The sequence below is a fragment of the Heliconius melpomene genome, chromosome 17, assembly GCF_056956725.1.
Source record: "Heliconius melpomene rosina isolate 202511_hmr_F chromosome 17, ASM5695672v1, whole genome shotgun sequence".
In the NCBI taxonomy this organism is placed as follows: domain Eukaryota; kingdom Metazoa; phylum Arthropoda; class Insecta; order Lepidoptera; family Nymphalidae; genus Heliconius; species Heliconius melpomene.
Window position 1 is genome coordinate 6,882,718 of NC_140405.1, and position 141,909 is coordinate 7,024,626.

At 31.6% G+C, this 141,909-nt stretch overlaps 19 protein-coding genes across 31 annotated transcripts; 8 read left to right on the forward strand and 11 right to left on the reverse strand.

Moving 5' to 3' along the window:
* Positions 1–530: 530 nt before the first annotated feature.
* Positions 531–4,178, forward strand: LOC146530043 (CCR4-NOT transcription complex subunit 7-like). The gene is made up of 8 exons (XM_085200631.1): positions 531–850; positions 934–1,044; positions 1,165–1,274; positions 1,378–1,491; positions 1,574–1,692; positions 2,097–2,254; positions 2,801–2,941; positions 3,226–4,178. Exons 2-8 carry the CDS (start codon positions 934–936, stop codon positions 3,340–3,342), a joined length of 870 nt encoding a protein of 289 aa, XP_085056757.1. The 5' UTR covers positions 531–850; the 3' UTR covers positions 3,343–4,178.
* Positions 4,179–5,001: 823 nt separating this feature from the next.
* Positions 5,002–7,665, forward strand: LOC146530044 (CCR4-NOT transcription complex subunit 7-like). Of its 2 annotated transcripts, none has more exons than XM_085200181.1 (8): positions 5,002–5,101; positions 5,264–5,374; positions 5,486–5,595; positions 5,697–5,810; positions 5,905–6,038; positions 6,229–6,386; positions 6,653–6,793; positions 7,298–7,665. In XM_085200181.1, exons 1-8 carry the CDS (start codon positions 5,084–5,086, stop codon positions 7,412–7,414), a joined length of 903 nt encoding a protein of 300 aa, XP_085056307.1. In that variant the 5' UTR covers positions 5,002–5,083; the 3' UTR covers positions 7,415–7,665. The 2 variants fall into 2 exon arrangements, with proteins under 2 accessions (XP_085056307.1, XP_085056308.1); XM_085200182.1 differs by having other exon boundaries at positions 5,920–6,038.
* Positions 7,656–18,500, reverse strand: Iswi (nucleosome-remodeling ATPase imitation SWI). 2 transcript variants are annotated; one of them, XM_085200176.1, is made up of 17 exons: positions 18,247–18,500; positions 17,946–18,163; positions 17,064–17,321; positions 16,611–16,734; positions 15,991–16,278; positions 15,158–15,371; positions 14,705–14,976; positions 13,972–14,199; positions 13,359–13,604; positions 13,014–13,119; positions 12,216–12,355; positions 11,540–11,646; positions 10,713–10,846; positions 10,129–10,244; positions 9,223–9,443; positions 8,631–8,771; positions 7,656–8,310 (listed from the first exon to the last, which is right to left on the reverse strand). In XM_085200176.1, exons 1-17 carry the CDS (start codon positions 18,295–18,297, stop codon positions 8,112–8,114), a joined length of 3,063 nt encoding a protein of 1,020 aa, XP_085056302.1. In that variant the 5' UTR covers positions 18,298–18,500; the 3' UTR covers positions 7,656–8,111. The 2 variants fall into 2 exon arrangements, with proteins under 2 accessions (XP_085056302.1, XP_085056301.1); XM_085200175.1 differs by having other exon boundaries at positions 12,210–12,355; positions 18,247–18,498.
* A 392-nt stretch (positions 18,501–18,892) lies between these two features.
* LOC146530046 (FAST kinase domain-containing protein 5, mitochondrial) lies at positions 18,893–21,758 on the forward strand. Its single transcript, XM_085200180.1, has 3 exons — positions 18,893–20,809; positions 21,284–21,504; positions 21,602–21,758. The coding sequence occupies exons 1-3, from the start codon at positions 19,204–19,206 to the stop codon at positions 21,692–21,694; spliced, it is 1,920 nt and encodes a 639-aa protein (XP_085056306.1). The 5' UTR covers positions 18,893–19,203; the 3' UTR covers positions 21,695–21,758.
* A 271-nt stretch (positions 21,759–22,029) lies between these two features.
* Positions 22,030–46,161, reverse strand: LOC146530047 (uncharacterized). Of its 2 annotated transcripts, XM_085200177.1 has the most exons (13): positions 45,845–46,161; positions 38,366–38,591; positions 33,822–33,930; positions 33,593–33,617; positions 32,387–32,542; positions 31,908–32,052; positions 31,485–31,705; positions 30,506–30,998; positions 29,927–30,124; positions 24,586–24,711; positions 23,822–24,319; positions 23,201–23,401; positions 22,030–22,913 (listed from the first exon to the last, which is right to left on the reverse strand). In XM_085200177.1, the coding sequence occupies exons 2-12, from the start codon at positions 38,582–38,584 to the stop codon at positions 23,264–23,266; spliced, it is 2,328 nt and encodes a 775-aa protein (XP_085056303.1). In that variant the 5' UTR covers positions 38,585–38,591; positions 45,845–46,161; the 3' UTR covers positions 22,030–22,913; positions 23,201–23,263. The 2 variants fall into 2 exon arrangements, with proteins under 2 accessions (XP_085056303.1, XP_085056305.1); XM_085200179.1 differs by lacking the exon at positions 23,201–23,401 and having other exon boundaries at positions 45,845–46,160.
* A 489-nt stretch (positions 46,162–46,650) lies between these two features.
* LOC146530048 (uncharacterized) lies at positions 46,651–52,459 on the reverse strand. The gene has a single exon (XM_085200184.1). It carries the CDS (start codon positions 52,319–52,321, stop codon positions 50,594–50,596), a length of 1,728 nt encoding a protein of 575 aa, XP_085056310.1. The 5' UTR covers positions 52,322–52,459; the 3' UTR covers positions 46,651–50,593.
* Positions 52,460–52,555: 96 nt separating this feature from the next.
* On the reverse strand, positions 52,556–58,578 carry GlyT (Glycine transporter). The gene is made up of 13 exons (XM_085200183.1): positions 58,167–58,578; positions 57,832–57,991; positions 57,002–57,289; positions 56,743–56,896; positions 56,292–56,424; positions 55,597–55,731; positions 54,727–54,830; positions 54,151–54,388; positions 53,929–54,057; positions 53,642–53,851; positions 53,355–53,528; positions 52,802–52,987; positions 52,556–52,693 (listed from the first exon to the last, which is right to left on the reverse strand). Exons 1-12 carry the CDS (start codon positions 58,245–58,247, stop codon positions 52,838–52,840), a joined length of 1,956 nt encoding a protein of 651 aa, XP_085056309.1. The 5' UTR covers positions 58,248–58,578; the 3' UTR covers positions 52,556–52,693; positions 52,802–52,837.
* A 1,537-nt stretch (positions 58,579–60,115) lies between these two features.
* Positions 60,116–65,972, reverse strand: Taldo (transaldolase). Of its 2 annotated transcripts, none has more exons than XM_085200198.1 (8): positions 65,815–65,972; positions 65,463–65,599; positions 65,264–65,387; positions 63,774–63,881; positions 63,451–63,582; positions 62,946–63,071; positions 62,374–62,599; positions 60,116–60,567 (listed from the first exon to the last, which is right to left on the reverse strand). In XM_085200198.1, the coding sequence occupies exons 2-8, from the start codon at positions 65,557–65,559 to the stop codon at positions 60,382–60,384; spliced, it is 999 nt and encodes a 332-aa protein (XP_085056324.1). In that variant the 5' UTR covers positions 65,560–65,599; positions 65,815–65,972; the 3' UTR covers positions 60,116–60,381. The 2 variants fall into 2 exon arrangements, with proteins under 2 accessions (XP_085056324.1, XP_085056323.1); XM_085200197.1 differs by having other exon boundaries at positions 65,463–65,602.
* Positions 65,973–67,045: 1,073 nt separating this feature from the next.
* Positions 67,046–77,770, forward strand: Hsp110 (heat shock protein 70Cb). 3 transcript variants are annotated; one of them, XM_085200185.1, is made up of 15 exons: positions 67,046–67,383; positions 67,721–67,961; positions 68,174–68,315; positions 69,296–69,432; positions 70,227–70,381; positions 70,703–70,905; positions 70,990–71,108; positions 71,605–71,751; positions 71,915–72,032; positions 72,818–73,128; positions 73,695–73,829; positions 73,908–74,117; positions 74,397–74,539; positions 74,825–74,993; positions 75,533–77,770. In XM_085200185.1, the coding sequence occupies exons 1-15, from the start codon at positions 67,268–67,270 to the stop codon at positions 75,680–75,682; spliced, it is 2,496 nt and encodes an 831-aa protein (XP_085056311.1). In that variant the 5' UTR covers positions 67,046–67,267; the 3' UTR covers positions 75,683–77,770. The 3 variants fall into 3 exon arrangements, with proteins under 3 accessions (XP_085056311.1, XP_085056312.1, XP_085056313.1); XM_085200186.1 differs by having other exon boundaries at positions 67,048–67,383; positions 73,716–73,829; XM_085200187.1 differs by having other exon boundaries at positions 67,056–67,383; positions 72,818–73,053.
* A 1,421-nt stretch (positions 77,771–79,191) lies between these two features.
* Positions 79,192–85,457, reverse strand: eas (ethanolamine kinase 1). Its single transcript, XM_085200196.1, has 7 exons — positions 85,103–85,457; positions 84,895–85,031; positions 84,017–84,200; positions 82,555–82,643; positions 80,555–80,781; positions 79,891–80,119; positions 79,192–79,373 (listed from the first exon to the last, which is right to left on the reverse strand). The coding sequence occupies exons 1-7, from the start codon at positions 85,235–85,237 to the stop codon at positions 79,307–79,309; spliced, it is 1,068 nt and encodes a 355-aa protein (XP_085056322.1). The 5' UTR covers positions 85,238–85,457; the 3' UTR covers positions 79,192–79,306.
* A 4,199-nt stretch (positions 85,458–89,656) lies between these two features.
* On the forward strand, positions 89,657–90,517 carry UQCR-Q (Ubiquinol-cytochrome c reductase ubiquinone-binding protein). The gene is made up of 2 exons (XM_085200200.1): positions 89,657–89,919; positions 90,343–90,517. The coding sequence occupies exons 1-2, from the start codon at positions 89,766–89,768 to the stop codon at positions 90,435–90,437; spliced, it is 249 nt and encodes an 82-aa protein (XP_085056326.1). The 5' UTR covers positions 89,657–89,765; the 3' UTR covers positions 90,438–90,517.
* A 2,165-nt stretch (positions 90,518–92,682) lies between these two features.
* Positions 92,683–96,081, forward strand: Ugalt (UDP-galactose transporter). 4 transcript variants are annotated; one of them, XM_085200188.1, is made up of 6 exons: positions 92,683–92,847; positions 92,947–93,142; positions 93,566–93,676; positions 93,956–94,170; positions 94,247–94,516; positions 94,822–96,081. In XM_085200188.1, the coding sequence occupies exons 2-6, from the start codon at positions 92,977–92,979 to the stop codon at positions 95,179–95,181; spliced, it is 1,122 nt and encodes a 373-aa protein (XP_085056314.1). In that variant the 5' UTR covers positions 92,683–92,847; positions 92,947–92,976; the 3' UTR covers positions 95,182–96,081. The 4 variants fall into 4 exon arrangements, with proteins under 4 accessions (XP_085056314.1, XP_085056315.1, XP_085056321.1 ...); XM_085200189.1 differs by having other exon boundaries at positions 92,950–93,142; XM_085200195.1 differs by having other exon boundaries at positions 93,007–93,142.
* A 370-nt stretch (positions 96,082–96,451) lies between these two features.
* Positions 96,452–97,783, reverse strand: mRpL22 (mitochondrial ribosomal protein L22). Its single transcript, XM_085200199.1, has 3 exons — positions 97,455–97,783; positions 97,169–97,382; positions 96,452–96,721 (listed from the first exon to the last, which is right to left on the reverse strand). Exons 1-3 carry the CDS (start codon positions 97,629–97,631, stop codon positions 96,501–96,503), a joined length of 612 nt encoding a protein of 203 aa, XP_085056325.1. The 5' UTR covers positions 97,632–97,783; the 3' UTR covers positions 96,452–96,500.
* Positions 97,784–99,560: 1,777 nt separating this feature from the next.
* On the reverse strand, positions 99,561–101,516 carry Ssu72 (Ssu72 CTD phosphatase). The gene has a single exon (XM_085200205.1). The coding sequence runs from the start codon at positions 101,275–101,277 to the stop codon at positions 100,699–100,701; it is 579 nt and encodes a 192-aa protein (XP_085056331.1). The 5' UTR covers positions 101,278–101,516; the 3' UTR covers positions 99,561–100,698.
* A 579-nt stretch (positions 101,517–102,095) lies between these two features.
* Positions 102,096–104,266, forward strand: LOC146530057 (uncharacterized). Its single transcript, XM_085200203.1, has 2 exons — positions 102,096–103,283; positions 103,907–104,266. Exons 1-2 carry the CDS (start codon positions 102,234–102,236, stop codon positions 104,177–104,179), a joined length of 1,323 nt encoding a protein of 440 aa, XP_085056329.1. The 5' UTR covers positions 102,096–102,233; the 3' UTR covers positions 104,180–104,266.
* A 97-nt stretch (positions 104,267–104,363) lies between these two features.
* Positions 104,364–109,300, reverse strand: LOC146530058 (coiled-coil domain-containing protein 22 homolog). Its single transcript, XM_085200201.1, has 9 exons — positions 109,220–109,300; positions 108,798–108,934; positions 108,428–108,599; positions 107,550–107,793; positions 107,200–107,465; positions 106,655–106,879; positions 105,786–105,925; positions 105,413–105,578; positions 104,364–105,190 (listed from the first exon to the last, which is right to left on the reverse strand). Exons 2-9 carry the CDS (start codon positions 108,845–108,847, stop codon positions 104,972–104,974), a joined length of 1,482 nt encoding a protein of 493 aa, XP_085056327.1. The 5' UTR covers positions 108,848–108,934; positions 109,220–109,300; the 3' UTR covers positions 104,364–104,971.
* Positions 109,301–112,343: 3,043 nt separating this feature from the next.
* EMC10 (ER membrane protein complex subunit 10) lies at positions 112,344–113,937 on the forward strand. The gene is made up of 5 exons (XM_085200204.1): positions 112,344–112,533; positions 112,609–112,776; positions 112,858–113,138; positions 113,583–113,679; positions 113,777–113,937. Exons 1-5 carry the CDS (start codon positions 112,486–112,488, stop codon positions 113,858–113,860), a joined length of 678 nt encoding a protein of 225 aa, XP_085056330.1. The 5' UTR covers positions 112,344–112,485; the 3' UTR covers positions 113,861–113,937.
* Positions 113,925–115,809, reverse strand: Dbp80 (putative ATP-dependent RNA helicase Dbp80). Its single transcript, XM_085200202.1, has 2 exons — positions 115,655–115,809; positions 113,925–115,448 (listed from the first exon to the last, which is right to left on the reverse strand). The coding sequence occupies exon 2, from the start codon at positions 115,434–115,436 to the stop codon at positions 114,030–114,032; it is 1,407 nt and encodes a 468-aa protein (XP_085056328.1). The 5' UTR covers positions 115,437–115,448; positions 115,655–115,809; the 3' UTR covers positions 113,925–114,029.
* A 14,625-nt stretch (positions 115,810–130,434) lies between these two features.
* Positions 130,435–140,519, reverse strand: LOC146530061 (delta-sarcoglycan-like). Of its 4 annotated transcripts, XR_014878901.1 has the most exons (7): positions 135,417–135,582; positions 132,722–133,010; positions 132,425–132,614; positions 132,029–132,221; positions 131,768–131,891; positions 131,169–131,629; positions 130,440–130,963 (listed from the first exon to the last, which is right to left on the reverse strand). XR_014878901.1 is itself a non-coding variant. In XM_085200209.1 (6 exons), the coding sequence occupies exons 2-6, from the start codon at positions 132,959–132,961 to the stop codon at positions 131,441–131,443; spliced, it is 936 nt and encodes a 311-aa protein (XP_085056335.1). In that variant the 5' UTR covers positions 132,962–133,010; positions 140,249–140,519; the 3' UTR covers positions 130,435–131,440. The 4 variants fall into 4 exon arrangements, 3 of the variants coding, with proteins under 3 accessions (XP_085056335.1, XP_085056334.1, XP_085056333.1); XM_085200209.1 differs by lacking the exon at positions 135,417–135,582 and adding an exon at positions 140,249–140,519 and having other exon boundaries at positions 130,435–131,629; XM_085200208.1 differs by lacking the exon at positions 135,417–135,582 and adding an exon at positions 134,793–135,054 and having other exon boundaries at positions 130,435–131,629.
* Between the last annotated feature and the right edge of the window lie 1,390 nt (positions 140,520–141,909).

The window sequence follows — 141,909 nt, forward strand, 5'->3', positions numbered from 1 at the left end:
TAGAAAAACTATAAAAAATAAGTGATTTATTTGCATACATTTTTTTACCTCTTCAGCTAAGCACAATAAAATTTGAGTTCACACAAAAACTACTATTGTTCACTTAGTTGTGATTATAAACAATCATTATCAATAATATCTTTTATGAAAAAAATATATGGATTTTTTTCGCTTTAATATATTTACGATTTTTCAAGATCAGTTATTTACATATAATTTACCTTTTGGCTAAGAGGTTAATGCTTTTGGCTAAAATGTTCAAATAAACACAAAATAGGAAATCTATCAAACTGCAAATGAAATTTCAACACTGTAACATTATTAACTTATTGAGAAAAACTATTTTTTTTAAGTTTGATAAAAGATACATTGAAACTAATTTTGTCAAGTTTTATGACAACGCAGGCAAAGACAGGTAGGTCAAAGACATTTAAATTACACAGTATTATTTATCTGTACTATATTACCGCTTCTGGCACCACAGTTTCATGCTAGAATGTCAAAAATGGCATTTATGTCTATGCCCTTATGTCATTTCGTTTGTCATCATGGCATGCCTATCACTGCGTTAAATGTTCGTTGTTGCAATGATTTTTTTAGTTTTTGGCTTTTGTATTTTGAATTTAGCAAAAGGCACTTCTTAATACCAATCTTTACATACCTTGCATTTATTTTTAAGTTCGTTATCAATTAAGAAATAAGCGTTGTTTATTGACATTATTTATTTACAAGCGTTGCCTAATCGGATATCGTAACTACCAAGTTTACGTATATTTTACATTTAGTTTACAAAACTCGACGTCACTTAACAAGGTTTTTTTGTCTTCAGAAAGTTGATAATCAGCAGAAGGTACACTAATTTCTAAACCCGAATCTGAACAAAATGTCCAAACAAAAAGTACAATGCTTAATATAGTATTTTATTTATTTTAGATGCCAGCAGCTAGTTTTGGTGGTCTATCGTCCTTACCAACAAATGGTGATTGTGGCATTAAAGACGTATGGAATCACAATCTGCATGAAGAATTTCAAAAAATCAGACAGGTAAAAATATATATGTATATAATATATTTGTATTGATGTAATTTCATATTATCTTATAAAATTGTTAAAAAATGTTGAAATGAATTGTTAAGCATTATTAAGAATTTAACTGACAAATAGGTTGTACAAAAGTATCACTGGGTAGCAATGGATACAGAGTTTCCTGGTGTAGTTGCCAGACCCATTGGAGAATTCAGATCCACAGCTGACTATCAATATCAACTTCTCAGGTAATTATTTTGAAGCTTTATTAAAATCACTACTGTTTATTTGTGAGGAGAAACTACTTACTGTAATAAAGATTAACAATGTCAATAAAAATATGACTTTCAGATGTAATGTAGACTTGTTGAGAATAATACAACTTGGCCTCACTTTTATGGATGAAAATGGTAAGACTCCCCCTGGATACACTACATGGCAGTTCAACTTTAAATTCAACTTGCAGTAAGTTACTGTTTCACCAGAAAACAAAAAATAAACAATAAAAAAATATTTTCTTATTGTATATAATTATGAATAATTTTAGGGAAGATATGTATGCACAAGATTCCATTGATTTATTACAAAACTCAGGATTACAATTTAGAAAGCATGAAGAAGATGGTATTGAACCTTTGGAATTTGCAGAACTGCTTATGTCATCTGGTAATCTTAACATTATTTTTATACATAGATAAAATTTTATTAAAGGAATACAGGTATTTTTTTTGTTTAAAGAAGAAATAAAAATATTTTTTTAAGAATATTTTTATGTAGTAAGCACAGTGTTAAAACACTGTTCTGATTTATGTTACAATTTAAGACATTGCATATTGAATGGAGAAACTTAACACTGCGCTTTGTCTTTACTAAAGCAGGGAAACGAAAATAATTAATAAATTTTACAGTGAAACATTGTCCTTCAGCACCACAATGGTCTCTAAGTTACAATAAAATAATTTGATGTCTCTTATAAAATATAAAGGCTTGTTTGCAATGAATGAATTGTCTATGAATAATAAGTTAGAATTAAATTTATGACAATATTTTATTATATTCTTTTTTTACAGGCTTGGTTCTTATGGACAATATAAAATGGTTAAGTTTCCATTCTGGATATGACTTTGGCTATCTCTTGAAGCTACTAACAGATCAAAATCTGCCACAAGATGAAAATGATTTCTTTGAAAGTCTGCGACTTTATTTTCCTACAGTATATGATGTAAAGGTAAATATAAACTTTTTTTTATCTTCACACTGTATCTTCCATATAGCTGGGCAGGTAGAAGAAACCTTATGTTAAGGCTTTTCCTTACCCCAATTTTTGAGACATTGCATGTGGAGTGGTGGATCTCAATGGTGCTGTTTGTCTTATTATGGAAGCAAGGAAATGAAAATAGTTAATTCCCATAAGTGGGAATTGAACTCACAATCTTTGTGAACTATCCAGAAGAACTTAATACTACTAAATACTTAAAAGATAATATGACATTAAGGCCATCTTGTGAAGGAGGCACCAAATTGAACTTTAAATTCTATGGTTCTTGGTTCAATTCCCACAAATATTTGTCTAGAACAGCATGACAAGAAAAGTATAACATATTTATGTATTTATGTTATGATATAAATATTTATATTTTTTTAACCAAATGCCCAATCACAATAATTAGTCCGATTGTTGCTGTACTTCAATTCTGACATGTACTTTCATAATTATAGGTCATAAATTTTAAAAGCAACAACTGCATATAATTGTAAACTTATTTATTTACAGTATTTGATGAAGCTTTGCAAGAACTTGAAAGGTGGCCTCCAAGAAGTAGCTGATCAGCTTGAATTACGACGAGTTGGTCCCCAACATCAAGCCGGATCCGATTCACATCTTACAGGAATGGCCTTTTTTAAAATTAAAGAGGTATATATTACGTTGGATTTGTAAATTGCATAATGGAATAGATTGATAATAGACTTGCTATATTGATAATTTAAACAGCTTCACACTTTTTCCCCAAGACAGGGTATACAATATGTTAAGTAACTAGGAATCGTCCTAGAGGCTAAAGCTCTTGGATGGTTACCAAGAAAGCTCAGTTATAAGTAGTCCATTTTTATATGTTCTCTAAAATATATGTCAATAATACTTAAAATTGTAACATTTCTTTTTTAATTTTAATATTCACATTGCACTTTTATTTTTAGATATTTTTTGATGACAACATTGAAAGTTCAAGTGGACATTTGTATGGTTTGGGAGCCCCATTCTCAGTAAATACAAATAACTTTCAAGACAATGGTGAAAATGGAAATTCTTCCTGATCTGAACCGGTGTGTGTGACGAGACTCACGCCACAACAACAAGTTTTCCATCTTACAGAGTGAAAATAAAGTTTAAAATCAAATAAATTTACAATTGACATTGCTAGCATTGGATGAGAACAGCTCAGAAAAAACTATACCATTTTTTATTATGAATTTAAGATTTACTTATCATTTTAAAACTTGTACACACTTTATAACAAAGGCAAATATTATTGCACAACATGTTTTTATACAAATTTGTCTTATATCATCACTTTCAACTTTACACATAAATAATTGTTAACCCCTTAATTGTGTACTGAAAAACATTTTGTCACCGTACAAATCATGCTAAATCTAATCCCTAAACAGGCAAATGTATCAACCTAAATAGTATTATCTAGTAGGATATTAGAAATTTAGAACTGCAATCATAAAATAAATGTATTTTGATTTTTTAAAATATTTTAATTGAGTGAAAAATGAAGTTTGCTTGTATAAATGTATCTTGCGTACCATTTTTATTTTTATGCATATTATATTTCCTAGTATTTTATCTTTTATTTGACATTTACATATATCATATTCATTATTATTAAATAGATTATGGTTAGATTAACTTGATAGCTGTCACTTATTCCACAGCATATGTTTTACTTTTATTAGGATGATTATTTTATGCAACGTAATAAATAATAATTATTTTATATTAAGGTCATCAATTTATTTTACATATAATTTGTGATAACAATCTTTTGATGTTTATAATTTATGACATTCAACAAAAATTGTAATTAGTATATTTAATTAAGTTATACATATTTTACGCTCTTAATAGATACTTTTAAAATATACTCTGGTCTTTTTTTTCGATATAAGATACCTATTGACGGCTAAGTACCAATACCTCCTAACTGACATTTTAAACAAATTATCTTTTTTTTTTCATTTTAAATGCATATCTACTTACTGACTATTAAAATATATATGAACTTAATATAATTCAATTTTTAATAAAATTTTGGCTTAGTCAAAAGGTCAGTTAGGAGGTATTGATACTTCGCCGTCGCTATATGATTTAGATTAATTTAACATCTTTTAATCAAGAATCAATTAGTCAACAATCCATATCTCCAGCATGTCGATCATCCAAAGATTGCAAAATTAAACTGTACACACGTTGTACAAAATTCTTTGGTTTCAAGAATGCGGAAATCAAGATTTTTAAAAATGAAAACTGAACATAAAGCAGATGGTAGTTTTATGTTCAGTTAATTACTATTACTAAGCAATTATGCTTTCCGGGATCCTTTTACTAACTAAACAAGTTCGGAATTATTCTAATAGTGTCGCCATTATAATACATTCTAGAAATAAATATTAGGCTGAAAGCTGAAATCTTTTAGCATATTATAAAGAGATTTATCCACTCCTAAGTCCTAGAGTTAGGACTTTAGGATTCTCTAGGATTTCTACTTTCATGGTACGAATGTCGAACGAGTCAAAATTCTACTGCAAATAATAAAACTATATATTGATATTTATTATTATAATTTATCCTTTTATCCTATTAACAAGTAACTAAAGTATTAAATAAATGATCATAAATTCACAAAACGAGAAAAAATGTTGGTGTTTTACTTCGATAGTAATGCCATATGACGTCGACTATAAAACCGATGTTGCGAGTCTGCAGTTTATAATCTATGAATGAATGATTAATTAATTGTAAATAATCTATGGCATCGTAGTAAAAAATATGACAAGATTAAGGCAGGTAGGTACATTTTGTCAAATTTTTAAAATATAAAGTGCCGGTCTGTGTATTGGCTAACAATAATTTAAAGCAAATACAAAACAATAAAATAACAAGATTCAAGTATTTACTAGATAATTTAAGTTCATATATGGTCATAAAAATATAAATATGGCTTTACAGATGCCGGCTGTTAATTTTGATTTAATTACTCTTAAATCCAATAAAGACGATAATGTTATAAAAAATGTATGGAATCACAACTTACATGAAGAATTTCATGTAATTAGACAGGTATGCCAGCAATGTCTGAGTTAGACTTATGGATTTTTTTATAATTAATGTTTTATACACAACTTGAAAAATATATTTTAAGATGAATTTATTATACTTTTGAATACATAGGTAGTGCAAAAGTACCAATGGGTAGCTATGGACACAGAGTTCCCTGGTGTTGTAGCACGGCCGATTGGAGAATTTAGATCTACAGCTGATTACCAATATCAACTGTTAAGGTAAATTGGTATCAACATACTTTTATTTTTGCTATAATAATATTTTTTATATAATTTTATAATATTTACTTATTACTTATGCAAAACTGTTTTTTTTTTAGGTGTAATGTGGACCTGCTTAGAATAATACAATTAGGTCTTACATTCATGGATGAGAATGGTAAAACTCCTCCTGGTTGTACTACATGGCAATTTAATTTTAAGTTTAATCTACAGTAAGTATTAATTAAGCTTCTATATTTATTTTAGATATTCATATATGGGTATTTTATTTATTTCCTTCAAGACAAATCAATATATTTTTATAAGATCTCTTGTTAACAGGGAAGACATGTATGCTCAGGACTCAATAGACTTATTGCAAAATTCAGGACTTCAATTCAGAGAGCATGAGGAACATGGTATAGAGCCTATAGAATTTGCCGAACTTCTCATGTCCTCAGGTAAAGATATTTTAAGAATTAATAAGTGGAATTTTCAATTAGCTCCTATTTCTATTATACAAATTTATCTCAATTCAAAAAAGTATGCAAATATTTCTTTAAGATTTTCTTATGATATTACTATGTAATAATATCATGTAATGGAATTTTCATAATATGTTTTAAAAAGTGATGTCATTTTCTATTTCAGGTATTGTGTTAATGGACAATATTAATTGGTTAAGTTTTCATTCTGGTTATGATTTTGGATATTTGCTGAAACTTTTAACGGATCAAAATTTGCCTCAAGAAGAAAGTGACTTCTTTGAAAGCCTAAGATTATATTTTCCTACAGTATATGATGTTAAAGTAAGTTAATAGCGCTATATATTAAGATTTTTAAGATCTAGATATTTTGATGGTTATTTGTGTTTTTCGACCAATGCAAATATATTGACTTGTTATTACAAAGTTAATTATCTTTTTTGTTATTTATTAACCTATTTTATTAAGTAATTGATATTGTTTCATATCTTGGATAAATTCCTTGATTTTTAACATTTACCACTTCTGGTGCCTAAATATTTAATTAATGTTGGGCAATACATTTTCTTACTATAAAATTATATCTACAGTACCTTATGAAATTGTGCAAAAATCTCAAAGGTGGACTTCAAGAGGTAGCCGATCAGTTGGAACTCAGAAGGGTGGGCCCGCAACATCAGGCTGGTTCTGATTCTCATTTAACTGGTATGGCTTTCTTCAAAATAAAGGAAGTAAGTGAACCCTTTGCCATAAATTAGTATTAAAGATAAAATAAACATATTATGATAAACTTACTGTGAAACTCCAAATAGTTTCACAGTAAGTTTAATATATAATATTTGTGTTTTTTTTTTTATAAGATAAAAAATGTGATACCATTTGTTTATTTGTAATTAATTTCTAACACTTGTTATACCTATAAACAGTCCAGTATTTTTTAGAGCTTTGTTTAAATTGGTGATCACAATTCACAACCAATTTAAGCAATATGTATTTATAGTTTTTTTTACTATAACTAAGTAAATAAGACTTTAAAACATATATAATATCACCTAATGGTGTATATTATAATTAATATGTAGTCTAAAATGTAATGAATCCATGCTATATAATGACCATTTTGTTCTTTTGAAGAGAACTTTATTTTTTTAGGAAGTTAGTGTACAAAAAATATCTACAGGAATTCTTGTTGGATAAATTAGAAACAAATAATAAAACCGTTTGTATTTCAACAGATTTTTTTTGATGGAAACATAGAAAGTACTAGTGGACACCTCTATGGCTTAGGAGCACCATGCTCCCCCAATGCAAGTACTATGCAAGAATGTATCGAAAATGGTAATTCTCCATAATAAAGAAAATGTGGAAAGTTTAACAGAATATATATATATAATCGGCGCCACCGAGTGTTCAATTTTTTTATTGAGCAGTTAATACTGTGATTTCAAGTACCTGAAAAGCCAGGTTTAAGTTTATATGACATATGAAGATAATATAAAATAAGCAAATCGAAATATCATTTAGATTGTGTTTAAGTTGAAACGGCGCACGTTCGATAGCAGCTATAAAACTTGTGCAATAAATAAAATAATGTTTTTATTTATCAGAACTTTCATTTATTGTTCCACAGTTATATCAAATTTATTGAATTACAACTTAGACTGGGAATGTTATCTAGTAAGTCACAGCTTTGATTATATACTTGTCTACTTGAGCATTTGAGGATTAATACTAAATAAAAATTCAAATTTTCGGAATTGTCCAAAAACCTAATGCTTGCTATTATACATATAAATATTTCCAAAAACAGTTTTATTATGTTAACAGTTCCAAAAATGCAAAAAGATAATCTCAATTGGTTCCATATAAATTAAGTAACCAGTATATAATCAAAGACATTAAGATATAATACTCGAGGTAAACACTTAGATGACAAATCACCATAAATAGACATCAATAGAAATGTGGACATCAATAAATATGTATTAGCTATTAGTTTCCGACCGCGGCCGATCTTGTGACTCTGGCCATCGGCAGGGGGACCCACTTTCATTTCTTCTTCTTTTTATTTTTCTGTGCGGTGTCAGGGGTGCCATCAGTCTTACGTTTGCCGGCGTTGGTGCCCTTGCCTGTTGCATTTCCTGGTGTATTTTGATTAGCGTTTCCGCTTTTCTTTTTCTTCTCAGCTCTTTCTTTTTCTTCTAATTCTTGATTCTCTCTCTCTATTAATGTTATAAGAGTATTGCACCTGCAAATATAATGTCAATTATATTAAATAGTTATGGAAATTAAATTAAATTTTTGATCAGGTCAGTTGAGCAAAGATTTGATGACCACTCAGAGAAATGATTATATTTAAATTATTTTTATTTAACCACTGGTACACGAAGCGCGACGCTGTGTTCTGCCACTTAACATGCAATGCTTCGAAAATTGGGCGGCAAGTAAGGTGTGTAAACACTAAGTTCCTTTGGTCTATCCTGGTCTATGTGGGGCATGGTATGAAGCTAAAATTTTTTTTTAAGCGATGCACAATTTTATAAGTTTTAAAAAAATAGTTTTTATGACCTCCGTTGAAGTTCTATCGCGGTTCGTGACTTCAGGAACCAGTCGAAACGGAACTGCGGCGCCATATGTACTGCAGCGCGGAGCTCTTCATACACGTTTTCTTTATCGAAGCCGAGTTTATGCAGCATGCACACTAAGAACCTACAATAAAATTCAAATTCAAAATATTCTTTATTCAAATAAACTTTATAAGCACTTTTGAATCGTCGAATGTACATGTCAACAAAAAGCTACCAAAAACAAAGAAAATATAAATAGGTTGTCCTGGAATATATTTTTAACATGCATTTTCTTTTCAAAATCTTCTAGTAAAAAATTAATTAAAAAAAATTAACTAAGTTCGTCTAAAAAATGAAATACAATAAAAATATAAGTAGAGTACAGCTACAGTACAGCAGTTAGATTTTCCGAATTATTATGTATTGTTGAATCGGCAAAAAAACATCAAAAGTAAGGAAAAATTCTAAAATTAAGTTGTGCAACCATCTATAGATAACTCTAAGGGGGCCATGACTCGTCGACCGTACTTTATAAGATTTTTTTATTTAAAAAATAATCAATTGTATAATAAACCAATGATAAAGTAAAATACCTGTCTTCTTCCTCTACATAATTCTTTCCCTTGTTAGTTCCGTATGAGATTCGGAGTTGATGGAAGGGTGCTCGGTAGCGCGCCATCTTAGCGTCCAGCGCTTTCTTAATGGAGGCCCGCCGCTGTATCTTAGCTTCTCCTCTCTCTATTTGACCCATTATTCTATCTATATCTTGTAATTCGTGACATCTTTCCCAAAACACAGCTGAATATTCCATTACCTTTAAATAATTTATTATGTTTATACAAATTAATATTATATTTATTAACATATATACAAGTGGAAGCGTCAGCGCTTCTTTTACGCAAATAGCATATACGGTAAATATTTGAAACCCATAACTAAAGAAATTAATCAAAATACTTCAACAGTTTAGACATAGGATTTCTTTTCATTTCATGATGTTTACTTATACCTGTATTTCGTGTTACGCAGTTACACATAGATACCAAGAACCTAAAAATACATACTACTACAAAAATACTACTAAAGGTTAAAGAACATTTTTTAGAAAATTTTATTATTTATTTTGTATGAAAAATTTTTGGGAAAAAATATATATTTTAAATTTTATTAGGCTTTTATAGAGCAATTAAAACTGTGTTTAAAACTGTGTTCATTTAAAGCGGTGCTAACAAAAACACTATTTTTTACATTCACGTTCAACCTAGTGCTACGACACCGTTCCGCATTTTCATTATCTATTTCATGTTGAGAAGAGGAGCCCAATGTCGCGCTACGTCGAGTACCAGGACGAGAAAATAAAATACATCTAATGTAATTTATTTAATAATGAATGGTCTGCGAAAAACATTATTCAGTTATATAGTTAGAATCTCGTGTAAAATTTACGCAGATTGAGTTCGTTCTATCTGTATGAAGTATCTATGCATAATTATAATTACCTCTTCAGGTGTTTTTCCTTCAACATCTTTTGCTATGTTTTCTATATCATCTCTGCCATATTTTTCATTTGCTTTGATGAACTGATTAAAATCTCGTTTAGTCCAATTAGTGAATCCTGTTTAAAATAACACAAAATAAATATTTATTATTTGCAGGGGCAAAAGTCTGAGTCACGATCAAACACGATTGATTGAGCGGTCGATCCCCACTCGACGAAATGAAATATTTATTTAAATTTCCATTGTTTCGCTTTGGTGTGGAGGCACAACTCGACGTTGAATTCCGCCACTCAACACGTAGCTCATGGTCTAACTCTGATAATAATTAATTTTACTCTTACCTCTAAGAGGTCTAATATCTTTGCTTCGGTAACAAGACAAAGTACGGCAATTTTCAAGGCATAACGTGATATGATACTCACTATCATAATTTAACATCGCGCTTTATTTTATTTACCAGAACAAGGAAATGAAAATAGTAAATACTTTATTCCATCGAGTGGGAATCGAACCCACGGCCGTCACTTACAACGTTATACCGGCCTATTTAACAAGTTTAATTATTCATATTAGACCCTTAATACCTTGTGTCAGCAATTGTTCTTTTTCCTGTATCTCTTCCTCACTGAGGGCTTCAGCGTCATCGATCTTACGTTGTTCCTCCCTTTGTATTTTAGCTGCATCGGGACCCAACTCAGGATTACGTGGCACCTTATATCTAATTTAAAAAAAAAACTAAAATTGCATCATTTGTTTTACACATATTGTAAACCACAGCCACTGCTAGTGGTTTATCACTAGCTAAACAGATTGCCGCGGCTAAATTTACATAATATTTTTCCAAACACAAGTTAAAAATAATAAATTTACATTCATTCTTTTACAACTAATTTCAATAAGCCATATATAAATATAACATGACATCGGCTTACAGTGTAAATTTGCTAACAACAGGACACAAAAAATGTCAATAAATTGATTTATATTCTCTATAACACGAAACAAAGTAAAGGTCCATTTTCGGTTATTTTTTACATTTTCGAATGGTATATATAAAAGACAGAATAAGAGAGAAAGATCTGTCTGATTACCCCGCTGGGGGTAAACCGTGAAGTTAAATATTTGAAAATATAAACATGTAACCATTTAATATGTATATTAACTTATACCGTTGATACTAAGACCGTCGTAACGCAGCGGTACAGCGTCTGAATGTTACAGCGATGATTGTGGATTCCATCGCAATAAATTATTTTCATTTCCTCGCTTTCGTGACAAGACATAAACGCAGCGTCGAGTCCAACTACTTAACACGCAATGTCTCTAAAATTGGGTGGAAATTTTAAGTATTAATATTTATTCCCCTAAGCGTGAAGCTCATGTTGTTATTAAGTGACAATAAAATATTTACCCAAGTGTTTTTCGATAGTGGTAAATCTCTTGGTCCAAAAGTTCGAAGAGTCTCGGTGGAAAGAATTGAAAATCTTGAACGATTGGCTGTTTCGGAGGCCTCGGAGCCTAATTGGAAAAATAAAATTGAAATAACAAATAATTTAAAATAATATATATTTTTTTACAATAAAAAGTTAAAACATATATAATGATGAGCTTATGTAAAAACATTATCAAATAACAAATCAATATTGCTTTGAAAGAAATATTTATAATAATGAAGAATGAATTATTCATAACAGAAAACACACACAGCAACAATTTTACAAAAAAAATCTAAATTGCTTATGCCAAGCTCCTTTAATCTACATTTCAAAAATTTAAAAAACCTAACACTCAATATAAATTACAATCAAAATAAGCAGGCCGTCGTGGGGTAAAGAAACAAGCGTATGAGTGAAACACTACTGTTGTGGTTTCAATTTCCACTCGGGGGGAATGAAATATTTATTTATTTTTTCATTTTCTCACTTTAGCAACAAGGCAAAGCGAATCCAGTACCACCACTCAGCACACAATGCAACTAGGTTCCATCTTCTTACTTTATGTGCGGGAAACAGCATGAAACTAAAAAAAACTGACAAACAAAATACCATTCCAATTAATATATAATTCTCTTTACACATTACCTGTACCTTGGGCGCCTTGGGCTCCGACACTCGCAGCGCCTCGCGGAAGTACGCGTCCACGGCATAGTTGGCTTTACGCTCCCGCTTAGGTGGCTCTATCCAACTACCGACTGGTATTATCTTCTGTTTCTCCCTGTAATCCTCACCTGGTGAGATAATTAATGTTAGTTTTTTTTGGTTCTGGTGTTATGTCCGGGTCTACAGTCCCTTGGAACTCAACGCTAAGCTTTTGCCTTAGTGCTAGAGCGAAGAAACGAAAATATTAATCTATATATATAAAAGGACTTGTTTCACTGACTGAGGTAAGACGTACACACATCCGTAACCGTTGATGGTAGAAACGTGAAAATAGATGTGAATTTTTATAATCTGGACATCTACTAAGGGATTTTGAAAGATTTTAACCCTAAAGGGATGAAATAGGGGTTGCAATTTTTATAAAATTTGAAATTTAGACTCTTAAAAATATTTCATTGAACACGTGTTTCGTGGTTTATTATAATTCACCCCCTAAGGGTGCAAACAAGGGGTTGAAAGTTCGTATGGAAAAATCTTTAAAACACCATCGATTTTTATAAACTTTGAAATTTAGACTCTTAAAAATATTTCATTGAACACGTGATTCATAGTTTATTAGAATTCACCCCTGAGGGTCCAAATAAGCGCGTCTGCTAGTAAAAGGACGCGCACAGTTTCGCCTGCTTCGATCGAAAATTGTGGATCGAACCCACCGTCCGTTATTAATAGTCATGCCCTTGTGCCCCTCCGTCACAACGGCCTCTACCACTAAAGTTGTATTCAAACCTTCAAATTGGTAAACAGAATCGGTGGTAGCTCCTGGAGTGTCCATTGAGAAAGCACGCAGCGACGACTCGCCTAAACTTTCCAATTTTTGTTTTAACTCCTCTGTCTGTAATTATAATTAATACAATGTTTAAAATAAATACTATTCAAAAAATTTTATATAATGATACATAAGTGTTAAAGGTATAATAATAAATATTTATACTCTGTACAAACATAATTTTTTAAGCTTTACAACTGCTTGCTACCCAAATTTGGAGACATTGCGTGTAGAGCGGTGGAACCTCTCGGCAGTCTTTAATGTATAATTAAAAAACATTTTTTTTATTAAAACAGTGCACATACCTTAGTCTCCCCTTTGGCAAGAATAGAATCAATATCCTCATCAGTGATCTCAGAGTCTTTAGAAGAGAACACGTGGTTTGCGCCATGGCGGATCATGTTCAACATTTCATCCTTATTTAGTTGATTTTTAATATCAACAAGGCGCCCCGACTGTATCACGAGTTTGTCCAAGCGAAGTTTCACTTCTGCGCGCTCTACAATCTTTTCTTCCACTGTATTTTCTGTTATTAAACGGAATACTCGCACCTGTAATTAATTTTAAATTTATAATTCTATGAAGCTTATTTACGCCGTTTAGGTGTAGTTGAGATTTATAATAATGAAGGCTGTAAATTTGAATCTTGGTGTATATTCTTTAAGTGTCACTTACTAAGGAAAGAAAATAATAAACAAAATTAAGTAAACTTATATTATTTTTTAACTTATTTTTTGTAAATACGTAAATATTTCTTTGCGTTCTCTCACATTGGGGAATCCATTAAGTTGAAAGAAAGTAATATAATAAAATTACTAGTTGCTTTAATATTATTTTGTCTTTTACAATTTGTACAAGGTACAAGACAAAATAATTTTTCTTTTGAAAAACTTAATGAAATACAATCAGTTAAATTACCTGCTTCATTTGTCCAATACGATGGGCTCTGTCCATAGCTTGTAAATCCATTTGTGGATTCCAATCTGAATCGTAAATAATGACTACATCGGCTGACGTCAAGTTAATACCTAGACCTCCAGCCCTTGTTGACAACATGAAGACAAATTTCTCACTGCCCTCGGCATTATATTCTTCTATTTGCCTGTTCCTGTCTTCGTGTGGTGTTTGACCATCTAGACGACAATACTGAAAGTAACAATAAAAATATTATCTGTGTCAATTTTAAAAAACACTTTTAAAATACTATTTAGATTTATTAATACATATTTTAGTTAGTATTTGAGGCCGTCGTGGCGCAGCGGCGCAAGGGTATGACTGCAACTCAACGGTTGTGGTTTCGATCCCCACTCAAGGAAGTGAAATATTTATTTACGTTTGTATTTCCATTTCTTCGCTCTGGCTTCGAGGCAAAGCGCGGCGCTGAGTTCTGCCACTCAACACGCAATGCCTCCAATATTAGGCAAAAAGTGTGGAACGGAGTGTTTTAACACAAGGTTCCCTCTGCCTACCCTACTGTGTGCGGGATACAGCGTGAAGCTGATTTGATTTGATTTTTATTTAAAATGAAAAAGTGTTGTTTCACACTAAGGATCCACACCTGTTATATTATTTTTTTTATAAATATTTTCTTTAGTATTTATTATATTTATGTAGATATTGATTAGTATTAATTTGACAAAATAGAACACACCTTATACTGCCGCCATAGACAATAATCTTCCAAGATATCCAGCATCCTTGTCATCTGGGAGAAGATTAGTACCCTGGACTCTTGCTCCTGCAATTTCGGCAGAAGCTTATCAAGAATGGCCAGTTTTCCACAATTGTAGACTAAATGCTCATCAGTAGTATAGGGCGGGCCGGGTTCGGCGCCATCAAACAAGTATGGGTGGTTGCAACACTTGCGCAGCTGCATCAGTATGTTTTGTAAACGCATCTTTTCTACTTTACCAGCTCCATTCACTGTTGATAAGAAATAATTATAATATATACTTTTTTCACATGATATCACCCATATACAGGTACAATATTGTTGTAAGAAATATACTAATAAATAATATAATATAAATTATATATGTATTATGTTATAATACATAGTTTAATTATGATTCAACAATAAAAAAAATTAAAAGTTTTTTCTTACCGACATCAATATCCTTCATCAATACTTTTGTGTACCAATCTCTTTGCATTTTACTAAGACCAACGTACACCTTCAATTCCTTTTTGGGTTTTAATTTTTTTTCAACCTCTGCCTTTAGACGTCTCAGCAAAAAGGGTCTCAATACAGCATGTAACCGAGATACCAATTGATTATCACCCAAAGCCGCATTTGTGTTGAACCACGCATCAAAATCCTACAAAAATATAATTAAGTATAATAATTAATTTTAAGTACTTAGGTATAATATGTAAAAAAGAAAAACAAAACTATTTAAGTAATTACACCTATCCCCCGATTTACACGGTACTTTTTTTACACGTTTTCGCTTTTACACGGTTTTCCAAATAAGTTTTTTTTTGTTTTTATTGCACTCTACTAAATGATTTAATTTTCCATATTCGTAAATTTCAAGTGAGTGCATAATTTAGATTATTATAAATTAACAGCTGTGATTAAAGTAAAATTTAGAGAGAAAAATGCCAGAAATTTTGGAGAGAAATGATGGCAGGTACCAAATAGGTTTAATTGAAATAAAAAAATTAAAGCATTTTAATTTGAATAAAAATTAATTATTAAACTTTTGTTAAACAGTCTAGTTATGGTGAATTAAAACAACTGGTAGGTGGTGTACATCTAAAAGTATTGAAAAAACACAATTGTTAAATAGCAAAATTATGCATTTTCTGCAAATTTTTCGATTTACACGGTTTTGACTTGAAAATTTTAAATTTTCAATTTACATGTTTATCTCAGGAACGTTTCTACCGTGTAAATCGGGGGATAGGTGTACTAAAATAAAAATATATACTTACATCTGAACTATTAAAAACATCAGGTAATAAAAAGTTTAATAATGCCCACAATTCATGGAGATTGTTCTGCAATGGAGTTCCTGTCAATAGAAGCCTATTCATACTTTTAAACTCACGTAAGAGTTCAGATAATTTTGATTTCTCATTTTTGATACGATGAGCCTCATCTATGACCATATAACGCCAATTAAACTTCTTAAATACTGACTTTTCCCTTATAATCATTTCATAGGATGTAATACATACATCCCAATTGCCTGGCATCAAAGTCTCCCTTATGAATATATTCTGAAATTAACAGGTTTGCACTAAGTGGTTACATGTTATAATTAAAACAATCTTTATGTTCAGTCCTCTATATCATTTTATCATATACACTCTACATTTTTTTTTGTAATAAGCAAAACTTTTAGAGCTGATTATGAAACAGCTTTTAACATGCAGCATTCCCTGGAGCTTAGATCATTAGTATCAAAGACATAATTATGTATTACATTAAGAAACAAAGTAACTAAAAAAAACAATGGTTTGTGTAAAATGAAATGGAATAATTTTATAAGCGAAAACTAACATTTAACTTTAAGAAAACAAATAGGTGCATAAGTATAATAAAATCTCACCCTGGATTCTTGATCACCAATAAGACACACTGCTCTCACAGTTGGACACCATTTTTTAAACTCATTCATCCAATTTGTAAGAGTGGACTTTGGCACTATGACAATATGTGGGCCAGGAACATTTCTATGATTAAAAGTAAATTTATCAACAGTTGATAAAACATACCATAAAAACACATACATACACAGGGGTGTAACTCGATTGACAGACAATGGTGGAGGAAAAAATTATGAATGCAGATACATATAATGCTGTGACTGTATTGGCCATCTTTGTTCAAGAATGTAATTTTTTTCAAAAAATCACAAATATCCAAATATCTGCTGAACCAACAAAAATCACTGAATATACATGGGGGTTATATAGATATATAGATCCCAAGGTTACCATTGATCTGTCTATCAAGTTACAATCTGCGTAACTAACATTAATTTGGAAATCTATTAACTTACTTAAAATGTTTCATGTAACCCAAAAGTGAAATAGTCTGTAATGTCTTCCCTAAGCCCATTTCATCTGCTAGGATACCATTTATCCCATTTTCATATAATGAAATCATCCAATTCAACCCTCGTACTTGGTAATCTCTCATTTCACCATTTTTAACATATGGTGGAGATGATTCAAAACGAAATATTGTTTTCTGTTTAGTATTAGTTTCTGCAAGCAGTTCTTCATCTTCTTCTTGTTCTGTCTTTCGATGACGATGACTACAAGATGGCAATATATGTTTTTAATATTTTTAAATGCTATTATCTTATGAGAGAAATATATTTTGTTGGAAAACATGAAAATATAATTATAAAATAATATTAACAAAATTTGAATTAAAGTTGAAGTTCACATAGAATAACTTTTTCAAATAATGTATTTTATTTATGTTTTTCACACCCCATAATTGGCAAACAATGTGGTTACATATATTTAGTCCACTTTCTACATATTGACTAATGTTGTTTACATTCAACCACCATGACAATAAGTATATGGTAGTTTATTAAAATTATAAAAATTGTATTAAATATTAAGTATTAAGTTTTTGTTTTAAAACATAAAACAATGGGTATATGAGATGCAACAAAAATAAAGAAAAAGTTTTTCTTAGGAATAATAATTTCATATATTGTAAGAAGTTTTAAAAATATTAGAGTGGCTTCTTGCTTTTCCTCCATATTGAAGTAGACAGAACTAGTATCAAGGCACTTCATTCTTCAATTTTAATCAGAATACTTTTCTCTTTTTTTATGGAAGATAAGGCAAACAAGCGTAAGGGTTATATGATGGTGAATGATCACCACAAAATGAGCTGCAGGTGTTTTGCAATATGTACTTACTCTCCAGCACCTGGCTCAGGTTCTTTGTTCTTTCGTGGTCTTCCAGCTTTAGGTTTTGGAGGACTGCTACCGGATTTAGGAGTGTTCGTCATAAAGTGAGAAAAAATTTCAGTCTGTTTCAGTAAAAAATCAAATCTTTTGGAACGGTCAGTTTCAATTTTGCTTTCAAAGTCGCCTTCTTTTCCTCTTGAAGATGGTGTATCGCTTGAAGAGCCATTCTAGCAGTAAACATTAGTAAATAAGTGTTCCATTTAAAAAGGCATTACTACAACGTTATTTACAGCTTATTAATGTAACTTACAGAATTCTCACCCACATCTGCAGCGTCCATCGGTTCTTCTGGTTGTGACATTGTAAGATAATATTTCACTAAATATTTAATACAAAAGGCAAAATATGTCTAAATTATAATTGACACATAGTATATGTTAACTTAAGAAATAACATTCACATTAGCATAGATATCTATAAACATTACTCGACATTAACCACACACAATAAACAGCACCTGTACCGGGCGCGAAAATAAAATGAATCTTATTGACCGATCCGATGTCCGATAGATTATAGTAAAAATGCTCAACAAACATCGATGTATATTATTCGATGCATCGGAGAAGTCTGATGTATAGTTTACATTCAATGTTTTACCACACAATAAAAACATCTACTATTTTATTCAAATTCGCGTCGTATTGCAATTTACAATCTTAAAAGATAGTATATCGTTCATTTAAATGCTTAGGTGTGAGACTTCTTGTCTTGTCTTGTTGAAATTGACCTACCAAAACTTAACATTATTGACATCAAACCAACTTCGATCCATTTTCAAAATCGACAAACAATTTCTGAAATTATATAAAATTGCACATACTTTTGAATTTATTAAATTTATTTTTTAATAATAATACTCTATGTTTGTTCGTATATGAGTTCTGTGGCAACACTATTATAAAATGTCATGCTCTGTGGTCGAATGTCAATATATTATAAAATATAAATAAATATAACCTTAAACCTAAGAAAGTAAGAAATAAAACATCTGTACTCTGTAGTTAAAACCGGCGAGTTAAAATTCATCATTTATTAAACTACCATTCAAATTTTGCAAAAAATATAAGTTTATGTGGCTTTAAAACATTGTAAGCGTGAAAACTAAAAATTTACCGTAAAATGAATATAAAACTTATTTGAAAGTATTACTTATTATAAGCACTGGTAGTTAAGTAAAAAATCTATTTAACATTGTCATTTCAAAATGGTCACTAGAAGAATACCTTACATGTTATTTTCGAAATACTCTAGTTACCTATCAAGAAATGTTTTCATAAAATCTCCACAGAAAAAAACATTTCACTGCACAGTGAACATGAATGTAAAAATGTTTATGGAAAACGAAAATAAATATGCCTATGAAGTAATGCTGAAAAATGGATATGTCGATGATTTAAATGTTGGAGAAATCAAAATACAATCTACAAAAACTGATGAGTTTCAAAATTTCCAAACTAAAAATTGGTCAAAGCAATCACATCAAAATTTATATGAAACATTTTCATCCTTATGTACATATTGTTCTGAACAAAATATAAGCATAGCAGATCAACAATTTGATGATTATATTGACAGTTTAACTGATAAAATTAAATTTGCTACTGATGAAGAACTAAAGTTACTATTTTATTGTTTATCTAAATTTCCACAAACTGAATCAATTAAAACTAGGAACTTTATAGAAGTTTGGGTTGCTTTAGATGATGAATGTTTCCGTAGGATTAACAGTTGGACTTTTGATGAAATGCTTTCATTTCTCTCTCTTTTTTACATGCTGAATATTACAAGAGCTAGCGATTTTACTTATAAATGTTTATTGAAACTAGCAAACAAAGCAAAGAAACTAACTAAATCTCAAGTAATACAAACACTTTTTTTTGTTGGTACAGCAAGAAAAGCCCCACCAGATGTACATAATTTAGAAGTTTTTATTGAAGAGAATTTTTTACAATACAGTGTTGATGAACTTGCAGTTATCTCGATGGGACTTTTTAAAAGTAAAACTCCAATAAGAAGCCCAAGATTAGTATCTAATATAATTGATAAAATTATACAAGAATCAGATCAAATTCATGAAATTTCCCTCGCTACGTTATTAAAGATTATAAGATATTCGTTAAAGGTATGTACAGATAATAAAATATATGAGTTATTGGATACGTTACAGTATGAAATACCAAGGTTATCAGTTATGTGCAATGTTCATCTAGCACTTGTTGGAACATCTACATTAACATTACATGAAAACTGTTTAACAAAGATTGCTGAGAAAATACAAGCATCAAAATCTTCTGCCAGAATAAAAGATATTGAAAGACTTATTTTAACATATGGAACTTTTAATTATATTCCTAAAACCAATACTTGTTTCTTCTCTCAAATATTAGAGGAATTAAGAAATCCAAGTCGTGCAGAGGAAATTAAGAAACATGGTAGATCATTTGCCTGTTCTATTGCATATCTTGGATTGCTTGGAATATACCCTAAAGATTTAATTAATAAAGTTCTGAATAAAGAATTCTTAGGAGATACATATGGAAAACATTGCTATCAATTTGGTAGGGAGGTTTTAAGTATCCACAATATGGCCAAAATATTTTTAAAAGATGATAACATGAATCTTTTAAATGAAAAACAAGTTACCATGTTATCAAAAAAATTCACAGATTATATACCTAGTGAAAGCTACAAAAAACAATATAATGTGTCTGAAAGAATGTTTTTGGATGTAAACAATGTCCTACAGATAATGCGTGGTGGAAGGGATTTTGTAACAGGGCATCATATTGTCACACATCATCAAAGAGGAGGTAACAATGTTTTCTTTTTTAGCTCTGCATACAACAATGTAGGTAGAGGAAATTCAGTGTTTAGACCCTGTTCCCCACTTTCCACCCAATTTTAAAGATTGCATGTTGAGTGGCAAAACTCAAAGTCATGCTTTGTCTTGTCACCTTGAATGGTTCCCAACATTATATTATATATAAAATTAAAATATTTGATTTCTCTTACATTTTTTAGGCATTTGTGGCGCTTCTGGTTTGAATGTAATCTGGAAAATAAAGGGTGCAGAAATTGAGAGAAGAATGATCATATATAAATAATATTCATTTCCCCTCTCTAGTGACAAGTGCAATTGCAGTGTTGAGTTCCACAATTCAAGGCACAATGTCATGAAACGGAAGCAGGAATTAATAAATATATTAATATATATATAATAAATATATTTATTTTGTGTACTATACTAGCTATTATCAAGCTTGCTTATTAACTTGTAATTTCAGATTTAATTCTTTGCAATGATCATGAAGGCAAACCACTGCCAGTTACAAATGCATTTTCTGAAACAAAATTTGGTCTACTTTGTACACCACCAGATGATAATATTTGGATTGTGCTTATAATTGCTGGTAGAAACACTATGATTCGTAATTCAAATTCTGCAACAGGACATTTTGAATCAAAGGTTAATGAACTGCAAGCACTAGGATATAAAGCAGCTATAGTAAGTGTTTATTTTATGTTGAATAAAGTATTAATTACAGATTGCAATTACAAATAAATATTTAGCCATATAATTATAAAAATGTTGTTTTTTTTAGGTATTGTGGAATGCTTACAACAATTTAAAAAGTATTGATGAAAAAATTGAATTTTTAAATAATTTAATACAACATTCTATGAATGAATCGTAGTGCAGTATGTACATGGTCTTAGATAATGGTATGATATTTTGTACATAAATTTTATTTCTCTAGATATTTTTATTTTTCTTATAATCCTTTTACTCTGCAGTAGATTTGTAGATTTTTAGAGTTCTGTATCTCAAAAACAATCACTGTTGTCAGTCTGATTGTCTGATAAGAACATTTATTTTGAGATGACATGAAGATATCAGGCTAAAATTAATATCAAATACAAAGGCCTACGATGGTCGAAACAAAGCTAACTTCACATGAGCCAATCTGTAAGCCAATATGTTTCCTTGAACTGACAATAAAATAAAACAATAAAAATAAGACAATTGTAATATAATTTACATATTTTTTTATTTGCAAATATCATCAAAATTTAAAATTACATAGTTATATTGTGTATTTTTACACATACATTTATTTTAAAATATTCTTAAAGATACACATATTTCTACATGATAAAATTACATGACTTAGGCACTCCAATTTACCCATCTAGATTATTGTTTTCATACGTCCTTTATATTATGATTATTTTATATTCTTTTATAGAAATGTAGATATGTATTTAACAATTAAAATAACATAACAAAGCAAAAATAATTCATTTCAATGTATTTTTGACACAATTAGGTAATTATTAACAGCCAATTGTAAAATAACATAATTTTATTTTTTTGTTGCTGGTTCTATCTATCTGTTAAGACTAAAGACCCAAGGCCACGATTAAACATATGGACGGATTTTGAAATTGCGTAGCCTTGCTAATAAATCCTCATTTGTGTATTTAAAAGTACCTTAAAATTGTTTTTAACATTTTTAAAATATTATTTCACACTTATGAAAGAAAAATACTTATTTAGAAAATGTTTAAAAATTTGAATTATGTTATTCTAACTACATATATTTTATTAAAAGAAAGAGCTTTGGTTGCTATTTTTTATTATTTTTTTATCTTACCTACACATTTTCAAAGACTCATCTAACTAAATAATAAACACAATTTACGTACTTTTCTTACACTGAATATACCGCATAAATTTTTTGATTATTTTTTGTATATGGTGTTATAATTTTAAAAAATAATATTTATTATTAATTATGTTTAGATTTTATGGTTTGAAAATTTCTGAACGTAGGCCGTAGGTTCTATTCATAGTTCCTGAAAGTCTTCTTTATTGCAGTGCCGCGTTGTAAATTTTTAGCGCCCTCCATCAGCCTACAAACAAGAATAAAATGTAATATATTGTCTTAAAAGTCATAATGAGACACAGATAATTATTTACATTACATGTGTAAAGTCACCTCCACCATTTTAAAAGTGATTAAGTAATACTTTATATTCATTAGGTGAGTGCAACTCATTTGATTCCAGATAGTTTGTTAATACTACGTAAGTTTAGGTATATTTGATTTTTATGAAGTGCAAAAATCTATTTTAAGTAACTTAATAAAACAAGTGTAGGTTTAACATGAAAGTGCTTAATATAAATATATTTATCTTACATTGTACCATTGTTGATATAACGAGTTGATTGAACGTATAATTTAATGAAACTACTATGTAAATCAATATTTGATATTAGTTACTTTTGGTATACTAATAGATGGAGGTAAAGGTAAAAGATTATTGCCATATCTGGCATGAAAATTTTGATTATTGGCATTTAAAACTATAATAGGATTTTTTTTGCTTGACATATGAGCCTGAAAAAAAATTATTTATAAAATTCATTCGTCTGATATTATAAATATAAAAAATGGAATTGCCTATAAAGGTACATATAACTAATTTGATTTCAAAGAACGAGACTAATACAGTATTTGGTCTAAACTGAGAAAAAAAATATTATTTCGGGGTCCTTACTTAAAAGCTGTCGTGACGCAGGGGCACAAGCATGGGACTGTAACACGACGGTTGTGGGTTCAAATCCTACTTGGGCTATTAATTAGTATTTTCATTTTTTCGCTCTGGTATCAAGGCAAAAGCGCGGTGAGTTCCGCCATTCAATAAGCAATGCTCCCAGAATTCGGCGTTCTTAACACTAGGTTCCCTCTGCCTACCCTGCTGTGTGCGATATGCAGCGTGAAGCTGAAAAAAAAATAAAATAAATCAAGTGTACTTACTAAAGCTTCAGTCTTTTTCCTTAAATTTGACCTAGATAATGTAAGGGCTAATTCTGATTGTAATCTACTCGTTATAGGTTCATCATCAGCTATTCTTCTAGCATTATTTTCTCCGCTTAGGAAATCCAGTTTTGATGGCTCTTTTCTACCAATATTGTTGACATATTCTCCAATAGTCACTGAAACTGGTCGTTTTTTCATCGTGTCGGGCCCATTTGGAGCTTTAATAAAATAATTTGAAGGCGGTTTTGGTGTCACGTTCAAAGGATTATTTAGTTTATAAGACTCCAATGATTTTATTTCGACATTTTGGTCTCGAAGGCTGTTTGTTTTTATTTGACCAGAAAAGTCCGTTTTATTATTATAATCTGGTGTGGGTACCCTGGTCAAAGCTCCAAGTTTTCTTAAGTTCGGTGTTTTGGCTACGTCTGTCTCTTCCAAATTGCTAGTGTCTTGTTTATTCTGGTTACCATTATGATGACCGTTTGTTAGAGGCATCTAAAAATTTACACATAAATAATTTTATTGAAGTTATTAAGTTCAAAAATGGTCGTTATGTAGCTTAAGCATTAATTGTATTCACCATCTATTTTCATAAAACAGCACGTAATCATTTAAGTATATCTAATTAATTAAACCTTTTATACCTAAATGGAACTTATTATGCTAAATGTGTCGGTTACAATAATAATTAATTAACTAATCATAGTAATTTATTATTATCGAAGTTTAAAATATATAAGGTAGATAGTTTTGTAACTTACTGGTGGTGGAGGTGGCGGTTTTTTTAGGAAGTCTTGTTTATTGTGTGATTGTTTATCATTTTTCGACTCAATTTGATTATTTTGATCATTGGCAGCTTTCTTGATAGGTAATGATGTTACTCGATCCTAAAACAATTTAAAACAGCAAGTACTTAATTTATTGTTTTATACAATAGCTATTTTGGACAAAGGATTCTTAGAAATTTCGTAAAATAATATTCATTAAGGAGAATATCGGTGTGTGATACCTAGTGACATCAGGGTTAAGAAACTTCTGTTCGCAGTCCTCACACTTACCTACTAAGTTCTGATTATTAAAAGTATTTATGGAGCTATATCTATCTAAGTATACAAGTTTTGGCAAACTGTTAGACAACTGCCACTACCTTTGAATATTGACCACTTTGATATGGTGGGTATTCGTTGTAAATTGGTAAGCCGTAAAAGTAGTAAAAATACAAGGAAATTATTGTTTAAATTCCTGTACCTTTTTTCCTCAAAATGTAAAGAAAAGCCCAAACTAACCATTTAATTTTAAGGAATTAAGTGTATACAGGATGGAAGCGTCAGCGCTCCTTTTATGGGAACAGCATATAGTAAAATATTTCAAACCCATACCTAAAGAAATTAATGAAGATACCTCAACAGTTTAGACGTAGGATTTTTTTTACCTCTTTAAGTTATGCGGGGTTCTTGGTAAAGATTTTATTGATTGAAGAATTAATTATAGCGGAGAAAATTAATATTTCGAGTGTAAATGCGCCTTTGGCTTGTTATGCATATAAGTATTGCTTAAAGTATGGTACTTTAATTTCAAAGGTCAGTCTCAACTCACAAGTCAACTCACCTATCTAAAAAGCTAAATAATTATCTGAATAGCCATTTCCACAAAGCGTAACATACTTACTTAAAAAAAGTCTATAACTTATTAAATATTTATTCTATTTGTCTCTATGAACAATAGCGCACTTTAAACATCGTCCGAAGCGTCCACAATACCACGAATGTAACAATTGCGAGCATTTCTACGTATGTACATAGTCAGCTATGTAGAATAAATCTATATTAAACTACTATAGAAAATATATATACCTAGCTACATACTACTATTATAAATTGATGGACAACTAAAATTGAGAAGAGGGTAAAAAAATTTTAAAAAAAGATTATATTTTTTTTTTATTCTATTATTGTAAAATATAAATATATATTTTACGTAAAATGTTAAAGAAGTATATGTTGTTTGACATTGAACTTTAATTGCCAACGTCTTTACATAGCAGGTAAAGCCTTTAATACTCAAATGAAAAGTGAATTAGTAACTAAATGACGTCAGCTAATATTCGTCTTAGCGAGAAAAAAGTGACGTAACGCAACTAACCTGCTATAATTAAGGTTTATTATAATAATATATTTGAAGTTATTGCTTAGAAATCTATAGCAGCACAACAAAGCAATTAGTGGCCATGAGATTAGTGAAGCAATTAGTCTGTGTTTAAAAGTTAATTTATGTTAAAAATACATAGTTTTTTTTAATATAGAAGTTACACTATTTAGTAAAAATACAAATGTTGTAATTTCAATTTCGTTTGTAATATTATAATATTTAAGTTATCAATGCACACATAAGGCTTATATGTGTGGTATAATTTTAGTGAAAGAATGGCGATAAGTTAATGTCAATAATAAATCCACAACGGCTTTGGTGGATAAGGAGTGAAGTTTTTGCTGTTTTATAAATTAAATATCTACATGGCGATAAACAGTTTCAGGGTTATTTCAATAAGAAATTTTGCTATTAATAACGAAATAGAAAATTATTTATGCTTGATCTAAGTCTAATCGATGGGTTCTTTCAATAAAAAATGTTGCCACTAATGACGAAATATAAAATTATTTATGCTTAATTTAAGTCTAATCAATCTAACCAAATAAATAACTGGCCGACCGTATTATAGGCTACGCTTCGCTCTAATAACATCACTAGGATTTACTTACTTCGTAGCACTGAATAGTGAATAACGGTGGAGATTTAATGTTTTTCTTCATTTTTGTTATTCACATAGACATCATTTTTTAAACAGTAAACAAATAACACATAAATTATACACACTATAGTCACGGTTTGCTATAAATGCAATTCTTATTACCAATATTGAAAGAATTAAAGGTTAGCGTGTGAAAATCACCAATAACACTCATCGGAAAATCGCATAATTTTAAAGTGTATTTTTCCAGTAAAGTGCGGCGCAGTTACGATTTTAGTGCAAGAGCAGTGTGGCGCGGCGGAGCGCATCGGTGACGGATGTGGTGAGCTGACTGAGCACCGGTGCCCGCTGCTCGCTGCTCGCTACTCGCTATCGTTAGACGAGACTTAAGGCACACCGCACAGGTGCAATACGGTCAACGAGTCGCGGCCGCCTTGAAGTTAGTTGTAAATGGCTGCGCAGATTTGATTTTACGATTTTACTTACATTAGATTATTTTTTTACAAAGTCAACAATGCGCAAAATATCAGTAAACCTAACTTCAGGACGGTCAAGACTTGTTGACCGTACTGCTAGAGCGGGGCCGGCGTTATCAGTGCGAAGCGCAATCGTGTTAAATCACTGCTCCATAAATATCTATGTTGTATATAAATGATAAATTAGTAAATAATCGATAATAAAATAACATTAATTAATGTTTAACAAGAACGTTAACTACACCATCTCTTGTTAATATAATTATTTTGTTTGCGATAAGAATGATATGGATCTTGAAATATATTTTGTAGTTTTTTATTGTAATGGTCGTAATCTTGCAGCGTATCCAAGAGATCGTTTTTTTGCGAGGAGGCATTTAATATGGCCTTTTTAAATAAGATATAAAAAATCCTATATTATAAAAATACATTTAGTCAATATCAATAATTATTAAGTTTAAGAATTTTGGTGCGAAGCACAAGCGTGCAATTGTAAGCACGAGAGATGGTTGGTTCGATTCTCCTTCGATGTTTTTTTTTCATTTCCTCACTCTGATAACGAGGAGAAGTTGGATTCCGCTGCTCACCACGCTATACCTTCAGAATTCGACGGAAAATGGGGAACTGCAGTGTCTTAAAGGAAATGTTCCCTCTGCCTACCCTGCTATAAGTGGGACACAGCGTGAAGCTAATAATTTTGTAATTCTAAAGTTAGAAATTTTGTTTTAAAAACAGTAAAAAAAGGTTCTAAGTTATATATCAGTTTTTTTCAACGTGATAGTGATTGCAATTTCCAACAAAGACTGATAAGATTAAATTCGATATTGAGATAATACTATATTGTATATTCAAAAAGATAAAGAATGACGAAGGTGTTAAAAAATGAAATACTTATATTAAAAAACTTTCCCTAACTTAGAAATAGGTACCTATTTCTAAGTAGGTACAATAGGAAAATCAAATAGTGTCTAATATAAACTTAAATTGCACAATGCCATATATTTACGTAATTTAAGCTAATTACATTAATACAAAGGTAAATTTATATGAATATAAAACACTACGAGGGGTTACTCGGCTTCTCGTATTACGAAAGGAGGTCACTGTCCTACGTCTTGTACCGTCGAGTCGGCACTAATAGGCTTTACTGAAACTTGCAACTACGACAATAGCAACATTATATCGGGTAAACTAGATTAAGAATATTATTTAGTATTAGGAGCAGCTATGTTTTTTAATCATTTAAAATATAAAATATTAATATACAGCAGATTTAGCAGCAATAGAAGACCTATACCACTTTTAACACGGAAATTTCTACTATCTCCTAAAAGGTCCAAATATTTAAAACTGTCATCAGTTCATTTTTAAAATATATTTCGCAGACGGCATTAGTACCTACGACTCGGAATTTGGAAACTTTTCATATTTTTTTCTTTCAATGTATTTTTCTATTTATCCTATTATGAGTACTTATACTATAATACCTTTAAACATTCATAATACTTAATAGGAATGTTTAAAAATTAATATCTTGTTCTATATTATTTTCTAGTTTGTTTCCTTTTGGTTAAACTTGTATCTAAAAATTTTGTAACAGTTGTGAAAAAACTTTTTAACACTTAAAATCAGTAAAGTCGATTACTGAAGTCAATATATTTTTTTAAAGAAAACACAAGTAGGTATATACAATATACATTATTATTATTTCGTTCCAAATATTTAGTCATGCTTCAATACTGATTGTCTTATGTAAGTAAACCTGCTATGAATGTGGGGGTATCAGGTTTTTGCCAGGGTCTGCCTTCCTACTCAACCTACTCCATTTTGCACGGACCCGTCCTCGGTGATTTGACCATTGGCTCTCACGTCTTGCACCACGACATCTACCCAACGCTTCCTTGGAGTCACGCACTCCAAGACTACCGAATGAATGTGTTACGTATGCGGTCAGACCGCGTTACGCCACACTTCCACATCAGCATCTTCATATCAGTTACGTGAAGCTCCTGAGTGTGCCGACATAGTGCTGGCCTAGCATTCGAAGTCATATAAAAGATCCGGTCGAATAATACTCTTGTATATCAACCCCTTGAGCTTGGACGGTATCCTGCGATCGCAGACCACACCAGTGACCTCCCGCCATTTGGCCCACGCGCATTTACAGTCTGTAATAATCCCGCTATAGATGTGATCGATGCCTCCAGACTCGTGCATATCGGATGCACGGTACCTGCACTTCTAACGTCTGTATAGATAATGCTCGAGTCCGGGCTTCTGTAGGCCATGAATTAGATCTTCGACAAATTTAGCTTAGGACGGTCATTTTCAAGCGTACCCTTCCAGAGGTTCACTTTACGATCCAGCATCAGTCGGTTCTCGTCAGTGAGTGCTATGTTGGTGCTGGTCTAGAATGTGAGCCAAGACAGTATCGAGTACTACATTAAACAAGACCGAACTAAGAGCCGAGCCCTGGTGAACACCTACTGTAAACCATAGAAGTGGACTCGTCGTACTTATCTCTGATAATCTCAATATTGGCTTTGAAACGAAGCACAATGTATGGTACTGTATGATACTCATAAGCTTAATGCCACCATAACTACTACTATTAGGGGTCGTAAAGGTGAAAAGGCCACTGGTGTGCCATCTTAGTAGTTAACTAACCTTTTTAAAGATAATACTGTTAAAACTTTCGCCTCTTTCAGAGCGACAAGTGGCCTGCTAGTATTCTAAAATTTATAAAATGAACGAAAATTAGGCGGGAAACGATGAGTTTCTTAATACTATGTACCCTCTGCTCATCCTGCCATACGCGAGATACAGTGTAAAGCTTATAATAAATAAAAAAAACATGCAGTCACATAGATCACTTACCAAACTGTCCATATTAGCGTTATTATTGTTTTCTTTGTTGTTCACAACATCTTGATTGGCAAACATTTTTCTGTGAACCTTTTTAAACTCATCCATTAAAGCGTCGTGGTGTTTTTTTTGGTCGTTATCAATGGCTTTTGGAATATTCGCTTTCTTAACAGGAATTGCAGCCGTTTCTTTTTCTGTTGGTTTCTTGTTCTGAACACAAAAAAAGATATTGTTAAATTAAATTTGTTTTTCCAAATTTAAACTCTTAACCGTTGCGTTCAATCATATGCAATGTAACTGCGCCTTGATAGCGTCATATTATCTACTTATTTGTATTGTCTTTGCTGTATACAATTACAATGACCTTTAAAATTATTTGTAGTAAACAATTATTTGCAATAGAACGACTAACAGTCGGGAAAAATCAAATCTTGTATGAACCTTGAAGATTTTATTGGAAGGCATAATTTGAAAAATTAATTAATTAATGTTTTCTGATATCATAAGTACCTGTTAAATAATTGTTATATTAGAAAACATTGTCAGATTATCAGATACACAATAATATAATGAAAAATAAAGAATCCTTACAGATTTCCTCCTTAGAATTTCTTCGGCAATGGCACTGGATAAGGTAGCTGAACTCGATATACTAGTAGCATCAGCATCAATTTCTTTTTTTAAAGGTGGGGCATAATTGCAATGACTTTTAGGACACGTCGTAGAATTCATATGATGAACTTCTACAACAATAGTTTTTTTATCTTTATCTCTATTCGTTTGTGTTGTTGCAAATGTATTTTTCCTAGGATTATTATTATCGTAGCTGCATTGTATCGTTGCTCCATCCTCTGTCAAATTAATAATTGTTCTATTTAATGGACTCTTTATTTTAGTCGCTTCATATTCTGTTTTACTTTTTCTATTAGATTTATTCTCGTATGAGTGAGGATTGTTTGGTATACTAGGACTGTCGTAGTCGGGTTCAATATCAGATGGTGCATCAAAATTATGTGTGTCGTTGTTTTTCCAATCGAAATCTAAACTATCCCATGTTCGCCTTTTTATTCTGTTCATAGTCAACCTAAAAATGTTTTTTTCTTAAATAATAATACAACCAAATTCACACAAAAGACATAACTAAATACAATATTTGCAAACATAATTTTTCACTAAGCAAAACTAAAAAGATAATAAACGAATATATTTATTTAAAATAATTTATAAAAAAATAATATTACATTATGTGGTAATGTAATTTCTTTATAAACTATAACAAATGGATGCAAATCTACATAAAGACGGCAGAGAAAACCTAGCAAATTATATGTAGATACTACGTTCCCCACTCTCCGCTTAATCTTCGAGACTTAGTTGACTAGCAGAATTCAACTCCGCGCTTCGTCTTCTTACGAAAGCGAAATATTGAAAATAATTTATTCCCCCGAGTGAGAATCGAACTCACCACCCTCGCTAGTACGCGGACGCAGCGATACAGCCGCTGCGCCACGACGGCCTCGTAATAAAATATTTATTATATTATTTAACAAAATTTTTCACTAAGCAAAACCTGTCCGCTCTGTCAGCAGCCTCCTCAGCCACACTCGCGAGTCTTCGCCGCAGTGCAGCGGGCGGCGCAAGCGGTACCGGCGCGAGAGCCGGGCTGCGCTCGCCGGCCGCCGACGACGCGGAGCTATTGTAGCCGGAGCTCTCGGGCGACACCAGCTCCACTCCGGCCCCTTCTCGGATAATAAGCTCGAGTCTTCCACTAGTCTTCATTGCTGATATGGCCTGGAATAAAAAATAAATTAATCTATTTCTAGGAATAGGATAGGAATTTTGTTGTACAAAATTATTAACAGTGTTCTCACTAGAAACAGATTAATGATATGGATATTTTTATGCTCTTAAATAATAGTAATAGTTTTTCTGATATATTGTTACATTGTGCATGAATCAGTTACTAGAATAATAAATTATTAAAAAGTATTACCTCGTTAAAAGATACATTTGCGAAGTCATGTCCATTGCACGATAAGATTTGGTCCCCCGGCCTTAATCCAGCTTCCCGCGCTATGCCACCTTCCCTTACGAATTGTACAAAGATTCCCGGTTTCCATTCGGGTCCTTTACAAATTCTAAAATGAAAAATGAAAATAATTTATAACATGTTTATTGCAAACTTGAAAATCATGAAAGTTAATATTTTGATTTCCATCCTAATAAAAAAACTTTTTGAAATTTGTTTTAGGATTAAAATAAAGTATATAAGAAAAAAGTTCTACAACAAAACAAGATATAACTCAAATGTTTTCTCCATTTATGCTTACAATAACGTACTCTTAATACTCTAATAGAATGATAATGATGCTACAATATATTATAAAAAGTATATAAAAAAACAATAAATAAATTATTATCATTCATAAAATTACAGTATACATAATATAAAATTAAATTTTATAAACTTACCCGCACCCAAGTTTAGCTCTTGGAGGTACTAATATAGATAATCGTAGATCTGTGAAATGGTCGGTATTGTGGCACAATGTTGGTGATGAGGAGACATCCGATGCCAAAGAGGCGCGTTCCGAAACAAATTGCCATGATAAAGATTCATGTTCTTTGCTAGAAACAAGCCAAATATTTTAATACTTTTGATAAATCACTACAATTACATGACTCCATTGACGCAATAAGAGTCTGTGTGTTCTCAAGATGGTTGTGGAATGTAGATTCGATAATTTCGATACTCTCTCAGGAATTGTTTTTTACGTAGGAATCTAGGGTTAAGACACTCGGTTCCCCACTTTTCGCCGATATCTGTAGGCATTGTGTGTTGAGTGGCAGAACTAAACGTTGCGCATTTGCGTTACAAGAACGACCAAATGAAACTATTGAATACTTAATTTCCTCGATTGGGAATCGAGCCCACAACCTATCGCGTTTAGAGACGTACACTTGTGCCCCTGCGCTACGAATGGCCTCAAGGTCAATTAATGAATATGTTAATTAATATAAAAAATATTCAGCTCTATACGCGAGGGATGAATGCAATTAAATATGTATAATAATAATGTCTAGCTTCCTGCATATCGATTTTAATCGACAACATTTTTTTAAACTATTCAGTAGATAAGCAATTTGGATTTAATTGCATAATAACACATTTTTGTGTAAAAAATAAAATGAAGTAACATAGGTGGAAATTAAAATAAAGTAAAATAAATATGCTGGGCATAATTGTCGAATAAAAAGGATAGGAAAGATCGGTATATTTAGTTTCAAATATATCTACTTATTCTATATAGTAAGAACAGTAAAAGTTCCTTGTCCACGGGTTTCTTCACAGAAAAGTCAATTCCCGTATGCAACTATTTTTTTATACTTTTGTTGCTTTCAGTAATTAGTTGCGAAAAATATCCATTAACAGCAAAAAAATATTCATTTCAGATGATTTCATTTTAACATACAAATGTATTTTTTTATTAATTGTTATTTTGAAACGCATCCTCTACTAATTACGATGTCTGTTCTGTGATCACGGCATATTTCCTGAACATACCTATGCGCCCCTCATACCTATCGATATCCCCAAAAATTAAAAACCTTTATCCTATTTTAATAAATAATTAATTATAATAATAATTTTGGTAACTATAATTTAATTATACATACTCTTTTACTGGAACCATTCCGACATCTGAAATTAAGAAAAGAAATAATTCTTAATAACATAAAACCCATAAAAAAAATAAGGTAAATGTTTTACTAAAAAAAAATATTATTTGAATAACATTAAGTAATTTTAAGTTATTCTAATAAATAGATGATTTTATTTTAAAAATGTAAAAATCTCTGTTATAGTTTGCCTGCTGACGTAATATATAATTAAATTTGAACTTACGTCTAACTTTAATTTTTATCCTAGATTGTGAGGTGATGTAATGGACTAGTTCAGCATGAACCGCATCATCCACCCGATAGCCGTTCACGCTCATCACCTGATCACCAACCTGCAAATGATGATGTGATAAAGTTTTTATTAGTTAAATTAAAAAATATAATATAGTAGACGCCAGTCGTGGTGCAAGGGTATAAGTGTGTGACTGTATACGCGACAAGTAATGGATTCGATTCCCACTCGAGGAAATGAAGGTAATATTTAATACTTTTATTCGCTCTGGTTCACAACGCTCTGGTTTGGAGGCAAAGCGCGGTGTTCAGTTCCGCCACTTAATGCCTCCAGAATTCGGACGAAAATGGGAAAAGGAGTGGTTTAGGTTCCCTCTATCCTGTGTGTGCGGGATACGGCGTGAAGCCAATAAAAATGGTATACTAACATATAATAGCAGTTGGTTTACTTATAAACTAGTAATAATACTATTTCTATTTACTAATAATAATTACTAAAATGTTTGTTGCTAGATACAGTTTCAATAGGCAAATTGGGGACGACGCTTTTGCAAGTGTACCTACCTAACAAACAAGCAATGTCAAATATGTAATAAAAAAAAATGGTTGCGCTTGCGTTGCGTGAATGTGCCTTGTATTGACCGTGTGACATCACGCGCACAAGTAGACTGATGTCAGCCACGTCGCGCTGTGACGAAAACACCACTTTCTTTACGTTCTCGCGAAGAAGCCGGACTGTGCACCTCATGCCCCACATATCCGACAACTTTCCTTCGAACTTTCTTATCAATTTTTTTTTTGGCGGAAATACTTCCAGAACTTTGTAATAATATGTTCTTCTGTTTTTAGGCATAGGTATAATAATATAGGCCAAAATGGGCTTTGATAATATTAATGGCACATAAAAAATGGTGCATATGTATGTATAAGTGATTTAATTTTTTTTTACATTTTGAAATATTTTCTTAACGCTCGAGTATTTGAATTGAGTAAAACGAATTACGAGTACAATTTACTAACAGCGGAAGAATTACGAGCAGGTTGTGATAAGAACATTTAAACTGGGTCTTAAAAAATCATAGCATATTGCATATTTGTAATAAAATAGTGCTTGGAGAAAAATATTTTAAATATTTAAATGATTAAACTATGAAATTATTACACTATGAACGTTTTTGTCTATAATATTTTATATGCAATGAATTTTTAATAATAAGCGTAAGATTGTGGACTCGTACTTAAACTACAAGTATATTTATTTTCATAAGCAGTAGACACATATGTTTTAGTCTAATTATATTCGTAGACTTAAATATCTCTACATCAAGTTAGACAATGGATTTTAAGATAAACAAAAAACTAAAAAAAAAGCTTTTTTTATTGACTGTGTGTCCATCAATCAAGACCATTTTAATTAATCGAAATCAAAAATTGAAAATTTATAGATATATCAGAAAAAAACCATTACAAAATATTTGAAGTTCATTTCATATTCGCAAACATAACTTTGTAAATTTTTCCTTCCAACCTCCCGTTCACCTACAATCATGGTTTTAGAACGGAGTCTGAAAAGTCAAGTTCGATTCGCACTTGAATTATTATTTAGTTGTAAGCATAGCTTTATGTCAAACAAGCAACAAATTACTTTTTGTTACAGCGGAAATTGATTTCTAAATCATAATAAAATATTATGGACTTATATCTTCTTCTTCTTCTTCCTGGCATTAATCCTGGCTATTACCAGGGTGTGCCTTCCTACTCAACCTACTCCACTTTGCACGGTCTTTATGTACATAGGTACTTATAAAACTACTTGATAAAACGTGAAAGATTATTCTTTCAGAATTTATTTATACATGTTACGTAGGTATCTCTTATTCACAGTATAATTTATATTTATTATTTTTGAAAAATATATCCACCTGTTTAAATATCTGTTCTGCTGACAATATTTACTGATGAATCATTGCGTCTGTTTTCATTGTTATATCGATTTATTTTGCAGTATTATAATTTTTACTATTTGTTTAAAAAAAAAAAATACTCATATAAGTATTTATTAACACAATGTGCAAGGTTTAAGCTGCATTTGTTTAAGTGTGTAATTATAAATGCCCGTAAAAGACTTTTAAAATAACATCTATAATTAGAAAACAAAATTATAATATCAATACGTCTACGCAGGACATTGCATCTTCATATTATTATTACTCGTCTGATATGTGGTTTGAGTAAATAATTAATCTTTAATTACTATCTTCTTATATCTTTCACTTTTAATAAATCGAACACAAAACTAAATATAATAAACTTAATAAATTATTAAGAGTTAAATTTAAATAATTAAAGGTGATAAAAAAAATTGAAATTCGAAATTTAAAAATCGATGTTCACCACTAATAGATAACGTACGACACAGATTTGGAAATATAGCTGCAGGAATGGATGCTAAATCAAAACAAGATTAAAAAAAATAAAAAAACTAAATTTGATGATGGGCACACCTTAAAAGGTAAATGACAATGACTACGCTGTCAACATCTTAGAACACTGTGGGGTGTGCGAGTCCAGCTTTTAAAGTAAAGCTGCTGTAAACGCCAGTAGGCCTAACAGCATTAACCTCAAGTTCTAAAAAAAATCCTTTTGAAGTACGGAAACTTTAAAACGAAACTTTTATAACAATAATTATTTAACGATTATGTCAGAGAATTTCTATGAATATATAGTACCTACGCATGTAACAAATAGATAGTATTTATTTCGTTTCAAAAAATGTTTATAAATATATATTTTTATGTTTGGCAACATTTATCTATTCTGCAATCTAATAGAATAAATGATTTAACAATTACTAAGATCATTATCAAAGTTTTTGAGTTCGCATCTTAGGTTTTCTATTTTAGCGTCTATTACACAACGTTAACCCAAAGAGGCACACTGGATAGCAGTAGAAAGTCCAACAATCAGGTACAGCTGGTAATTGAATGACCCACGCATCTTCTAGCAAACGTCTAATCGATCCACTTTGAAGTTATTTTAAAATTATTTTTTTCCTTGTAAGTATCCTTATCCCGTTATTAACATACGTTCGTGGTATTAAACAAGTATCCGTCCTGCCTCTGTAACGTTTGTAGCATGTTACACAAATCGTTGTCTATTTAAAATAGTTATATATAAACAAAAATATTTTTTATATAATTAATATTTTAGTTTACAAATACTTTTATAAAAATAAATATTATATAATTTAAATAAATAATAAGAATACTCGTGATATGAAAGTTTTTACAAATAATTAAATTTTCGCTTCTAAGTTAACGTCGAAATAAATCTTTAAATAACGTCTGAATGAAACTCGTAAAAGCATCTCTATTCCCAAGAATGATAATGTAAGCTTCACAAATTTTATTCATAACAACGGATATTAACTTCTTTCGTAAGACTTTAATAAGGAAATAATTGTGCGAAAACCAAACTTTTTAAGATGTTATTCACATACCTATAACATTTATAAGACAAGTTTTAAAGAGTTTTAATTTCCTCTTTTTTATTATTCACTAGCTTTCATTTATTGAAGAGCTAGACTCTTATGAAAATACTTTATAGTGTAGATTTAGATAAACGGAATAAATTTGAAATCAATATTGCGACACTATCATCTAAAATTGCTAAAAGTAAATTATACAAAGGACATTTTTTGTTCAGTTTTATTTATAAATTACAAACAAAGTTATAGCCGACAAACGCTTTGAAAAAGATCTAAGCTCAATTTTGAGAGACTCTTTGTGGTAAGAGAAACAGTGGCTGTTACGTGAGCACTTGAAATAATGGAATGTTTCTTGCGACAATCCAACCTCGGACGCGAGTAATTATAAAGCAGGCGAACAGCCAGATAATTGTGAGAGGTTTTCACATATTAAAACAAATGATGGGACACACTGCTGCACCATGCTCGTGGGAGTGGTACCCAACTATGTGTTTACATCATGTCTTAGTTGACAGGTTTAGTTATAAAAATATTCTAAAGTACATATTTTGCATGGAATAAAATAAAAAAATCTACTATAATACTGCTTACAATGTAATATTGAACAATTCCTTATTGTTCTTGGCAAAAAATCGTAAAAAAATGCTAACACAATGTGGAAAAATTGCCACCAAATGGACATTAGGCAATCTTAGTTATGTAACTACTCGTATATAAGTTTACAGCAATGCCATTAATAAATTCATACGTGTACACTGTACATATTAAATGGCAGTACTGCAAAAAAGTTTATATTAATTCTATTATTTTGGACGGATATGTACTCGGAGCTCTCCTCATTAAAGTTAATGTCCATTAATTTATATAATAATTAAAAATAAAGAAAGACATTAATAGAGTAATAAATATTTTTTATGTATTCTTATTATGCACACATAATACACTATGAAAATTTCACGTTACGCTTCGAAACTTCTGCATTTTTTGCATGTCCTTCATAATACGAGAGATGCTTAAAGATAACAATAATGCGATTTTTGAACACTTACCTTCAGTCCCTGAAGATGAGCTTCAGAGTTAAGTTCAACTTTTGAAATAAAAAATCCGGTAGCATACTCTCGGCCACCTCGTAGCGAAAAGCCGAAAGCAGGTGCAGCCTTGCGAGGCCGCAAGAGGCGGACGACCCGCACGCGTCTCTCCATCATGCCCGCTGTCATATCAGCGCGTGAGCCGGACGTCGTCGTGGACGCCGTTGACATGGCATACATTTCCGCCCTGAAAATATTACATATGTTAAAGTAATTACGCTGTATATTATACATATAAATATTTAACACAAATATGTATTAATGTAGTAAAACAGCTTAGTGGATATAAAGCCAGTTTTCGGCTTGACGCAGTATATAGGTATATAGGCAAAGGGAACATAGTGTTAAGACACTCAGTTCTCCAATTTCTGCTGAATTTTCGATATATTGCGTGTGGGGTGACGAAGCTCAACAATATAATTTTTACCTTGTTACCAGAGCGAAGAAATTAAAATATTAATAAATAATAATTTATTTACCTGAGTGAGAATCGAACTCATAACCATTGCGTTTACAGTCGTAGGCTTGTGCCACAGCGCTACGACGGCCACGATATACTAATGTACAATATATTGACATATGGTATTATTTACTTAATGTTAAATACAACACGCACACGTGTAATATAATATAGGAAGAACTCAAACGCTACATCCGGATTTAACCTTTAATAAGAAGTCATAGAAATGCGTAACTGTTACGGCATTTACAATTGTTGACTATTATCTCCGACATATAACCTACTTTCTGTGTTAATTCGTTTCTCATAATGATATCAAAACTTGAAAATTTTGTACATTTTCACATGCCCTATACGTATATGTATTTTTATTTTACAGAGTAATAAGCTGGTAAACATGTACCTATATATATTTATATATTTCAAAAAAGCCAGTCGTGGCGCAGGGGCTTTGTACCCCACGGTGACTATAAACGTAACTTGTTTAGGTTGTGAGTTCGATTCCCACTCGAGAAAATAAAATATTTATTAAAATTTATATATAAATTCCTTTGCTTTGATATCGAGGCAAAAAGCGGCGGAAAGTGCGGAACAGAATTGTCTTAATAGGAGCGGAGTGTTTTGACACTAGGTTCTCGGGTTCCCTCTGCGTACTCTACTGTGTGCGGGATACAGCGTGAAACTAAAAAAAGACATAAAAAAATACAATATGAGGCATACAGCATACTACTTATAGCTTATCTCTATATCGACTCATCTTACTGATCAGACATATCTAATCGACCAGGCGTAAAGGACATGTTCAATGACGTTTTTAAACGCCTATTCTATTGTATCTAAAATTATTCCGAATAAAAACATCTTAAGTATAAATCTCTGTTTCATTTTCTAGGCCGGCGCATGCCCTTTCCACATAGATGGTATTAACGGCGAGGTCATGAATTAGTTTTCCATAAAGCAGGCAGAGCCGAACATACTGTATTTTTTATATATGGGTTTTTGTTTTGCTCCAACACCCATGTAGGTATCATATCTAATATATGTAATTTTTTTACTCAAAAATATTCCTTCAATTTATTAATCCTACACAAAATTATTCTCATAAAATCAATCAATAAAGAAATTACAAGCCACCAAAAAGTTCAAAATGGATTCGTCGTATTCACATCATATATTAAAATGTGAATACGACGAATCCGTTTTGAATGTCATCGTTAATGAAAATTTTAAGTTAAGTAGAGCAAATATGTAAAAAATATTATAACATTTCGGCTGTCAGTGTAACTTGTTTCTTTTAGTCTTTAAAACATTTACTGCCGCTAAGGTTATAATTTAAGTATTTGTTTGTCGTAATTTTATACTTTTTTATTAGTTAGCGCATCGCCGTCGGCACGGTCGTAGGTTCGGTTCTCACTCAGGGGAATGTATTATTTTCATTTTCCACGCTCTGATAACAAGACAAAACGCGGGATTGAGTGCTTGTTATAATTGCCTATTTGAATAAAGAATATTTTGAATTTGAATCTATATTCTATACTATTATTAATTAATATTTACTGAATACTTATATGTATAAAACATTTTTACCTCAGAGCTCATTGAAGCGCCTACCTATTCATATAATTCTGAACGATAAAGGATGTTGTAACTACAAGAAATCATTCGGAAATAATCACCTCTAAAGCCGGTTTGCGAAATTAGTATTTTTATTATGTACAAACATTTACAGGTTTACTTTTAAATAGAACAACATTTATAAACTTGAAATGTGTATTCTATTTTTAAAAATATTCTAACAAAATTTTGTGATTTAGGTTCTCAAATCTGACATAGATCTTGAGATGCCATTTACATTCATAGATATATGTACTTTAAAGTGTTTAAATAAAATAATAAAATTTAAATAAAATAATAGTATCGTTAATACTTTTTCCTTCGATAGTAAATATATATAAATGTATATTGTATTTGTTTGCAATACACAGATGAGATGGATAAGAGGGGGTAGAGGACAAGGGGGCAGGCAAGAGCGCAGTTCCTCTGAGCGGTACAATGACCTCGCTATGCGTCTGCGCAGCCTCCTGCAGATTTTACATTGCAGACATTTATCACATTTATTGACACACTGATATGTAATATAAACGTAATAATAGAAGTATAGTCATTCTGCTATTACAATATAATTATTATGCATTTTTATCAACTAGGTATCAATTCCATTAATATAATACAGGTGGAAGCATCTGCGCTCCTTTCACGGGAACAGCATATAGGGTAAAATATTTTAAACTCATACCTAGAAAAATAGTTAAGATACGTCAACAGTTTACACGTAGGATTAATTTTAGGAATTAAAATGAGATCACATTCAAAAGTTCTGAGGTAACAAACATTAAAAAAGTACAGTCGAATTGATAACCTCCTCCTTTTACAGAAGTCTCTACAATGTACCTAATATATCTACAATTATTGAGTAGTAGTTCACATGCGGACAATGATTGATTTATTCAAATATTATGACAAGATTTTGAAAGTGAAAGCTTACTCAGATCACCGACAATAGTGCACTTGACACAATATTTGATCTACGTAACGCTGTCTACACCGTGTACGCGGAAATCGACTAATACCTACTCCCGAACTAGGCGTGCGAAAAAATCTATTGTACCTGTTAAGTTAAATTAAACTTTATCACGATTTTTATTTAAGTATAAAAATTTATTATATGCACATTGTTTTAAGGATGATTAAAAACAAATAGAGGAACAAAGAATATTTATGCAGATTCAAAACTGCGTATGAAAATAAATAAATATTATTTTGAAACTAATAAATATATCACGTATACTTTTTTAATTCGTAGTTTTCTTCATTTTTCATCAATAAAACAGCATTCACTATTATGGTAATAAACTGTTAGTTTAACATAAATTCCAAGCAGTAGGAACGGCCTTACCATTTGTAACCGATTAAAGCGATCGCCATTCGTCTCTTTTTAGGTTGACTATTTCAGACTATCAAAATCTCTAAAGGTGTCACATTTAAAAAAAAACAAACTATTAAAAAAGCTATTTATCTAGAGAAGACGTTTTAAATAAATTTAGATATATTAAAAAGTGAAAGTAAGGTCATTTCATCTTGCGATTATTTCCACGCTCACTCATTTCTTGGGTAAATTTTTTGGGTAAATATTCACAAGTTTTAAGCGTTTTTTGTTAAGAGTGCAATATTGTAGCTTTTCACAGGCCAGGCCAGGTCGACGAGCGCGCGCAGGTGGCGACGCTGCTCAACCGTGAATCCCCTCTCGCCCCCGTCGACAACAACTGTTCCCCGTTTTTTTTTCTCTCTAGGAAAGAGCATTGGCCTCAGTTAGTCACCAATAAAATAAGTGAGCTCTATACCGCCAAATTTGTATTAATACGTAAACAAAGTATATCTGTTATGTACATTTACATGCACAATAACTCCTTTCTGATATAAAAAGTATCTAACATATTAAATGCTGCTATAAAAACATACAAAGAAATAGCCTCTACGATAATTAATAACTAATATACAAAATTTACTCTATTTATTTTTATAATTGGGGCGAATGTATCTTATTCTTCATCACGCATAAGTAAATTTTCATATACACATAAATACCGCAACGAAAATGTGAATTTCCTTGTCTACGGACTCAACGCGATCAATAATTGCTAGGATACAATACAACAAAAACTTTCGGTGCCCGTCACCCTCTGCAATTGTATGGATTCGTAATTTCCGTCATGAAAGCCGACTCTTGTTGGATTAAGATTAACAAGCACTAATTTTATTATTATACAGCTATAGATACAACACTATAATCGGATAAGATAAGATAAAAAAAATAGTATAACAATAAGCTTTAACTAAACCCAACAGAGCAAAAGAAGGTATACAGGTTAGAAACGGCGCAAAATCGGCGTTCAAACCGGCTTCGGCGAGTCGCCAATTAACCGCGTCCGACCTCTGAGGCTGAGACCCGCGAGCCCGTGATGCTATTCATAGATACCGAGCGACTCCCCAAACCGCCATCGCCATCTGGATATATTGCAACTCGGTACAACAATGTGACTCAACGGCTTTACATAACTGAATGCTAGAACAGCCAGTTCGATCTAAATCTGAGACCTACAGTTAATTTCCTAACCGTTTTGTATTGTAATGAGAACTACTTTTAGTTTTTACGATAAGTTTATAAATGTTACTTTAAAAACTTGATTACTGATCTAATTAGTCTAGTATATTTACTTTTAAAATATTATATAGCTATATAGCCGCTGTTTTAAATAAAAAAAATCGTAAAAGACATTAATTACTTTTAAAAATGTTTTTCCATGTCTTCCTTCAATTCATGTGGCATCCCTACAATGAAGCTTCTTTCCTATGTATCTTCTTCTATTATGATAATGATAATAAATTTAAAAAAAAAGCTTCCTTTTAAAGCAATGGTTACAAATAATTTCTTCTAGAGGTAGAGAGCCTTTCTGTCTCTGGGCAATGAAATGTGCTCGCTTGGTACTTTTAGTCGTAAAATTACCGTTGTAATGGCGCTCCTGCTTAGCGTTCGTTTGAATAATTAAAGGTTTAAAATATCTAACTTTACCAAAGATTAGTTATCATAATCAAGATTAAGAGTAAGGAAATAGAATATTTTTGAAATATTTTTAATTTTAATATAGATTATATCTAAATATTATATGATGAAATAACACATTATAAGCGGGAATTAGCATATTATGCGGAGATCCTACTAAAGAGATTACTCTAGTAAAATGTTATTAAACGTTAGTTTAAATAAGTCTTTATTTCATTGTTCAAACAGTAAAGAAAATAATAAAAAATAACGAAATACCCGTCACGTCAAATCCCTGTTCTCAAACCCTAGTAATAATAGAGTACGTAAAGTTTTTTATACATTATAACAATCTGTCATGCTATTTGTACGACGTTCAACAAAAAATTCCGGATGTAGAATAATTTTCTGGGAAAGGTAATCTTTTTACTAATCTGCTTTTTTTTGTAGTATCATAGAGATTATTAAAAGAGAAGAGACAGGTAAAAACCTGTATTAGTGTTATAACAAAAAATAGTTTCAATAGCTGGTACTATGCAACAGGAAAATATTGCGTTTTATTACGTCCTAAAAATTTTAATATGTGAAATCATTTTTCCATCCGTTACGTGTAGTTATTCAATAAATAATATTCCTAACTTCCTTTACGAAATAAACCTACATAAGCGTTAACAAAGTTTTCATGATTATTATCATTATGGCAGAATTAATTAGTATTTAAGTAGTTTAAGAGTATAAAATATTAACGAGAATCTTTATTTTTTATTTTATAAAAAGATGCATAAAAAGTATTTTCTTATTTAATAAATTATTTTATCTTTATATATATTATGTAAGTGTATAATTAACAACGATTGAATTCTTTATGATATATATCTACTTAACAGATTTTTATAGCAACACTAAAGTATTGCCATACTATAACTAGTTACTTCTTTCACAATGCTAATTAAAAAGCGGATTAGTGAAAGATGTTTAAAAACTCAATAAGAAAGCAGAATACAACCTTCTGCCGTCTTAAGAAGCCGAAAGAAATCGCTTTAAAAAGCGGGAGATGCCATGAATGGATGGAAAGCGATCTGACAAGCAAGGTGACATTTTCTGTTCACACGATCCTATAGAAAAATCACATGTATGCAGTATATACAATGTGTAATGTCAATAATTACCTAATAATAGGCTAAAAACAACTAAAAACGTGTTAACGTTTCTTTACATATATGGCTTTTAGGCTTTTATCCTGTACACAGCAGAGAAGACAGAGGACATAGTGTTGAAACACTCCGTTCACCATTTTTCGCCGAATTTGTCACGCCGCGCCTCTACAATAGAGTGAAAAAGAAATGAAAATATTAAATATTTCATTTTCTTGACAGGGAATCGAACCCACAAACTGCTACATTCACAATCACACGCTTGTGCCTCTGATATTTTGATATGCAAAAAATCATGTGTGTAGCAAGCAACCTATCTAGAAGACGACCCATGCGTTAATTAGACATCAACGCGATATCAGGAAGGATCAACGCGGTATCTCGATGAAGATAACCCACAGTTAGGATTCTATTGTATTAATATTGTTTTAAATGTTTGCATGATATTATTAGAAGCAGTTATTTAAAAAATATTACCGTTTATTGTGAAATAAAAAACGTAAATTACAAAGCGCGAACTAATATAATGGAATATTAAAAAATATTTTAAATTCAAACGTGGGCAACGCGATAGTAGATCCAAGTGGGCACTTTATATTATTTATATATTTTTTTATAGATACCTTCATTATCAAGTAGTTCTAATATACCATTCGGAGCATTAAGCAAAGCAATAACAGCTTTTTACTTTCTTTATTTTATTTCTTCTAAATATAAAAAAGTACAGAAATTTAAAATCGTGACGGTATATTAAAATTGAGCTAGGAAGACTAAAAAAATGATTAATATTTCAAAATTTAAATTTTAATAAGCATATTTCTGTTACTGTCGAGGTACTTATAAAATACTATGATAATATAAAATATTAAGAAATAACAGGCACTTTACGCAACGAATGAGAATATGAACATAATTATTTCGAATAACATTTTTTTTTTTATTTAAATTGCTTTATATAAACATTTAGAATTATATACGTATAAAAAAATATTATAAAGGAGTCAGTTTCGAGAAAATTTAAAAGGAATTTTATTGAGTACATTACAAATTATAACACATTATACAGCCTTATCATTATCAGCAACATAAACCTGTCATTTGAAACGTGCACTAGAAGGTACTTATATCTCAAAGACAAAGTGAGATATATATCCGTACCATTTATCTTACAATATAAATATAGGATAAATCACAATATAAAATATAACATATGGCTAATTACTGACCTTAGCGTCCAATACCAGAGTTAGTTGAAATTTTAACACGGGTACATTTCTTCAAAATTTGAATAACTATAACCAAACATTGTCGATCAGGGTCTCATGTTTTCACTGGTTTTTGGCTCCTATTGTTATCACTGTACACTGTTCGAAAAATCTAAAACCATCTACGTATATATGACGTTACAATTTTAAAAACTAATTCACGGTTGGATTGCGGCAACAATAACGGGTTGCCATTGAAATTAATAGATTATAATTATATACAGCGAGCACAGCAGACGTGCGTCCCGCGCGCCGCACCGACACGAATGGTAAAAACTAAAATCAAGGCACTCAAAGAAAGTATGACGTTACATACCATGCTAAAAGCCTCGCTCACTGACTTAATTGGAAGCTAATAACTCATGTTACTCGTGTAGCTAACAGTTGTCACGGTTACATGTGTGTTAACAATGTATTCATTTAATATTTAAACTACTTTTTAAGCTACAGGTAAATAAGCAAAAAAATCGCAATTTTTTTATCGTTTTTTTAAAATAATCAGTCATTTACTTTCAAAATTTTTAATAACTAGTTATTTATGTATTTTTTAAACATGTATTTAGGTACCTAATCGAAAACTACGCTTGTTAGTAGTTCAAAACAGAATTTAAAAAAGATACTTGCAATTTCTCACTTTTGGATACTTTACTTAGAGACCGTCGAAATACGTGTCGTGAAAACATAAGGGAAGCTATTTTATTATCAATATTGAGTTGTTTAAAAAAAATACAATAAAATTGGGGACGGGGGCCAAATAACAACACAGATTAACCACATCTGAACATATTTTATTATAATAGCACAACAACACTAAAACTAATTTCTTATTTATCACATCATTACATTCTCTATTATTTTCGCGACAGATATCCATGTTCAATTATAGTGTTATCAGAGATATGACACCTTTCGATACTAAAATATCACCCAAAAATACAGCCTTCTATAACATTCAAACCTCATACGTCGACCGGGAGAATGTCTATATTTACATTAAACATCTATGCAACATCGATTTAATCAATAATTATCTAAAATACACCAAGTTCAATAACAATGTCTATTTAATCAGTAGGCGTTATATCTCTCTAAAGTATTTTATTAGCCATTATATATTTCATCTCATTTCTGGCATTTCTTCTGACAGCTGGTTAAGATGTATTTTCGTTTAACGAAGCCCTGTTTCCTAAAGCCTATACACCACATGCAATTTCATGCAAGGTAAGATAACGACTCTTACTCTTTTTACTCCACTCGCCTAGTCGCCTACGCCTGAATCCCTACTATAATCGCTTACCTATACGTACATATGTATGTATAATGAATTATTGCGATTTTGACAACTACAATGGCAATGGGAACAAAACGGGCATTTATTTATTTTTTTGTAAAATTAGGTATATTATATAGATATATATGAATAAATATATGTAAATAAAGTCTATATTTTAGGATAAAAATTGATAGTTATCAAAATAAATTCATCTAAAATAAGATATAACGGGAATATAATATTAGTCTTACGAACGCTAAAATTCTAAAAATTGAGTAAAATATACCAACGACAATTCTAAATTCTAATCAGATTTGATATAACATTACACCGGTAACTATACGTCTACTTTTAAATATATTTTATTTCGAATTGATTCGTTTTACATTATGAACATTTCTAATATTTTATAACACACATATTGGTAACTTATCCGCTCTTATTAACTTTTACCTCTCGCCGAATGTTTTTATAACAATAAGAAAATTAATATTTCGGTATACATCGTAGAAACACTCCGTTACATTTATTAATGTCAAAAGATTAGAAATAAACATATTTCGTTCATTGTGAACGTATAAATGTTATATTATTAAATCTCTACCTATTCATGACAACAAATATACATGAATGAATGTATAATAAAAAAATGTACAAACTTCAAAAAAGAATAATTTTAAATTTAAAATAATTAAGTAAATTGTTGATTTAAATTTCAGCTGTCATTAAATATAAGTGGTATAAAAATTATATATTCCTTGGTAAAAATAATTATATTTATATTATTATAAAATTGTTTTAAAATTGTCTATGATATTTATTATATTCATTTCCAAAAATAAAACTTTTAAATATTTCTATAAATTTGTGAGGTTAATCATTACTTTTGATAATTATCAGGAACCTCTGGAACTGAGCAACTTATTAGTATTTTAATTTATTATAATTAAAAATTTTGTATCTGTAACATATTCATAAAATTGTTATATATTTTGATTATATGTAAAGTATATACATAACGTAGGTATAGTTTAAAAATGCCACTTCTAATAATTCAGAGGCTCTAAATAACAAATATATAATTATTTTAATTATAAATATTTATAAACAAATAACCAGAAAGGTAGATTATTTATATAAATCAGCTTCACGCTGTATCCCCCACCCAGCGGCTTTTGCCTTGTTGCCAGAGCGAAGAAATGAAAACATTCATAAATAATAATTAATTTCCTCGAGTGGGGATCGAACCCACCACCGTTGCGTTACAGTCTCACCCTTATGCCGCTGGGCCACAACGGCCTCGTATTATTTATATTATATTATGATGATTACTATGAAATTATTTATATGTAGCAATAAAAAATTAATAATCTGATATAAATATATGAAGTATATTAAAAATATAATTTTATGTTTAAATTGCAGTTGGAAACCAAAAAAATATAATAGAGATGATATCTCCACTATATTTTTTTGGTTGTATCAAAATAATCATCAAAAATTTAAAATATAACGTAACGACATCACTTAAGTGATCGTGTTATGTTAGCTACGATTAATGGCAGAGAAGTTTTTTGGAGTCACGTTTAAGCCAAAATATTTAAAAAGGTACATTTTAAATAAGATTATGAGTTTATAAAGAAAATATATTAAAATATATAATGGTATCAAAATTTAAAATATGTTAGAAAAATTGATAAAGAATTCAGTCAAAAACTATACAATGCACTTGTCACAAAATTATGGCGGCTATAATAAAAAAATCCACGATTTAAATATATAGAAATATCGAAAATAAACCATCGATATTAATTGAAAACATTGCATTGCATGAATAAAGGTATTATGTACTATTTTAGGATTTTCGACAAAAAAAATATAATGAACATTATAAATTTTTTTACATCTAAATTTCATTATATTTCTCAAGTTCGAATTTTGCTATAAGTATATAGCTTTCATCTATGGTTTCCTATATTTTAAAAATAATTTGGCTCTAAATGCATTAAGGTTTTAATTAAATAAACTCTTTAACACTCATACAATACAAGTTTAGCCTACTGATACGTACTTATGAAAATATTTGTAACATTTGTTTTCTTTGAGCTCAGTTTACATTTGAATATAATATTTAGGATTGTAGTTATTATATTCTTTCGTGCTCATTATTAATAACGAACTGGTTACCTCTAACTAAGACATATATATTTGTATTATATACAAATACGATTGAGCATGTGACTATTACTACTTCTTAACATATAAATAAATTAAATAAATAATATTTGAAAAATATTATGACATTTCTTTTGCAGTTTTCCGTTTTAAAACATTACTAACTCATAATTATATTCAAATAATTCATAAAAGTACATTAAAAATTACGTCTGTAACACTAATAACTGTGCCCAGAAACGCATTTAACTATAATAATTCATACATTTGAACCGATTTTAATCCAGTTAATTATTCTTAAATATTGAAAGGTTTTAAAATTTTACGAAAAATACATCTATGTAGTTTTTATTAAAACATATCCAAATATCATTGTGTCTGCTGCGGAAACCGATAAATTAAATCTATTGTTTTAAGGAATATCAATATTTTTAACTTATGTCTAAGATCGTTTATAATGAATAATTTCTCATATTATCTGTTACTACCCTGTGATATTAAAATTTCTCTCGACATTCATAAAATATAAAAAATAGAATAGGTAGAGATAATAAATCATTACATAATAATTAACCGATTGGCGCTCTTATCGGTGAAATTAAAACTTATATAAAAATTGACTTTCTTTATATGAGACGAAATAAATCATCTCTAAATTTCATCAAAAATTGAAAGTTGAATATTGTCTATGAAAAATATTGTAATATATCTTAGCACCACTACACCTCAATGAAGGGTTAAATAAATTACGAAACTACAAGTAATATGCAAGCCATTCTACTTGATAATCTGTGCTTTCTTGACAATCACCCCTTGAAAAATTAAATATATATTATCTATATTAGTATTGTATACTAATATGAACTTGACACAATTTTTTATTTAATATGAACTACTCAATTCCTTAATTTGTTTATATTGTGAGCAAATTATATATAGAAACGTCTAATAACAACGACTACAACGGGTGCTATACCAAGCAATGTACCTAAGTACCTATATGTTATAAATTTAAATTAGATACTATATTGACATTTCGAGTTACTTAACAAAATTTAGCGTATCACGTCTATATGTACACACTACGTATAACAATCTATGTATGTCATGTACATTAATTTGAATAAAATAGGTACATCTGCAATATGCATCCCATCCTTTTTCGCAACTTAAATATATTAGCTCTTAGTAGAAACTCAAAAATACAAATAACAGATACACTATTTTTTATAAAAAAAAACGAATGGCAATTTTCAAAAATTTTAAGCTCTACCATCCTTTTTAACTGTGTCAGATTGCGTTTGTTTCGAAAAATTGGGACGCTTAGTACCATTTGTGGGAGAAATTCCCACGGTAGGCCTTACACTTTGTTGTGTTTCAGGAGATTTAATTGTAGAACTCGTGGTGAAAACTGTTTCAGTTAAGGGTGTTGACGTTTGAGATTTCGTAGTACTTGTATTCGTATTAGAGGTAAATGTTGAACCTATTTTTGTTTTAGACGTAGACACTATGTATGAAGGAAGAGTAGTACTTACAACATTAACTGGTTTATCCCCTTTGGAACCTTGTTCATATAAAATTGAAGATGAACCTGCAATATCTGGCTTACCGCTACCAGATTTCTCTGGTGCACTTTTAGTCATCATGGAAGCTGTAACCGTAGTCTTAACAGAAGTTGATGGCGGTAATTTAGGTATATTTTTTAAACTAGAATCTGGAGATACCATCGAAGATTTACTTGTGGACTTGGGAATAGTATTTGAAGTTATACTCGAAGATTTGGAACTTGCCGTATCTACATACGTTGTTATAGGTTTTATACTGGGCGTTGACACTAAAGAAGAGGAGGCAGTAGGTTTAGAAAATGTTGACGTAGAAACTGATGTCTTTGTAAAGTTATGTGCGGTAATTACTGTTGTGGGAGCGCTCTTGTCTAGATTTACTACATTTGTAATTATATCTTGAGCCATTGCTTGTTCGTTTTTTCGATTATCCTTTATCGGTATCATATTTTCGGTGTTTTTGACAGTTTTCGATATTTCCCCCGTCCCTGCAGCCATATCTGGAACATCTTGTATAGAAGCATTTTTTTGACGCTGTAATTTTTTACTAGATGTAAAAGATTTTTCTACTGTATTTCCAACGTTGACATCTTGCCTTTTTGTATCTGATGATTTTAAAGCACTAATTTTGTCTGCTGACATATTAGTGACCTTTATCTCAAAGGGTACAGAAATTGACGATTTTGTAGTATCTATCTTTTGCTGCTGAAGTTTTACAGATTTAAAGCTGTCACTACTGTTTTCGGTTTTAACTGAGGAACTAGTACTATCAGAATTTTTTTTCTTAATTCCTTCAGTTGGTTTTAAGATTTTAGAAACTGGATCAATATGAGACTTAACTGTGAGAACTTCTTGCTTATTCGAGGTTTCACCTAAATTATTATCCAATCTACCAGCATTTAGATTTAATTGACCACTTGCTTGGTTTTTTTCGGTATAATCTGTAGTATTTACTAATGACTTAATTATGACGGATTCGTTTGTAACTTTTGTTTGATATTCAATTTTATTATTACTTATTATCTCAATATTTGGAGAAACATAATTGGACGCACTTGAAATAGTTTGCTTGTCTTTGGCCGATCGAATTTCATTTTTGTCAAATTTCCCACAAATACTTATAATTGAATCTTGCGGTTGTGGCACTGATGTCGTTATTTTATCTGTATTAGTAAGCCCTCCGGCTTTCACTATACTACCTTCTATAGTTGACAGTATTGGAACTGGTGTTACTTGTAATGGTTCCATTAGTTTGGTTTTACTGTCAGTATGAATTTTAGCTGTAGTAAAAATTAACGGACTTGGACTGTAGACACCAGATTTACTACCATCAATTTCTACAAGTATCGGACTCTTTGTAGTTATTCCTTTAGTCATGTCGTATGTGCTAAAGATATTTGTATTCATATAATTATGAATTGGAGCCATTCCACAGATATAGGGGGTAGATGGTGGATTTTCCTTTATATTATTGGTTATAAGTTTATTTGCTTGCTGCACTGGGGTAGATACAGAACATTTATTTACAAAATCTTCAACATTTTTACTATCTTTCTCATATGAAGAATCAGTCTTTGATTTTTGTAATAAAAATTTGGCACTTCTACTGGCAATATCAGATTTTTCTTTATCAGTTTGTAACAAAGGTTCTATTATACCATCATCGGACTCGTGACTAAAGTTTTGAACTTTTCTTTTAATAGAACTTTTTTTTATTTTATTAATATTAGAACCAGCTTTCTTTAATTCATTTTCAATTCCACTGGTAATAGACGTTGCATCTGCGCCATCGTAAGAAGTCTGTAAATTAACGAAAGGAAAGAAAGTTAATATTTTTAAGTAAATAAAGTATATTACACACCTACTATAGATACAATCTATTGAATGCTAAGTAGTCAGTTGTTTAACCTTTCTGAGCGCAATGAGCGGGTGCGCGTGCGGGGGTCAAGCGCCCCTCTCGCGCAGTACGTGGCGGCCGTGCAGCAGCAGCACGGGCGGCGACAGCTCGGTGTCGGGGCGCAGCGCACCGCACACCGCCGCCGACGATGCTGACGGACCCCACTCCTCCGTCGGCCGCGCCAGGACACGAGCTTTCTGTACACGCGGATTATTATTTCTTTTTTAGCACACTGAATGTTGCATAAAGCAGGATGGGCAGAGGAACTCTAATGTTAAGTCCGTTCCCCGTTATTGTTGAGTGGCGGAACTCAACACCACGCTTTATTCCGTTACCAAAGTGAGGAATTAATTCCAAGTGCGCATCAAACCAACAACTGTCACGTTTACAGTCAAATATTGTGTAGCTGCATCATGGTGACCAAATCTACTATTAGTTACAAATGAAAATATATAGGTACTATTTGTAAATTGTTGGTGTATTTCGTCGTAATAGCATTTTAGAAATCAGTAGTAAATATGATTGGATACATTTATGAGTGTAAGATTTTAAAGGTTATAATACCTCCATAATTGTAAGATCATCAGGTCCGCTGCAAATCTGGTCAACGGCCATAAGAACCACGACAACTATCGGCAACACTCCAAGAGTCCAGCCTACTGCATCTGCCCACATTGGGTATACGTACTGTCCATAAGATGCAGGTTTATACTCGATCCAATTGAAAACTAAAATAAACTGTAGAGTATGGAGGACAAAAGTCAGTAATAAAAGACAAATGTGCATTAAAACACTAAATCTGCATGAGCCACATTTCAAAAGCAATCAGCCACACATCTTCCATTGCTTACCACTAAAGCTGCTGGTGTAATTACTCGCCACATTGCACTCCAAAAAATGACCCATAACTTAGATTGTCGTCCTATCATTCTTTGTATATCCCGACAAAAATTCTCAGCGCCATATATCCAAGCTATTAAAATACACTCACCAATAGCAATGATTAGTACTGACCAATTAGCTGCGTATTTGTCCATTAATTGCAACCAATACATTCCACTCTGAAATAATACAAAATGAAAAAAAATGCTATTATATAGTTATTTACTATTCTAATAATATTGCAAAGATAACTCACGTTCGTCGTAAATATCAGTCCACCCATATAACCAAAAATTGCAACTGTTAGAACTACCCAGACCTTTTTTTGGCGAAAATTAGGGAATCTGTCTAGTATAGCCGTCGTTACTGTCTCCATCAATGCAAACTAAAATGAAAGAGTGTAAAATAAGCACTTGTCCGGATATAAAAAGTAATTAGAATAAAAAAAATTAAAATATATTTATGTTTCACATCATACCTGAGAGTCAAGACCCAAAGTAAGCAGCATAACAAAAAATAGTATGGACCACAGAGGTGAGACCGGTAATCTTGTGACAACCTCAGGGTAAACGATGAAAGCAAGTCCGGCTCCCTGGTCGACCACGCGATCTACACCAACATGTAATTCATGTGCCAAAAATCCTATCACAGAAAAAATTACCAAGCCCGCGAAAAATGACGTTGCAATATTTGAAACTGCGACGATCAGTGAATCTCTGGAAAGAAAATTACGCTTTTGTTTACTCTAAACATATTTTAATCTATTAATCTATTATCTATTCCGTATTGTACACGTGTATGTTTTTTATTTTATCACATAATAATAACCAATTATCACACATAATAATAATAACCAAATCAGCTTCACGCTGTATCCCGCACATAGCAGGGTAGGCAGAAGTAACCTAGTGTTGAGACACTCCGTTCCCCACTTTCTGCGGATATAATATTTTGTACTCTACTAAATATATGGTACTCACTTGGAACTTCGACAACATTAATTGTTTGTATATGCAAATAAACAAATAGAAAAAAGCGGTAATAATGTACTTACATGTAACAGTTATTAGAGAACTTGTTGTAAGAGGAAAGTGTGATAAGACCTCCCCACGCAGGGCTAAGAGCAAAAAATATTTGTACGGCAGCATCACCCCATACCTTAAACAAAATTCAAATATATACATGTATAGCAGCCAGTATAGCAGCGTTGCCAGACGCCCCAGTATTCGCAGGACGTCCCGATTTTCGAGAAAGAATGCCACTTTATTACCAAATCACTTACTTTTTTACAAAAATTCCGCTTTCACCGGAGATAAAACCTGGCAATGTTGATGTTGATGAGTTGTTGATATCAAATAAATATAATGTATCCTATCATGATACTGTTAATAAACGACATTGTATTACGGTAGGATACTTGAGAACAATGGAAATATAGAATACCTACTTATACGAGTAGAACAAACTGTCATTATAGTTTACTAACATTATTGTTTTGACATAATAATTTTTTTTATACATTTTTAACCTAATTCAGTCACAAAACGAACGCCGAAAAAAGCGCTGAAGACGGCTTGTTTTAAATAAAATTAATAAATTAGAATATTATTAACAGAAGTCGATTATTTCAATGAATTTACCTATTCAGATATCACGACAGGCGGTCGGTGGTATATAATAAATCTGTATGTTAACTAATATTTTACCCATTCATACAACTGAGGCTATCGTTGTGTATTAGCGTCTGACTGTAAATTCGATAGTTATGGGTCCCATTCCATTTAGGAAAATGAATTATTTTCATTTGACAAGTAGGCTATTTCATGTCTATAGCGTTTAGACGCCGTTTTTTTATAGAAATTTTAAATTAAAAAAAAACACTTATTAAATATAGTCTGTTGTCATTTATTGTACTACTACTTACTTGGGCATTTGCAAGTTGACTGAAATCTGGAGTAAGATAGAACAAAATTCCGGTAGACGCTCCTGGCAAACTTACACCACGCACGAAGAGTATTACTAACACGACGTAAGGAAATAAGGCAGTGAAGTATACGACCTGTAACAAAAACCAGCATTATTTTTGTCAATAATATCAGCTAAAATGAAAAATACCTAAAAATATAAACAAACAACCGCAAATGAAATGTCTGTCTGTGATATTAAAATAACTGTATTGTTTAAGGGCACCAAAAAATTATTTTTTCTGTCTTGTTCAGCTGAACAGGTGAATTGATCTTTATGTTGGTTTTGGAGCAACATATCTAAGGCGACTTTTTATCTCGAAATTTCCACAAGGCTAGGTAAATATAAAATAACCCAGATATTTTTCTATTAAATACTAAAATTAAACAAACAAATTAAATCCCAAAATTTTTTAATTACAATTTAGTTAGTATAAAACAGTATAGATATCCATACTAAGATAACTAACCAATTTTCCGTAATAACATTTAAATAATATTAAATGGTCGTATACATATTATTGGACAATATACACCTACCTATTATACTTAAATGGACGGTGAGTGAATAATGTGAAACATTTGGTTATCCACGTATTTCAATGAAAAAGATACGTAAGAAAAAATATCATATATGGAAGTAAAAAGATATTACCTTTCCTGATGACTGTACACCTTTACATAAACAAAGGAATACGATAAGCCAAGCAGCAAACAAACATGCAGCCATTCCCCAACGTATTTGACCAGTCTCTTCTATACCAGATGACAATCCTAGAACTTGATTACTGTAATAGAAATCATAAAATTATTTAGAAACTTTATTTTAGTTCAAAAGTTACATAGTTTAAAAATAGTTTAAAAACTACATGTAACGATAGCAGATACGGGCTATTCAAAGCTACAATCCTGTTGAAAAGAATATAATTTTTTTAGTTTCACGGTGTATTCCGTAGGAGCAGAGAGCAGAGAGAACCTCGCGTAAAGACACTCCGTTCCCAACTTTATACCGAATCTTCGAGACATTTCGTGTTAAGTGACGGAACTCAACGGTTTTCTTTATTAGTCAGACACTGCGCCGTTATATTAAAGGAGTAGATATTTACGTAAAGTATTCTTCAGCCGGCGGCTTGCGTAGGGCTACCTCTGCTAGGGCAGCAATGCCATGTAGAGACGCGTAGCTTTGATTCAAACATTGACGAAGATAATATGTGCCATTGATTGCTTGACATCTGTCTGCTTCTTCATATGAGTAACAAACTAAAAAAAATGGGAATTTTATATTATACATAAATTAAATATGTTTTTGCTTTTATATAAGATCCAAAAAGAGTGTTTAATTAAATTTGATCAGGACAAACTTACATTTCGTACTCCATTCGGCATCGCAATTCTGCCACGGCAACTGATAAAAGATACTTGCAAAGGATACGACCATATAATATATAGTCCAAGCGATGATAAGGTTATAGTATAGCATGACTATACTAGATACTATGACCATTCCGTAGCCCAGCCCTCGAAAGAGCGGACAAAATTTATTATACACGGCTACAGGACCGAGGGCGGCGTATTGACCAAATGAGAGTTCCATGAACATAAGCGGTAGTCCAGCTATTATAAGCATCACCGTGAAAGGAATTAAGAAAGCACCTAAAACCATGAAAACATTATTGGCTCATATAAATTTAATAAAAAATGTATTATCGTTAAAATATCAATAAACATTTCTGGGGAAAGTGGAGAAAGGAGTATCTGAACACTAGGTTCCCTCTGCCTACACAGCGTGAAGCTGATTTGATTTTTTTTATAAATAAATAAAAATTGTTAACTTAAATTCGTCACAAATGATAAAATATAAATGAACATAACAATAAGTTATTTCAGGAATAGCATAAACGGAGCATTAGTGGTCGAACTCATTAGCGTTGGCACGATAAACTCGCTCATTATTTCTATAGTGCCACCTGAGCGCTTCTCAGTAATAATTAAAAACCGAATCGGTGATATACAATACTTAAAAGATATATCAATGAACCAGTTAATTAATTTTAGTATTTTTTTTTCACTATTAAATCTTTGGAGTTAAACTTCAGGCAATTTTAACTAGAGCTATAAATTAGGTATATTAGACATTTTGACAATTATTTTTCGTGGAATTTTATATTTACAAATATATTTAATAAGTAACATACCTCCTCCGTTATTGTAACATAAATATGGAAACCGCCATACGTTTCCTAACCCGACACTATATCCTAGAAGTGATAAAAGGAAGTCGAAACGTCCTGTCCAATTCCCGCGTTCGGGTTCTGTTTCCTCCATAATAGGATCTTTTCCTAATTCTTCCTTGCACTGTTAATCAATATCTTTATATATTTAAAAATTTAATAGAAGAATAATACGATTACTTTAACAATATTAAATCGCACAACTATTATCTTAATCTTATTTAAATTATTGGTATTTAAACCTACTGATATATATTAGGTACAGGTGCACATACTAAATAACTATGATGAACACTTACATCTGAATGTTTTAAATCCATAGACGGTATATTTTTCGTCACCGCTGGAATCGGTATTTTCGTTTGCTTTTCGGGTTTCATATTGATATAAGACGGAAATACGTTTACAAAAACAAAATTAACTTCATGCTTTTATTGAGAATCACTTGAGTGCCGATGGTATAGGGAACACTTTTCACCGAACATTTTACACTTTCCCAACTTAATCGAACTACGTAATATTCAATAAGAATATATTTTACGCAATGAAAACGTTTACATTATGGAAAATACAAATTCCATTAAAATTTAACAAAAAATAATAATTCCGTCGTCGAATTAAATGTACATTAGTTCACAAAACATGAGACGCAGGAACGCGCAGATGTCAAGTTTCGCATCGACCGAACTCTGAATGAACATCTAGGTCAATATCAAGCCTCCGCCTTCACCGCACCCTCCCTCCGCCGCTGCGGGACGTTTGCTCCCAGACGAAAATCATATGGAAATGTCCTGAGCTTGCATTACCATATGGCCTTATTCCAGATTCAATAGATTAGTATTGTTAAGAAATCCGTATTATAGAAACGGTTTTATTATGAATTAAATTCATATAATATTTTATATACGTACATACGAAAAAAATATTTACTAGTACTTTTTTAAATTATATATTTCGAATTTAACACGTTAAATAATTTGAATTAGAAACTAGCTCTCCAATTCAATGTTTCACACAAAATTACTCAAAAGGTAAACCAGGTAGGTATATTATTAGTGAATAAATTAGCATGAATGCATAGGCGGGCGGGCGGGCGGTCGGGCGGCCACAGCAACAAGGAAGGTCGCTGAAAGTAGAGCGGTGTATTGATTACGGCGTCGCGCGCCTCCTTGCCCCGGCGCCCACCGAGATGTGTGTGGGGCTAGGTCACGTGGCACACGTATTTATGATTTCATTGTGCTTATCGAATATTTGGAACTTATATTACTTAATAAATAAGTTTACGTTTTTTTTGCTTTCGTAAGTAATAGTATTATAATATACCTATTCATTTTTCGATTTTGTATACTAACAAGAATATAAAATCATGTCTGAAATTTAGAAAAATATATATCTGTAAAGTATTATAAAGCTAAGAAAGAACGAAGAAAGATAATGCTCTAATCACACAGCAACAATAATATTATTAAAAATTTTTTAAAGGTTTTATAATTCAAATACCGACCTTACTGACTTATATAAGCTTTTTAGCTACTTTAAATACTACTTAAGCTTCACACTGTATCCCGCATATATCAGGGTAAGCTGAGGGAGCCTAGTGCTAAGATATTCCGTTCCAACTTTGCGCCGAAATCTCGAGGCATTGCGTGTTGAGCGGCGGAATTTAAAACAAGGACGCGCTTTGCCTCGACACCAAAGCGAAGAAACAAAAATATTAAATATATAATTTCCTCGACTGAGGCCGCCGTGGCGCAACGGCACAAGGATACGACTGTAACGCGACGTTACTTGTATCCTTACTCAAGGAATAAATATTTCATTATTTACGTTTATTTTTTCATTTCTTCGCTCGGTGTCGAGGCAAAGCGTGGTGTTGAGTTTTGCCACTTAACACACAATGCCTCCAGAATTCAGCAGAAAGTGGAGAACGGAGTGTCTTAACACTAGGTTCCCTCTGACTACCCTTCAGTGTGCGGGATACAGCGTAAAGCTGAGTGGGGATCAAACCCACAACCGTTCGCGTTTATAGTCACAGACTTGTTTTTTGTAACCTCTTTGTGGAGAGGACAGAGAAGCATTGGCTAGTGCTGTGGGTTAGACTGAGAGAGGAGTAGCCTGCTTTTAGCTGCCGTATACCGAGAGAAAGGGAAGCCAGACAGACTGGCGCAAGTAACCAGTTCAAAAAATTAAAAAAGAATACAAATTAAATAAATTGAATGTCACACAATATGAGAAATAAAACAAGCAAAAATGGCAATAACTTTATTTAATTATAGTTTATCAAAAACATCACCTAAAAAGGCACAGTAAAATTTATAACAAAATTAGGAATGTAAAAAATATTTGGACCCTTAATAACAATTTTTTTGCTTAAATTCTAACATTTGTAAAATTACTTCTACAACAGTAGGAAGACACAGAATTTCATTAGCGTAACAGCCAATATAATCCATAATATATACCTTAATCCCAAACATCAAATTCATTTAGATATCATTTGATTGAAACATTTCTTTACTTTTTAGCAAGCATTGATTTAATGAGTGATTCCAATTTTCTGGTGTCTGCCGCAAATTTCCTGATACCTTCAGAAAGCTTGTCAGTGGCCATTTGATCTTCGTTCATATGCCAACGAAACTGGGCTTCACTTAAGGATACCTTTTCGATATCGCTTTGAGCTGCGACTTTAACGTCTAATGCCTGTAAAAAAGTAACATAATATTTTTAGCTATATTCGGCATTAAGCAGGCTAGGCAGAGGAAACCCAGTGTCAAGATACTAGGCTCTTCACGCACCACCCAATATTGAGTATTGTGTGGCGAAATCCAAAGCCGCGACAAAAACAAGAGAATGAAAACATTCATTCCTTCGAACCCAAATGTCTTCACATTTCAGTCAGACACTCTGCCGCAGAAAAGCGACTACCTCGACATCATTTTCATGTATGTATTTTTAAACAAATTCAGTTTTATAATGATACGAACACTTAATATTATACTGTCTACCTATTTTAAAATCAGCTATGGAAAACAAAAACTCAGGAAACTTTATTTTAAAGGTGTGGTTTATTTTTAACAGAAACAAACGACATTCTTTCTAAGCCGGAAATATTGGGAATACATATTTCCTTCTTTATTTTAAGTTATATTGTTTTCAATTAAAAAAAAATCATAGTTAAGTAGGATTTATTTGTACATACACTAGATCATTATTACGAAGAACTTGAATGTCAGTTCTTTTCGCAATGGAAAATTTTTATAAGAGAAGTTTCTTAACAAAATAGCTTAAAAATACAGATATTAAGTTAATAAATATTTATGCAAAGAAGCGTCGATGTTAACCAAACCCAATCTAAAATACGACTAAAAATAGACTCAAAATTATTCTTTTATAATCCTCTTCAAATGACTTAAACTATCTCACAAACAATAAAAATTGAAGGAAAAGTAGGCCATGGTTGCATGCCCATGCTTCCATCAAACAATAATGAATGCATCTAAAGCAGTAATTTCACATAAAAGTTTATATTCAAGGTTTTTTTATAGTCATTTCTTTGTACTTTCTGTATACTTCTGCATGGTAAAATTACATACATTATGTAAATTAATGGAAATCGTGAATATTTTTTATATGATGATGATACGACCCATATTGCAAAATGATATAATAAGTGACACTGTTTGATGTAAGAAATAGGTAGTCTAATTGAAACGACGTTTTTGAGTTCGATTTCCACTTAGGGGATTTAATTATATTCATTTCCTCGCTCTGGTCACAAGACAAAGCGCGGCGTTGATTTCTGCCACTTAATCCAAAGATAGTCTGGAAGAAATCGCCATTTTTTTTAACGCTCTTTTTAAAGTTATTTTTAAATATTAAATTATGCACAATCAAGTATAAACAAACTAGCGGCCCGCTCGCGGTTACACCCGCGTGAAATATGTTATTATTAATTTCTGTCTCCATGGTTACGTCCTAGTGACGTCTATGCAAAATTTGAGACTCCTAGCATTTGTAGTAACGAAGTTTCATACAAACTTTCGACCCCAAAAACAACCCCTTAGACGTCGGATATTGCAAATTCCCGTCTTAGCGAGCACCTACGTCCTAGCACGATGCACGAGCACGATTCCTAGCACTTGTAGTTTCTGAGATTTCGTGATGACTGAGTGACTTTTCGATTTTATATATATAGATAAACATGCAATGTATCAAAAATTGTAACAATTTTTTTTGAATGGAATATCTTAACACTAGGTTCCTTCCTTCTACCAACTTTGCTGTCCGCATACAGTGTGAAGTTACAAAAAATATTTTATTCTTAACGTCTACCTCTAACAATAATGTTAAAATAAGAGATATATTATGTAAAGTCATAGAAATTGTACATAACTTTGTTATGTTAACGAGACTCAAAATTATATTGTAACAAGTGATTCCAATTAATCTAAAAAATAAAGACCTAGGAAAATTATACAACTACATACATATATAAATAAAACTGACCTTCTTTAATGGTTCTCCACTACCAGCCAGCTCTTGTAAAAGTTTTGGACTGATTGTTAGTAAGTCACAACCAGCAAGCTCCCTTATTTCTCCAGTGTTACGAAAAGAAGCACCCATCACCTGGGTTTTGTATCCGAACTTCTTGTAATAATTATACACACGAGTCACTGATAATACACCTGGATCATCTTTAGCCTCATATGCGTTCTTAGTATGCTCAACATACCTTTAAAAATAATATAAAAAATTATAGTTATTTGTTGAGGCAGTCATAGAGCAGCAATACAGCGTTTGACTGTACGTCATGACCGTTGCGGCTTCAATTCCCGATTAGCGAGATTGAAATATATTCAATTTCTCGCTGAGTCTCTACACTCAACACACAATACGTCTCTTCAATTGGGCGGAAAGGGTAGAATGGAATGTATTATAGAATAGAAAGGAATGTTTTTACACATAGGAAATGAAATGTTCGCTGCAGTCTATTTCAAAGGTATCATTGTAGCTAATAAGTGTGAATAAAAATACTAATATATTTATTTTATTAAATAACATATAAATATTATACTAACCAATCTAAAATTCTGCCAACAAATGGTGAAATTAAAGTGACATTTGCCTCCGCACATGCTATCGCTTGGTATAACGAGAAAAGTAAGGTCAAATTACAGTGAATACCATGCTTCTTCTCCAGTTCCCTGTCATCACAAAAAGAAAATATATATTTTTAACATTTTTAAAGTGTTTGTCCACATTTAGAGCAGAAAAATACTTATTTAGAAAACATTAAAAAATTTGAACGTAGCGGGACTCGAACCCGCGCCTCTCGGAAACTCGCTCTGACCATTAAGGCGTACGTTCTCATGAAGCTACAATTTATTTATGTTGTTAGCAATTCTGTAGGGAGTTTTTTACAAATTTCCGCTACCCAAAGATAATTGCTAAGAATTAGCAATATTTCGAAAATTGGGTGGGGATTGGAAAACATAGTGTATTATTTACACTAGGTGCTCCCAGCATACCCTGGTTCATGCGTGATACAGCATGAAGCTAAAAAACTTAAATTTTTATTCTTACTTTGCAGCTTGAATCCCCTCCCAAGTCGAGGCCAATTTTATTAAAATTCTTTCTTTTTTAATACCATTCTCTGCAAACATAGTAATAAGCTTAATAGCCTTTGCCATACTAGCATCTTTATCAAAAGATAACCTGTAAAGGAATTAGAAAAAATATTAGAATAGGTTTCTACATTCCCAGTACCATATTAAATATATCTTCCACATAAAGATTTCGTTTTCATTACATTTATAACACATGTGCGTAATATATAACGAATTATTTTTATTTCTTCGCTCTGAAAACCAAAAAATATAGATTCAATTTTATAAATGGTCAATTACCTGGCATCCACCTCAACTGATACTCTTCCAGGAATTATTTTCAAGATTTCACAGCCAAATAGCACACTGAGCATGTCTAATGTTTCTGACAGTTGTTCATCTACATTTCTGAAATAAATGTTCACAAATTATCACATATATATTTTTTTATTTAATTAATTGACTTTTATTTACTTTTACCCTGTATCCCATATACAGGCAGGGTAGGTAAAAGGAATCTAGTGTTAAGACTTAAGACACGTTATTCTCTATGCATCATCCAATTTTCGAGTCATTGTGTGTGGCTTGATACCAGAGTAGAGAATAGATAGAGACTATATGAAAACAATTTATTTCCCTGATTAAGGATCAGACTAACATTTGCTGCGTTTAAACAGATGCTGTACTGATGCGTCACAGCAGCCACAGATTCTTAACATTTCCTGATTAACTACTTAAATTACTAAGCAGCAGTGTTGTTGTCTCAAAAATTAGACTGAAAGTGGAGAATGGAATGACTTATCACTATGTTTCCTACGCCAACCTTGATATAATGCGGGGTGCAGCATATTGTAATGCTAATAATAAAAAATTGTATCAGTGAAATTAAAAAAACTAATGATAGTAACTAAGACAACAATTCATAACATAATATGCCTCTGTGACATCATACAAATACACAAGATTAAATGTAATATATTTTTTTAGCTCACACTTTATTCCAGGTAGGCAGAGAAAACTTAATTTTATTAAACTCATTTTCTCATTTCCCTGGTCCAACCGGATGAAATGAAATCACAGAACAAACTCAATTGTCAATTAAATAAGGATATTTAATTATAAATTACAATAGGAATTATAATTTTAATAATGAAGAATAAATACACTTTTGTTTTCCAATTCTATTTGTTTACAATACACAAGCTCAAAAATTATTTGTACTATATAATGTACTTTCTAAAGAAATGAGCAAATAATGAAACAGATAAATGAAACTAAAATAGGCTTTATATTAAAAGCTTGTTATAACTTTATTTAATTATGCAATTACACTTGTTAATTGCTAATTTGAGTTTTAGAATGTAAGACAGATTACTGCTTAGTGACATGATTTTGCAAAATAATTTAAGTATATTTTCCTTAAATGGTAGAAAAAATAATCCAATGCAAAATCTAGATTTCATTGTCTTTTTTTCCATCATATCAATAAATTTATTAAAATGAAAGATAATGAAATCTTTAGATTTCATATTTGATTATTTTCTTTCTATCATTTAAGGAAGTAATACTTTAAAATAGATTTATAATTATATTTTAAAGTATCTAATATAATTATAGTTAAATATTATAGTTAATAATAATTTTGCTAAACAAACTAAATCATTTGGTATATTAACAAGTCTGTATGTTCCTTTCTATAATTTCAAAAAATATTTTAAAGCAACATACATATTAATAATATATAAAAGATTATTTAAACTAGATAATAAAGTTTGTATATTGACACTAACCCACCACAATCCTTGCCATATTTAATGGCTTTGTCCAGCAAGTGTTGGTACTGTTCCATTCCAGCAGCAGATAAAATAAGGCTTGGGTTTGTTGTTGCATCAGTAGGCTTATAAGCTTTCATAGCTATAAAATATTTATTATATTAGTAAAAATATATATATATATATTTCATAAAACTAACTATTACTTTAAACTCACCTTCAAAATCACCTGTATCGGCTACAACAGTAGAAAATTGTTTCAGCTGATCTAAAGCGCTCATTTTGGACCGTTTCGCTACAGGTTCACTACTCATACTGAATGCTAAAGCAATTGCCTGTTGGTATTGTCTGAAACTACTAAAAGCAATAAAAGTAATTAGTGCGCGAATGAGAATATTTCTCACCGGTAAAATCTTGAAGGTGACCTCATAAAATAACGTAATACTAACGTCACTTTTTAGAGATAACCTTTATCCTCATACCACAGAATGTTTTAAAAAATATTTAATATTGTAACAACGTTATTTTCCAAGACAACAATGCAAAGACATAGTCTATAAAAAACGTACCTTAATTATTATAATATGATTACAGTATAATATTCTGTATGTTATAGAAAATTAAAATCAATTTGAGGTTAGCCTAATGAATAATTCATGTATACGAATTGTCAGACGTCAGTTAATTGTCAAAATGAATGATTTATTACTTTTTACTTTATCGGAACGTCATAAGCTAAGAACGTAACATTTTGCTTTATGCACATTTATTGCCAGACCTAATAATTTTTATTTTAGCTCCACGCTTTATCCCACATATCGAAAGGTAGACAGAATACGTACCTTAGTAAGTACCTTACATTCCTTACATTCCTTTTTAAAATCTTCAATAACTAGAACTTCTGTGTTGATTATCTGTGTTCCCATTTTTGCTTCTCACTTCGTATTGCTCAAGACGGTCACGGTCATTCCCTCGCTTGATATACCGGAGAGGATGAAAAAAATCTTTACTATGCATGCCGCATCCCTTCGAAACAAACTACCTAATGGTATCTAGAAAAGCTTTTCCTTAATGTCCTTTAAATCCCAACTGAAAAAGCATTTGCTTGCCATAGATTGAAAACAATTAACATAGTTTAATTTTTTTAATTTAACTACCTCCTTTTTTATAATATATCAATATGTATACTTAATATCATATCAATATGTATGTAAGCCCGCATATAGCAGAGTAAGCAGAGAGAAGTGTTAAGACATTCTGTTCTCCACTTTCACCTAATTGGAAATCAGAGCAAAGAAATGGAAATATAAATTTAAATAAATATTTAATTTCTTCAAATGGGGATCGAACCCACAACCAGTCAATTTTACAGTTACACCTTGTGCCCCAGCGCCCTTTTTTTTCCTTTTTTATACTTACGGTAACGGTAGGCAGGCTCCACCTCTCTTAATCTGACCTCGCCTCACCTTTAGTATTTCGGACAGAAGCTTCTCTCTCCTTTCTTCACATGACTTAATGTTTAGTGTGCGATAAACATATAATATTGCCAGTGATCTACGTATAAAATAATAAGCTCCCTGTGATCTATGTAATCTATATTCAAAAACCGACACTGGTCCGGAGTTCGGATCGACGACAAGCTCTCGCCAGCCATCACAAGCCACGCCAAACGTAGTGTTTACTATTATATATATTTACACGCTGTTGTTGGAGCAAGCTAGCAAAAAATTGTGAAATAATTGATATAATAAGCTTAAATAACTTTTATCATCAGTTTTTCAAAGCTTTTATTTTACCTTTTCCATATATAATCTGTGCTTCTAGAAAATTCGGGTTCCTACAAGGAAATAATGTCTAGAGTCTAATGTCTATGTAAGGTGTAGTATGTAGCAGAACCGGCGTTCTACTGCGATAAAGTGACTGCTTGTCAGACTTAAGCAACGTGTTTTGTGAGGCCGAAAACCGAGTGAATTTTCAAGTTTCTAAAGAATTGTGTTTGTCATCGAATAATTTGAGACCATTATGGCCGCGATGTCCGTTATAGGTATTGATTTCGGCAACGAATCTTGCTATGTTGCTGTTGCAAAAGCAGGTGGCATTGAGACAATAACTAATGATTACAGTCTTCGGGGTACTCCGTAAGTATTCTTTTGCAATTCTTTCGTTTTGTGTTATATATATATCATCGACAATCCTAACCCTGTATAAATCAATCAAATCTAATCCTTATTAAAATGAATTTAATTTACATTAATATAATTTCAAATTTTAAGAATTGTTTCTGTCAATAAATCTTTTGCTAGAATAGTCTCTAAAAACAATTGATTGTTTCATAAAGAATTCATTTAAAAACATAATGTTTCAGAAAATTTTCACTTATGTTATTTGTAAGTTGTCTAATGCCAGTTTTTATAGGTTATATTTGTACATGTTTTTACGTAGTCATCTGATAATTTATGTGTAACAAATTTTCAGATCATGTGTGGCCTTTTCACCAAAGAATCGAATATTAGGTGTAGCTGCCAAAAATCAAATGGTAACAAATATGAAAAACACTGTATTTGGCTTCAAACGATTGTTAGGTAGAAAATACTCTGATCCTCATGTACAAAAAGAACTAAAACACTTGCCCTTCAAAGTGGAACAGAGGGCTGATGATGGAATTGGAATTAGGGTCAATTACCTTGGTGAAGATAATGTTTTCAGCCCAGAGCAGGTAAAATAATAATACTTGTAGTGTATAGGAAGATATAATTTTACCTTTAACTTTAATTCTTTTTAATATCAACAAGATAATATAATAAAAAACTTACAAGCTACAAACTTACATATATGTTAATCAAAATATACACTTATATATAAATGCAAACATATATCACTAAAATAAAAATTCAAGTAATAATAAAATATTTTTAAATGATTTTTCAGATAACAGCCATGTTATTTACTAAACTGAAAGATTCAGCTACTACTGCCCTTCAGACTCAAGTTAATGATTGTGTCATATCTGTTCCTAGTTACTTCACCAATGCCGAAAGAAATGCTCTTTTAGATGCAGCACACATAGCTGGTAAGTGTTGTTAATTCTAATGGTTATGTTTTTTCTAGCATCTAGCTGTATATCATATTGCTTATAGTATAGTATGCAGAGAAAACTACATGCCCTATCTGTTTCACCCTTAATGTTATGTTTAAATATAATATTTTAATATATATAGCCACCAACATTGTTCATACCTATGTTTTAAATGTGTGTTATTGACTTCATGGTTAAATAGTCGTGCTTAGTGTCCAACGCCTCACTTCACTTCAACATTGCTTAATGTTAAGAAAATTGGGTAAGAAATGGAGACAGAGTGATTTACACCAGCACCTTTCTGCCCGCACGGCTAAATGCATATGCAATCTAGCATATTTTGTATAAAACTTATTAACTTTCTTTATATCTTACAGGTTTATTTTTAATTTATATACTTTTGTCTATATCTAATACAAATTACCAGAATGTAGTCAGCCTTGCTTTGTTGCTCTACTTAGTCTATAATGATTGTGACCTTGACCTCAGACTTACATACCTAGTTTTATATTATTATTCACCTATTGATTGAATTTTTTCTTTGTACTATTTTGCCTGACTGTATGATGCAAAGGAGGGTAATGTGTTTATCAGTCTATGTATGTACATATTTTTGTTTCTATGTGGCAATATAGATACAGGTTGACCGATTTTGGTGATTCTTTGGTTGACCTATTGGTTCTTAATTCATTCTTAATTTTTTGGTTGTTTTTGTCTTAATCTTGTAAGTATCATTAAAGATGTCACAATAATCAAAATTTACCACAAGACAACTGGCTACCTATTGTAAAAAAAAAATAAAAAAAAGAACTATGTCAAGCTGGTTATCTTGAATAGGTATTCAAAAATGAGTTTTCAGTTTAATTTTCACCATTTTTTGTTTTAAATAATGATTAAGGTAAAAAAATAAATAAAGGATATATTTATGAAACATATTTATATCTACATTTTTTTAAGAAACTTTTTCATTGTAGGTTTGAATGTTCTGCGTCTAATGAATGAAACTACTGCCACTGCCTTAGCTTATGGTATCTACAAACAAGATTTACCAGCACCAGAAGAAAAACCTCGTAATGTTGTTTTTGTGGACTTTGGTCATAGCTCTCTTCAGGTATGTATATTTTGTTACGTACATTTTAATTATCTAGCTAGATATATTATATTACCTTAATAAATATTATTAAGCTAATATAATATTTTTAGTTACTATTATAAAAAAATGTATATGCAGCATCATGCTGTGTATAAGAATTCTTGAGACACCGTGCCGCGCTTTAAATACTTAAAAACTACTAAACATTAAAAAAATATACCATACACAATATACAAACTAATGTTAAAAAAAAAATGCTTGCTTATTATGCAAATTGGTGGAGATATTTAGGAGAAGTAGGACAACCACATGTATGATAACAGAATTCATTAGCTATTTTTTTGTGGTAATGTTTGATGTCCACAATTTGTTGATATAATAAATAATCATTTTTGAAATGCTGATTGCTTTTGACTGTAGCATCTACATCTGCGCATCTAAAATCGTAACTGATCGATGACTGCATATGGAAGATTTATAAGAAAAAATGTTATTGAGGCCTTAATGTAATAGAACCTAAAGCAATGACTTTTAAATTTTTTTTAACAAAAGCTTTATCTACATTGTCTTTAAAATAATAATGTTATTAAATTATTATTAAAATATAATAAAAAAAAAATAATTGTGTACAGTACAAATGTGCAAGCCGGCGAACTTACGCGGGGGCCACTACTAGAGTATATAATGAGTATATATGTAATGAAAATACTTTGTTCCCTTAAGTGGGAATTGAACCCGCAAGTGTCACGTTTATAGTCAGACGTTGTTCTACTGCGTCATGATGGAGGATTCAATATTTTACATTTTTACAGGTTGCTGCTTGCGCATTTAATAAGGGTAAATTGAGAGTGCTGGCCACTTCCTCAGACCCCTTCTGTGGTGGGAGAGATATAGATATGGCATTGGCAGAATATTTCTGTCAAGATTTTGTAACACGATACAAACTTGATGCAAAAAAAAATCAGAGGTAAGCTATTGCATTCCAGTGTTCTTCAATTTTACCAAATAAAAAGTATGATAAATGTTTTAGGTTGTTAATAATCAAGCGTTTGATTGAAAACGCGACTTTTGTAAGTTTGATTCCCTCTGGGAGGAATAACGTATTTGTTCAATGTCCCAAATCCCTTAATACGCAATGTCTCGAAAACTGGGCGAAAAACGGAAAAGGTTTCCTGTGATCGTGATGTACGCGGGATACACCATTGACTAAAAAAAATAACTCTTGTAGTATGTATAAAGTATAATGATAATTGTTATAGTGTAATATCTATGTATTATTTGTTTTCAGGGCTTTCTTGCGCCTTTTGCAAGAGGTGGAGAAACTAAAAAAGCAAATGTCAGCAAACAGCACCCGCCTGCCATTAAATGTTGAATGCTTTATGGAAGAACGTGATGTCTCTGGAGATTTACAACGCTCGCAGATGGAACAAATTTGTGGCGACACATTCAACAGAATTGAAAGAACTTTGAAAGGAATCTTGTATAATGCGAGTATGTGTAAATTTTTTGTATGCATTCTATAAGTTATTAATAATTTTCATATGTGTTATTAACTGATTCAATATATTTTTTTAGAATTGAGACCTGAAGACATAAGCTCAGTAGAAATTGTCGGAGGTTCTACTAGAATACCGGCAGTCAAGGGTCTCATTGAACAAGTATTTGGCAAACAGGCATCTACAACATTGAATCAGGTCAGTGTTACTCAATGAAGAACAAATGGAGAATGTAGAACAGAGTTTCTTAACATAACATGTTTTGTGTTCATCTTGCTATCTATTAAGCTAAGAAAAAGAAGAAATTAAGTAATGATTATACTGCGTTACCTCTAGTGCATCAGTTTATATCACTAAAAATAGGATGTTCCATATATACACTATTCTACATTTAGTGCTGTAGTTATTGATGTAGTTCACTAGAATTAGTATTGTGGTATCGGTGCTTTATTTCTCATATAGCAGAGTCCAAATACAACAATTTTAAACTTTTGACTTATATTTTGTAGGACCTTGTAAAGTGTAAAAAATTATGATGTATAATAAAATGAGACAGAGAGCCTAATGTTAAGACATTTCGTCCTCCACATTTCGCGCAATTTTCGTGATATGTGTGATGAGTAGCGGAACTTAATACCGCGCTTTGTCTACAAGAAAGGTATATACTATATATAATATATAATTTGGCTGGCAGGACGAGGCGGTGTCGCGCGGGTGCGCGCTGCAGTGTGCCACGCTGAGCCCGGCCGTGCGCGTGCGCGAGTTCAACGTGACCGACGCGCAGCCCTACGCCGTGCGCCTCGCCTGGGACGCAGCGCGCGGCGAGGACGGCGACATGGAGGTACCCACCTATTACATCATCATTAATTTATTAATCTGCATTACTTTCCTTTTCTAATAATAATATCATTTTAATAACAATATTTCGTAAATATTATGATCTTTTTGCAATTTTCTTTTACCTTGTGTATACAATTACGTATTATATTGATAAAAACTTCTAGGTGTTCCCGCCGTTCCATGCTGCGCCATTTTCCAAAATGCTTACCTTCTACAGAAAAGAACCATTCACTGTTCGCGCTTATTACTCTGATCAAGCAATCTATCCCGATAGTTTCATTGGTGAGTCAAAATATTTTTAAGGTTAATATATCGACAGTTGAAAGGCTAATTGGTCTATGCTTTATGGGAGTATTGAGTTATAAGTTATATACATATTTTAAATCAGCGGATTTTGTTTTACTTTATTAACTTTGAACAAAATAATTCAAGTATATTTTATATCAAAAACATTATTAAGTTAAAGCTACATCCCTCAGGAAAGCTATATAACATTACAATATGATTCTTAGTTAACCTTAAATAACGAAATAACAGTAATTATGAATGCCATCGAATAGTATGTTGTACTTATATATAGTTAAATATATATAAGTACAACATACCACAAAACATCCAATTTTATTGAAGTCTTGCGTTAAGAATATAAATAACCCAATATAAAAACCCGAGGTTTGTGTTGAATTATTCTCTAAGTTAAAAAAAATACAAGACAAGTTCCATCCTGACTCGTAGACGAAGGTTATTTACTATCGTTGTTATTCTTATTGTTTTTTTGGTAAAAATTGATTCGTAATTTTTCTGATTTGATCAGAATTAAAAAAACAAGTTGCTTATGACTGAGTGTATAAATTATATAATTAACCTGTTGATAAATACATCTATAATAAAAGTATTATAGTTATATATCTAACTTTTTTTATTCTAAAAACCGAAACATAAACGGCTCTAGTGTGAAGTTTACAAAATGAGATTTAGACCAAGATAGCCTTTCAAGCGATATATTATAAATTAATCATTACTTATACTGATACTTGCAATATTGTAAACATTACGCACAATAACAGGACAATGGAACATAAGAGACGTGCAGCCAACTGCCGAAGGAGAATCGCAAAAGGTTAAACTTAAAGTCCGTGTAAACATCCACGGCATCGTGACTGTCGCGTCCGCCTCCCTGGTGGAGAAGAAGCAGGACGCGGCTCAGAACGAGACCGTGGAGATGGAGAACTCGAACGAGGCGAGCCAGGACGCGCCGGCCGACGCCAACGGCCAGGAGCCGAACGGGCCCGACAGCCAAGAGGTGAGGGACGACGACATGCACGCCGAGCAGCAAAGACAGTCGTGGACACAGAGAGTAGGACACTGGTTCAGCGGGGTATGTGTCGGTAGCGTTGTGCGCTGTGGTGTGTGTTGCGGCCCGGCCGACTCTTTAAAATCCTCTAGTAATCTTTGTCGATTTTTTATTCTTGTTTTTTTTCTTAATTCAAAGTATTAGTGTTTATTGGTTTTATTACTAGTGTCGTTCTGTCCGGAAGCGCAACAGACATCACGCGGTTTGCGGCTTCCCCACCCTTACTCATTTGCACAGTGTTTTCATCAGGCTTTCGTTTGAAGATACAAATTGTAATTTTCGTTGTGTTGAATATTTTCAGTAAATTGTCTCTGTGTCCACGCATGTTTTTGTTTACCCTGCATTTGTTCAATTATACTTTCTTTTTTTTATTCTAGCAACTACTTGGATGATGTAAGATTTTTTTAGTATAAGTTTTTACTGCTTGTGATTTTTAGGTGCAAATGGGTCATCGCATCTCTTCGAAATATTAAGATCGTGTATCGTGTACATATGCCTTCTTAATTTTTTACGATATTAATGTTTCGATGATGATGTGATGGTGGGGAACATGTTATTTTAATGTTTTGAGCTGCTCGCGCTTATTTCAGGATCAAAACGATGACAAAAAGGATAAATCCAAGGATAAATCTAAGAAGATATTAGTGAAAACTGTGGAGCTACCGATTGACGTTCAGACTCACGGTTTTTCTCAGCACGAGCTCAATTCTTACATGGAACAAGAGGTATGAATATATCAGAAACGTTATGAAAATTCTAGCTATGTTGTCAATATTTAGACACGATGTCCGTTTTCTTTTCAGGGTAAAATGCAAGCTCAAGATCGTCAAGAAAAAGAACGTGCCGATGCACGTAATGCTCTCGAAGAATATGTATACGAATTGCGAGGAAAGTTATCTGAAGGAGAAGTTCTTCATGACTTTGTGGCAGAAGACCAACGCCAGAAGCTCGTCAACCAGCTAGATGCGCTTGAACAATGGCTTTACGATGAAGGCGAGGATCAAAATAGACAGGTCAGTTATGTAACTTGAGATTTATTGTCCTTTCTCTACAATGACTCATAATTGTTTTATTAAGCTTTATGCTGTATCACATAGCATTAAATATTATTTTTTTTACTTCCTCGACTGGGAATCGAATCCACAACCTGTCGCGTTTACAGTCGAACGCTGCACCACGACTGGCCTTAATTTTTAAAAAAATCTATTGATAAAATGACGTTGAACGTTCTACTTTGTTACTTCAACTTTCTTAGTCTTGACAATTAATATCTAATTCTATTGTCAATATAGGTTTACAGTGATAAATTGGGTGAACTGCGAACAGAAGGTGAGCCGATTAAACAGCGACGGCTTGAATTTGAACTTCGCCCTGGCGCTCTCGACGAGTTTGCTCTTTCAATCCAATTAACCAATAAAGCTATTGACTTGTATAGGTATGTACCATCATATTTTGATGTAAGTCAATAATTAACGATAGTTTTTATGAAAAATTATTTAATACATACTAACGGATTTAAAATTAATAAAAAAATATTTAAATAATATGAAAAAAAATGTCTTGAATATTTGGAGAAAATGAGGAATGGTGTGTCTTAAAACTAGGTTCCCTTTACCTACCTTGTAATATATAACATACAATGTGAAGCTAAATACAAATACATATTTCAATAATAATAAAAAACGTTTTATAATGAAATGACATTAATGATCTATCACAGATCCGGTGATGCGAAATACGCTCACTTGGCTGAAGCGGATATGCAGAAGGTGGTGGACGCCACCAAAAACGCCCTGTCGTGGCTCGAGAGCGCGCGCCAGCGGCTCGCACACGCGCCCAAGCACCTGCCGCCTCCACACACTATTCACCAAATACGACAGGAAAGACAGGTAATTATACGCTGTATCCCGAATATAGAAGAAGGGCATAAATTACTTCAAGAAAATCTGTGAAGGATCTGTGCATCATCTTGGGGTCAGAACAAGTCTGGGGACTCTAAAGTTATGTGAAGTGAGCAGGCAGATCTTTGGGTCTGGGACTAGGATTTCTTAAATGTTTACACTCACATCCCCGTCTGCAATCCAATCGAAGTCTTGTACTAAAATTCCACGACATTCTTCAACATTTTGTAATGGTTCTTTTACAGTTATGGAACAAACTATTAAATATTAAGTATTCTAAAACATTCTTTACTTTAAAGAAACACTTAAAGAAAATGCTTTCTTACATTTAACCTGTTAGTCGTGACTAGTTAATATCCTTTATAATTTGTGTATTTTCCATAGTTCTATACTGTTAGTATGTATATTATCATCAATATTTATTATATGACCAGAAAATATTATCTTTATATTTACAATAATTTTATTAATGGCTACTTGGTTCCTTTTATTATTTTGATATTTTGTGACTGTTTATTTGATTGCAGTCATTTGAGAGCACGGTAAATCCAATCTTAAGCAAACCCAAGCCTAAAGAGAAGACGCCGCCACCGGCGCCCACCGGCGATGGGCAGCAGCCCGCCAGCGAGCCCTCCAGCGAGCCCGCCGCCAACACCGAGCCCATGGATGTCGACTGAACTGCACGTCACATGCTGCTACAGACGCTTTGGACACCCTAACCTAACCAAAATTATTAAGGCCGCATCCACACCATACTGCCAGTCACGGTTCGCTCTCGGTTCGATCTCGGTCTGTCAAAATATTCTTATATGAGATACTATGAGAGACAAGTTCAGGTCGAATCACACTTATAAGCATATTTCTCATATAAGAATATTTTAATCAGATCGAACCGAGAACGAACCGTGATCGGCACTAGTGTGAATCACCCTAAAGGGTATTTGACGAATTACATTAACAACAAATATAACCTTTATTTAACTCATCGAAATGTTTTTTTTTGCTTAAAATTAAATTGTAAAATTTGAATGTATATAAGGGTTAACTGCATAATAATATGAAGTAGAAAATGTTTCGCGTTGTGAACATATAATATTGATTGGTTACATCACATACTGAGTGGTGCAACAATGTATCTGAATTGTACATTAAGTTAAAATATAAATAATAATAAATAACAAAAGTCAAGGACCCATTTATGGTCCATATCTGGTAAAGTTGTCACAGGCAGCTGTTTTGTAATAAATTATTGTCTCAAACTAAAACAATTATGTACATTTTAAAGTACAATTTCATTCAATACAAAATGCTTGTTTATGTTTACATAAACGTCAAATACCCTAATTCAGCAGTATATGAACATGGCATAATAGTTGTGTATTTTGTAACAGACATTTAGAAAAATATTGCAATTTAAATTAAATCACTACTTAAAATAGATGGTTTCTTTTGAATCTCGCGTGTTTCCTGTAAATGATTGGTGTATAAGTTTGCTTGCTATCATGCCATGTATTCAATTCCTATTTATGATTGGCATTCTAAATTAAAGTTAAACTAATTAATATATTAATTTTATCCTGATATCCATTTTAAATAACACACTTTTTTGTGTTTTTAATAATTTGGCTTATTTTAACGAATGCTAATTGTAAAAATTATTGCAAAGCAACTTAATATTTGCCAGTTTAAATATAAATATGTGTCTAAAGCTGTTATTTAGTTGAATGAACCATTAACTAGCCTTTTCAGTACACACATTAAATAGTTACTTTAAAAACAAAACTTATACTTAATATACTTTATTTAGTAAATATTTCTCTTTGACTTAACAGCATGTGGCAAACCACAATGTTAAACAAAATTTTTGATCAAAATGTGTAATTAAACTATTTTAGTTTAATAATAATAGCGCATTTCTTATATAATAATATACTTGATAGTATTAAATGTTATTCACAATTTCTGGTTACAGTGGTTTGTGTATTTTTATTTTGTTGCTACATGTATTTTATGTGATAAAATTGATTAAATTATTTCTTTCAACAAGATAAGTCAATATGTGTAATAATAGTATTGCTTACTCTTATAGTTGATATTGATAATAAACCATTAAAAATAATTTAAGTATGTAGGTGTCATGTTTTTTTTTCTGTATTATTACACATTTGTCAAACTAAAACATAGGCTCATATTAGATAGGTGATAAACATGAAAAATACCCATGACCTTATCGTCAAATCACTAAGTTCTTAACTAGTTAGAAATATTTCACTGAATGAATTTCAATGTAATGTTAGATTATATATATTTATATATATTGCACTGTGAAAGCTTACTAATAAATTTTAATATGAATTCATGGAAAAAAAACCATTGTGTGTCCTTCGGTTTGCTTTGCACTTCATTAAAATTATTTTCACTTTCTATAAGCCATTTTTAAATGGTGACTGACTGCTATAAAAGAAATCTAATGTAGTAACATTCCACAACAGCATGTCTTCGTATTCTCTGTTATAGAGGTGGTTATATATATTTTTTTGTATAAATTTCTTGGAACTTATATAAATAGGTATACCAATATCACATTTTAACATAGCTTTATTTTTAAATAGTAATCACTGTAACAAACTGCGTCTTACAGCTTAACAATTAAAAAAATACCCTCTGGCCTACATGTGTATATTTTAAATTAAATGGTTCAACCAAACTTATTTTATCTTGTGCATTCTTAATGTTAAAGCTTAGTAAAAGGATGATTTTAACAATGGTTTTGTTTTTCTTACCTACCTATAATATATTTAATATTTTAATATCATGACCACATAGCTGAGATGGCTCTTATGGAACATAGTGCTTGTGGGTGCTCTGTGGCTTGCTCAAATATTTTTGAAAATTAATGACAACAATAAAATGAAATTAAGCAAAGCAAGCAAATAAATAGAATCGAATTTCATAACGTTTAAATTAGTTAAAAAAAATTAAGTTGAAAAAAGCTCTAATAATTTAGGTAAGGTAAAAAACATTTTAGTACTTGCTGCTTTTATTTTGTTTTCCAAATAAGTATATTTCATACATCATTGATATAATCTAGTGGATTTTTACGTAACCTTCGACGATGGCCGTCTTCTACACCGTAATATATCAGTATACCACATATAAAGGCTAAAATAATAAATGTCAAATAAGTCTTTAACGCCTTCTGTAATTTAATTAACAATGTACTCTTATACTACTTTAAGTGCTATTTCCTTTTACATAAGTGTTTCCATTTTTACCAGTCTACTATAATCAATCAAAGTTTATTTAATAGAAATTTTTGATATTGCAATTGTATTGGACATTCGATTTTAAGAACTAAATGAGATTATTGCTAAAAGTAATACATATTGAACCTTTAAACTTTATTTTGCACATAGCAAGGTAAGCAAAGAGGACCTGGTTTAACACTTCCTGCCCAAGATCCAGAATGGAGACATTATGTTAAGTAATGAACGCCTCTTCCCTCCAATTGAGGATCGATCTCATAACCATCGTGACAATCACGGTAAAATAATATTAATGTTATATATATCTATTACCTTACATAATATATGGATAAGGATATGGAATTTCTAAGTAGGTATAGCACAAAGCCGCAATAAAGATAAATAATAGTATCGTCACGCGCCACTGACAAATAATAGCTTGTAATTAGGTACCTAACGATTATACATCGTATTTGTATATCGTCCTTTTTACATACTAATTAGTCTAAGATAAAAATGAACGTCACATTTTTTTATAACCACATTCGCCAGTTTGATGTAACTGATAATAATAGCAAATATTTTATTTCATTTTCTGTTGATTCTTACAAATAAGTATAAGAGATACCTGGTAACCATGTTAAGATGGTTGCAGACGTGCGTGGTATAAAGTTAATGATGCCGTATCTAATAGCACGTGCAAATGGTTTCTGCTCATGCGGAGAAATCGAGTAGTAAATAATTCCTCGAATGTGTGCTAAATTACCAAATGGCTTCCCCATTTTCAATAATTTATTTATAATTCAATAACAATTATTTATTACAATTGACAGATAATAGCGTTATTTAAGTTACAATTCTTTTGAACTGTCAGTTCAACTATCACTTTATATATTATACAAAATAAATAACTCGGAAAAGGCTGATAATGAAACATTAAATAGGAGGCAACATACATTTATTTATCATGATAATAAATTATATTATATTTAAACATTTTACAGTACATTCAACTTTTCACAATTTATCTGATATACCTACCATTGTTTGCAACAGTCAGAGTAATTCTTTAAAAATGTCATCTTTCATTTCATAGTACCTGTTAAGTCGTATTTCGGCATATCTGAAATTAGATTAAACATTAACTACGTAATTTACATTAACATTACAACTGGAACTCAACGTCGCGCTATTTTGTTACCAGAGATACAAAATAAATATAATTCATTTCACTCAGTAGAAATGGAACCCACAACCGTCGCCAGTCAGTTAGCCGCTGTATGTCGTATGTTAAGTATAGGTAATTTGTCTATCATTATCATAACAATTATCTTAAAATATAATTGAGCATAAAATATTCCAATGCGCAGTGACAAGGCATATCTAATCTATCTCAATGCTAGGTACTTGGACGGCAGCATTAATTTTATCATTACTTACCATTACAATGTAAACTGTTCGTAATATGTATATTGTTTTAAAAGACAAAAACGTTTGGTCCGGCTATTCAATCTATGTATACGTGGATTTTTAACGTAGCAGCTAGCGCTTAAATATTTAAATATGAAGCAAAAAGAAAATAACAAACGGAGTGTCTTAACACTAGATTTGCCCTGCTTAAAAAAAAGTACTTTAATTACCTGCCAAAATCAAAGTCAATGTCGGATAGTTCATATTGCACAAGAGACCAAATGCCCCACATAAAGTGAGAAGCTAACGACAGCTGTTGGACTTCTTTGTATATTTTTTCAATATCCGAAAGTTGCGGATTGTGATCCACCAAATACTCTTTGAGATATATCTCTATCCACGTCATCTGAAAATCTCTGGTGGGGTATCGACTATAATCGATATCATCGATAGATAAACCTGCAAAAATTGTTTTGTGTCATCTGAAACAAAATCGTCTTGATCTCTCCAATGCACTTAAACAATGTTATTTTAAAATATCAAAACTATCATTATCTTTTGTTTTTTTTCATCTGGCAATTTAAATTAAGTTACTATGTTTTAATGACAATCTAACCAAATTAAGTAATACTGTACAATACAGACATATTACAATTTAATTGTTTTTTTATCTGTATTGCAATTAAGTATAAACAAGTCAACATAAAGTTAAGAAACCCTTTAGAATTTTCACATTATTATAAAAGCGAATGGTGACAATTAGAACAGAATATAGAAATACTTTACAGCTTTATAAATTAGCCAGAAACTAAAATGGACTCAAATAAATAACAGTTTTGTTATAACATCAAGCTATTTCGTTTAAATATTTTATTTTATTTTCTTTTCACTCACCAACAAATTCGTTGAAATGATTTGCTATATCGAACGCTTGATAATTATACGAGGCGTATTCGTAATCGATAAAGGATACGGTCCCTTTAGATTCGTTGTAGATGACGTTTCCTAGAAGCAAATCATTGTGAGCAAACACTACCGGGCTCTCTGTTTTTACTAAGTGCGACTTTAGACGCTCGAACTCTGTCCTTAGTCTGGTTACCGATCCAAAGCTACTTGCAAATCTACAAAAGTCAACAATGTTAATGCTATATTGCTTGTAGCTATAAAGATTATATAGTTATGTAAAAAGTGTCTACTCTCTATGTTTACCTTCATTAAAATATCAAAAGGATTTCAAAGTTTGTATGTAAAAAAACATAATATATGCAACATGTGCGATAAAACATTCTGGTTTACCAACTGCTAGGTATGCGCAAGTGAATGAAAGAAAAATGTAAGAGAAATATAATTAGGTATAATACAGGTTAGGTACAGTACGGTCAACAAGTTGTGGCCGCATTGAAGTTAGGTTTTTTGAACTTATTGTTGTTTGCTTGCGCGTTGTTCACTCGACAAGGAAATATTCAAAATCAAGAAAAATATCTACTAAAAACAAATTTGCGCAGGCATCTATACCTTCAGGGCCGCCACTTATTGACCGGACTGTACACAAGATGCGCAAAGAAATAGCACACGACACAGATATTTTTTTTAAAGTAAGTAGATAAAAATTATATCATTTTAATATCTTTCTCCTTGATTAATTTACTAATCAGAGCTAAAAAAATAAATATAATAGGTACAATAATCTTAAAAATATGTTAACCTCATTACAGCGATTGTGTAGAGATTAGTGCGTAATAATAAAAAAAATCAATCAGTCAATCAGTTTTGAAAACATGTAAAAAGGTTTATTATTACATTTTAGTTCCCTTAAACACTTTTATTTATGAATTTCTAAAATTTTCCATTTTATTCCTGTACCTAACGTACGTTACAGCCAACTAACTAATTAAACCAGTCGGATCCGGCATATTATACATGAATAAAATAATTGTTAGTGGTTAGTTCAAATCCAACCTAACTTATATTAGTAGTAAAGTAAGTTATTTAATTTTATTCTTTTTTTAGCTTCAAGCTATATTCCGCACATAACAGGGCAGGCTGAAGGAACCTACGGCTAAGACCATCTCGTTTTCGACTGTACGCCTAATTCTGACGGCTTTACGTTTTAAGAGGCGGATCTCAACGCCGCGCTCGTTACCAACAACGAGGAAATAAAAAGAATTATTAATATCGTTGACTGTTATTCATTTATATGAATACCAGTCAACTACATAAATGTTTCTGTAAAACTAAACTCACTATATTAGTTCACTACGAATATGGCGTTCTGGTTTATACCGTTTGAGTTAGTGTCCTACATTCGTACATACATTTTCACTACTTTACATATTATATTGCTCGATAAGGTATACCGTACAGTGCACTAGAAGTAGAAGTACAGTAGTAAAATCACCTCTTAAGTAAGTCACAAGTTAGTAAGAATCAGTGTTTTTAAATACACAGTTATATAAAGCTCATACAAACATTGTTATTGTTAAAAATATATTTATGATGTTAAATGTTAACAAAAATTTTTTGAAAGTTAAATATATGTCAATACCAGCATGTTAAGTAGGAATATAACCTTAATATATTTATATTAAAGACAACCTTGGTGGACACAAACAATGTCATGCTGAGGAAATGTACTAGAGTCGAGTTTGAGACTTATTTTGTGTACAATAAAAACTTACTTACACAGTAGGTACATAAGTATTTACGTCGCGCACCTCGTTACGCAGTTTAAACACCGTTTCAAAGTATTTATCCTCAGAGAATCATTTTCTTATAAGTGTAGGTATTCTAGTTTCAATTATTTTGAAATAAATAAACAAATATTTTCATTTGTTTTATATAAATGTGATTTTGATAAAATATGCTTGAATCAATCGTATAATTATTATTCTTACCTCTCTTGTTTCTTGGCGTTTGTAAATCTCTCCGGTATTAGACATAAAAATTGTTCTATCTTATCCCACACCATAGGTTCTAGTTTAATCTAAAAGTAAATTTAATATCAGTTAAAGTAAAAACTCATTTAAGTTCTCCCTTTATCTGAAATGAAATCGTTAATAAATAAATTTTATTTATGACTTTAAGTTTGAAGGACATATTAAGTATAGTGCCGTTCAGTGAAGTGACTGACTTTATAGGACAAAGATTTTTTAGTGTATTTTTAGATTCCAAAACATTTGTGATTTTTTAGCTTTACGTTGTATCCCGCACATAGCAGGGTAGGCGGAACCTGGGAACCTAATGTTAAGACACTCCATTCCCATTCCCTACTTTCCGCCGAAATCTGGAGGCATTGCTGGTTGAGTTTGCATTAAATATTTCATTTAAGTACTTTAGTGGGAATCGAACCCCCTATCTGTCCATTAAAAATCGCACGCTTGTGCACGTATTAAAAACTCATAGTAAAATGTACTTAAGCCGTAAACTCGTAGTTAAACCAACCATTTCTTAGTAAGCATATTCTAAAATAATCATGAAAACGTTGCAACCTAGATTAAATTTTATATTATCCATATCTATCATGTATTTTGTGAGGTAAGTATAAATAAGCTAGTGCAAGTAATGCGGCGTTGGCGATTTAAAATCATCGTATGATATAAATAAAAAATAAAGAATATCAATTTGTGTATTATATGGGATTCAATGGACCTTACGTTTAATATTTTTATTTTTAGAGTTATAAAAAACGTATAAAAGTATTTTTTGACGCCAGTCTTGGCGCAGCACAATTCAAAGAAATGACATATTTCATATTATATATGAAATACAAGCAAAAACGCGGCGTCGAGTTACGCCACTCAAGACGCAATGCCTGTAGAATTTGAAGGAAAATGGGGAAAAGAAAGAGTCTTAATGTATACGAAGTATCTTAATATTAGATTCCTGCCTTGCCTGCCTACCCTACTATAAGAAGTATTAGAATACAATAGGCAAAAACCTAAAAAATAAAAAAAAAAAGATTTTGTTTTTTTACAATTCTTTGTAAAAATTTTGCTATTACCACTAACATTTTTTAATAAATAAATATGATAAACCTATTGACTTTGGCAGATAAGATTAGAAGAACTCTTTGCTACACAAGTTGCTTTTATTTCTACATAAATGTTACAAAATACAAGCAATCAGTTCACATATAATAAATAATATAATCAACAACAATAAACTATCACACCAATTGATATATCGCGATGTATAAGGATGTAGCATCAATTTGAACCTATTATTTTATAAATTATATCTGTCTATTCCCCCTCAAAACGTTCGAGATCAATTTGTGACCTATATTATCTAAATATGATTATTATAACAATAGTCGTGGTAATTTTAAATAACAAAGAAATGACTGGAACCACTTACTTCATCTCCAAGTTTAACTTTGTGCATTTTAGCCATTTGCTGTGCAACCAGTCGGCATATTTTTGGCTGTATTACAGTTTCTGGGTTCAAGGTCACGCCAGGGTAATATTCATATGACAATCCATTTCTAAAGACACCATAAATTCTTGGTGCTAATCCACTTTTATTGAGTATAGTGATGTTTCTAAAAAATTTATATTTTTATTATTTTCTTTTCTAGAATCTTTCGAAATTGAACTATATAATAATCTTTCCAAATTATACAATAAATAGTATCTTACAGTATGACTCACAGACAAAGCACATCCATAACTACACAAAAACGCATCTAATTAAATTTATGCTAAAAGAATGTAACAAAAAGAGGTAATGATTTTAATATAAAGTTCAGTTGTTCAATAATTTTTATAGTTTTTATATAGCATGCCAACAACTTTTCAATATATTGATTATGTTAAGATCTTACAAATTTGTGTTATTTTATCTTGATCTTATTTTAAAACTAATTATTGACTTATCTCAAGAATGCGCTCCGTGAGGTATTATAATACTAAAGTATATAATATTTTGTTGCTATAGCTACAACTATTTTAGTTTTTATTATCATAATCTTTATTTTGTGGAGTATATATAAAATTGTTTCTTTGTTGTATAATGAGTAATTAATGATCCAGCAAAGTTTTGTGTTTCGAGTTTAAATAATGAGATTTTTCTTGGTTAACAATTCTCTTTTCTATCAATCTCTTTTCCCCATTTTTTAATGAAATTAAAATTAATTAAGAAATATGAATTGACTTTAAATCATAATGTAGCTCCACATAAGTTTAAATTCCACTAAATTATAATTCTACAGTAAAAAATTAAAATCCATTTCTTACCTTACTTCAGCATTTCTATCTATCAGTAAATCAGTTTTGTTTCCATATATCCTAACAAGTACAATATTATCAGTATTATCTTGTTCAGTATTTAATTGGCAGGCAACAAGTTTATTTGTAATACCATCAGTAAATAACTGGAAACGATAGCAAAATTATTATTTACATGTCAATTTCAAATGTTGATTTGAAAAATATTTAAAACAACCTTAAATTTTATGTTATTTTCAGGCCAATTTGGTTTGATAACTGATAAAATTTTGTATATTCCCGCAAAAATATTGTTTTCGTCGACCTCAATAGGAATAAACTGGTGACCAGCGGCATCACAAGTTCGGGACATTTTATTTTTAAATTTCTTATATATTTAAAAGAAATGTCCGACCAACGCGGAAAGCTTCGAAACTAAACAACATTACGGTTGCCGACACTATATATACGAAGCGGGGCACTAACAAGTCACCGACGGCATAGCTTCAGCTGTAATATCAAATATTCGTGGTAGTACATTTGTTTAATTTAACCATTATCTACCTACATTCACGGAGTAGGTACCTCTATACAATATAGTATTTTGACAGGTGACAGCTCGCATATCTACATTTTTTTTCGTTTCTGAGGACAAAAGAATATTTAATAAAAAAAAATCAATAAATGCTAATAATTAACAATGAAATAATTTATTTATAATTCAATTTTTTATTTATTTTTCTCGAAAAGATTTTAATATTTAAATTTCATTTATATATTATAAGTACCGACGTTGTTATACGGCAGCGGATCGTGGGTATTACAGTAGAAGAATGAAAGAAAGATGAATTCATCCAGAGGATGTCCTGACTAATATCTGTCCGATATTTGTTTGTGGGCATACGGGTACGCGACCCCGGATCCTCGAGCCGCCACTCTTACATCCTCATCCAGTCCGTAAGAATGGTGTCCTAACTCCCCCCCTTCCCCTCCTCTTTTCCTTAGCTCCCTCCTTTTACCTATCCTACCCCTTCTATTTTCCTCTCCCCTCGGTTTTTCCCCACAAAGGGGTTTTGGAGGTCAGACGGCAGTCGCTCCATTTAAAAACCGCCAACCGCCACATAAATGGACCGAAAGAGAAAAGAAACACTGGGTACGGCTAGGGCGTCGCCGCGAAACGACGCGCAGGCACATCGCCCTACACCTGCGATAAGTGGGCAAGGGCTACCGTGTCAAGTACGGGCACGGTTAAAGACGCGAGTACCCAGACAGAAACTCCGCTTTGCAACGTGGAATATTGGCTCTCTAACCGGACGATGCAGGGAACTCGCAGATGTACTCATGAGACGTCGGGTCCAGTGTGCTTTCCTCCAGGAAACTCGCTGGAAGGGCAATAAGTCCCGTAACATCGGACAGGGTTACCGGCTTATATACACTGGGTCACCTTCGGGTAGAAACGGTGTAGCGGTAGTGCTTTCTGAAGAGCTTCAGAATGGGCTCCTTGAAGTTGACCGTCGCTCCGACCGCTTGATGCGAGTGAGGGTACTGATTGAGGGCATCATCACAAACTTAATCAGTGCCTATGCTCCACAGGCGGGATGTAGCGCGGCCGAAAAGGAGACATTCTGGGAGCAGTATGAAGGGGTGCTACTTGCTGTGCCGTCTACCGAATTGGTCTTAGTTGGGGGGGACTTGAACGGGCACGTCGGTAGGGCCGCTGAGCCGTATGAACGTGTTCACGGGGGTTTTGGGCACGGTCTTCGCAATGCAGAGGGAGAAAACATTCTGAGAACCTGTATTGCGTCTGATCTGGCCGTCGTGAATACGTTCTTCCAAAATAATTCTCAGCACCTTATCACGTATAAGTGCGGGTCCCACTCAACTCAAATAGACTACTTATTGACCAGACGGTGTCATATGGGCAGGGTAACTAACTGTAAGGTCATTCCAGGCGAAAGCCTAACGGCCCAACATCGTCTTCTTGTCATGGACTTTAACGTCACTCCGAAGAAGAAAGTAGCCGAGAAACGTAGGCCTCGGATCAAGTGGTGGTTGCTGAATGGACCGATGCAGACCGACTTCCTGGCAGAGGTGAAAAGTCATAATCTTTCGACTAACACCGAGACTGCTCAGGAGGCTTGGGATCGGGCTCAGTCGGCAATCATTGCGGCAGGCAGGCGAGTTCTTGGCGTTTCTAGGGGAGGACGTGTCATCGACAAGGAGACATGGTGGTGGAATGACGAGGTCCAGGAGGTGACTCGTGAAAAGAAGGCTGCCTTTAAGAAGTGGCAGGAATCCAACTCTCCTGAAGACAGACTGGAGTACACAGTAGCTAAACGTGCCAGTAAAAGAGCTGTAGCCAGAGCCCGCAGTGAGAGTTTGTCACCATTGTATGATAAACTTGAAACTGTGGAGGGGCAGAAGCTCATTTACAAACTGGCACGTTCCCGGGATAAAGTGACGCAAGATATCGCAAAATGTCTTTGCGTCAGAGATTCCCAGGGCACGCTGCTCTGTAATCATGACTCTGTGAAGGAGAGGTGGAGAAGCTACTTCCAGGAGTTGCTGAATACTCAGCACCCATGCAGTCTTCATCACGACCCACCGCCTAACCTCGGACTTATTGCCCCAATAACCCTTGACGAAACACGTAATTGCCTTCGACGCATGAAGAACGGAAAAGCGGTGGGACCTGACGACATTCCGATCGAAGCGTGGAAATCGTTGGGCTCTCTTGGTGTGCTCATGCTTACTGACCTTTTTAACCATATCTTGAACACTGGTAAGATGCCGCATCAGTGGCGGCTTAGCTTTATTACCCCTATTTACAAGGGAAGGGGCAGTGTTCAAGATTGTGGCAGTTATAGGGGCATTAAGCTTATGAGTCATACCATGAAGCTCTTCGAGCGCATGATCGACCTCAGGCTCCGCCGAGAGTGTACTGTCTCTGAGTCTCAGTATGGATTTCAGCCAGGATCGGGCACCATGGACGCCATTTTCGCCCTCAGAACTTTGATGGAGGCATACAGGGAAAAAAGGAGAGCTCTGCATGTGGCCTTTTTAGATCTGCAGAAGGCCTTTGACTGTGTGCCTCGTCAGTGTATCTGGTGGGCATTGCGATCCAAAGGGATCCCTGAGGCCTATATTGAGATTATCAGGGGCATGTACCACGATTCCGCTTCTATGGTTAGGACTGCTGTTGGCGACACTAGACCCTTCCCGATTACAGTGGGAGTTCACCAGGGCTCGGCTCTTAGTCCGTTCTTATTCAATGTGGTGCTCGATACTGTCTCGGCTCACATCCAGGACCAGCCTCCATGGCTGATGATGTATGCCGACGACATAGCACTCATTGCCGAGAACCGACTGACGCTGGAGCGTAAAGTGAACCTCTGGAAGGGTACGCTTGAGAACGGCGGTCTTAAACTAAATGTGTCGAAGACAGAGTACATGGCCTGCGGGAGCCGGGACTCGAGCACCATCCTTATAGGTCCTGAGCCAGCCGTTAAGTCGGAGAAGTTCAGGTACCTTGGATCCGTTATGCACGAGTCTGGAGGCATCGATCACGATGTCCATGGCCGGATAAGCGCTGCCTGGGCCAAATGGCGGGAGGTCACTGGTGTGGTCTGCGACCGCAGAATACCGCCCAAGCTCAAGGGGCTGATATACAAGAGCATCGTCCGACCGGTTCTTTTATACGGCAGCGAATGTTGGCCAGCACTATCTCGGCACACTCAGGAGCTTCACGTCACGGAAATGAAGATGCTGAGGTGGATGTGCGGCGTCATGCGGTCTGACCGCATACGCAACACATTCATTCGAGGTAGTCTTGGGGTCCGTGACGTAGCGGATAAGCTCCAAGAGCGTCGCTTGAGATGGTTTGGCCACGTTACGCGCCGGCCTAAGAACTATGTCGGACGCAAGTGCCTTGCTATACAAGTTCCTGGGGCGCGACCTCCCGGACGCCCAAGGAAGCGCTGGTTGGATGTCGTGATGCAGGACATGAGAGCCAATGGTCTAACCACCGAGGACGCAAAAGATCGTGCAAAGTGGAGTAGGTTAAGTAGGAAGGCAGACCCCAGTAATAGCCGGGATTAATGCCAGGAAGAAGAAGAAGAATGAAAGAAAGATGAATGCCGTGAAGATGCGATCTCTCGTAGGATATGCGGAGTCAGCTTAACTGATCGAATCCGCAATTATGAGATACACTACTAGATAGGTACTAGCGAGGATGTCACAGTGAGAATGAAGAAGAACGTGCTCAGCTGGTTTGGGTACGTCGAACGAGTGAGTGATGAAAGAAAAATAAATCAGCTTCACGCTGTAGTGTTAAGACACTCTTTTCCCTTCTTTTTGCCGAATTCTGGAGGCATTGCGTCTTGAGGGGCAGAAGTCAACGCCGCGCTTTACCTCGACACCAGAGCGAAAAAATGGAAATATAAACGTAAATAATTATTTCACTTCCTCGAGTGGGGATCGAACCCACAACCGTCGCGTTACAGTCACATGACCTCAATACAATGCGATGGCAATATGGTATTGACAATAATATTTTGTGTGGGGTGCTAGTCATTGCAATATAACTCACAAAATTTTCCAAAATCCAAATCTGTCCAGCCATTTACGAAAAGTATATTGACAAGCGAATGCACAGATGTTTTTGCCAAAAAGATCGAAAAGTACGATTCGAGTTTTTCTCAGAGTAATTATTGAGCACCTAGTGCACAGAATACTTTAATATAAGACACTGGTTTATTTTAGTCTGTGCTCCTACTCTGCGGTCTACATTTTTGTATGTATCTATACTACCTATAACTTAACTTCAATCGAGCTTGTTACTTTTCGAAATTACGTAATTTATATATTGAAATTTCTTAGTATATTTAATTTGATTTTAGAAAATGGGAAAACATTTTGGAGAATTGGCTAAAATCAGGGGTTTGATAACTTACAAGTTATCGCCTCATGAGCAACGTGCTTATGCAGGAGCTATCGCTAATGGTATTCCAAATATATTTCGCAGATTCCGTGAAAGTGTGTTTAGAGTGGCACCGCGTAAGTTTCAAGATCTTTTAAAGTAGAAATAGTCAATTTTTAATTAAAAGGTTAATTAATTAAGCTAATGAAATAATTTGTTATATTAAAATTTAGTTTAAAAGTTTAGTTAATTTTAAAATTTAAAATTGCGCATTTCATTTTATTACCTAATACATACATATAAAAATATACTAACTTTAAGGTTTTAGTTTTTGATTGCGGCGTTCTGAAAATTGAAGTATATTTTTTAAAACTTAAAACTCATTTTTGTGAAATATACGTCAATAGGTAAATGTCAAATATATTAAAAACATTTCTTTTAATTTCTTTCTTTTAATCTCAATATAGTGTTGTATGTGTAAACATAAAAGTAATGGCAGCCAGTAAAACCATTTGATAAGTAAAAAAATATTTTTTTAATATTTCTTTTATATTTTGCAGCTTTTATAATTGGATACCTTGTATTTGAAGGTGTAGAAAGGGAACACCACAGACTTGGGCGCAAGAATCCAGCAGATTTCGAAAATGATCAATAATTGAGAACTATGAAGTAGTTGTATAGTATCTAATTTAATAAATATTTTATTTATCTCATAATAAACATGTTTTTGTGTTATGCTTGTAATTTAATTCTGTTGTAATTTAGTACTTATACTTATTAGTATAATTTGTGAGTTAGGTAGGCAGAGAGAACCTAGTTTTAAGATATTAATTTCCCAATTTTTTTGACATTGCATGTTGCATGGTGAAATCAAATGCTGTGATTTACTTTGTTACCAAATTAAAGAAAAGAATAAAAGTAATTGAATCCCCACAAGTTTAAATATAAAATATAACATAAAGGTAGTTCTCTGTATACTTAAACTTCTCTTATCTAACCATAAATTCTTACTTAGAGCAAACGAGATTGCAAGTAAAAATTGGAGAAGGCTATTTAAGGTTACACTATATAAAAATAGTAAATACTAATTCAGATAATATAAATATCTATCAAATGACACAACCCAATTTGGGCCTATGGAATTGAATTCAGGAGGTTTGCTGGCAACTCTATTTGAGAGATAATACAGAAAATTCTAAATAACACTAAGAATCTTCTCCAGCGGTAAAAAAAATTCTGAAATACAGTTGTGTGTGTACTTGACATTCCAAACATAAGAGAGAAGCTACCACTATGAGCACTATACTACCACAATGTACAATGAGACTACAAGTATAGCAAGATATTAAGCTAAGGATTTATTAAATAAAATCAACAGAATAAAAAAGTATAACTTAGCCCATACAATCATAGAAACTATTAAGTTTAGGGAGCTGTTAACTGGAACTGCACCAAAAAACATTCAACCACACATAAGCAGATTTTAGATGTAAGGGAAAAAAATGGAAATTACCCACTTCCACATGTTCCCAGATGGTGGCATGGTAGCCTCAATTAGTGTCATAATTTATAAAGAATGTTGTTTAGAATTCATACAAAAACGGTTGGGTCTAGCAACAAGTCAATGTAAGGTAGTAAATAGAAGTGCAAAAGGTGATGGGTTCGTTTCCCATTCGACGAAATGAAATAATTTCATTTTTGCTTTTGTCAGCGAAAAGTGAAAAGCATAGTATCTTAAGCTTAACACCCTCCCTGAAAAAAAAAGGATATGAAAAAAAAATGTTTATTAAAAATTGATTGTCCGTTAAGTCAGTAATCTTACAGGCTTACATGATAACGTCATAAGACAAAATAGATGAAAAACTGCATACTTTAAAGTTTAATTAATTAAATTTATTTATTATCACTATTCTGTATAATACTAGCGACCCATTCACGGCTTCGCCCGCTTATACTACTGAATTATTTATTAATACACTGTGTTATGTTTCATATTTTAAAAAGGCAGTTCTCCAGTTTACTCATTAATAGTAAATTAAGAAGATGAATATTATATTAAATACTTAAGTCAATAATAAACACCCAGTTTAAACATGTTTAATGATTAAGTGTTCACAAAAATATATTAAAAATATAATTTAAAAAATTGAATAATTTTACTTGTTGTTTTCGTATATTCTTAGCAATTTTCTTTTATAGCTTAACGCTATATCCCGCACACAGGGTAGGGAGAGAGAACCTAGGCATAGTTAGTATTTAGTTTTTATAAATCTACACACTGCAAAGGAATATTACATTTCACTGGTTTGATGCTGGTAATACAGCATCAGTTTAGTTCAGATGCTTATCATTATTCTCAACAATTTTTCATTGTCAGTACAAGATCAATCAACACATTTTTAGCAAAATCCATTTTTTTAAATAAACAGGGTAGTTTCAATCGTTATAATGCCCAAGTTTACTTCACACAGTAAAATTTCAGCCTTACATGCTGGTTCTAAACAAAACATGACGAGTATTTAAATAACAATTTGTTATGTAAATAACAATTTTAGGAGAACTACCTCTACTTCCATGAATTTGAGCAATGGCGATTCACAAGAATTTGTATATGGCTCAACTCAAGCTCAACCGGTTTATTATGAAGTATATTAGTGATGTAATATTATGAAAAATAATATTCAAATATAATTGATATTTATTTGATAAATCAATCAGCCTTTGATTATTGCTTATTATTTTCCTTCTAGAAGGCTGTACGACTTAAAAGTTTTTTAAGTTTTTCATAAAAAGTAATTGTTGTTGTTCTTTGTTTATGGCGTTCCGAAACATAAAAAGTAGAAAACCAGCATAAATGACAGTTGACAAGTGACATTTTATGACAACTTTAAATTTTCAATATTTCAATGTCTTAATAGCTCTAAGAGCTACGTCAACAGTTTTCTAACAAAACCGAAACTGAATCTGTTTGCTTCTTATTTGCGTTACTATAATTGTGTAAATACCTTCGTAATGAATATCAGATAACAACTTTTTTATTTATATAATAAATAAATAATTGCCAGGTAAACTTTAAAGACAATTATTAATTAATAATTATGTTAAATACTTTGTGTTAAGTTCAGCGAACTTTTGTTATAATTGTTTTATATCTTCATGGCTAGAAGGAGATTTTTTTGAAGTAAGTAGTTAATATGACGTCAACAGATGATAACAATCTACAGGAGAAAGCAAAATCAACTGAAGAAATTCATAACGAAGTCGAAACAGTGACTGCTGAAAATCCCCTTAATCTCGAAAACATGGATGTAGACGATAAAAAGACCGAAAATTATTCTCCTAATAGAAGACATAACTTTGGTTTGTTTTTTTTGGTTCTCACTAATAATAAATTTTGTTATACAAAAATATGATGTAAAATCTATAGCAGATAAATTATGAAAATTAATTTCTTTTTCTTTTAAAATTTTGTATATACAATTAACTTGAGCAAACTGATAAGAGACAAATTTGTTACTTATAAAAGATTTTGCTAATTAGATAGTTATTAAGATAGGTAGTTTCACTTACAAGCTAAAATACTTTGATTAATATTTTATCTTAGATTCTTATCAAAAGATTATTTTCCTAGAATAATAAATATTATAACATATTTTTATATGTTTGTGTTAATAATTATAAAAGGGATTTTAATGTATTTTCTATGTTGTAAGATAAAAGTGAATCTTCTAAATGAGTTAGCTATTTTCTTTTTACCAAACAGCTTTTTAATTCACTTTCCAGGTTATATAAAATATGTTAGTTTGGCTATATTAACAATCCAAAATGCTGCGCTTGGTTTAAGTATGAGATATGCAAGGACTAGAGAAGTTGAAATGTTCTCTTCAACTGCAGGTAAACCTTTTAAGGGACAGCTTATTTTACTTTATGCTTCACTTCTACACATTTTATGAAAAATTGCTTATGGGGTGCTTAGCATCCCTCATCAGGGATGTTACTTAGCATCCCTCATGCTTGTGTTACCACAGCAAGATAATAAAAAAAATCATTTCTCAGAGTGATAATCAGACCCTGTGTGTTTACAATCGGACGATGTGTGTTTACAATCGGACTGCCGTATCTACCCTAATCATTTTAATTTGAAGAAAAATATAAATAACTTAAAAATTTCAGCGGTTCTTATGGCAGAGGTCTTGAAGCTGGCAATTTGCATAGTTTTAGTAATGCAGGAATCTGGCAGTATACAAAAAGGGGCTATAACAATGTATTCTACAGTTATTTTAAATATTAAGGATACTCTGCGTGTTTGTGTTCCATCATTTTTATATGTTATACAAAACAATTTACTTTATGTATCAGCATCAAATTTAGATGCTGCCACTTATCAGGTATATATATCTACATATAGAAATTGTAATGTATCATAGCAATATAATTTTTAAAAATATGAAATTTCATCTCTAGGTCACATATCAGTTAAAGTTATTAACAACAGCATTTTTTGCTGTATTAGTTTTAAAAAGAAAATTAAAAAAATGGCAATGGGGAGCTTTGGGATTGTTAGTGGCTGGAATTGCACTTGTACAACTTTCTTCGACGGATAAAGGAAAATCATCACCAAACTTAGCTAAGCAATCAAAGATTCTTGGTTTTGGCGCTGCCTTGGCCGCATGTTTTATATCTGGTTTTGCTGGTATTTACTTTGAAAAAGTACTGAAAGAATCAGATATATCTGTAAGTGTTATAATTTTTTATTTATTTTAGCTTCACACTGTATCCAGCAAGGTAGACAAAAGAAACCTAATATAAAGACACTCTATTCCTCATTTTTAGAGACATGACATGTTGAGTGCGAGAATTGAATGCCACTCTGTCTCATTATGTTAAGATAGCAAGAAAAGAAAATAATTCACTCTCCCAAGTGAAATAAACACAACCATGGTGTGTACAGTCAGATGCTGTGCTCTTGCACCATGACTTTTCTTCATATTCATTCATTATTATTTTATTGTATATATTATAAATGTTTCATCTTGCAGGTCTGGATGAGAAATGTTCAGCTGAGCTTATCATCTCTACCCTTTGGTTTAATAACGCATGTTATAAATAGTGGCACTTTGACCGACTTATTAAAGGGATTTGATGGGTTTGTTTGGTATTTAGTGGTGTTACAGGCAGCTGGGGGACTAATAGTTGCAGTTGTTGTTAAATATGCTGATAATATTTTAAAGGGATTTGCAACATCTGTGGCCATTGTTATATCTTGTATAGCTTCCATTTATATATTTGACTTTGTTTTGACCGTACAATTTGCTGTAGGTGCCTTATTTGTTATAGGATCTATATTTTTATATGGTTATGTTCCAAAAAAGAGAACTGAAACAAGGATGTCTGTTTGATTCATCTACATTAACAAATATATTATTATACAGATAAGACTATATTAGTGTATAAATATTTTAATTACATATGTAGCCATCACAAATACTATTATTTTTTGTGTAGTCTATGTTTAATTTATATTATGTCAATTTTTATTATGTGTTTTAAGAATCAAGAAGGTCCACTACTTAGAAATAATTTATTTAAAAGATTCTGGCATTGCTACTATTTATGTAATGAAAACTAAACAGTGACATTTAAAAACCTTTATTTATACAGCCGTTTTTGAACAGCGTCAGATTAGAAGTATCAATTATTATGAGTAATTCTGTCTAAGCAAATCTTTTTGATTTTACAATTAAATGTTGCAGCGTCACAAAGTATCAGAGATGGGTGTAGATGCCATACTCACTCAGGGGAATGATATTTTTTCATTTTCTTACTGTAGTAACAAAAAAATTACTCTCTTGTCTCGAAAAATAGCCAGTGTATAGGAAATTTACAGCCTTAACACTAGGTTCCCTTGGCTAATTGTAGAATACAGCATGAAGCTATCAACATCTTTAGTCAACATTTTATTACTTATTATAATGATTACTTGTCACAGCTTGCAGGTTATGTATGCCATCAAGAGTTAAATTAAGGTCTTCCTGTTTATTATTTGATTATTAACCAATTGAATGTAACACAAAAAAATTGCAGTATTTATAAGTGGCAGTTATTTTAAATTTAAAAAATGAAAATATTTATAATTAGCCACTTGCCATTATGTACTTATATTAGATTAAGTTAAATAATACTCTACATGTATATTTATAAAATGATCTTAAAATAATTTTATACCTCATGAGACTTTTGAATTATATAGCAAATAAATTATGAATTATATTTTATAATTATTAAATTTTATAATTTTAGCTATTATTTTTATTTTGAAACTGCATCCAAATATGTTAAGTAAATTTAAAAAATATATATAATTAGCTATTAGTTTTTAACTCAAGACTGTGAACTTTTGCAAATTATTCACATGGGAAGAATATAGTCAAAAAATATTCTAATATAATATAAATCTAAATCTGCACAGCCATCTGCAACTATCTTCAGAGCAGAGTTGCCATGATTGATTGACCCTTTGTACACTGCATTTTATGACATTGTATTGATTGTAGGTCCAAATCTTACTAAAAATTTCAATAGCTATTAATAAAAATACAAAAGCAAAAATAGTTTCATAGATTCAACAATTATAATCTTATGAAAAGGGGAAGAATAATAAGACCTTCATATGAGTAACATCTATTTGTATCTAATTTTACAATTTTTTGTATCAAATTTAATATGAATTAATAATTTTTCGTTTTCTCATTTGTTCCATCCATTTAACCAACTGTTCTTGTGGTGTTAATGGGTTTATTTTATAATAATCTTTTGGTGGTTTTCCTTCTTCTAAACGTACAAAATAATGGCTGTATTGATATCTTACTTTTCCCAATCTAGCTCTAGCATGTCTTCGTATGCCTTTTATTACCATACCTTTGCCCGAAAATGATTCAGCTGTAATTTTTGATAGTAATATTTTTAATATTTGATTACTAAAATAACAAATATAAAAGCTTTGTCACATAAAAAACATCAAGAGAGCTAAAACTGAATAGAAATTTTATATATTTTTATATTTTATAACCGAAAAAAAAAAAATATTAATGAACTAGCGCTAATCACACACCAAATAAACTAGGGGTGTTAAAGAATAAATAAGCTTGTTTACATTTTCTTTCATTACTGAAATAACAATACTGAAGTTTTATTAACTCTTCCATGAAAGACCCTTTAGGAACCAGTGACTGACACCAACAATTGGAAAGTAATTTGCTGTGTTAAGGATCAAAACTATTCTTCTTGGAACTTCAAGTAAAAAAAAATTAATCAAGCTTTTTTTCTTTAAGTTTTACAGACAAAGATGTTTAAAATTTAATTATAATAATTATTAGGATTGCTTACCTATCCAAAGGTTAGTTTTAAATTCTACATTATGTCGAGTAACAGCTAATTGTTGAGCTTCAAGTATAGTTTCTTTAACAAATGTTGCACCTTTTTTGTTGACAAAACTGAGTTGTTTAACTGCTTCATCTACTGTCATGCCTCTGACAAGACAAGCAATGTACCATAATTTGTCAGGACTATACTTAACATTTGTTTTCTGATGACATACAAACTAAAACATGAAGTTTTTGAATTAGTGGTAGTTAATAAGGTTTTACATACTGTATTAATTTATTATTCTTACGGCTGGTCTCGGCTCTTCACCAATTTCTTGAGGAGGATATATTTTTTTGTTGTTACTAATAAATGTTTTTGGTAATGTTGATTTCGCCCATGCTAATTGTGGTCCGGTCGTGTGCAAGTTATTGGTTATGAGAGTGTTTTGCAACTTGCATTGAAACAGTTTCCTGATTGTATTCATATCTAATTAGCGAGTTAGATGCATAAATATAATAAGTGGTTACTGATGAATACAAAATTTTATTGCATAAAATATCACTCGTTTGAAAAGTATATTAAGTAAAAATACTATTGTGATCTACTTTTCGAATCAAATTGTCATTGTCAATTCAATTCAATTGACAATATATGTCAAATATATAAGTGTTGACAATTGACTCAATTGGCAATACTTACATATTTTGTCTTGACTGTCTTAGCATCTTTCTTTATGGAAAGGCTAAAGTATTGTGTAGTTCAGCCTTGTCTTCGCATGTACTTTTGAGTAGGGCGTCAGAAACGGCTTTCATTCTACTTTTTAGTATCTTGGTACATACTACATATAATTATACTATGAGAATCTCTTATATGTTTAGCAAAATTGTAAAAATATTTTGAGATTTTTTTGTTTTATTTCGTCCTCGATAAATATTAATTATAGCATATAAGACGAAAATACAAGATCAGGACAACGTGTGCTCAGTAGTTTTGCTTTGCTCAATAGCATGATATTTCATCTCTAGGGCCCGTATGTATGAATTGCACCTAAATCTAATATCGATCTTAAGATATCGTTTTTATATTCTTTATTGCACAAAATGAAACATACAGAAATATAAAAGCTAGTTGGCAAGGGTAGGGTTAAGTACCTCTAAATTCATGAGGTCTAATTTATGAGGTCAGTCGTGGCGCAGGGGCACAAAGTGTGACTGTAAATCCGACTGGTCGTGAGTTGGATCCCCACTCGAGGAGATGTAATATTTATCCAAATTTATATTTCCATTTCTTCGTTCTATTCTCAAGGCAAAGCGCGGCGATGAGTTCTGCCACTCAACACGCAATGTCTCTAGAATTCGGCAGAAAGTGGGGAACGGAGTGTTACACGAGGTTGCCTCTGCCTACCATGCTGTGTGCAGGAGACAGTATGAAGCTGATTTATTTTTCATTTATTCATAGATGTATAACTTATGAATGAAAACTGCATTTCAAGATACTTAGGTCTCAGACTTGTGGTTTATAAATACGGGCCTAGGATTCTTAAATACTTGATAATTGATATTTCTGTAACCTTTTTCTTTTCACGTAAACTTATTAAAAAGTTGTGTATATAGATAATAGATTAATCTTGAGTCTTTTTTAAATTATTTTTTTTAGTTTTTTGGACTAGTACTTATGTATGTAGTATTCATAAAATTTTTAATACTTATATACATACATACTATAGAGGAGTTGGTGCCAAGTTATGTATATTTTTTTAGCTTTTGTTCGGTGTATTTTTTTTTCTTAGTAATTATAATATAAAAGAAAAACGCCAAGCGTGTAAGAGATAGCGCGGAATAATCAATAAGATATATATTATAAGAAACAGAAATTCTAATTCTTTAATATAATTTGAATAAAACAAAATATCAACCTTGTTAAATATTTTAATACGTCTTAATTATATATCCTTCAATTAAAGTAGTGCTTTAATTTCTTTAGAAGTTTAGTTCATTTTAAGTTTTTTTTTACCCGAGGTCATCTGCAATATGCAGTGTAGTATAAAAGATGTATCGGTACTTGCAGTAGGGATCAGATTTTAAGACAAATATTATAATTCAAGTGAAGAGTCCGTAATTTATCCGAGTTCAGTGGTGGAGCAGGGGCACAATGTGATGATAAACGCGACGTGGTGGCTGTTCCATGACCACCCTACAAATTTTACAAAAAAAATATAGATAATATGAATATATTTTTGTTCTGGTGGAAGTTCGGTGTTCAGTACCGCCACTCAATACGCAGTTCCTGCAGAATTCGGCGGAATATATGCAATGGAGTGTCTGAAAGTTACCCTGCTGTGCATGAAATTAAAAAAAAAATTAAGAATGAAGAAGAATGACTTGGGGCAAATAAATAAAGATATAAGACAAAAAACATTAGCAAACATATAAAATGTATTTTTTAATGTATCACATCACATCATAAATGTCAAGTCCATAAACATTAAACAGCAAATTAAGCATATTTTTGTTACAAATTCATAATTCTTACCCTCATGACATTGGAATGGATTTATGGTTCCATTTATACGGATTTCAAACCACATCCATCACATGTAATAGTGTTAGTTGTCTAGTTATGTGCCATGATAATACACATTATCTATATATGTAATATAGATGTGTATTATCATGTTAATGTACAGTAAAAATATTTTGTCTGTACATTTAATATTTTTGACTGAAATGAATAGAGGGACACTTAAAAAGAATAAAAGCAAAATTTTTTTATTTAATTCCTTGTTTGTTTGTCTGTATGTATGATCATGCTAATCTTCGAAAGTACTGAACCTTACTTCAAACTTTTTGTACTGAACCTTACTTTAACAAGTTTGTTTCATCTAAATCGGTTCATTAAAAAAAAGTTATCAGCATTCAAATGAAGTCAAGGCATGAGTTTGCCTGCAAATATAAAGCAATTGGTATGTATACTTATAAAAAATCTGTATTGGATTAATCAATTCAATTTTGGTATTTTTTGTAATATGTAATCATTACCATTAGTTTACAAAGAATATTGTAAATCCTTATCCAAATCAATAACAATACATTTAAGGCTGTTTCTGAATGAGTAAATTAATTTAGTCATTTACATCAACATTGTCAGTCAATTTTTTTTCTTTAAATGAATAATCATGTAGTTAAAGTGGGAGAAGTCGCTGGCGGGCCACTAGGTGGAAATATAAGTTTTCATTTAAACTTTAGCAATACATAAATTATCAGTCCGTCAAACTAATCATTTTCTTTCAATATTAAATACATCAATATTTTTGTCAAGCAACTCTTAGAAAAAATAATATTAATAGTAGAAAAGAGTATTATGTATTAATACATAATTTCTATTTTCTCTGCAAAGCGCAAAAGATGTCTTGAAAGAAAATAATACATATTATATAAAATAATAAATTTCATACACATACAGTCAACATCAAGTTTTAAAAATTAGGGAAATGTAAACAAAAATGTAAATATCTGCACAATAGAGAACTAAATTTAAACTTATGTGTTAAATTAATAAAACATAATGCTGTTTAAAATTGATCTATGACACTTGGATTCAAAGTCATGTAACAATTCATCAATATCATTGTCTAAGTCTTCACTTTGTGCCATTTTCGTGACCATGTCACTTATTAAGAATGCTCCAATAGTGGCTTCTTCATGGTTATCTTGAATATCGATATTGATAACATGTACGGGTTGATTATATATTGATCTTCTAGAACCAAACCATTCAATTACTTGATCATAGACCCTTTCTTCACAAGTTATAATAACATCAAAGCGCTCAGTGGTTACTTGAAATTTTTCAGGTGATGGTTTTATTCTTCGATTTCTATCTAGCATGTGGAGTAGTCCATTTTGAGTGTAATAAGCTTTATCTTTCTCTAATAAATCATTATAAATATCATCGTAAGGAACTCCAAATTCATAACAATTTGGACGATCAGCTGATGCTCCTGGCAACTTAACCTTTTCACCTGTTCCATATGATTTAACTTTAAATCCTTTTTTTGCAAGGAAAGCATGGGCTTCCATGCTTCTATTCATATTTGACGAGCAAACTACAGCTATATATAAATCGTCCATTGTGATTTGGAATATTTATTTTACTTTTGAATTGGTGACGTCGCCAGTTATTTAATCATTATGTTGGAATTAACACAATCTATAAAATATATTTTATAAATAATTCAATATTGATTGATCCTTTCAATTGTTTTAATACATATAGTCAAAATTTATCTATAATAGAAAAGTAATAAATATTAAATTGAAAATTCAACTCGTGAAACTAGTAAATATATATAGATAAGATAGATAAAATATTAGAATTTCGGAGTTGCCAACACCAGTCACCAACAACATACCATGCGGTACGGTACCGAAATATACGGTACGGAATATAATTAAAAAGTTGAGGATGTGGATTAAGGTATTATGAGGAAATGAGACGACGTATAGTACTCTAAGACTCTAACCCTAGAAAAATTGCAAGCACAAGCACACGCAAGCATCCATCGGGGAAATATCATTACCTACTTTAGTAATCATTACGTTATTTACTATTACCGAATATTTAAAAATAAAAAATGCCGTGGAAAATTCATGTTTTTATCTGAATTAGGCAAATTGCATAAGAAAATAATCTATAAAAATATAATATGTTATTGGAAATTAAGTATTGTCCAATAGTAACTTGGGATTTTTAGTACGCTTCTTAAATATTAACTTTAGTAATATTGTGTAAGAATTTTACATTATTATAATATATAAGGCTTAAAATAATATGTATGGTACAGTACGGTATCGATTTTTATTGGTATTAAAATTATAAACGGCATTTCGTTACACTCTGAGGGAATATTTTAAAAAATACGGTAAGTCATCCTGTCATCGATCACAGTTGACAGCTAGTATGTGTTCATCACAGTAAATGTGTTCTGTTCTGTGTATATGTTCCTAGGTTGACAGTTTCGAAAATACATAACCTTAGATATCTTTTTCATATTATTTCCATAGTTTTTATTTTTTCTGATAAAAGCATGTTGCGTAGCTTCAGAAGATATCTCATTCAAAAAAAATGTTCATATTTATATATACAAAGACAAACATTTTTAACGAACGAGTATAAATGCACCGAAGATTGGAATACGCAAATATCTTCATCTATTTTAAAAAGAGTAAATCTTAATGACTTTTATAATGTTCTTGACCAAAACTATTCGTCAAAGGGGGTGATAAGCGCTATCGATGTCGACATGTTTGCTAATGCAGTAAATGAAGCGGGATATCTTGAAGAACTTAAAGATTTATTACATAAATTAAGACTTTCTGCCGACACGGGAAATACATTAGAATCTACTCATTATGCTACTATAAGAAATTTCATTGAACATGGTAACATACAAGACTTAGTACAAATTTTAAAAGATCCAATTAATTTTGGTATTTTCTTAGATTACTATTCTGCTAATATATTGTTAGATAAACTTCTTGTCGCTCAAAACTTTGAACTAGCGGCAAATGTTGCTTCTGTTTATATGTGGCAAGAAGACTTCTCTAATGAGATCACTAACACAATGTCACAATATGCATGTTATAAATATTTATCTGAATATAAAGAAAAAGAAGAGCATCCAACTCCTGAAACCACTAAAAAGGATAAAGTGGAAGAAATAAAAATTAGGGTTAAATTTTTAAGGAACCCCTATTTTGATGATCATTTTGATATAACAGATTTAAGAATATTATCAGGAAAAACACTTGCATGGATATCAAAAAATTCCAATGACAATGTTAGTAACAATTTGCAAATAATTGGTTGGTTCTTTTATCAAAAACATAATAAGCTACTTTTGCTATGTGAAGAATTATTAAATATAAAATCATTCAAATTGTACCCTGAGGTATTGGAACTTATAATACGAGAATCTAAAAATTCAAATGAAGAGGCAAAAAATGTGTTAGATCAATGTATAGATAAATTGAAGAAAGCACCTTTATCTGAAATAAATTTAGAAGACTCTGTTAAGAATTCTATAGAAAATGCTATAAATAAAACACAAAATAAGGATATATCTCTTCAAAAACAAGTAAGTTTTTTAATAAGTATTTCATGAAGTAACAATATTTTAGTATAAATAACAATTAATAAAGGAGGAGGCGCAGTGTCACTAGCATGTGACTATAAATATGATGGTTGTGGGTTTGATTCTCACTCAGGGGGAATGAATTATTAAGTATTTTCATTTACCTGCTCTTATAATAAAGCAAAATGAGTAGGTTTTGCCACCTAATAAATAATCCTTTGGCAGAAAAAAGAGAAATGGAGTGTCTTAATAGTAGGTGCTCTTTGCCTACTTGGTACTTTACTTTTTTTAGCTTTTCACTGTATGTGGGATAGATAATTATAGAAGTTAAAATAAAATTAGGTAAAGGTGGCACAGAATCTTACATTACAGTACAGTAACAGGAGAAAGTTTGGCCAAAACATATTATTAAGTTTGGTTACTCATCATGCACCATCTCCAAAATTGGGTTGGATTGGTGCATGGTGCATAAAAATGAGAAGAGTTTCTCTAGTTCTTTCGCTGTGCCATCCCATTATTGTCGTTTTAATGTCTCTAGGTTCCATTTGCATATATGTGGGATACAAGTGTAAAACTAAGAAAAATTTCACAAACAACTATAATAATAATAAAATTTATATTTTCAGTTGTTTAAGAACTTTGAGATAGTTAGAGAACAAAAATTAAAAGAGCAATCTGAACGTCTGGATAGAGCCAAGCGTATATTAAGTATTGAAGAGAAACAAAAGCAGCTACAAACTGAGGAACAAAAGTTGTGGTTCTTTGACAATGAAGAGACCATTGATTTGCAAATAGAGGAAAAAGAACAACTTATCGATACATCTATTACTAAGGAGGTAGCGCAACAAAAGAGTGATGAAAATTATATACCACCTGAAATATTACCTAAGCGTAAATGATAGAATACTGCAGTAGTTAAGTTTATCGTAATATAATATGTAATTTATTTACTTTTAGTGTATGTAATATATATCATAAGAAAACAATTATGTAGTTTCACTTAATTTATTAATTTAAATTTAAAAAAAAAATGTTATTATGTAAAAATAAAGGTTAAAAATGAATAAATCAAAGACATAAAGGTTTGCTTTGCATTTTAATCATATTATTAATTTATATTTTCATCATCATTAAAGTCTTGTTTTTCACTGCTGGATATAGGTCTCCACAACGGCTAGGAACAATACACCACTGATATCGATTTATGGCGCTGTTCCTAATAGTTTAGTGTATAATACTGGTTGCAGTTCCATTAGAAAAAAATATTTCTAAAAATCTATTTTAAAGTTGATAAGTACTTTGAACTATAGGTTTGGATTAATTTGTATGCAGTAAATGTGAGAGGTATAATAGCAAAATCTAACTTTAAAAAAAAAATTTGGACAGTTATAGTAAAACTGAGCCTGTAAATATCAATATCCAACCTACAACTTCTGAAGAAAAGAATTTAGTCAATTGAAACTGGTTAGTACAAATGAGAAAAATACAAAGTCTAAAGGTAGCATAGGTAATCAATTTAAATTTAATAGATATATTATGTTACATATATATACAGATAAAAAATATTTTTATATAATTATTTTGCATTAAAAAATGTATGAGGCATTAGCTAGATGTTGAGGCAAGGAGTGTTTATCACTTTTTTATTACGTTTTTTAACATCATGTTTTAATATTAGAATGTAATTAGATTTAATTGTCCTTTTGCAATTTTGTTAGATCAACTTGTATTTTCTTTAGTACATCTTCAGTTCTTTTAGATTTTTCCGCTTTAATACTTTCTTCTAAGTCGATAATGTCTCTTGATAATATACCTGTCTCATTAACAAGTGACACTATAGTATTGCACTCTGAATGTAGCAAAGCTAGTAATTTGTATGCTTTCTTTGCTTGATCATCTCTCTTGGCATCCTAAAAAAGTAATAATTTTATAAAATAATTTTATTTCAAATGACAGTAAATGTGACAGTTTGGGTTTAACTTCTGGGAGGGATGATTTTTTTTGCATTTCCTTGCTTTGATAATAAAACAATGTCGTTGAGTTACGGCCTCCCAACATGCAAGGTTTCCAAAATTTAATGTAATACTTATATTTTATAACTTCCATTTCGTAACTACAGAAAAACGACTTACTTTAAACAAGGTTTCATCAGCAATAGAAAAGCATCTATCGAGCTGACCTTCTAATGTGTTAATTTCTTTTTGCAGCTGTCTAGTATCTTGTAATATTTTTTTTATTTCTGCATTTTGCTTTTCTACATTACCTATTATTTCCAATATCCGTTTTGTATAGATATGTCTGAAACAATATTATATTTTTATTCAACATAGGTAGGTATATGCAAGAGGTTTATTATGTTAATTGAGGCCGTAGAGCGCAGTGGCACAGAATCTGACTATAAATGCTACTGATGTTGGTTTAATTCTCACTTGATAAATTATATTCTATATCTATCTTGTTTTAGTGACAATCCAAAGCAGCAATTAATATATATTAATAGACTACCTTTTGTTCCCGCCTCTTAATTTTTCATATTTAGCTTTGAGAATATTCCTTAATTCTTCTTTTCTCTCACACTCTTCTTTAATAGATTTAGCTGTTTCTTTTAAATTTATTAAAGTGCTCTTGCACCTATTTCTTTCACTCTAAAAACAAGAACAATTAATATTATAGATGCTGTTGTGTCGCAGGGGCACAACTTTTCACTATAAAGGCGATTGTTGTGGGTTAAATTTCCCAATAGCAGAAAGATTTACTTTCAGTTTCTCGCTCTGATGACAAGACAAACCGCGGTGTGAAAATTAGTTGGGAAGTGGGAATAGAATTGAGTCACAGAGTCCTTAATAGTAGTATTTCATTTGTAGGTTTTAGTAAGTAGGTATATGTTAAACTTTGGATATATATTTTATGATTAAAATTTTGGTAAATTATCCATTTTCTAAAATTATAAATATTTACTCTACAACTAAGTTTTTACCTTTTATATGATTATTTGCTTATTTTTGCCTGGTTATTTTTACGTGTTTATTAAGAAAAAACACTAAAGAGAAAATATTGTGAACATGGTTATGTACAAAAAAAGGAAAGTAAATCACGAACAGCAGCTAAAAAGTTATTACAAAAGAAATCACTAGATTACAGGTTGTATATAACAACTAATAAATAAACTAGTATTCATTTATAATATAAAGGAATCTTTCTTATATCACAATGTAGCAGAAGTATCTTAATACTAAATTTTCTCTACCCAGTTATAAGAGTAGTCTACAACTAAGTGAACATATGTTTCTCTTTTTCTCAGTATTAAGTAGTACAATCGCAGACCAAATCAACTTAAAATTGTTTTCTTTAAGTTGATTTACTTCCTTACTTACTTGTGGAAAACTATTCAGGGCTCTTAATTTCTCGATTTCAAGTTTAATGGACAAATTTTTGGAAGTTATATCTTCACTTTTTCTATGTAACATGCTTAAATTTGAATGAACTTTTTCTAAAATATTCTCTGTCACATTTGTTTCCGTTATATCAATGCCAACATTACTTAAAATATTTTCTAAATTATGTAAATCGGCTTCAGATTGTTCACATTTTTTTTGTGCCTGAAAGATTTGAACAAATTAAATCAATATTAAATCATTACAAAATGTATACTAATATTATAAAGGTAAAGTTTGTGTTTCGTTGAATGAATTAATCTCAACGGCTACTGGTTCAAATTGAACAATTCTTAATGTCTATTTATGGGATGGTTATAGGCTTTATTACATTATATTAATGATGTAGCTAACTGCATCTATATTTGGAGCTACCTCATACTTGGAATGTTTCATGATTAAAGTATCATACACAAATTTTACTTATTTTCATTCAACTGCTAAGGCAAAAGTAGAGACTAAAGCTAGTATTTAAAGTAAAATACCTGTACAAATTCTACATCCATTAAATTTTTTTCACTTTCAAGTCTATCTAATTTTTGACGGAGTAAAATAGTAGTTTCTTTTAACTCTTTTAATGTTTTATCACATTCATAAGTGTTTGTATTTATTTCATTGTCATAGTTTTGTAGGTCCACCAATTTTTCAATAGATTTAGATTGCATATTATGTGTATTGCTGTTTCTTATTTGATTTATTTTAATAATTTTATCCTTAATTTCAGAAGTTATATTTATATGTCCTGAATAGTCTGTTTGAAGAAGAAAACATATTAACCTAAACATTAATTAAATACATTAGTCGATACATGTAAGTTGATTTTTATTATAATTACCAAAAGTATTTCTTATTGCAGGTGTGCAGCATGGAGGAATCCAAATTGCATTTAAATCTTGTGCTATTTTATTGCTAATATCTTGATAAAATTGCTGTTTTGTATTTGTAGATTTCAGTTTAGTTGTTAGTTTTTTGTCCTCACTTGGAAGTTTTTCAATAAGGAACATAAATAATTGTCTTAATTCAGTTTCATTATGGTATAGAAATGTTTGGTATCCTACATCATTTTGATACCCTAGATCCTGTTGAATATGCCATTTTAAATGTCATGTTCCAGACGCACAAGTATGTAACTATAAATACAATGGTTTTCAGTTCGACTCCCATTTAAAATCAGCTTCATGCTGTATTCCGCACAACGCTTTCTGCCGAATTCTGGAGATTGTGTGTTGACTGGCAGAACTCTACCACGCGTTTTGCCTCAACACCAGAGCAAGAAAGGGATAGGGATCGAACCCACAACCATTGTGTTACTGTCTCACCCTTGGGCCACTGCGCCATGGTGGCCCACTTGAAAGACTGAATTACTTAATATTTTCATTTTTTGTTCTGTTACTCAACATGCAATGTATTAAAAAATCACCAGAAAGTAGGGAATAGATGGAGTTGACTATTCACAATACTTTTTGTGGGGTCATTATTTATACAAAAGCTTCACATAAAGTATTGTTAATATTTTATAACAGTTCAAATTCCACTATATTATTTTTTATTTTCTAAAAAGTACTGTTCTAACAGTACCATCACTTAACATATCTTAAAAATTGGACAGGAAATGGGAAATAGAGTATTTTAACATTATAGGCTTCCCCTAGTTCATTACAGGTTCCTTTTACCTACTCTTCTATGATAATAAAAGTTAAGCTACTTGTTCACCTTACACAAAGATGCTACTTGTGCTGCAACATCTATTCTTTGAGACACTCCTGAGGGTAATTTACTAGGGACTTTGATTTGTGGATTGATGGCATTTATACATCTCGTTGCAGACTCAACTATTACTTCTATCGGCAGATCACTAATAGTTTTAATATTATCACTTATTTCGCTGAAATTATATTTTAATATTTTTTACATTTACGTTACGTTAATTAAATATGGTTGTTTAGATTTTCATGATTAATCTAAGCATTTCTATAAATAGTTAGATTTCTAATAACATTCTTTTACGAATCATTTTTGTCAAGAAGATATAATTTGTTTACTAAATAAATAAGTTAAAAAAAACAAATCTAGTTAAACTTACATATTTAAATCCTTTAAAAAATGCATTATAATCGAATCTACTTCTTCCATTTTTCTTGAAACCTTTTTTAGTTATCACAATAAAACATTAAAATATTACAATAATTTCTTAATATTTTGTAGAGATATAATGTTTATCTGTATATAAATTCACATATATTTATCATAATAATAATATTTAGTTTTTGTTTTTGTTATTGAAACTAAATATAAATAGAGTACTAATAACTAATAAGGTATACGTTATGTTAGTATATGTTCCTTGGTTACTATTAAGTATAAAGTATTATGGGTGGTTAAATATAAAATTTACCGCAGGCTACAAGGAGGACCATTATTGATCAAGGGATATATACTGTAACTTATAGTTGCTTATTGAATTTTGTTTGTTATTGATTTATTTTTGATTGTTATTGATTTTACTTTTTAAAGCAGTGTAGATAATACGTATACCCTATATTATTATGTTATTGTTATGGCTTTCAGGAGACACCACAGACCACATTTACTCAACACAAGTTACTTCGCCAATGTTAAGTAGAATCATAGATAATACATATATAGTTATATACTAGAGAATTATATATGGGTCATACACAAATCGCGACCTAAATGTGTACGAAAAAAAAAGTGAAATATTTGTTCAAAATCACTCTCATTTAATTCTTATAGATTAACCTAATACAGGAAAAATATGAGACCAGATCATTATTCGTTTTCGAGAAAGATATTCGATGCATAAATTTTTTGATGACCACAGAACGGACACAGTTCTACAGAGAAGTATAAAGTATTCGTACTACATGTATTTGATTGGGTTCCTACTTCTAATAATAATAATATTGGTTAATAACGTCCTTGATTACGATATGACATCGATATTGTCACGAAAAATTAAAAAAATCTAGTCAGATTCATAGAGCAGATTCCTTCAGTCTTAAAAATGTAAGGTAATAAATAGAAGAAAAATATAATTTCTTCCAATTACTGAGTAGCAAGTATATTAATCCATGTTTTCTTATCATTATTTATTTGTTCATAATAGTTTCAGTTATTTTCTGCATAACTCAACGGAACTAAACTCAAAATCTTTGTTTAAACAATGAATAAATTTATAAACAATGTTAACGTAACGATAATGATACTGTAACAAATACTAGCCTCTTAAAACAATAAGAAAGAGTCCTAATCAAACTAAACAATATCTATTCAATAATGAATAGCCAACAATTATACCGAAAAAATTGGTAAAATTAAGTTTTCTTCGTCATTTTCAAAAAACTCTTTGTGTCTTAATCAGATCTTTAAGCAAGGGATCATGTCTCAAATTTGTAGAAATAGAACAGATAGACGTTGTCTTAAGTTGTAGCGACTAGTAATAGCCTAGTAGCGACGACCCAAGTGTGTAAATAAAGATATATTTTTAATCCACCAAAATGGATTGGTTGAACTTTTGATCCATATTTACAACAGCAATTTTCAGAGAATTATAATAATAATAAAGCCGCAGGGCAGCTTGTGGCGAGCTGTTGGGGAGTGGCGCGACCCTGAGGACACACGGACCTGAGTTCTCCGGAGAGGAATTGTAATCTATCCCCCGCCTCTGGCTTTCCTTTATTGGCCGGCAGAGTGGAGCGCAAGAGCTATATGCTCGAAAGGGTGGAAGTGCTCAAACGTAATGCGTAATAACGGAGAATCCCGCTAACGAGCTCCTCGTGATAGTGAGCTCTGCTGCTGCTTCTCTCTACACCCTTAGCCGACCACCCTGATGTTGCGCCCGAGGCATTACGCCGCTTTGTGGGGGCCCATCTAGTAGGAGGCGAGTCTCCGTCCACCAACCATTCAATTTGAGACTATTGTAAAGGCGGACGTCCAGTAGTCTCATCCAATAGCCAGTCCATCCAAATTCTATTCCATAGTCCTAGTTTAGATTTCCATATATTCCATAGTTCCTACGCATTAACCGGCGACTATCTCTGGGTAATTACCTGTGGTTGCCCAGCGATGGATCCCGGCTGATGCGTCACAGTAAAACATTTGTACATTCTCTTAAGGACCTCTACGTGTTGGACCTGTGTCCCCACGCAAGCCTTCACAAGGGCCGGGTTCTTTTGAACCCGTGCATCTTAAAAGAGAAACATAATAATAATATTTATTAAATTAATATTTCATACATAGCAATAGCAACTTTAATCGGTAATAACTGCAGAAGTATTAACTGTGTCGCAGTTATTAGCTCCTGCCTCACAGCCGGTGATGATTCAGAAGCAAATATGTAAATCATCTGCTGGTGATGATGATCAATGTTTTGTTTTATAGATATAATGGCACATTATTAGTTAATAATAGTATCTTGTTTAGCTCTACTTGTCTCACGTCTTCATTTTTTCTTCTCTTCATTGCTTTAGTGCACCCCAGATCTATTTGAATAGGGCAATGTGGCTTGAACAATGTAAAAAAGCTAGCTAAGCTAAGATTTCGTTATTTAAGGTAATAACTTAAACCACTTGACACTTGTAAAATGCTATATGTTTAGTATAATCTGAAATATTAAATTTTTCAAGATATATACGATATATTGATTTTGTCATTATAAAATAGGAAAAAATCTGTTAGTTTAGTTTTACAAGCGCAAGCATAAACAAATAAACAAAAAAATGTTTTTGACATTACAACATATATTTTTATTACTAATAGTAAATTATGTGGACATACATCTTTCCTGTGCACACCTAGAGTAACAGAAAATATGTCTACAGAAAAGATTTTCCAATCGAAAATCAACAATGGCAAGTGAGATTTCAAAAATACTCCTTTAAAGCCATTGTGCCTATATAATTACAAATATAAGTAGCACATACTTACCAAAATACACTAAAAATAGGAAAGACTCACTGATCTTTTACAAAATGAACAAAATACACGATTCTTTTAATTGGAATATAAAAATACACATCCGTCTTGCGTAATGGGTGTAAGCAAATTATAGCTGTCTAATATTACCAAACTAAAAGATATTACATTTATGGTAATATTAGTAGATATTTTTTAAATGCAGATTTTTTGGATCACAGAAAAGTGTCATATACGTGTAACGGCTAGTTTATTAGAAATTATAGTAAAAAGGCTGAAGCACATTTTGGAAATTATCAATAAAAAATCAACTCAAGTATATTCTACGCTGAAAATTCCACAGAAGGGGACAAATGATGGAATTTGAATTTTTTTTCTTTATATATATTTTTTAATTTTGATGTGTAAACTATCCACTTATCATAAGGGGGTAGGCATAGTCAAATTTAGAATGAAAAACCGTTCTATTTTCTTTTATTTATTATTGCTATTGTAACATAACACTCATATGAGTATGACCCATATACATGAAATCAAATCACTGAATTATAGATCAATTCCGTTCTATATCTTTTTGTTTTAAATTAGCTAACCGAATAGAAAAATTCAAAGGCACTCATTATCAAGTCAATCGAAACCAAAATTTCGACATGTATGTGATGTATCCTTACCAAAAAATATACTCTATGTCTAGTATACGACAAATGTCATTTGCGCACGTTCATAACATAACTACAATTGAGTTCTTCAAATTTAAGACTTAAATAGTCTATTTCGAATAATAACCAAAGCTAAATATTAATATTTAGAATTCAATAAATTAATAATCAGAGACAATGAAAACAATATTTGTTATTAATATTTGCTTAATGTTACAGAATGTGGTATAGTTAAATCTTTTGGTTGTGTTATAATGAATTAAATTTCTCATCCATTTAATATTTCTTCATTATTTTCAGATGTGCCTTGACTATGATGGGTGGTTAAATATAAAAATGGAGCATTCTATAAATTGTAGAAACGAAAAATATTGTCCACGGGGAAATATCACGTTAAAAAGTATAAGAGCAGGAATAGCGATTGTTGATCAAATTAATTTTAGCAGACAACATTTGAAAGAACTTAAGGTTTTGATATTGTACCACATGAAAATATGTTTGTACTATATTTTTTGCAGTTTGTTTTAATTCATAATTTCTATTTTCTAGGATATTGCTGATGTAGATGGATTCTATACAATAAGAACATTAGTTACATCTGCTGATAGTAATGAAATCGAAGTTTTCTCGTCAGTCAAAGCACAATTGTTTTTAGATAATGGGTTATCTGATGTCATTAATGCATGGGTGTTACCCAATGGTGAAGTCATTGCAGTAAACTTTCAAGTAGCCAATTTATCATTGAATAATAATGATTTAAATTATGAAAGAAATGATGAATATGCATTAAACACAAAATTCTTTATTCATCATGTTGAACAAGCACCAGTGTAAGTAAATGTTTTCTTTATTAAATATTATACTTAACATGTCTGAGGCCAGTTGTGATGCAGGGGCATACAACTTTTGAGTTTGATCCCTACTCAAAGTAATGAAATATTTATTTAAATTTATATTATCATTGACTTTGCTCTGGTGTTGAGGCACGGCATTGAGTTCTGCCACTCAACATGCAATGCCTCCAGAATTAGGAAGAAAGTGGAAAATGGAGTGCCTTAACACTAGGTTCTCTCTGCCTACCCTGCTGTGTGCGAGATACAGTGTGTAGGTAATTTTTATGCTTAACATGGCAGTCTACCAGCACAATTAATTTATATTTCAAATGTCCATTTGTTGTCATATATAGAAACTATAAATATTGTTATTTATAGATTTTTAGTTGATGTGGCAAAAAATATGTTAGAAGAAATTTATATTATTCTTATTTATTCCAGTCCTGACACAGCATCATATATACAGAAATTGGAAAGAGAAAGGGAAGCTAGAGAAAAAGGAGAAATTAAAGATAATCGATCATTCTTAGCTAAATATGTATGTAGAGAATCATTTTGTATATATATATATATAAATGTATATTTAAATTTTAATATAAATACTTTACAATTAAAATATTATTACTTTTTTTCAGTGGATGTATATTGTGCCAATTGCAATATTTGTTATGATATCTGGTGCAACAAACCCTGAACCTACAGGTCAAGCATCTCGGTAAACAAGGGGAAAATTAATTTATAGTAAAATTTGGTTATTTATTATGTTCATATCAATAAAAATAATTATGATGGAAAACTGGTATTTTATTTGGAAACTTAATCTAATGTGTGACCATTACAAATCACAAAGCAATGAATTACAAAAGTTTTATGAGGATAAATGAAAATTTAAGCACCAATTTTTTCAATTTCTTCTGCATCTTCAATATCAAGTAGTTGAATTTTTTTTCCAAAGTGTGCTTCTATTTCAAGACATATGTCCATGGCCTGTGGAGAATCAATTAAATTTATCGCTATACCAGCCTTTCCAAACCTTCCAGTGCGGCCAATTCTGTGTAAATATGTTTCACAATCAGCTTTTCTGTCCAAATCAATAGGCATGTCAAAGTTAACAACAAGTGTAACTTGTTCCACATCTATTCCACGAGACAGGACATTGGTTGTAATTAATACTTTTTCAAGACCAGCTCGGAATCTATCTAGTACTGCTATTCTCTGCTCAACTGTTAGTTCTCCAGATAACACTGCAACAGAATGTCCATCTTTTGACATTTTTTCTGACAGCCAACTAGCTGTTTTTCTAGTATGACAAAATATTATTGCTTGACCAATTGTTATAACTCCATAAATATTGCAAATAGCCCTATATTTATCATCAGAGTTTTTACATTTAACATAATATTGCTTAATGTTGTCAAGTGATTCTTCTTCTCTTAAAAGTCTGATTATGATTGGGTTAGGTACAATTATTTCTGCAAATTCCATAACAGCACTATCATATGTAGCAGAAAAGAACATCATCTGACATGTAGAAGGAAGACATTTGTGGATGCGGATACATTGATCTTGATGGCCTTGTCTATCTATCATCACATCTGCTTCATCCAAAACAAATACTTTTATCTTCTTTAAATCAAACAGTTTATACTTTTCACCCCAATCTAACATCTTACCAGGGGTTCCAATTAATATATGATCTGTAATTTTGGTTCCTCTAGGAACTTCTTCTCCTCTTACAGCATACTTCAGTTTTATTTCTGGACAAAACTTGGCCATTTTTGCAGCAACTTCTCCTGTTTGAATAGCTAATTCATATGTGGGACTTAAACATAACACTTGTGGAAAGTTTTTAGTTGTATCAACACGACTCAACATAGCCAACACAAATGCAGCAGTTTTTCCTGTTCCTGATTGTGATTGGGCAATCATGTTTTGAGGAGGATCTGCCAACAGTGTTGGTAAGGCAGTTTCTTGTATTTTAGAGGGAGCATTAAATCCCATTTCATAAACACCCTTAAGTAGATTTCGTTTTAAATGTAAAGCTTCAAAAGTTTTAACTGAGTATAAGGGTGAGTTCGGATCTTTCCTTTGAATTTCAATGTCTTGTTTAGATTCAACTAAACCTTGTCGAATTATTTTCATCAACAAAGAAGTGTCAGCAGGATTCGCGGCGTCAGCGCCGTCTTCTGATGGATCTAACTGCTGACATGAAGCAGGCTTTTTTGTTAAACCTAAACTAGCAACTTTATTAGAAATTTCTAATTCGTCAGCCTTTTGACCCCATTGATTTGCCATTTTGGAAGCGATCTGAAAAAAATATTATTACCAATTATTTTCTATGTTAATCTTGTTGTCGGTTACTATTCCCTTACAAAATTATTATTAAGCAAGTAAGAACTACTAACAATAATATTGGTATATGTATCAAACCTAAAAACGATGTTTATTAGTGGAATGGATAACTTGAATATATTTTTCAACGACTACAATCACAGACTATAGAGAATATATACCTATTTATACGATGAAAAGAAGCTAAATTATAAAAATATGTCAGTAACTTGTTCTGTTCTCTTCTTTTTATGTTCTAAGCTTCTGAGCAAGTTGTAAAGTTGTAACCTCCGTGACAACTTATATCTACAACATTTGTCAATTTGACATTAATACCAGATACACAGACTGTTTATTATTTTTCACCAAAGACAAGCATAAATGTTTTTTTTAAACATACACTACACACTAAAACTCTGACTATGCTTGACTTTAAGTTCAACTTTCATAAGCGTCAATAATATTCTTTATGCTCATATAGCAAGATAGATAGAGAGAACCAAGAGTCACCGCTTCGCTTGACCGCTTTTTCTTCTTACAAAGGTGGGAAAAAGACAATAAATTCCCCTAATTCTAATTCGAAATCAAAACCATTGTACAGTCATCCACATCCACATTGTTTTGTGTTTGTGGCCAGTACTTACATAGTATTTTGTAATGTAATTTCATTAAATGTTAATTTTCCAGAGACCGGAAACGGTACGTAAGTAATATTTAAGATAGTATGAACTTCTAAGCTCTTCCGGTATTGGCTTCTGTTACGTATTACCTCACGGATCTTGGATTAGCTAACTTTGTTGTTCGAGTTTTGTTTTTATAAATACATGTTATGTTGAGAGCACAATAGGAATCGTAGCCATTTATTTGTTTCGTTGTAGGTATGTATGTAATATATTTTTTACTTATATAACTTCGTGAGATTAATTTTAATATTTGACATTAGTTTAGATATAAGAATATTTTTAACCGACTTCAGTAAAAGGAAGAGGTTATCAATTTGATTTTTTTTATATTAATTGTTGCCTCCGAACTTTCGACTGGGTGAATCAATTTTGTTGTTTTTTTTTTAATTGAAAGCTAGTGTTTCCCGTGTGGTTCCACTTCCTCATTTGGTTTTATAATTTGATCCACTTCTGATAATGGTATGGTAGCAAAAAATGTTGAAAATTCCAAGATGATATTTCACCGTTTTTTATTTGACGAAGATATTGAAAGTTATGAGTGAAGGTTATTCCATTAAAAAACGATATGGAATATTAAAAACTAAAGAAAATTACTTTTAATTTTAATTTACCTTAATTACTTAAATTTATTTAATTACATAAAGAAAATTACAAAATAATATGGAATATTAAAAAATATACCGTAGTTTAATGTGTTAAAAAACACATTTATTAATCTTGAGAGCAATTTATAAAAGCGGGCTTTTATTTTGATTTCCGTAAATATACATATGTTATTTAAACTTTCAAAATATTATTTATATTAGTGTCAGGAATGATTAAAATAGAAAATGAAAGACCAACTCATTCTATTGAAACATTTATAGAACATAATGGAGTTAAGCTGAACCCTATTTATTATTCGTTCCCGTCTCGTTTCAAGGTTGCCTATCAACGCGAACTGGAGCATTTTCTGGACGTTGTACAATGTAAGGAACTTAACAATTGTTAAAGTTAAATTGATAGTTAAAAAAAACATTATAAACGCTATTGATTCAAAATTCAAATATTACATTTATTAACTAAATTAATATAAATTTAGGGAGTAAATTCCAATATTAATTTAGGGAGTAAGTTCAATGAAATATTTTCAAGGGTCTGAATTTCAAATGTTATAAAAATCGGTGCCGATTTAAAGATTTTGTTTGAATAGTGTTAAAATACTCCGCTCCCCATTTTCTGCCGAATTTTAGAGGCACTGAGTGTGCATGTCGGAACTCTATCGCGCGCTTTTTATATACTTGGCCACTTCTCCAATTAGTCTTATAAAAGATAAAATCGCTACATTATAATTGTTTATATATATTTTTTGTCATTTTACTTTAGATGGTGTGCCCCAAGATGTAATTAGTTGGCAGACTCTGGTGGTAAGCAAGATTGCAACTGCAGCTGAAGAAAGTGCCCGTACATGGAAAAGTGTCAATATTGATTGGAGTGAAGATGAAATTCCTTCTCCCTATTCGTTATTTGGGATTTTCTGACAACAACAATATAGTCAATGCCAAAAATATGTTTTATAAATAAATAATTTTTATTGTAACTTTTCCTTTCGTCAATACAAACTTGTTGAAGATAACAATTTTCCTTAAGAATTCCAGTCCAGGTAAGAAATTTTTTACGGGTCCTCATATACGGACGAAATTAAACATGAATACTTGCTTTTACCTCTGACGTGGAACATTCCGCTCCAATACATTCACTTTGAACACAAGGGAAACTTCAGGAGGATAATCGGGTTTAGCAACATATATCTGCTCTGGCGGCTGCCGCAACGAGATAAATGATGAAGTCGTAATATTTTATATCATAATTACCGCTATTAGAAATAAATGAAATCTTAGAAAAAGATATTTGTCAAGTTAGTTAAGCAAATATTATTATATTTTCCTTATATTAGGTAATAAACAAATCTTTAACTATTATTGAAATTGAAAAATCTAATTTTAAATTTCATTAATTTATCCAATAAATATAAATTAATAAAATCTACTTATTAATAACTATGAATATATAATAATAAGTAATATGCAATACAGAATGGTTGTCGCCTTATCTAGCTCTATTTATCAATCAATAGAGCGTTGCGCGTTATCAGTCAACCTCATCCTATACCACCTACTATTCGATAATTGAACATGTGCAACGTTAATGAAATTTTCTCCTCACGAGGCATGTTGTAATATTCGACAATATTTCTATATGATGTAAATAAATTATTAATGAAATATTTTTTGTAATAACTTAACGCTGCATCCCGCACACAGAAGGGTAAACAGAGGGAACCTAACCTGTTAAGACACTCCGTTTTCCATTTCTTGCCTAATTCTGGAGGCATTGCGTGTTGAGTAGCGAAACTCAACGCAGTGATTTGCCTGAACAGCAGAGCGAGCGATTTATATTTAAATAAATATTTCATTTCGTCGAGTGGGGATTGTTGCACAACGTTAATTAATTTTAATTTGGTTTTTATAATATAAGATTTAGGTAATGGTAATGTAAATTAAAAATAAGTGACAAAAGCTAAAATATACAAAGACTGGAAGAAAAAAAACATTTTTTCCAATCCAGACAATGTTTTCTAATGATACCGTCTGAAGGTTCGATTCTATACACCTGTAAAATCGTATCAGATGTGAGGCTGCGATTGCTATCATTGTGCGGTCACAATAACACTGATGAAAACTTTTTCTATATTCTGTATAACTCTTGATTTTCCTTTGAAGTGTTCGTTTGATATGTTCACCTCGAATCAAATTTGTCTTCTATAGAAAGAATTATTGTGTTATTTCTTTCATTTTTAATATAATAAGAAATATAGATTAAAAGTATATCGATTTACAAAATGTAATATTATTTCTTTTTTTACCGTACAACCTCTTTCTTAAGTTCTCCATTCAACGTGACACTGGCGAAGTGATTTTGTGCTCAACTGGCAAGCTCGGAACGCCAAAATAGAAAGAACAGAAAATATCAGCTTGTTGCTTGTGTCACGAAAGTGAAAGAACTTTTTAGGAAAAACTTCATTAAGCGCATGATTTGACAAGACCATCGTGATCAGGCAGTCTCTATTCATGAAAAACAAATTAACTTCTTACTCTTCATTGGACAAAGCAATTTATAAGATGAATATTTTAAAATAAATTTAAAAGAAAATAAACAATATGACAGTAAATATTTTTATTTATTGTGTACCTAAAATGCAGTAAGCATCTGAATAAGGAAACACTTCAAGTGTTTCTTTTCCAACAAGTAGAGTATAGAAATATAAAAATGTGCTTAAATTTAAAAATAAGAGCTTAAAATGTACATACATACAATCTCTGCATATATGCAGACACTTTCGCTCCCCACTTTCCTCTGAATTGTTGAGGCATTGCGCGTTGAGTAACAGAGTTCAACGCCGCTGTTTGCCTCGTTACCAGAGCAAGCAAATAGAAATATTAAATTTCCTCGAGTGGCAGTTAGTAGTGCATTTCCTTTTAACGCCATGTAGTATTCCTTAATTGAGCTGATGTAAACGAAAGCTAGAACTAAAATAGCATGATAATAATTCTGGACAGCGTATTTATTTTCAATAGGGTTTTCATTTTGCACGGCCGGCTAGCATTAAAAGGTTAATCGTTCGCATAAAACATGGTACAATAAAGAACGTTTCACCATTCATGAGGCACACCGAGTCAGACATCTCGCGTTATTATAGTCATAAAGTTCGCCCTTTCCTTGCATAATGACATGACGAATTGCGTTCGCGATATTTTTGTGCTTCTTTCTTTATACGGTGATGTCGTTACGCATCAGTTATCATATTTATTAAATGGAAGCGAAAAGGATGTAGAGGTCAGTTGTGGTGCAGGGGTAGAAGCTTGACTGAAAACGCAACAGGAATGGGTTTCAATCCTAGTCGAGGAATTTAATTTTTTTTATTTTTATCTTTGCTTTGGTGTCGAGCTCAACACGCAATGCGTCCAGAATTCGGCGGAGAGTAGGGAGGGCCTTAACACTAAGCTTCCTGCTGCATTCGAGCCTTTCAGCATTCAAAAATGAAAACACATAGGTTAATGCAAATTAAAGTAAACTTAGTTCTATATATTGTTTTATTTTATTATTACTTAATCCACAAAGTTTTCTGTTTTAGCTTAGTGCGTGAATTTTAAATTTAAAAAAGTGGTGAGAAAATTTAAAACAAATTTGGCCGCACAGATAATGGAAAGCCCGAGTTTCGTAATAGAGAACGTGTGGTTGGCATGCTAGGGTGAAAAAGTATAAAAGTTGTTATGCGTTCGAAATAAATTTGGGATATTGTAAGGAATGACTGAATATCACTAGTTTAAAAAAATACTAACTTCCACAAAAAAAAAAAATTAATAGAAAATTAATTTTTAAGTATTTTAGGTAGAAGTAAACGATTTACATACGCTAGAATTTGGAATAGAGTTATGAAAATGGCAACCTCTCTAAAACTTTTACTTCTACTTAATTCAGATTCATAATTTTAGTCTCACTTCAACTTAAATGCAAGTTGAGAGCTTTAAATACTTGGTAAGCATTTCTTTTGATTTTACTTTTGAAAATGCATTATGACCAAATTTTTTTAACTTTTATAAATATATAGGTTAGGCAAAATGTAGGTTTATAATTATTGTTAGTCTGAGGCCAGTCATGGCGGAGGGGCCAAGTGTATGAATGTATCGAGACTAGTAGTGGGTTCGACCCCCACTCTAGAAATTGACATTTCTTCGCTCTGAAGTTGAGGCAAATTGTGGCGTTAAGTTCCGCCAATCAACACGCAATGTCTTCTGAATTCGGCAGAGAGTGGGGAACGGAGTGTCTTGACGCTAGGTTCCCTCTGACTTCCCTGCTGTGTACGGAATACAGCGTGAAGCTGATTTTTAAAATAATTATTGTTATCTATCGACAAAAAATAGTACGAATGTATTTATCAAATAGGTAAATAATGTCATTGTGGAATCTTAGTATGTTTTAGAATTTGTAAATGATTATGCAGTAAGTCTTCAATAATTTCATAAAAATAAACGAGCAAATCTTCTCGTCATTGGAGTGGGAGCAGTTCGTGCCTGGAATAAATTTCTTCAAAGGGATCGTTTTCAATTTCATGGCTCAATCTTCGGGATCTCTGTGAGAATATGTAAAAGGGCATTTGTCGGTGTCAACACAATGTAATGAGCCCGTTCCGCATTAGCTACGTGCCTGTGGACGAAATATTAACATTATTTTGATAACTTACAAGCTTCCTATAGATACATGCTTAAATGACGCCCAACTTTACACAAGACACGTGCCTAGCGCAGTGTAGTAGTCTTTTTTATAAATAAAGTAAATAAGGCTGCCGTTTACTTTTAAAACTAATGTCAATACGTTTATTTAAAGTTATATCTATACGTCAATCATTATAAAAGTATACAATGAAGTTCGACTTGCTACAGAAACAAAATTAATTTTAAAACATAAAATATACAAATACTTAAAAGTTTGAAAAAAAATTTACAACCTTGTAATATCGTTGCTTTAATAAAATCTTGTTATTTTTCCGGTAAAGGCTTTGGTATAGGTCGGTGTGTTTTAATTATACCTAGGGCTTTATCTTAATGAGCCCGGTGATTTACTTTTTAATAAGAGACAAAATGCGTTACTTTTGATTAAGAAAGGTTTTTGAAACAAAATTATACATATCTATATAATTTTTAATATAACCTAAAAAAAAGTTTAATGTTTTTTTTTAATTTAAAATTAATATAATTAGTATATTTTAATATTAAAAAAACCGGCATAGTTTTCGTTAAATATTCTGTGAAAGACATTTCACTGGTTGTTATGATAAGCCAAATTGAGAAAGATTTGTCTACCAACGCGAGTCAGTCGCAGTTTTGAGATCTTAATTACTGCCAGGGGCAGAATGCAATGTGAATGGTTACTTCAGTAGTTAAGCCTTTAGAAATAATACCATTTTAATTGACGTCTTCATTAATAAGGTAAATATTATACATAACGGCTAATTATAATTTGCTCTAAATTATATTTTTTATTAAAAAAAATATATATGAATCTATACATAAAAAAAATTTCTTCTTTCTTTCAGTTTCTCGTTATATCCCGCATGCAGCATGGTAGGCAGAAAGAGTCTAATAAGACACCCCGCTTCCCATTTTAAACACGATTTTCGAGGCATTGCGTGTAAAATGGTCGGAGCTGAACTTCGCGCTTTGCCTCAGCACCAGAGCTCAAGAAATTAAAATATTTAATTAAATATTTAATTTCCTCGAGTGGGAATCAAACCTATACCCAGTCGCATTTACAGTTTCACGCTTGTACCATGACTGACCTCACAAGCCAAAAAAATAATTAAATACATATTAATTATGCATAGCATCTATAACATAGTAAACATCATAGTTACAAGATAGCAAAAGCTTATGAAACGATTATGTAGTTGATTTAAAATATTAACGAGTTCTGGGAGTAGAGACGGTATCTTGAGACGCACCTCTGTTCGAACCCAGCTTACTTTCGTTATTATTCTTGCTTTATATTTATACAACTTATAATAAAATTGCTATGTGGACATGGAGGTTCATAAGAAAAAAATATAATTCGGGAATTTGTAATTGTAATGGAACTAAACGTGATTTTTAAATTTTTTGTGTAAAGGGCGTTTATGGACACTAATTTCAGTCACGGCTAAGTCACTACTGTATTTTGGTCAACTTCCCATTAGTATTTAATGTTAATTTAATTTCAATTAGTTCATAAATAAAAAATGTTACATCCATTTAATGAATTTCATTCGATAAAATTCTATATAAAATAGTTTTACTGAATTAGCTGAAGCATTAATTTTAATATTGTCGATTCGGAATCATCACTTTTTAGTAAAAAAAATAAACATATGAGGCCATTCGTGGTGCTAAACGCGACAAGTTGGTGATTCGATTCTCACTCGAAGAAATTAAATATTTTCATTTGTTTGCTCTGGTGTCGAGGCAATGAGCGGCGTTGAGTTCCGCCACTCAACACGCAATACCTCCAGAATTCGGCGGAATTTAACAATAGACTTTTGCTTACCCTACAAATGCGTGATACAAGTGTAGTTGAGAAAAAAAATCCTGTAGTTCAAGCGGGTGAACGACGAAACGAGCGGGTCGCTACTAATAAATAACCACTATATATTTATTTATTATATAAATTTAAGTCGCCAAAAAAATGATTTTTCTAACATTTTAGGCGTATTCAAAATTTGTGATTCGAAATGTGGCAATCTTCTTTCCTTTGACATTGCAGTTACGGTTATTGTGCATTGTTTCAGCAGAACGTACTGCCATTGGAGTAATAACGTTTGTTCAAGAAATTCAAACGTGAAACTATTGCTTGAAAGGAGTGCGGTGCGGTGTGGCAGACTCGTAAACGTCGACTACAATATTGTGTCGAGTAACTTATCAAAATATTTGCATAAATACTATGTCGTCATTTCAACAAGAATTTAGCTTATTTGGTAATTGCACCTTTTTGTTTAATTTGATATTAAAAATGATATTTGATATTAAAAAAAAATCATTCTATATTTTTATTGAATAACATTTAAACAACTTTTATTTCACGTTTTTATCAATTTTGCAGAGATCATCTAAAAATTTACTCTGTCTTCACATTTAGCTCACGATCCCAGGGCCCTTTTGAGGATAAAATTTTGAGGACTATTAGTCTAGTAGTAAGACAGTATGCGTACTCACTAACTTAAAAGTGGGGGCCTTTCAGAGGTGGCCAGTTCCACCACTCCACAGGCAATACCTCGAAAATTTGACAGCAAACGAGAAACCGTGTCTTAACCGTAAGTTCTTTCTGTCAACCCTGTTATAAGCGGAATATAACGTGAAGCTGAAAAAATAAAGAAAAAAATGAGTTGCAACCCACAGTCATATTGACCATTGTACAGGTAATAACTGCCCCAAAATGCGCACGCGCAACCTTAATATTTTAAACTGTTTGCGTGAAAAATATAAAACGATTAAACATTACCACGCAAAGAAGAGAACTTCAAAACGTAATAATAAAGTAAAATAGATTTATGTAAAGTATTAATTTTGTGATATACTACGCCATTCTACGACTTAATATTTTGACTTTAATGTTTATGTAATAGGTTAATCGAAGGTTTTAGGATATAACGAAGGTCATGGGAACGGGAATCAGAAATGAAATAAGCTTTGAGGAATGAATGTCACAGTGAAAAGGCCCTTGTTGATGAAGTCGTGTTCGACACAGTGGCAGGGGAGGGGTGAGATTGCGACCCTTTTGATTACACAATGTTGGCTTTCATCCCTTGTGCAAGTCGCGCTCCGGAAATCTTTTGTGATTCAGCTTCGGTTATTGTGGTACGGCATACTAATATGAGGTATCTACTCATAGGTGACGCTGATGAAATATTTGACGAGCGAAAACCGCGAACCGCGCGTGACATTCAGCGCTATAATAAACTCGGTTAACCAATTATCGATTTCGCTATAGATACAGTTGCATTTGTTATACACAACGTCCAACATTGTTATTAAAACTTCATTTATACAGTTAAGTTTGTCTCTAACCTCAAGTCTGCCTAAAATAGTCAGTTGAAACGCAAATTAAATTTGCTTCGCACGACGACGTTATAGCGCTGAGAGAGACTGTAGAGAATACTACAAACATACTGGTATTGCTCGAGTTTAGTCTAAACAAATAAATAAATTTGGAGTCTGTATGTAATTACGAAATTAATACCATTTATTGTTTGTTTCATGAAATAGGTATTATTGAGAAGTTTTTATAATTATAAAAGTTATTAATTTATTTTCGTTTCTCTTTGAAAAGCTATTTTAAAAGTTTTTTCCAAGTCATGCAGCGGTTTTTTTAATTGATATTTTAATGTTACAAGTAGCAATTAAAATAATATTTTAATACTAAAGAAGCAGTACCTATCGGTACAAAAATTTTATGTAATCATTATAAGCATAATAATATATATATAGCATAGTATACGCAAGTTACGTTATTTAAAACAAACAACATAAAAATATATAAATACGCTTCAAACTTTGGAACATCCTTAAGAGGCAGCATTAATAAAAAGACTTCCTATCCGAAAAGGATTTGTATCAGTATGTCAGTGAATCTTTCGGAGTGTGTTTCACTTCTGATAAGAATACGTAAGGCATAAAAATAAAAGTTCGCATCGAAGGAACAGGGAAAATGTCGACGAATAATATTTGAGATTCCCGTTTTATTTGACTGCAGACCCTCTGTGAATGGAGACAGAGATTTCCCGAGATGGCCCTATCAAACATTTATGGAGTACCTACATAAAAGGACAACACTTAAGAACACTTTCAATAAGTGTTCAAAGTAACACGACCGGGAAAAATTCAAACGAGACATTTAGATGGCCCGATTACTCCGAAACTACTGGTATTATATCGACATTAGGTTGCTTAATTTATTGATACATATGTCACAAAATATTAAAATGAAGATGCATATATCACAAAATATTAAAATGAAGATGCATATATTTCATTATTTTTATACGCGGATATCTTTTAAAGTAAATGATAGTTTTCAAATTTTTGCTTAATTTTCAGGTAATAAATATACTTACTTCTACTTAAATTACAGACGACACGTGTGAGGAATAGTAAATCTAGTGAGTAAAGAATTACAAATTATATGAAAATAAAGTATGTACATATATTATTATATAAAAGCTCTGTACAATACAACACAAAAATCGTATAAAACATTTTCAATATTTAATGCGCACGTAAAATACTTACTTTTTTCGTCTTTGTCACTCCGTTCATAGAATATTTATCGTTTGTATAGAAGATCACAAAGAAATTCCATTTTGGGGCAAATGCGCAAATAGTTCGACGTTCGAATTTCCCCTGTGTAAATGTTATTACAGGTGTGTTGCAGGTGAAACATTCCATATTACCGCTTACCGCTCGTGCTTGAGGCGGTGGCTTACGTTACCTACGAGTACGTATGCATCTTTATTATGTTTAAGACATAATAATTACAACGAAACTGTTCACAATAATGTATAACGGTTTATTTTTAAGCTAATTAATAATTTTGAGTAATTACATAAATATGAATGGTAAAAGTAAGTTGCATATACTCGGAATACTCTTCTTAAGTTATTTAGAAGTCCTAGAAGTCAGTTGTAGCGCAAGGACACAAGTGTGATTGTAAACGCGATAGGTTGTTGGGTTCGATTCCCACTCGACTCGAATAAAAATAAGACTAACACAGTATGTTCAACTTTAGGGGTAAATAAAGATCTTTCTATTGTTTTTATATTATTACATTCAGTTTTTTTAGTAAAATCATGTGATATAAATAAAGTTAACAATTAATAAAATAAAATAATTGGACGTTTCGTTTATCTTTGTCATTTGAGTCACCTGTAGCGATATTTTACCAACAAAAAAATTTTGTACATTAAGAGTAATGAAGAAACTTTTCTAAGAAAGATGGACAGGTTAAAAAAATGAAGCAGAAAGTTTATTTTGATTGACATATTTCATAACTGTATGTATTAGCCAAATAATGTTTGTAATATCTATTATTACCCTTAAAAATAACGTTATGTGATTCTATGAGGATAAAAATCAAGCATATCATAACATCATTTTAAAATAACAATTAAAAAATTGTAAAATATACCGTGACACTTTATTATTCGTCCAAAATCACACTTTAAGATGTTTGTTCTATATTATCTAATAACATTTATTATTACTACAAAAATGTACACAGAAATTTATATATGTATAATATTTTATAATTGCAACACCAAGAAAGAAATAGAACAAAAGTTATCAATTAAATTGTAATGAGGGCTAACGTTAGCGGAAACAACACATTGAAATATTCAAGAGACGCGTGACAAACATTCATAAGAGATATAACAAGAAAAAGTAACTCGTGTGTCGTTTTCTCTTCATTCACGAGTCGAGCTGCGGGATTATCACGCTCCGCCGTGATTGTGATTAAGCGGCAGGTGAGAAAAACTCGTGGGGGCGAAATTAAAATTATATTTTGCACGCTCTCATTATGTTTCCGCAAAATGTTGTAAGATAAGGCGGGAATTTTTGCGACTTCGAAATAAGAGTAGCGTAATATATCTTTTTTTTAAGCTGGCAACATTAATTACTTTCTGTAAACATGTGATGTGGAAAATATTTGTAAATATTCCAGTATGGCTTCAGGTTGGAATATTAAATATAAACAAGTAATAGTTTATTTTGTTTTATAATATAGATAACATATTAATTACTTATAGCGGATTAAGAGAATATTTTATGTAATTACAAATTACATATTTGGTTTAGATAAATTAATACTCAATGTGTAAATAATTATGTTTTATTTATAATCTGCCACGATAATTGTACTCATAGAAAATTGTAGTCAGGTGTCTCTAATAGACGTATTTGTCATCCGCCTACCCCCGAAATGTTTCCATTTGTCATACTGGTATTTACATTTTCATACATTACTGAATTTGAATTATGCTTATATTTGACTCGTTTTAATTAAAATATAGTGGGTTTTTATCAAAGCGGTGAATATTGTGAGCTTTTGTGTAAATTGAAGATTGAAACGTTCCTTGGCTTTAAGTTACGTATCTTTTCAGATTTATATTTGCAAACATATAATTATATTCATTTTAACGTCGCGCTGTATCCCACAAACATCAAGGTAGCCAGAGGGAATATAGTATTAAGATATTTCGAGGCTAGTTGTAGTGCAGCAACACAAAGTGTGACTGCCAACCAACTGCTTATGGGAATACTCGAGGAAATGAAATGTTTATTTCCATTTCTTCACTCTGGTGACGGGGCAAAGCGCGGCGTTGAGTTCAGCCACTTAACACGCAATATTTCGAGAATTTGGAGGAATATGGGAAACGAAAGTGTCTTAATGAGAACGGAGTATCTTAACACTAGGTTCCCAGGTTTCGTATGCCTACCTTGCACTTGTTGGGAAAGTTTGAAGCAGTATATATAATAAAATATCCTAAATATATACATACAATACACATGACTGGACTATATTGGAATGAAATTACTTTACGACTCTTAAAAGGAAAACAACAACGCGGGTATCACCTGAAATAGTGAGGGTCGTTTGGTTGGAAGTTTTTGCGATGCGGTGACGGTGGGTCACATAACGAGCACCTGTGCCATCATCTACATAATATGGATAAGTCGCTGAACTTAACTTTGCTGGATACTTTTTGAAATATACTGTGGAATTCGTCAGTTAAGTTAAATGGAGACAGTAATGCTTATTATCATTTTCTTTCAGCTTCATGCTGTTACCTGTATGTACCACAAGATACTATTAGTATATTCTCGAAGAAATGAAAATATTTATTTTTCCTCTCGTGGGAATCGAACTCACAACCTGTCGCGATTACAGTCACGACTGGCCTCATCTTATTATCATTCTATGTTAAAATAAAATTGTGAGACTTAAAAGTAGTTTTTAAAAGAAAATGGTTTTACATTGTGATCAAACTAGCAAACATTCGCATAAAGCTGTGCCTGGAGAGTAATAAAACTTTAACGCGCACAGCGATACGTAATATAATAAATGTAGGGAGAGAATGATGTGAATACATGAATTCATAACTGAAATAATATACTATACAAATAACTATATTAAGATTTTTCTTTTTTTTTTTGGTGCAGGCTAGGCTTAGGCAGGGGGAACCTAGTGTTAAGACACTCCGCCGAATTCTGGAACTCAACACCGCTTTTACAGTCAGACAAACAGACACACAGTCAGTCACGTGCCCCTGCGCCACGACTGGCCTCAATCCTTATCTAATCTTATACGGAAATACTATACAGGTACATTCTACACAAATATTTATGTTATGTTATTTTTTATTAAGTACAATCGTCGCGAAGGAAAATAAAAGCTTTGACAAATACGAATCAAAATTCGTGCAAATATTTGTGAGTTGATTGCCTTTGTTTATAGAGCCGTTACTAAAAAAGTTTACTGTAACAAATGTTCACAGCTTTTTTATCTATGGGACAGGAAATGTATATAAATAAAATCTTTATCGTTTACTTATATCTCTTATCGTATAACATTGATTCTAAAAATTTTTTTCGGTTGTCTGTTATAGTGGCGAAATAATGGTACTAGCAATAAATTATGTTCAAATATTTTTTTAGCCTGTTTAACTTTATGTTAAGACACTCCGCTCTCCACTTTCCATTGAATTCTGGAGGCATTACACGTCCTACGTAACACATAAACACATTTCACAGCTATAAACAATAGTCGTTTAATGCATCATTACCAATTAAAAGCTCTGTAGTGAATCCTAATGTTTTTTCTCGTTGTAAATGGTTTTAAAAAGGCCATTGTGGTTCGTAATTAGGGTGGTTGTTGAACGGTCGTAGGTAGTAATTACTGGGTAGCAAGTCGCGGTCTCGCCGCTGACGTTACGCGACTAACCGCTAAGATTGATTACGCACCCGATGTAACAGCAACGAATGAGAAAATGTGAATTAAAAAATGTTCCATATGAATAGATACGTTTTTATTGTTTTTTTTTTATAAAATTAATCGACGGTAGTAGTATACTTGGAGGCGTGAACTTAAATAAAATGTAAATTGTAGGAAATAATTGTTTTATTATTTGGAAGTAAAGAAAATTGAAAAATAATAAGTCAAATTATTGTTACTTATTTATTACTACTTTTTATTTCTATTTACTAGATTTTTTTAGCTTTTGTCCAGTTTATTAAGTAATTATATTGATTTGTTATTTTTTCTTGGGTGGCAACGACTTTAGAAATAATAGATTTTAAATAGTAAACAGATATTAAAAAATCAGTAAAAAATTTTAAAATATACACTAAATATATATTTAATATGAGACTGCAGGTATAAAATTTGTAAGAAAATAAAAGTTTTAGAGTTCGTTGGGGGATTGCTGTCAACTATAGAAATAAAATGACCTTATTACAATTAATAAGTATATTATTATTTATATTTTTCTTGTACTATCCTTAATAAGTATATTTTTGCTCCAAAATCTTATCTAAAATATAAATTGATATGTGCGTTGCTGTGCAAAATTTTTAAATATATATTTTTACTTAGATATACATAATTATGTTAATTTAAACTTTTCACTCAACAAAATGACTTTTTGATTAATATATTTTATAAATAAGTGTACTTGGAATGTATTCTTTTTAAATGTTGGTAAAATTACACTGATATATTTTATTTATTAGGTAAATAAGTACATATTATTATAGTTAAGTATGTATTTAAAATTGAAGAATAATAATTATTTTTTATTTTAATAAATTTATTTAACAAAATAATTATTTTATTATTAAATCCTATGGTTTCATCATTATTTAAATTAGTTTAACTAGTTCTTAATAGTCTGTCTATATATAAATTTTGTTAGTGGTAACAAAATGTATTCATAGATATGCTCTTTAAGCAAATAAAGTACAATGTTGTCAGTGGGGCTAGTCACCAACCTGTGATTGTGACTGTGAATGCGACAGTGGGTGCGGTTGTGGGTTTAGTTTTCACTCGGAGAAATTAAATATTTTCATTTCTTCGCTCTGGTGTCGAGGCAAACAACGCGGCGTTGAGCCCCGTCACTCAAAACGCATTCCCCCCAGAATTTGGCGCACAGTGCGGAACGAAGTGTTTGCGGAATACAGGATAAAGCTAAAAAAAAAGAAAAAAGTACGATATTAAAATAGAAATACAAAAAAAAAGTATTGAAGATTTTACGTATACAAATGTTACTAGGAGAACACAAATTGTAAAATAGTATTAGCATACAACATACGAGTTCACAGTACGTAAAGTTTAATTAAAGAAGTCATTGATTTAGTTATATCATATTATATTCTTACACTTAGGTACATACCATGTGTATTCGTGTAGCAGTCGTCAAATACATCTTGATAACTACAATAAAATTTATTCTGTAAAATTATTTACCAAATCAACTGCAGTAAGTTGCTTACTGTTACTTTATAAGTATCACGCTTTTAATTTCTGTCAATCTTTAAATAAAGTAAATAATTCTATGAAATATAGTAGAAAAACAAATTATCTATGTGTTTGATCGGTATAACATTTTTCATAAAAGAATAGATCATAGTAGAAAATATGTTAAAAAAAACTTAATAAGAGATATCATCGGCATAGCTCTAAATCGCTGTTTTGCATTGAACATATTGCATCTGGTGCCGCCAAAAACAGCTTCCCTGAAGCACAGGCACAAAGTTGGTACACTTTCGTCCCTCTTGTATATTTTTGCGGGCTTTCTGTCACTACTGCTTCTTTTAGATTTTGAAGGATGATATTAGGGGCGTCAATTTTTATCTGTAATTATATTGAAAGCACTGAAAGATACTTATAATATTTAGGAAATTAGATTTAAAATTTATTTCTAATGGTAAATCAGTTTGGAAGAACGTATCATGTAAACGTGATATGATATAAATAGTAGCATAAGCTTACCCCTCCAACAATAGAATTTAGCTTAATGTTGCTATGCGATGTTACGTCAATGCTGCCCGCTCTACTTTCCAAAAATATAGATTGTGGTGCCCTCAAATCTAATCGTCTTGTTAGAGATTCTAATCTGAAAATTTAACATTTAGATAATTTTACATAAAGAGAAAGTATATATGTAATTATATACGTTAAATATATGTATGTATGTCTATAAATTAGTAAAATAATGAAATTTTTGATAAAAATGCAGATACAATAACTTACTGTAAGTCGGAGCCAGGAGGTGCACGCACAACCGGTGTTTGGATAGAACTCTTTACGTTTAGACCCCCTACACCGTCCACCGCCAAGGCTTCTGCATATATTCGTACTTCTTCGCGTGATGCGTAAAATACATCTTTCCCTTTGGCATCACGCACCTCGAACACTCGCCCGCTACATTCTACGCTATCTCTTTCTGCAAAAAAAAATGTAAGTAAATTAAATATTAATTACTTGATTCTTAATTTGTAATAGAGAAATTTAGATTTTTTTTTATATTGGTTAGTTAGGTTATATTTTTCTTATTAATAATTTATCGAAAAATTCGAAAAATATATTATTTTCATATGATGCTTAAATAACAGTGCAATAATGATGGTAAATTAGAAATATACTAACTTAAAATAAACTTTGCTTGTTCTAAGAGGTCTGGTTCCGAAACAAGCACAGTAAAGTTACGGTAAGAGTTTAAGGTGACAGCCTGAGTAGGTTGTGAAGATATTGCTGACGCAATCAGTCTGTCCACGACCCACGCTTGCCCTTCTAGTCGAATGCCATCTTTTATTATAGTTATAGGACCAATTCCTTTCTGTAATATAGTCAAATATAAAATATTATACGATTTTCTAGAAAATAGATAAAAAAAAGAAAAAGAAAAAAAAGACTTGAAATTAGATAAAAAAAGAAAGCACTTACATACGTTAGATGCAATGTGCTGATGACCCATAGCGTCAGTGCTATATTTAAAAATACTAGTAGCATTAAAAATAATACTATCCCATAAAGGCTATTTCTTCTCCAACCCTTAGTTATCCTTTCAGGCAAACAAGCTGCTGTATTTGTAGAATTTGTTTGAATATCTCGAGGTACTGAATCCCCTGTTGGAGTGCATTCCCATCCCCGGACGCCTTCGTTAGTGGTATCTTCGACTCTCATTATGTAATTTTTTTTTAATATGTAGTGGCTCAGTTATTAATATTTTTTACTGTAACAAAAATAAACTACTTTAGAGAATCGCTATGAAATTATGACATAAAAAATATTAAAAAAAATCTATTTTAAAGAATATTTTTTCCCTAACAAAAAAATGACCTAATTCTTGAGATGGGTAAAAACTAAAAGTAATGTAAATGCACAAATTATCTCTTTGTTTGACCAATGTCAGTCACAAATTACATTGTGCAAGCATCGGTGTTAGAGTGAAGGAACACAATTTCGAAATTAAAATGGGCATATATCGGAGTCAGCTCAGCCATTACGTCAGGTTTGATAAGCCCCAAATCCTCGCCGAAACTCGCTAGAAAAATTAATGAGGCTATTGAAATACAAAAACATTCTAATTTCAATAGAGATGACGTTTGGAAACTTTCTACCACCTGGAACCCACTTCATCAGAGGGCAAAATACAGGCAGCTTATTATGGAATTAAGAAATCTTGAGTGGTAGTTTGATATAATGATTATGTCAACTGACATACGGATCTTTCTCTCAGTCTACCTGTGACCACGGACTACTGTAAAGTGTTTGAAACGTCGGATTTCCAAAAAAATAATAATACTAAATATACGCGATTAATTCGGTTAAAGGGTTTTATTTTAAATGCTATGGAAGTAAAATAGATATTTTACTACAGAGAAACTCAGGAAAATCGAATATTAAAGTATTGCAGCTTCCAATACGAGACCGGAAACTGCATCAAATATAATATTATACGAGTATGTCAGGACTTAGGGGATGAAAGAAGTCTAAAACGTGTCTTATTTACATTGAACCTGTAACTGTAGGTGTACTAGAAATAAACACTAATCATATATTGTGTAGGACACTAAATAAGCAGACTAAATTTTTTATCGCCTTAATCGCTATTAAGTCCTTGTTATGTTAACTAAAGTCTGTGGCGCATAATTACTCAATTAAAAAAAAAGAAAAACCTGAAAAACTCAAAGTGCATATTTCTCATTTTTTGGATGGTATATTATATAATTTATATATTTATTTCAACATACATATTTATTAATGTTATATTAAATTAATGAATAATTGAAATATTAACTAGGAACAAGTTTAGTTAGTATGAACTAAATTTAGTGTATTATTATTATGTATTTTTATATATTCTTTATAAAATGTTAAGATATAGAACAATCGTAAAAACTAATTTGTAGCGCGATGTTAATGAACACCACAGTAACGAAAAGCGACTAATGAACTTGTAACGTAGGGCTCTCGAAAAACGAACTTAAGTAGTCTGACTACTGGTAATTGTGTCATTGCTCTACGGAACAAAAGTATTTAACGGTTGTTAACACACGCTTTGTGTTTGTTTATTATATATATATACCAATACAGTATAGTAGATAAACATCTAATTTGTATTGGGATTAAAAAAATAACAATATATTTGTGTAAAAAAACGAATGGTTTTGACTAACGAATAATATATGTAAATCAGTATTTTATGTACATCTCTATCCTGTCTACATTTGCACCCTACACTAAATTTACATTTATATAATATACCTAAAGTAATAAAACTAAGATAATTTGTATTGTAATTGTAAACGGCTTTTTAAAGTGTATTTTACAATATCCTGGTTACCTATATGGTAGGCATTGCGGGGTCTGTCACTGCCTTTGTCGTTGAAGCTTTTCACGTCAATACAAAGGCTGGCACTTCAAAGTGGATATAGCTATAGATTTAGGTTAAAGTAGAATATACTATTGTTTAATAATTTTAGATGTAATACATATACATAAGTCTACTTACTGCGTGTGAAATTATAATGAGAAATCTGCAACAGGTATTTGAAATTTAATAGCAACTTTTAATGTACATTTAGAGCATAGAGCATAGAATATATTAATAAAAATATGAAAAATTTTAATTAAACGTGTTAAGCAAATCTTATGAATTACTAAAATTATAAACAAGCTTTTGTTAACAGTGCAAGCGGCTGCACCGGCCGAGTGATGCGACTAAGACTAGACAAGTTCATAGGTGCTAGAAACAACACTCAAAATATCTAGCGCGAAGCGAAGTAAGGCGAGCGTGCTCTAGAATATAATATCAGGCGGCAGAGTGGCCTGAGCGACTCCCGCGCGGGGCGCCCTCGACGTTGCGCTCTTGGCCCCAGTAATAGACGATATAGTGCGAAAATAGAACCAGAACGGATATCGCCGAGCTTTCCACATAAATAAAATACCAACGTTCGCTGCATTCCTGCCTTTTCAGTTTTTGTTTTATGAATTGCCGAGCCCCAATCGATTTGAGGGCGATGTTTAAAAATAAAACGAGTTCAGATTATCAGACGGTAATAGTCAATGAAACTAGGTAAATTGGCGGTGGCCTATATTCATCGAATAGTAGACGTATCGTAGTATAATGACATACCATCCACGAAACACGGGAACACTACTTGTTGTAGATTATTTAAAGCTTATACTTTTTTATGCACTTTAGCAAAGTTTTTTTTAGATCACTGAAGAACTTTTTCACAGAAATTTATAGTGACTTCACGCCACCAAATTCATCACGAGACTGAAAGCGGCGTGCGCCAGCGTCGGCGATCCCGAATCTGCCTTGTTTTGAAGTGCTGCATTTTTAATCAGGTGCTGTCTCGTGCGGGACATAACTCGGATGTGCTCCAGATACAGCTGAGCCCTTCTATATTATGAATTTCAGTTAGCGGTGTCATTAATGGGTACCTCTGTAATTTAGTTTATAATTTAGTTGTCTCTTTAATTTAAATGATCCACTTTCATGTTTATAATTGAAGAGGTAGGAGAGGAGGAAGAGTCAATTTAAAAAAAAACTTTTTATTAAGTAAATAAAATTTCACTTATTTTATTACAATCAGAGATTAATAAAAATATTTCAACACACGTTATTTGAAACGTAAGCTTTGACTAAAGTTGAAAACAAAAGGTCTCGTCTCCATCTGTATATCTTTGTCATTGTTGACCCGACTGTCACACAGTCTTAAATTAGAGATAAACTTTTGCAAAGTTTTCGTTTATATGTGAAAGTTATGTTAGTTCTGATTTTACTTTGATATGGTAAATTGATGTATTTTTTTGACTTTTTATATAATTTTTCAAGTAGGTTATCTACGTCTATTTTACTAATCTATATATATATAAAATCGAAAGGTCACTCATTCATCACGAAATCTCAGAAACTACATGTGCTAGGAATCTCAAATTTTGCATAGGAGTTACTTATAGGACGTAGGTGCTCGCTAAGACGGGAATTTGCAATATTCGACTTCTAAGGGGTAGTTTTTGGGGTTGAAAGTTTGTATGAGACTTCGTTACTACAAATGCTGGGAGTCTCCAATTTTGCATGGACGTCACTTATAGGACGTAGGATTTCATGAAGACAGAAATTAATAATAACGTAGTTCACGCAGGCGAAGCCGCGGGCGGGCCGCTAATATAATGATAAAATCATAACATTTTTTTTTAAATATTACATTTAACAAACTGGTATGCATATGAGTTTATTATTATTTATCACCGGTTGACAGACAGCATGAACAAACTAATATCACCACAACACGGGATGGCTCTTGCGTCGTCTTTATGAATGAATAATGTGGTTATTTCGAGCTTGTACGTTACAACGGAGTGTTTTGCATATATCAATTTATTATCTGTTGACAACTTTTTTGTTCTCTTTTTAAATATTAATAAAGATATGCATATAAAGCCATCTATTTGTTATAAATATTACACTATTCATTTTTAAACTTCGCTTTTATCATATGGATGATATAATTGCTTACTTGGTATAATCGAAGTGTAATATTGACATATTAATAATATAGTTTTGGTATTAGTCTTCATAAATATAGATTAATTTTACTTACTAAGTCCAATTGACATCTATACAAGTCTTACCGACTATACAAGCAACCGTTCATAGTTGTTTTATATTTATTATCTCCGTATAATGTCGAATAACGTGTCGGTTGATGAATTTTATTTTAAATATTATACACGAAAATGTAAGTGCCAGACCATTAAAAAAAAATGTTATTATATATTTTTTCTTACAAGTAAACATTTTTATTAAGAGCCCGAGTTTAACTGAAATCTATTATATTTTTCCGACGGACTAGAATAAGAATATTTTTATAGTCTCGGTTGCCAAACATTTGAACATGTCAGATAGAGTTGAAAGATAAAAACTTTTTTTGTGAGTTCATGAAGGGCAATGAAATCATATTGGATGTGACGGAATGTTCTATCGAAAGTTTTATTGGGCTGATAAATGTGGGCCTCGAGGGCTGCACGCGGGCGATTTTGATATCGTCCAATTGATGAATTCTATATATGATAAAACCAAAAGTAATTAAAATGATATAGTATTAATAAGAATCAATATTAGCGTCAATAACTGAAGCTTCAGAATGGTGATAGCGCATAGTGTAGAAGAATTTCACTTGCAAAAATAAAATGTAAGCGACAGAGTTTGACGTGATTACATGAACAAGTGCTCAGCTGTGATTCTCGTTTAATTCAGACACTGTTGCCACTCGATCCTGTTTTAGGAAACAATCCCCTTGATCCCAGCGTGATGCTGCATAATGTCGTCCGTGCCGCCAGACCTCCCACTAAACCTATCAATTTAAGAAAATTCTTTCCAAAGGGAAATATTTTGCTGCCGGATTTTATCAAGATACTTTTTAGAATAAAAATTGTGATTCATATTAAGCGTATAATTATACAAAAATTAAGGCTAACTTAATTATATATAAAATGCATTCAATTATAAAATGTAATGATATTTTAAGTAACTGCGAACAAACCGCAAAAATGGCGCGTCCCAAGCAAAAGTTTGCCATCATACCTGCGTCACTTTAAAATTGAAAAACTTTCGCAATGCCTTTCTTATGGAAATAGTTCGCGTTTACGTTTGAGTGAGTTGTCATTGTGGGGATTCAGTGCTGCAGTTTCATTGTAATAATACTTTATACGACTAATGGGAAATATTTAAAAGCACTTTTCTGTATAAACTGTTTTAGAAGTTACCAAGCTTTTTTTTTTATTAAAAGTTACTTTTACTGAGTGAGTCCCGTCATGACTTTCAGTATTTTAGTGAATTATTTTGTAAATAAATCCAAAATTAAGTAACGTAACAGCTCATAAATTAATATATTTGTTTATTGTTAAATATATTCATTTTTTAGGCGAATTTAAAAATCAACATCAATTAGCCTTATTGAGAAGTTGCTATAAAGTACAGATAATTTTTAGGACAATGAAAAGCACGGCGCGATAGCTTCATTGTAAATCCACATGAAATATTGATACAGTTTCGTGTAAACGTGTAACAAATGCGGTAATTTAAGCCACCTGCCAGCGGCCGCGATTCGCGCCCCGTGCCTACTATGCACCACTTTTTACATACCTTGTATTGCTTTTTTCAATGCATCGATTATTTTTTAATTTCCTTCAATTTGTTACTTTAATTTAAAATTTTGTTCACCAATTTATTTAGTTATAATTAATCCTAATGGCAAAACCATAAGTAAATTATTCATTAAAAAGAGTCATGTATAAAAAAACATATTTTATATTATAGGGTAGTTAATAAACAAACATTCATATATCCACGTGCCTGTTTCTAAAAACGTTTATTTATAAGAGCATTTATACAGACATGTTATTCTTGTGTTGATTTAGGACTATGGAGAGGGTATTAGACTGTCCATTCTTATTTTTTTTATCTCTATGTTACACTAAAGGTTGTATAAACGTAATTCGATTTGTTATTCTTATTTATTCATGATTATCAACCAAATAATATTGGGATTAATTATTATTACTTCTTTTACAGGTGATAAATGGTAAAATAAAAATGTTATTTTACATTCAAAATATTTTTTTAATACTTGTCAGTGGAAATACGCTTTTTTTCTTCAAGTTTCAGGTATTTTCAGATTAATTAATATAACGAGGTATATATTTTCAATCGATTGCTTAATATCTCCGCCTATTTGTTATTTTATACTGAACCAAATCGATGTAATGATTATAAGTTGGAACTAACTGTATGTAGTTAAGAAACATAATTAAATAAATTAATGGCCGCATTATTTATTTCTTTAATTATTCGTTTATCATTTGTTAATAATATTTAGTTTATTAATAGTGCCTTCACGATCTATGATTATTGCTAATCCAATTATTATAGATTAATGTAAATTTATAATTATTATTTATTTATTGAAATGTTTATTTATTATTAATAGAAGATTATTATTTATCAACAAAGTGAAAACGTAAAGTACACTTATTTTCATATCGCCGTTCAATATATTGCTTTGCCTGAGTGGGTTGTGCAGAAAAGACTCTAATAGTAATAGCGCAATCATCTAATGAATACTTCCGGGCAGATAAGCTTCGATTAAATGGTTTCTTTATTACCAAAGGAAAGGCGCGTTCCCTTTACGTTCACATAGAGATATCAGTTAGATATGGCAATATAGATGCTCAACATACAACGTTGCTATATAAAAAAAATATTAACCTAAACCTAGAAAAAATAATTTCTCTCTTTATCAAATTGGCACTAAATATCACTAACTATTTTTGAATGATAAATCAAAAACGGAGAAATGAACGTAATTGCCGGTGTTCTACATTTAAATATCAATTACATTTATAAATTATTTCCGTTATAAAGACAGCCCGGCTCGGTTAGATTTCAAGATAAGTGTTGTTATATGTGTGTGTGTTCGTCCCGCTCCGCAATTTATCGCCTGCATATCCTTTCAGCGGGTAGATAATGACCGCAGTAAAACGTTTAAGCACGGAATAACTGGTGCTGGGGGCCGTTATTACAATATTATGAATAGCTCGCTCCGTGGCGGCGCTCGGCGTCTCGCTTCTCGTTCTTTTGTGCGTTCTTTGTACAGCCTACTGTGTTGGAACTTCCAATTACTGAAAAAGACTTAAAATTTACGACGCAATCGAGTAACGGAATGAATTTGTGTTAATTGAAAACGTATACAGTTGGTGTTCAATAAAGTTAGCGTTCATATAAACATTTCACGTCAAAATAAGAATTTAAATAATTATAAAAATATTTCTATAAAAATATACATTATATTCAAAGTATAAGCATAAATAATTACGTCATATTATATACAACTAGGTCTATGTTAACGGTATTGCGAGCAAGAGGCAAGCAGAGGCTATAACAAAGAATATACATACCGAACATATACCGTTCCTTTAAAACAGGGGTTGGTTGCCCGCCCTCGCTGAAGGATACAAGCAGGCTTTGCTCCGGGCGGCTAGTAATTAGCAACGCTTTCCTTCCGTTCTCGCCGACTCGCACTGCGCGCCGCCCTTACAACTACTACGCTTCTTGCCTTCTTATAGCGTGACATCGTTTCGTTATATACAAAAAATATTGCCGTCGCGGCGTCTTTTTCCCAAACAAAGGAGTATTTTACAAAAGAACGTCATTGTAAAAATGTGCTCATTAAGTTATCTTTATATAAATTTTTTGCAGGACAGAAAAATTTACAAGATTTCATATGTGATACAATGTATCCGTCATTATGACGCCCATCAAATAAATTCTTAATCATATATTTCATAAAGAACCCGAGTAAATGTAATATTTTCTTACTTTGTGTAATTTAATTTAAATTATAAGATTTTTTCTTATATTCGTTCAAATCGGTGCGGCACTTCGGATTCCCCATAATCCGTTCAATTTTGAACTGCCGAGCAGCGCACGGGTCGCAGTAATCACGGCGGTTCCAAGTGGATTTCCCCTACACTAGCTTCGAGGACTTCAACTGCTGGCTATTACTCGAAGATAAAGCATGATTATGTTTTTCCAATGAGATTTTATATATGAGAGAGTTCTTTTTTAATTGATTAAAGAAATATTTAATTTAGTCTTTAGATCGCGTAAATTTCACTACGTTAAATCTAATACTTGACATAGTGTGTGAATGTGTTGCCCATTTAAAAAAAAACCTCATTACAGGCAACTGCGGCGCGGACGAGTGCCGTCTTTGAAGGCCTGCGCCGCTACTGCGGTATTATTCCAGATTATACCGGCTTCCATACAAATGAAATCTCGCTTAAACCACTGCAATTTCGGAACGAGAAAATAAGGCTCAAAAGTTGTTTTACTACACTCACACTTTCTAGTACGTAAGTCTTTTCGAATTGAGAGCTGTTAAGCTCAGCTTTCTTTACGTTTAATTTTGTTGAATTAAAGAATAGATTGATCGTTTTGTTTGAGTGTATTTGGAATATCTAAAATACAATTAATATATTTGAGGCGAGTCGTGGCGTAGGGGCACAAGCGTAAGACTTTAAATGCGGCTGGCTATGGGTTTAATTCCAGATTTCATTTCTTCACTCTCGTGCAGAGGCAAAGCGCGGTGTTTGGTTTTGCCAATCAACAGGCAATCGCTTTCGGAATTCGGCGAAAAGTGGAGAACGGAATTTCTTAATATTAGGTTCCTTCAGCCTACCCTGCTGTGTGCGGGATACAGCGTGAAGCTGATTTTTTTTAGGTATTTAATTTTTGGTTGTCAAACTTGTTGGTGGTTGTGTGAGTCTAAAAAACTTAGTAGTATAATAGTATAATACGAATAATAATTATAACAACTGAGATATATTGCATAGTTTGGTCATTGTCAAAATAGTAGTATAGAGGTAACACAATAGTCATTATATATTTAGTTTCTATCTCCTCAGAGACTACGTTTGTGGTTCCTACCATTAGTACGATTGAGTACTCGCCTATATAATGCCCTGTGAATTTGAACCTCATTTGAGTATTTATCCAAGAGCCAATGGTTCCAATAGATAATGTGATTACAGTATATTTTGCAGGAAAAGGGGAAACT

Bases quoted from the DNA above. Each gene is read 5' to 3' on its own strand.
- LOC146530043 (XM_085200631.1), top strand. From the start codon at position 934: ATGCCAGCAGCTAGTTTTGGTGGTCTATCGTCCTTACCAACAAATGGT. The intron at 2,255-2,800 runs GTAAATATAAAC...ATTTATTTACAG, and splicing joins CTACAGTATATGATGTAAAG to TATTTGATGAAGCTTTGCAA. The intron at 2,942-3,225 runs GTATATATTACG...TTTTATTTTTAG, and splicing joins CCTTTTTTAAAATTAAAGAG to ATATTTTTTGATGACAACAT.
- LOC146530044 (XM_085200181.1), top strand. The intron at 5,596-5,696 runs GTAAATTGGTAT...TTTTTTTTTTAG, and splicing joins TACCAATATCAACTGTTAAG to GTGTAATGTGGACCTGCTTA. The intron at 5,811-5,904 runs GTAAGTATTAAT...TATTTTTATAAG, and splicing joins AATTTTAAGTTTAATCTACA to ATCTCTTGTTAACAGGGAAG.
- Iswi (XM_085200175.1), bottom strand. From the start codon at position 18,297: ATGTCACAACCAGAAGAACCGATGGACGCTGCAGATGTGGGTGAGAAT. The intron at 17,322-17,945 runs GTAAGTACATAT...GCCATCTTGTAG, and splicing joins CCTGAGCCAGGTGCTGGAGA to TCATCGTCATCGAAAGACAG. The intron at 10,847-11,539 runs GTAAATATTTTA...TTTTTAAATTAG, and splicing joins CACTATCGAAAAACACTTGG to ATATAAGGTGCCACGTAATC.
- LOC146530046 (XM_085200180.1), top strand. From the start codon at position 19,204: ATGGTCACTAGAAGAATACCTTACATGTTATTTTCGAAATACTCTAGT. The intron at 20,810-21,283 runs GTAACAATGTTT...TTGTAATTTCAG, and splicing joins CACACATCATCAAAGAGGAG to ATTTAATTCTTTGCAATGAT. The intron at 21,505-21,601 runs GTAAGTGTTTAT...TGTTTTTTTTAG, and splicing joins TAGGATATAAAGCAGCTATA to GTATTGTGGAATGCTTACAA.
- LOC146530047 (XM_085200177.1), bottom strand. From the start codon at position 38,584: ATGTATGCCATGTCAACGGCGTCCACGACGACGTCCGGCTCACGCGCT. The intron at 33,931-38,365 runs GTAAGTGTTCAA...CATCATTTGCAG, and splicing joins CTCATCTTCAGGGACTGAAG to GTTGGTGATCAGGTGATGAG. The intron at 32,543-33,592 runs GTATGTATAATT...GCTTGTTTCTAG, and splicing joins GGAATGGTTCCAGTAAAAGA to CAAAGAACATGAATCTTTAT.
- LOC146530048 (XM_085200184.1), bottom strand. From the start codon at position 52,321: ATGGCTCCAATTCATAATTATATGAATACAAATATCTTTAGCACATAC.
- GlyT (XM_085200183.1), bottom strand. From the start codon at position 58,247: ATGAAACCCGAAAAGCAAACGAAAATACCGATTCCAGCGGTGACGAAA. The intron at 57,992-58,166 runs GTAAGTGTTCAT...ATTGATTAACAG, and splicing joins TGGATTTAAAACATTCAGAT to TGCAAGGAAGAATTAGGAAA. The intron at 53,529-53,641 runs GTAAGCAATGGA...CATACTCTACAG, and splicing joins TTACACCAGCAGCTTTAGTG to TTTATTTTAGTTTTCAATTG.
- Taldo (XM_085200198.1), bottom strand. From the start codon at position 65,559: ATGAGTAGTGAACCTGTAGCGAAACGGTCCAAAATGAGCGCTTTAGAT. The intron at 63,583-63,773 runs GTAATTGACCAT...ATTCCTTTACAG, and splicing joins TCAGTTGAGGTGGATGCCAG to GTTATCTTTTGATAAAGATG. The intron at 63,072-63,450 runs GTAAGAATAAAA...TTGTGATGACAG, and splicing joins GAGGGGATTCAAGCTGCAAA to GGAACTGGAGAAGAAGCATG.
- Hsp110 (XM_085200185.1), top strand. From the start codon at position 67,268: ATGGCCGCGATGTCCGTTATAGGTATTGATTTCGGCAACGAATCTTGC. The intron at 70,382-70,702 runs GTAAGCTATTGC...ATTTGTTTTCAG, and splicing joins GATGCAAAAAAAAATCAGAG to GGCTTTCTTGCGCCTTTTGC. The intron at 72,033-72,817 runs GTGAGTCAAAAT...GCACAATAACAG, and splicing joins CTATCCCGATAGTTTCATTG to GACAATGGAACATAAGAGAC.
- eas (XM_085200196.1), bottom strand. From the start codon at position 85,237: ATGTCCCGAACTTGTGATGCCGCTGGTCACCAGTTTATTCCTATTGAG. The intron at 84,201-84,894 runs GTAAGAAATGGA...TAAATTTTTTAG, and splicing joins GATAGAAATGCTGAAGTAAG to AAACATCACTATACTCAATA. The intron at 80,120-80,554 runs GTGAGTGAAAAG...CAATTTTTGCAG, and splicing joins TCATTTCAACGAATTTGTTG to GTTTATCTATCGATGATATC.
- UQCR-Q (XM_085200200.1), top strand. From the start codon at position 89,766: ATGGGAAAACATTTTGGAGAATTGGCTAAAATCAGGGGTTTGATAACT. The intron at 89,920-90,342 runs GTAAGTTTCAAG...TATATTTTGCAG, and splicing joins TGTGTTTAGAGTGGCACCGC to CTTTTATAATTGGATACCTT.
- Ugalt (XM_085200188.1), top strand. From the start codon at position 92,977: ATGACGTCAACAGATGATAACAATCTACAGGAGAAAGCAAAATCAACT. The intron at 94,171-94,246 runs GTATATATATCT...TTTCATCTCTAG, and splicing joins TAGATGCTGCCACTTATCAG to GTCACATATCAGTTAAAGTT. The intron at 94,517-94,821 runs GTAAGTGTTATA...TTCATCTTGCAG, and splicing joins TGAAAGAATCAGATATATCT to GTCTGGATGAGAAATGTTCA.
- mRpL22 (XM_085200199.1), bottom strand. From the start codon at position 97,631: ATGAATACAATCAGGAAACTGTTTCAATGCAAGTTGCAAAACACTCTC. The intron at 97,383-97,454 runs GTAAGAATAATA...TTCATGTTTTAG, and splicing joins GTGAAGAGCCGAGACCAGCC to TTTGTATGTCATCAGAAAAC. The intron at 96,722-97,168 runs GTAAGCAATCCT...CAAAAATTACAG, and splicing joins TAAAACTAACCTTTGGATAG to CTGAATCATTTTCGGGCAAA.
- Ssu72 (XM_085200205.1), bottom strand. From the start codon at position 101,277: ATGGACGATTTATATATAGCTGTAGTTTGCTCGTCAAATATGAATAGA.
- LOC146530057 (XM_085200203.1), top strand. From the start codon at position 102,234: ATGTTGCGTAGCTTCAGAAGATATCTCATTCAAAAAAAATGTTCATAT. The intron at 103,284-103,906 runs GTAAGTTTTTTA...TTATATTTTCAG, and splicing joins ATATATCTCTTCAAAAACAA to TTGTTTAAGAACTTTGAGAT.
- LOC146530058 (XM_085200201.1), bottom strand. From the start codon at position 108,847: ATGGAAGAAGTAGATTCGATTATAATGCATTTTTTAAAGGATTTAAAT. The intron at 107,794-108,427 runs GTGAACAAGTAG...CATATTCAACAG, and splicing joins AAGTAGCATCTTTGTGTAAG to GATCTAGGGTATCAAAATGA. The intron at 106,880-107,199 runs GTATTTTACTTT...CAAATCTTTCAG, and splicing joins TGGATGTAGAATTTGTACAG to GCACAAAAAAAATGTGAACA.
- EMC10 (XM_085200204.1), top strand. From the start codon at position 112,486: ATGAAAACAATATTTGTTATTAATATTTGCTTAATGTTACAGAATGTG. The intron at 112,534-112,608 runs GTATAGTTAAAT...CATTATTTTCAG, and splicing joins GCTTAATGTTACAGAATGTG to ATGTGCCTTGACTATGATGG. The intron at 113,680-113,776 runs GTATGTAGAGAA...ACTTTTTTTCAG, and splicing joins GATCATTCTTAGCTAAATAT to TGGATGTATATTGTGCCAAT.
- Dbp80 (XM_085200202.1), bottom strand. From the start codon at position 115,436: ATGGCAAATCAATGGGGTCAAAAGGCTGACGAATTAGAAATTTCTAAT.
- LOC146530061 (XM_085200209.1), bottom strand. From the start codon at position 132,961: ATGAGAGTCGAAGATACCACTAACGAAGGCGTCCGGGGATGGGAATGC. The intron at 132,615-132,721 runs GTAAGTGCTTTC...ACTATATTACAG, and splicing joins GCACATTGCATCTAACGTAT to AAAGGAATTGGTCCTATAAC. The intron at 131,630-131,767 runs GTAAGCTTATGC...ATATAATTACAG, and splicing joins TAAATTCTATTGTTGGAGGG to ATAAAAATTGACGCCCCTAA.